The sequence below is a fragment of the Rhinopithecus roxellana genome, chromosome 13 (assembly GCF_007565055.1).
Source record: "Rhinopithecus roxellana isolate Shanxi Qingling chromosome 13, ASM756505v1, whole genome shotgun sequence".
NCBI lineage: Eukaryota > Metazoa > Chordata > Mammalia > Primates > Cercopithecidae > Rhinopithecus > Rhinopithecus roxellana.
In genome coordinates, this window is record NC_044561.1 from 34,129,372 (window position 1) to 34,273,550 (window position 144,179).

Genomic DNA, 144,179 nt, shown 5'->3' on the forward strand with positions numbered 1-144,179 from the left:
TAAAACACACTAAAGAGCTTAGCTTATGTTTATTTTGCGGGTGATGTTTCCTCCCACTCTCTTATGCCCTCGCAGCAGTGCATTTATAGGAAATAATTCCCGGAAGAGAACTGACTAAATTAAGTACATGTGTATTTGAATTTTCGTACATGTAAACACATTGTTTCCCTTAAGAGTTCATTTGGTTTTGAGTTTGGTTGGTTTGATACATGAAAAGTGATGTCTCACTGTCAATTTGATTTCTATATTTATATTTATTTGTTTTGTATGAAGTATCTATTAATATCCTTCCTCAGTTACCTCTTGGTTGTTTTTCCTATTGATTTTTTTACGCTCAGTATAATAATGAGATTAGGACTTTGCACCTTTGCATTGCAAATGTTTTTGCCAGTTAAATGTTTGCCAACTGGAAGTTTTAATTCTTATTTGGTCAAGTGGGTCAATATTTTACAGTTTCTGAGTTTTTTATAATGCTTAGACAAGGCTTCCCTATTCCACAAATATTTGAATGTTATCCTCTTATTCTTTAATCTAACATTTTCATAGTTCTATCTTAAATATGTAATTCATATAGAACTGATTTTGATGTAAAAAGATAAGGCTCCAGGCCGGGCGCGGTGGCTCAAGTCTGTAATCCCAGCACTTTGGGAGGCCGAGACGGGCGGATCACAAGGTCAGAAGATCGAGACCATCCTGGCTAACATGGTGAAACCCCGTCTCTACTAAAAACCATACAAAAAATTAGCCGGGCGTGGTGGCGGGCGCCTGTAGTCCCAGCTACTCAGGAGGCTGAGGCAGGAGAATGGCGTAAACCCGGGAGGCGGAGCTTGCAGTGAGCTGGGATCCGGTCACTGCACTCCAGCCTGGGCGACAGAGCGAGACTCCGTCTCAAAAAAAAAAAAAAAAAGATAAGGCTCCACAGATGACTATTCGTGGTCTCAACACTTTTCACTGAGTAACTCATCATTTCCCCTACTACTTTATATTGATACTTCTTTAAGCTATAAATTAAATTGCTGTACACACTCATGTCTACTTTTGGGTTGCCTTTTCTCTTTCATTGAGCCTTTCTATTCCAATGTTAATCTAAACTGTTTTAATTATGGTGATATTATATGTAATATCCCATTCATTATTCCCATTCATTACTCTTGTTTTAAATAGATAAGCTTACATATTTATTTTCCACATAAACTTTAGAATCAGATTGGTTTGAAAAAAATCATGTTATTTTTTAAATTGAGATCAATTTTATTTCTAAATGTATAGAATAATTTGGGGAATCTTGTCTTTATGCCACTAAAATTTCTTAGTGAAAAAAAGTATCTCTTTACTTATTCACATCTTTGTTTTTTTCTTCATGCACTGACATTGAGAACTTTCTAACTGATTTTTGTTTGCAGGAAAGAAAACTATTCGTTTTCTAAACAAGAGCTTCATAGTTGATTAACTTTGATTTTCCATGTATACACATATTTCATTTGCTAATGACAATTTAGCTTTCATTTTTTATAAAGCTTTTTCTTTCTCTTGTTTAATTGCATAGGTCAGTAACTCCAAAACATTGTCAAAATCATAACGACAGTGTGCACTGTTTGTTTTTTTTTCTGAAATTTACAGCAAAAAATAATAAACATTTTATCAGCTTTCAGCAGAGATGCCATACACTTTCTGTACTTCCCAATCCTGAGTTTTCGTCGCTGTCACTCTTTGTCCAATACCTTCAATTCTGAAAATTCCTTCCCTTTGTTTAAAGATAAAAAACAAAGTTGTTCATCCATTGCTTAGAAAGGAAAAATTATAGTGGAGGGCAGGGCTAAAAAGGAGCAGGTTGAACTCCATAGCAATCGTCAAAGCAAGGGGTTAGAAAAAGTTTCTTGGTCCTCTAGTCACTCTTTAGAAGGAAGAACCCGAGCTTGGGGAGGAGTCGGGGCCACCCCCGCCCCCTGCCCGGAGTCGTTGCCACCCGCGGAGATGAAATGTGAGCCTGGGTGGCCAAGGACGCCGGAGTGGCCGCCTTCCCCGTGCCTGAGCGCAGTGGGGCGAGACAAAGAGACCTGGGCCCCCAGCGCAGCCCGTCTCGGGCCACGCGCGTCCCAGCTCCGCGGAGTCCCGCACTCGCTGGCCCGGGACGCGCCCGGCCCGGGCTCCCTTGGCAGGCTGCCTCGGCAATGGTGGGGTCTCCGCTCCACCCGGCTCTCAGGAGCGCTGCTCTCTCCATCTGATCGTCCTCCATCCTACCCATTCCCTCCAGTTCCGGGCTCTCCCTTCGCTCCAAGCCTCTCTCTGGCGCGCAACCTCAGGCCACCGGCTTGGATGGACGCTCCGAGGCTGCCCGTGCGTCCAGGGGTCTTGCTTCCGAAGTTGGTCCTGCTCTTTGTCTACGCAGGTCAGTGACAGAGTGCGGCGGAGAGGGTCAGAGGCTCGGGGCCGGGCTTGGGTCACGGTCCGGGCCAACTTGGGTTGAGCTGGACGGACCGGGACCTTTGCAGAAGGACCTTTGCAGACGCCTCTGCCTTTTCTGCCAGGCGACGGCAGAAACCCGCGCGCTTCCACCCTCACGCGGTTTTGTTTTGTTCCTTTTACTTTTTGTATTTCTTTTCTTTCCCTTTCCACCTTGGAAATAGCAGTCTCGTGTTTAGGCGATTTGACTCTGGATAGAGTAAACTACATCCAAATAAACTTATCTGGATAAGAGTAGGCAGTGGACTCTCCATCTTCTGCTTTCTGAATAATCCTGGTTTTCCCTCTTACGAATAAAAAAAACTTAGAGCTTTGTTTTTGTTCTTTGGGAGATTTACAAGTGCGTTAGACTGAGCTATAGGATTGAAGTCAAACACAGGTTTTTGAGAAGCTTGAATTCACCCAGGGTCTAATCTGTGTTAGTTGATTTGGATAAACACTTGTTTATAAGAGAAGGACATCTCATTTCCCTTCTAATTATTTGCAGTAAGAACTGCTAATAATTAATGAAGCAAAGTGGGTTTTCTTGTTTTGTGATTAATATGGAGCCCCAAATGGCCTTTCATTGGTTATTCAGGTATAGTGTCTTACACATGTGGTCTTTGCATTAGTTCATACTCACAAAGCAATGCAAGCTAAAAGCAAATTTCTTGGTACAATGTTTTTGTGTCTCTAACGTCCTGTGACAAAAATCGCAGGCTCATCCATGAGCCTCCAATACTAAATGTATACACAGCACTGAAATTTACCTTAATACTCACAAATATATTGCAAATGAAATGATTTTCTTCAACGTTGGACCTGAGCATTAAAAGAATTGAATTTCTCATTCAACCTTGCTAGAGAAGAGTCACTATAACTTCTGTAGACATTTTCAGTCTGTTTATTGAAATGCAAATTAGTGGCTGTCTAGGAGTTACCCTTTTAAAGATGTTTTATGGCAGGAAAAACACTGACTTCCTAATATGGAAATTCATAAAAGTAGGATAAGTTCTTCCTATTAAATGAAGAGAATTTACATTTAATCTGTCTACAACATTTATTTCTTTTATTAAACTTATGTAAGGTTTTCAGAATTTGAGGGATTAACAGAGTCAATTACATTAATACTCGTTTTCTATTGAAAAAATCTCTTTATTAGTTCTTTTGAAGCAATTATGCTTTTCACCGCCTCTGCTCGACAGTGTTTAATATTTTCACTCACACTTACTCAACCACTCCTTTGAACCACAATTTTGTTTGTTAGTTTGTTTATTATATTCCTTCTGGTAAACTGAAAGCTTCTGCTTTACACATCTGCCCCCTCCTCCTATTTCCCCAGTGCAGATGCCCAGCTCCTCAGGGCTCAGGAAATCAGTGAAGCTGGCCAGCAACAAGGGTGGTTAGTTTAGAAAGTTATCAGTCCATTCATTTCTCTTCTTTGGAATCCCTTTCTTGTAAGCTACAAAGTAGTTGTAAGCCAGTGCTAAGTTGATTTATTATCTTTGCTAAGAAGTGTTTAGCTAATAACCTCTTTGGTGTCAATTTCTGGACTTCTTATTTAGAGGCCTTTTTATGCTTTTCATATTCATTCAACTATTACTTACTGAGTGAGATATGTTGAGCCGTAAGAGGTCATGTTCTTATCAGTCTTCTCTGGGAAATATGGTATGATCATAAATTACTTTAAGGTATAAAAGGTTGTGTCATAGGAGAGGTAAAATCATGTGCTATAGATGTTCAAAGAAGAAACCTTATTGCTGGCTTAAAAGAGTAAGCTTCATGAGGACAATGTCTATTTTGTTCAGCAAAAAGATCAATCAATATTTGCTCAGGAAAACTGAATTGAGGAAGACTTGAAGGAACTAGACCTTTGAAAAATGGAGACGCCCTGAACCAAACGAGATGGAGTCAGGTATAGCAGGATATCGTGTGATCAAAGGCAAAAATCAAGATCTGTACATACAACAAAGGATATTTCAGTTTGGTTGCAACCAAGAGGTATGGCTGGAAGTAAGGGCAGAGGTTAGATGCTGGAACACCACAGAAATCAAAAGAGTTCATACTATTAAATGAATTGCCATTGCCAGCTTTATGGGACAAAAATCTATGTAGATGCACTGCTCATAATCTAAATTATTTTCCCCAAAGCAAATGCATTAGATTCACATTTTATTTGGCTAAACAAATAAGAACAAGGTTTCTATACCTGAAGCATCATGTTGTACTATAAAGTTACTTTTGGAAGGAGACCCAGTGAAGTGTCGATATTATTGTCTGCCTCCCACTGCAGGCTACAAAGACAGGATTTGGTCAAGGTTTTACCTTCCGGGCCTCAGCCAGTAACTTCTGTCCCCTCCCTTTCCTTCCTCTCTTATCTTAGCTCTAGTTTGCAAGGGCCATTTCTAAGCAAGCGCTTCAAGCCAGATACTGCCTTTCCTGTTCTGCACTTTCCTTAAGGTGGGAGGCAGGGTGAGTTGGGAGGCAGGGGTGAGTTGGGGAACCTTCTTCCAGACCACACCTTTCAGCAAAAAGTCATTGAAGAACATTTAAATTGGCTGATTTTCAGGGATACTAACTTGGACATTAGACGTAATATTATTTATTTTCTGAAGACAAATTGGAATGGTCTGTTCTTTCTCCGGTGAGAAAAAGCTCCTGTATGGCGCCAACACTGATCTTTGCCAAACTATTCTCAAATATCCCAGAGAAAGCAACTAACATAAAAAAGGCTTTGAGGTGTGGTTGAAATGTCATTTTGGAGAGGTTGTGATTGTAAATGTATTTGCCATTCTGTTAAATCTCCCCTTTTGGGTAGTTTAATTCTGGGAAGTAGACAGGAGCACTGGAAAATGCCATAAAAACAATGACCAATGTGTAACATGATCCAGATGTTTGCTCAGGTATAATCCAGCTGCTTGGCTACAAGATTTTGGGCTTGGTTTCCTGTAACGTTGGCTCAAAATATTTTGATAACACCATGTCTTTATAAGAGTAGTCACCGGAATACAATGGTAGCAATTGAATCTTTGATATTGATGGAGAGTTTAATAAGATGTCACTGTCCTGGACACGGTTCAAAAGGCACCCATGAAGTTACTTACACATTGGTTGTCCTACTCTGACAGAATAGTGGGGACATTAGCTCTTTCACAATCAGAGTGGCTTTTATTTATTTATTTTTTAAATAATCTCAACGTCTTTAATTTTAGACTCAGGGAGTACATGTGCAGATTTGTTACATGAGTACATTTTGTGATGCTGAGGTTTGAGGTACAATTGATCCTGTCACCCAGGTATTGAATATAGCACCCAATAGTTGTTTTTCAACCCCTCCCCACTCCCTTTACTTCCCGTTCTAGAAGTCCCCGGTATCTATTGTTGCTATCTTTATGTCCGTGAGTACCCAGGGTTCAGCTCTCACTTGTAAGTGAGAACATGCGGTATTTGGTTTTCTGTTCCTGAATTAATTTGCATAGGATGATGGCCTCTAGCTTCATCCATGTTGCTGCAAAGGACATGATTTTATTCTTTTTTTTTTTTTCTGGCTGCATAGTATTCCATGGTGTATATGTACCACATTTTCTTTACTGAGTCCATTATTAATGAACACTTAGGATGAATGAGTGTCCTCACTATTTCAAATAGTGCTGTGATGAATGTACAAATGCATTTGTCTTTTTGATAGAATGATTTATTTCCCTTTGGATACATACCCCAGCAATGAGATTACTGAGTCAAATGGTAGTTTTGATTTAAGTTCTTTGAGGAATCTCCAAACTGCTTTTCATAGTGGTTGAACTAATTAACATTTCCAGTAACAGTGTATAAGTGTTCCCTTTTCTCCACGGGCTCACCAGCATCTGTTGTTTTTTTGACTTTTCAATACTAGCCCTCTATTTTGATTTGCATTTCTCTGATGATTGGTGACTTGTTGAACATTTTTTTGTTGTGTTTGTTGGCTACTTGTATGTCTTCTTTTGAGAAGTGTCTGGTTCATGTCCTTTGCCCATTTTTTAATGGGATTATTTAGTTTTTGCTTGTTCAATTATTTAAGTTCCTTATAGATTCTGGATATTAGGCTTTTGTCAGATGCATAGCTTACACATATTTTCTCCCATTCTGTAGATTGTCTGTTTACTCTGTTGATAGTTTATTTTGCTGTGCAGAAGTTCTTTAGTTTAATTAAATCCCGCTTGTCAATTGCTTTTGTTGCAATTGCTATTGAGGACTTAGTTATAAATTCCTTCCCAAGGCTGATGTCAGGAATGGTGTTTCCTAGCTTTTCTTCTAGGAGTCTTATAGTTTGAGGTCTTTCATTTAAATCTTTCATCAATTTTCAGTTAATTTTTGTATGTCGTAAAAGATAGGGGTCCATTTTCATTCTTCTGTGTATGGCTAACTGGTTATCCAGCACCATTTATTGAATAGGGAGTTCTTTCCCCATTGCTTATTTTTGCTGACTTTGTCAAAGATCAGATGGCTGTAGGTGCACATTGAATGGCTTTTAAGAACATGAAGCAAAACATCCTCACTAAGCCCTTCAGATAACTGACCAGTAATAAATTAAACAGCACTAAAAATGAGAGCTATGGAAATTCACCTAGAAAACTGTAAAATAAATAGCCTTTAAAAGTGTATTGTACTCTGCAAAAAGCATTTATTGTCAATATATTGGCTTCTCCCTTGTATCTAAATCATTAGATCGTGTTTCTGTTTTCAAATTTTAGAAGTGGACTTAAGTACTTACTGAATCTCACAAAGGTAATTATTTTTCGTTTTCATTCCTTCTTATCACAATCCAGAGGTAAGCCTCTAGGGTCATGTTTGACTACCTATAATGTAAAAATAAAACTGAGGGGAAGGAAACATGATTTTTTCCATTTGTTGCACAAAAGCCATGCATAATTGTTAATGGTGACTGAACTTTGCTACCTTCTAATCACATCTCTTTGTAAAGTATCATCTTAGCAGGGAAGTGATTTAAAAGCAACGTAAAATTTCCTTTGTGGATAAATCGATTACATGGACATGTAGACATAAATATAATATTTTGTACTTTTAATGTTATGGCTTTGATAGGGAAGCAAAGTTTTATATAATTTATATGATAATTAATATTACCTTCAGGAATTGAGTTGGAAATGGATTATTTTGTGACTCTTAAATGTGCAACCTAAATTATCAGACTGTACTTAATGCTTTCCTAATCATGTATCTGAAACTTATATATCCATCATAACTTACATGACTACCTCGGTGACAACCTTAGCTTGTTAAACATAAATCATTTAGGTGGAATAAAGAATACTTAAAAGCTAGAGTAATTTTTATCCAACATTTTTAGTATAATTTTTCTTGCTGCAAAATATATGCAAAAAAATAGTAATTTCTGATCCTTTATTCAGAAAATAACTTTTCCCCCTTCACATAGTACTGTTTTATATCTTACTGATTCCTCAATCTGGTATTAAACTCTTAATTGTTTACAAAATATTGTCTATGGAGATTTCTTCCTATAACCAATCATCTTTTAATCCAAATGAATTTACAGGATGCAGACTCATTGTGTTACCACATGTATGCAAACTGTAATTATACAGGTAAAAAATGGCACAAAAAGGAAAGCATACAATGCAGGTTCATGGAAAATATACATCATTTTGAAATTATTCCTTTTTGGTGTTATTCATACCACTAAACTTTCTACTGATTGAGTTCAGTTGAGAATACAAGAACCTAAAGTTAGAAGATTTTTTTTTTTGCGGGGGGTGGGCAGAGCTTCACTGTGTCACCCAGGCTGGAGTGCAGTGGCATGATCTCGGCTCATTGCAACCTCCATTTCCTAGGTTCAAGCAATTCTCCTGACTCCACCTCCTGAGTAGCTGGGATTACAGGTGTGTACCACTACACCCAGCTACTTTTTGTATTTTTAGTAGACACTGGATTTTATCATGTTGGCCAGGCTGGTCTCGAACTCCTGACCTTAAGTGATCCACCCGCCTCAGCCTCCCAAAGTGCTAGGATTACACGCATAAGCCATTTTGCCTGGCCAAGAAGTCTTCATCATTTAAAATTTATTATAAAAACTCTATGGACAAATCCAATGACTGAGTAGTTTAATTGTTCTTTTGTTCCTTCCTTCATTATCTCATTCAACTAACCCTGACTAGCAATTATGGTGCTTGGTGTAGAAGATTCAAGAATTGTCTTTGTCTTTACAGCTTAGAGTCTAATGGGGAAGGAAGGCTAATTTAGATCCTTACAAATGTTTTTGAATTCTGAGGATGAAAAGAAGATTTAAAACCACTAAAGAGTGGTCATTGGCTGATTAAGATGTAAAATAGCATAATTTTTCCTGAAACTGTGATTTTACAACTATAACTGCTCACAAATGGTTTTTGTTTTGTAGATGACTGCCTTGCTCAGTGTGGCAAAGATTGCAAATCTTACTGCTGTGATGGAACCACGCCCTACTGTTGCTCCTACTACGCTTATATTGGGAATATCCTCTCGTGAGTATTAGTCAAATTTGGCAATACTGATGCTCTTCCTCTTGTCCAGTTGTCCAGTTATGTCTTTTAAAAGTACTAAGTGATAGTTGTGGGCAAGAGATTTCAAGACTGGTTATTGACCTGAAATCTTTACTGGAGATATTAACACATCACTATATAATGGACTATGTTGTTTGACAAAATACGCAAAATAATATACAAAATAAATTGCCTTCACTATAAAGGAACTAAAAGGAGTTATTCTTTTATTGTTTTACTTTGTGTACTATAATAATGTTTTACATAGGCATCATTTTATTGATAATTTTGTAACATCATCAGTGATATGGTTTTGTCTATTCTGTGCAAGTTAAAATTTGTTATTTAATTATAGCCAGTTTATTTTGTCATCATGTATGAATTTAATATATCCAGTAGATGTCAGGAAAAAGAGAGGTTATGAATAAAAAACAGTTGAGACATGAAATGTCAGTTCTCACGTAATACATATACAGCAACTTCAGGAAACAGATTTAGAGCCTAGGACAAGCAAGCTAGGCATGGGTAATGCAAAGTGATAAACAACAAGGCACATAAACACAAATGAAATATACACATGTAGATTCTGTGAAGCATTTCCTTATAACAAATTAGAAATTTATTTTAGAGCTGCTTCTGGACAAAGGGAAATACAGAATCCGGACCTGCCTCCAGGGCTGTATGGCAGGAAAAGTCTGCACTTGTCAGTTCCTCAAGAGAGGAACCCACAACTGAGAAATAAAAGGTTGAGAATTAGGAACATAAGAATTTCTTGAGTCAAAATCCCCATGGCTTTCAGTTAGCAGGAGTGGTTGTGCCTCTGTCTTCTGTTCTTGTTTTTCAAGTCAGGACCATGATGATTTGGGAAATGTTCTGTTTAACTTACGCCCTACAAAAGGCTCAAGTGGAAACGGGAAACATTAGGCGCTAAGTCATATGTGCCCGGCTATTTTAGGGACGTGTCTATTGAGACGGCTTATTACACATCCTCCATTTCCCGAGAATAGAAAACCTGGCACCACATAAACTTTCTAGAATCAGTGTTGAGGCTGCTATTAGAGATCATGACTCTGAGAATACAAAAAAAAAAAAAAAATCATATTTCGGGATACTCTTGAACACTATAATAAATGTGAAAGAAATGTCAAGCTATAATAAAAAACCATGTGTGGAATTTAAGCCTTCTTTGAAATGCAAATAAGCTCCAAATAAAATGTTTGAATTTTTCTTCATGGGTGGTTTGGTAGAAAAGAGATTAAGCCCACTTTTTACATTAGAAAACTGTCAGGATGATTTTTTACAGTAACTTATCAGCTCAAATATAAATATATAATGATGTTCACGGTGGTATATTACTTCACAGTATTTAAAGTAACTTAAAATACATTATTAATACATTTAATTTTTTTTTTCTCAAACGTTCTCCACATGCCAGATGCTGCTGTCCCAGGTAGAGGTGTGAGTATAGATTTGGAAAATGTGAAGTCAAAGTGATTCTGTGATTCTTTGGTCATCTGGCTCCTGGCCTATTTCTTGATTCACTAACTATTCATGGAGTGTGTTATGCACTCTTTCTCATTCCATAGCTACCTCCACCCAGGTAAATACATATAACTCGTAACTACTTATGAATCAGAATATTTTTAAATATTTGAATGTATAGACGTACTTCATATGATTTACATTTGCAATGAAGTTCACATTTTTATGGTACACATTCTAAATCTTTAATTTCGCCGCTGGTTACAGTGAAGAATTAGTTGAGTTGATACATGTATCTAGGTTATTAGGACCAGGTACTTGTTATGTTTGGGGGGGGAAAATCATGTTTTAGAAGGGAAAATAAACACAGATGGCATTATATTTCAGGCAGTTATAACTGAACTTTCTGTTCAAAATAGAAACCAGTGAGTAAATATCATGGGAAACAATTCTTAGCAAAAAGAAAGGTGGCAGTGGTGGGGGGAGACTTTAAAGCACTTTCCTACTTGATAAAAGAGAATACATTTTCAGGATTTCCAGTTATTGTTTAACATTTGAAAAGAGTTCTTAACTCCACCCAAAGTGCTTTTTTTTTTTTTTTTTTTTTTTTAAATTGGTGGTTGGGGATGCAGGAGGTAGGAAAAAAATTAATTCCAAGAATGCTTACAAGGGTTCCTTCATACACTTGTCAAATATTTCTGTTTTGAAATTCACAAATGATGTTTCCTCTTTTTCAAGCATCCAGGCACATTCTTAGTGAAATCATTTTAATAGTCATAACAGAAAGCTAAACCCCTCATGGTTATTAGAAAAGTAATAAGGAAGAAAGCAGTAGCACAATGAAATGTTAGGTAACTTAAATGAAGATTTTTATAATTTGGTTTATATTTTTGTTTGTTTTGAAAATAAAAATGTTTGCTCAACTTAAAATGAGCTAAAAAGACAGCAAAATATAATGTGGGCATTTTAGAGTGTTTGTAAATTGGTTGGGTTAGGGCCACTTGACTGTCCTTGCTGAGGTCTTCCCCTAGTCACCCACTGAAATAATCAATGTTGCTTTTCAGCCCTTAATTCTGCTAACTTCAATTGCCCTTGCTCTTTTGCAAACTAACCATTAAGATTTGTTTATAAAACAGTCACAGGAGCTAATTTAGTTGAAAAGTCTTATTTTACTCAATTTGCTCTCCTTTTTATTTTATTTATTTATTTGAGACAGAGTCTCATTCTGTTGCCCAGACTGGAGTGCTGTGGCACAATCTCAGCTCACTGCAGACTCTGCCTCCTGAGTTCAAGCAATTCTCATGTCTCAACCTCCTAAGTAGCTGGGATTACAGGCAGGAGCCACCACACCTGGCTACTTTTTGTATTTACCATGTTGTCCAGGCTGGTGTTGGACTCCTGGCCTCAAGAGATCTGCCCAACTCGGCTTCCCAAAGTGCTGACAGGCAAGAGCCACTGTGCCCCGCCCTCTCTTTTTTTTTTTTTTTTTTTTTTTTTTTAAGATTCTTTCTCTTCTAAATGAGAGTTAATTTTGGCAGATAAATTCAGGTGCCCTTTTTCTTTCTTATTTCTGTTAGGAATTTTACAATTTACTTCTGTCTTATAAAAAACTTTAAAAATTGAACTTAAAAGATAGCCTATCTACTTCTGGTCATTACAGTCACAGATAATGACTTCAGTGTAGGAGAATCCGTATTATTCAGAATTTAAGAATAATTTTTACAGCATTCAGCATGTTTAGTTGAATCGATTATTTATAAATGCACACTGAGTGCCTGTTACCATGGCAGTGCTGGCCTAGGTCCTGGGATCCAAAATTGAAAAAATGATGGACTCTGACTTCCAAGACCTCAAAATCTGATAAGAAAAGAGAGCATAGACAAATAACTCTAATTCAAAGAGCTAGTCTATGAAGTATTATTGGAGGACTGGAAAGCTAAGTGTGTGTGTGTGTGTGTGTGTGTGTGTGTGTGTGTGTGTGTCTGTGTTTAGGAGGAGATGTTTAGGGAACACATCATCAACATGGAATCTGATTAGAGTTTTGAAGGAAAAGTAGATATTTACATAAATAGTGAAGAAAGGGACATGCCTTTTGGACAGATTCTTGCATACAAAGTCAAAGATACAAGAAAGGAAATGATCCAGTTGAGAAAGTCCCTATTGTTCAGTGTGGTTAGAGGGGAAAGGGTAAACCTTGAATATAATGCAGGAATAACTAGGTCAGGCAAAAGATCCTTTAATAAAGTGCTTTTATTGGTCATGCCTAGCAAAACTAAAACGAAATAATTTAGTTCTTTTCTGGAAATCAGGTATCTGGTTTTATATAGAACAGACACGTTCTTAGACGTCATTAAGACAATAGACAAAGATGAGAAGGCTCCAAATGAAGCTTCTTTTTATTTATTCCATACATGAAATATTTGGAATGCACACTTTGAGATGTTACACTATTTGAAACCATTTATGACAAACTATGTGACCTTATAATTATTTCTCCATTTAAGAGATTTTTGACCATGAGGGCAACTACCTGAAGAGAGAAGTGTCGGAATATTTAAAAATGAGAATTGGGCCAATTTGAGAAATAAACAATTTCCCACCAGACTGATTCTCAAACATTTCATTCAGCAACTCTGCTTCATGGAAGATAGATATTCTGTGACGAATATGGAAAAGGATGTTTAACTTTTTGCTGCTAATGAAATTTAATTGCCATTCCCCCGAAAGTAGATCCAGCGTAAAAATGTGGTTTATAGAGTCCTCTTTAGAGTTGGTAGAATTCAAGGGAATAGAGGGTGTAATTGAGTGGCTAATTACTGTTATCCAGTGGAACAAGATAAACACAGAACTGAAGTAAAGTTGAGGAAAATGAAGGTATTCTGTGTTGTAAGAGAATAATTGTACAATAGCGAATATGAACAAAATATTGACTAGTTTGGACACAGTGAGCTAGATGACAATATATCGCATTTAATTTCCTAACTCAAAAATAGATTTTGCTTTTCCACTGTAAAATACTGATCCGTCTGTGGATTCTTCAGAGCCCATCTGGCCAACATAAAATCCCCACAGGAAAAAAAAAAAAAAAAAAAACAAGAGGGAGAACTAATAATGGAGATCCTAGTGAGATTACATTTCTTTTCTTCTCAATGAAATGTGAAAGATGTATTACCCGCAGTTTGGCAAAGACAGCTAATAAATATCACAACTGTGATTTGAGAGCCATGCTATGCATGAAAGCAAAACTGAGTTAAAAGATAAAGGTTTCATATTTTCAAATGGCATTTGAGGTCCTATGATCATTAAGTATCTTAGTGTTCTGGAATAAACAGGCAAGGCTATTCAAACACTGACAAACGTAATGCATTTAAAAAGGCCTTTGGCATTGGTTAAAAAAAAATCATTTAAATTAATTAAGTTAAAATAATCTTAGTAACTAGATATGAAAAGACCTCTAGAAAGTACATACTGAACAAATCAAAGTTTGTGGGAGTCTTATTTTTGTTTTAATAATGACACAAAGATAAGTAACTAATATGATGTTAAAATAAACGTGAACTTGATTTAGAATGTAGCAACAACTTATGTTTGCTGTAAGAAGGAAGTCAATGATATTCAAATGTATATTTGCATTCTATGAGTTATTGTATTAAAAGAAAATATACATATGTAGATAACTAAAACTTCTCTCAGTCCAATTTCTATGCTGTTATTATTGTCTTTGTAAATTAAGCCTAATTGTCAGAAACAGAATTCGTTTTGAGGAAGGAAAAATAAAGTTTCTAGAACATGTTTTCCACAATTTATCTTACAGCTATGTACAGTTTTTCGTGATCTACATCAGGTGCTGGAGCATATAGCCATGAATCAAATATGAGGTTCCTGCCCTTGAGTTGCTTAGAAGCTACTGAGAAGCATAGACACATCAGCAGATGAACTTGCTGCGGGAAGCACAAAATGCAATGGGATCAGAGACAAGGAGCTTTGATTCCAACTTTAGAGTGCTGGAAAGGTCTCTTAAAGAAGAGTAATTCTAAGATCAGTTTTAAAAGGAAAAGCAATTAAAATCCTCACTCAGAGTTAAAACGCTTAGCAAGCTAGGGATATAGAAGAAAAATGTTTAACCTAGTAAATATGTATTTTAAAAACCACCACCCTATCTCAGGCACCATAACCAATGGTATGTTGTTTTAACTCTTCCCTTTAAAGGCAAAAATATGACAAACTAGTGCCTTCTACCACTTCTAGTCAGCATTGTACTGGAAGCCCTGGCCAGTGCAATCAGCAAGACACATTTTTAAAAAGGTAATAAAAATTGGAAAGGAAGAAAGTAAGTTGCTCTCATTTACAAATGAGATGATTGTCAGTATTCCTCAGACTATAAAACATGGAATTCATCAAAATTGCAGGATATAAGATCAGTCTACAAAAGTGGTTTATTCCTAGATACCATCAACAATCAATAAGAACATGTAATAGATATGTACATAAATAAATCTAAAATACAATATTTAAAACAATAATATATCCAGTAAGAAATCCAGTAATAATATATGCATTTAGTGAGTATTATAACCATGCAAAAATTACAAGGGATAAAGAGAGATCTAATGAAATTAAGAGACATACCAAATTGTGGATGCAAGTATTGTAATGTCAGTATTTGAATATGGCAGTTCTTCCTGAACTATCTGTAAATTCAGTGCAATTCCAACCAAAATCCACAAGAACATTTTTTGTTGAATTTGAAAGAATGAGCCTAAAATTTATGTGGGACAGTAAAGGTCGTGGAGAGAGAAGAGAGTTATGAAAAAGAACAAGGTCAGAAAATATGCCTTACAGACATCAAGATTTATTATAAAGTTATGAAAAACAAATTGTTTGATATTGGTTCACAGATAAATCAAAAGAATGTGGAGCTTAGAAACTGACTGATGTGTATATGGAAACTTTATAGATAACAGAAATGACATTACAAACTAGTGGAGGTGGATAGATTATGTAACAAATGTTGCTAAAACAACTAGCTATCCATATGCATAAACATTAAATAAGATCAATTCATCACTCCACAATCAAAAATCCACTCTTATCAGACTAAATACATAAAAACAAAAAGCAAACAATTACTTTTTTTTAATAGGAGAATGGCATTTGTGGTATCAGGATAGAAAAGATGTCTAAAATAAAAGATTAAAAAACACAAAAGAAAAGATCACTAAAAAACACTGAACTGTACACTTTAAAATGGTGAGTTTTATGGGACGTGAATTATATCTTGATTTTTAAAATTTTTAATACAGAGAGCAACAGAATTCCTAGATAAAAATGTAAGGCAAACCCTCACTTGGAGAAGATGTTTGCAATTCGTATGATTCACAAAAGGTTAGTATCCAGAATACCTCAATAAGATAACAGGCAACGTGTGTGTGCACAAAAAAAGTCATAGAGCAGAAAACTGGATGGTCCAGAAACAAGTGAAAGATACTCCACCTGGCTAACTAAAGCAGGAAAAACCAACTTAAGACATTGAAATACCATTTCACACTCATCAGGCTCGCCATACTCCATAAGTCTGATAGTGCCAAGCAATGCTGGCAAAGATAAAAGGGCTCTCACGTTGTTGATGGGAGAACATGAACTGTTCCATGTAGAGAGCAATCAGACCCCATGTAGTAAAGCTGAAGATAGACATACTTCAGGATTTAGCAGTAACACCTCCTCAAGATATATTCCCTAGGAAATTTCCAAATCTGCACAAGGAGACATTATTTATACTGTTGGTTGATGTATTATTTAAAAAATAACAGAACATTAGAAGCAACCCGCACCTGCATCAGAAGACAGTAGATAGAGTATATTCGTGCAAACGATACAGCAATTAAAATAACTCAATTCATATTAACATACTATTAGAGTAAATCTCAAAATTAATAATGCTATGTGAAGTGCTAACTGAAGCACAACGTGTGCAACATGATGTTATTTGCATAAAGTTAAACACATAAAATCATTCTGTGTATTATTTATGAAAACAAGCACACGTCGTGAATGTGTAAATGTGTGAGGGAGAGAAGAGTACCCATGAATTTCCCCAGGACTGAGAAGTTTCCAGGGATTCAAGACTTTCAGTACAGCAATCTGGATGGTCTGTGGCAAACTGAGACACACTGGTCACCCTAGGGAGGAGGGTTGGGAAGTGGCCTTCAACTCTGATATCATTGCTTAATCATGGTGGAGTGCATCTGCAAGCACAGCTACACAGGAGGCTGAGGTGGGAGGATTGCCTGAGCCCAGGAATTTGAGACCAGCCTGGACAACATAGCAAGACCCTGTCCCTAAAAACTGTTTAAAATTAAATATCTCAAGAAAGTATAATTACTAACATGGGTAGTGGCATATGGGTGTTTTATATTATCTATGATTCTTATATGTTTGAAAATTCTTTTTTTTTTTTTTTTTTGAGACGGAGTCTCGCGCTGTCACCCGGGCTGGAATGCAGTGGCAAGATCTCAGCTCACTGCAAGCTCCGCCTCCCGGGTTTACACCATTCTCCTGCCTCAGCCTCCCGAGTAGCTGGGACTACAGGTGCCCGCCACCTCGCCCGGCTAGTTTTTTGTATTTTTTTAGTAGAGACGGGGTTTCACCGTGTTAGCCAGGATGGTCTCGATCTCCTGACCCCGTGATCCGCCCGTCTGGGCCTCCCAAAGTGCTGGGATTACAGGCTTGAGCCTCTGCGCTCGGCCCTGAAAATTCTTATAATTAAAAAAAGATAATGTAAAAGTTTGATCATAGTTGTAATGGAGTCGCCCAGACACCTTTTTAACATGCCGATTCGGATTTGGTAGGTCTGGATGCGGCCTGAAATTCTGCACTTGTAACCAACTCCCAGGCATTACTGCCACTACCTATCTTCCCAGTACACCTGGAAAGCAAAGGTTGGTGCTATTTGACAGTGTTTTGTGCTACGGGATAAAAGGACAGAAGAGATTAGGACTTGACGACTGATGGGATGTGAGCATAAGGATTGGGGCTAAATGAGAGGAACATGTCTGAATTAATTCTGAAGTTTCTGCTTTGGATAAGAGACTGGATGGTGTGCTGGGAACTGATGGGGAATATTCAGGAAGATTCAGAAAGGGGAATGAATTCTGCTTTTAGTACATTAAACAAGGAAAAGCCTACAGGGTATGAACCAAACTCAGTGAGCTTCAGATGGTGGAATGTTCCATTCTGAAGCTCAGTGGAGAGCATGAAGCATCACATATAGGTCTGGGAGTAAAAAGCCTGGAGATACTGGGGTTGAAAGGTGTGTGGGAATGAATGAGATATTCTGAAGAGAGGTATAAGAAATAGAACAGCAAGCCAACAACGGCGCCTCAGGGAAATTCGGGAACACTGAGATTTCTCCCCTCTTTACATTCGGATGCTATTTTAGCCCCTTTTTACCTCTGTCAAAACTGACCTGTCCTTCCCTAATCAACCTGAATACACTCCTTGTGGTGGTGGGAACAATGAATGCCTTTATTTTCTTCTATTTGCTTGTTATGTTTTATGTTATATAAAATGTAGGATTTGTGATATTTCAGTTCATTCTGAATTGAATGTTACCATAACAAAGTGGTCTATGTGAGCATCCATTTTTATTGACTTGGATTGTGTCCAAATCAGATTACCTCCTATCTGTTCATATAATCTAGGTTTAGGAGCTGCCTTAATTAGACAGAAATCACAGTTGGATATTATAAAAGAAAGTGTGTTTGGTGGCAGCAGGAATTGTTGGAAGAAAGAGAGCTACCATTTATTTAATGCGCTGTCACCGATGCTTAAAACATATAAGTTAATTAACCTTCAGAATAGTCCCCGTGACCTACGTATTATTCCTGTCTGTTCAGATGAGGAGGATGAGGCTCAGAGTAAAGTCATTTCATATAGCTGCTGTGTAAAGGGCTGGCATTTAAAATGAGACATACTTGGCCTGTTTCTGCTACTCCTCACTGGTTCCTGAAGATCTGAAGAAGGTTTCAAGATGCAATGAGTGAAAATGATTCATTGCTATCCTTATGAAGACCTAAACACTATATTTTGGAGGGAACCTTTTCTTACCCACTATATCTGGATTTGAGTCCCTGTTGTACGCTGCTGTAGCATTATCCCTTCTCTATTTGATATGGTTTGGATTTGGTCAAATTGTAATCCCCAATGTTGTAGGAGGGGCCTGGTGGGAGGTGAATGGATCATAGGCGTGGATTTCTCCCTTGCTGTTCTTGTGGCAGTGAGTGAGTCCTCACAGGATCTGGTTGTTTAAAAGTGTGTAGCCCTTCCGCCTTCACTCCTGCTCCAGCCATGTGAGGATGTGCCTGATTCCCCTTCACCTTCTGCCATGATTGAAAGTTTTCTAAGGTCTCCCCAGTCATGCTACCTGTACAGCCTGTGGAACCGTGAGTCAATTAAGCCTCTTTTCTTTATAAATTACCCAGTCTCAGGTATTTCTTCCTAGCAGTGTGAAGACAGACTAACACACTCTCCTGTTACTATTTATCAGTTTATTTATGTTCCTTAATTATCTGTCTGCCCTTCCACACCCCAGACCTAAGAGGACAAGAAGCCAGTTTGCCAACTCACTATCGAAGCCACAGGGCCTAATAGATAGAAGGATCCAGAATAGATTATTTAAACACAGATCAATTCTTCATTTAAACATGAAAAACCTGACATTTCGTGGGTTCTAAATTAATATGCATCATCTGGAAAAATATTTGCTTAGCAAAATCAAACCATCATTTGAATGTGTTATTGGTTTCAAAGAATATCTTTTCATGGAATACAGATTAGGTGTCATTACAGAGTAAAAGGAATAATAGAATCAATTGTCACTTTCTAATCACACTGTTTATGATAAATTATAATCAGATGATGGAGACTAGAACTGAAAAGCCAATTTGATTATAATAATTTAACCTCCTGTCATGTTTCTAGGTTGAATGTGCTCTATCAATTAAGTAATATGATCTGCCAGCCTATGACTATTAAGACAACAGGCTCCTGTGCAACTCACCTTCATAATTTTTGGCGATAAAATGTTTTATTGATAAAATTGAGGAGGGAAGAACTACATACACCCAGTGATTTTTACTCCATTATATTGGAAGAATTCTGATGGGCACCTGCAACCCAGAACACAATGTCTCCCAGCTGTCTCCTCACTGCAAAATGTTAGGATGTACCACCCATAACTAATGAAAATTTCAGAGGGTGATGATAACTTTATAAAATGTAATAGGATTCCATCTGAAAGTGCTGTGGGTGAAAGCCTCAGCTATTTAGCCAGTAGTAACTCTGTGACTGAGAAACAAAGAGAATTTTTAATTTCAATATTCATGGTTACAGAAAGGAGAGGAAGAAAAAGACCCTACAGGTAATAAAAAAATTTTTATGCCTTTGCACAAATCTGACAAAAATAGAGAAAAACATGACAAATTACTTTAAACATATTTCCTTATAAATTCGCACTGTCAGAAACATAAGCAAAACTATATCTCTCTATGCTGCATTTTGCAAAAAATAAGAGCTACCTGTGGTTGCAAATAGCCAACTCTACTGTGTGGATACAACTTTTTTTTTTAACAAACATCAGGCATAATGTAGGATCAGCCTCTGAAGTATTACACATAGAAATATATTAGAATTTAAGTTTATCAAATAAATGCTGAAAACTCTACTTTGAGGTTGCAGTCTCAAGTAATATTCATCCTTACATTAAGTAAATAGACCCTCGTGGCCTTTGCCAAGTAGAATTAAACAGGAAACAATGCTTTGTAATTCTATTCTTGAGTAACAGTAGTTTTAGTGATAGGGAGTTGTAGGAGAAAGACCACAAATGTTTGGATTCAGAAAAATCGGGCTTGGGTTCCTGATGCTGTCTGAACTTAGATCTCCTAATATCACCAAGCTTCAGTTTGTTCCTGTGTAAAGAGGGAATAGTAACTTGCCCCTCTGACATATATATTTATACAAAGAAGCACTTAGAAGGGCTTTACAAATTTTGCCTGTCATTAATGAAAACACTGGGCTTTGAAAACATCTAGGTTTTAAGCCGGCATGGAAAATGCATGCCTGTCATCCCAGCTACTTGGAGGGTTGAGGTGGGAAGATTGTTTGAGTCCAGGAGTCTGAGTCCAGTTTGAGCAACACAGTGATCAAAAAGAATCATAATAATTTTAAAAATAAAATAAATAAAACGTGTTGGGGAGAAAAATGGCTTCTGCAAGGTCATTTGGAAAGTCTGTGACTGAGCTGCAGAGTGTCACTTCTGGTGACAGGCTCTCTCTCTGGCTCTCTGGACTTCATCAACAGGAGAGTACCACCTGCCTCTCCCCAGGAGAGCACTCTCGGCCTTGAGTGAAATAAATGGCGCCCTTAATCAAATGTGATTGGAGTCTGATAACTGCAAAGGCAGCTAATTAAGTACGGTGTCCTGCTGCCCAGTGGTTGCTAAAGGCATAATACTGCCTGAACAGTACCTTAGATACATGTACATTAGATACACAAGTCTACCATGTTACCCTAGGCTGGCTTGTGAATTAGAGTGAGAAACCCACTCAGAAACTAGGTAATCAAATCTGAATAAAAATATATAAACCCGACTTATAGAAAAAAATACATACATAATATCAAAAGTCAGTGGGTAATGATTTGCTTTAAAAAAATGATTCATTAAAGAATTCCATTGGCTCATCTCCATTGATATGTCAATAATTAATGCACACAATGGTGTTCTAACTGCCGGCTCTTTTGGCAGAGTGATCATAGTGCTGTATAGATTGAGTGTTCTTTGTATGTAACAGTTGAGAATTTCCCTGATTAAGCTCTTTTAAAAATTGTGTTAATCAGCAGTTCTCTCCATTTAAGCCAAGGCTTATAAGACTTAAAAGAACAAAAATCGCAACAAGTTGCCTCCGATGATACTGTGCACAGACTACATTTGGAACAATCTCCAGATTGAATGTATTTTCAGTGGAAGCAAATACATGCCAGGTGCCTTGCCAAATAAAAGGTCATTGATCATCATGAGGATCAGCTGAGGTCTATCAATTCTAAGATGAGTTTCTTTTTATTCAGCCTGTTGGGTTTACACCGCCAGCTTAATATACATGTTATATATTTTGTTTAGTGTTTGTGGTAAAATAGCTTTTGTCTCATTATATTTAGTTGAGAGAGTTGGTTCCAGTTCTGAGTAAAATGAAGAAAACAAGCTCCACGTTCTGCCTCCCACTGAGCTCACCTGTGGAGCGTGGACAGAATGCAGGTGGATTGGGGAACCACACCAAAATTTGAAATACTGCCCAACTAGCCATAAGTTTTCCAGTTGTTTCCCTCTGTTACCCAACTCTGGACTAAACACAGACCGAAACATAGAAGTAGGCTTCAGGACATGGACAAAGAGAGCTGCAGGAGAAGCCCTCTAGTTCTGTCTAAGTAAGCAAGCATAATGTGGACAGCGTATATAGCATCTGTGCCATCAGAATCCCAGAAGAAAGGAGAAAAAGTGTGGAGCTAAAAAATCCCAAGTTTGGTGAAAGAAATAAATTACAGATCTAAGAAGCTGAGGAAATTCCAAATTGGATAAACCCAATTAAATTCACACCCAGATACATCATAATCAAATTGGTTAAAAGCTAAAGAAAAAAAAAATTGGAAGCAGCCAGAGAAAAACAATACATTACCTATAGGGGAGCTGTGATTTGAATGACTTCATTTTCTCATCAGAAACCTCAGAGGCAAGGAAAGTGGCATATTTTTTAAGTGCCAAAAGAATAGAATTGTCAACCTCTATATCCAGTAAAAAATATTATCCAAGAATAGAGAGAAAATAAAGATGTTCTTAAATTAAGAAAACTTAAGAAAATATTAATCCAGCAGACCTGATGTAAAAGTACTTCAGAAGGAAAGCAAATGATGCCGGAGAAAACTTGGAATATCATAAAGGAAAAAGAAGAGTAACAAATCAAAGTCCTGCCTAACTAGCAGTACTAGTTGGTAATTATGGTAGGCTGTTTTTCTCCTCTTGAGTTTGTTAAAATGCAATCGACTATTTAATGCGAAAACATATGATATGTATGATAGCACATTCAATGGTTTAGAGGTAATAATTAACATGACTAGCATAGGAGGGGGAATGTTAATGGATCAATAAGATGATAAGGTTTCTATATTCCAACAAAAGTGATATAAAATTGATTCTAGGTGATGGTGAAGAGTTAAGTATATATCCTGTAATCCCTAGAGCACCCACTAAAAAGAATGATGAAAAACTACAGAGTAATATAGTCAAAATCATAGTAGATAAATTAAAATGGATACTAATAAATTATCTTATAACTGAAAAGAAGGCAGAAAAGGGGAGTCAAAAGAATGAAAAACAGAGGGAACAAACAGAAAGCAAATCATAAAATGATATACCTAAATTCAAACATATCAATAGTTACATTAATGGTCTAAACATACCAGTAAAAACAGCAAATGGATTTTGTTTTGAACTTACTCAAATACGTCATTCATTTCAATTCTACTGAAATAGGTAAGTTAAGTAAAAGGATGGAAAAAGATATACCATGAAAATATTAACCAAAAGAAAGCTGGAGTGGCTGACAAAGTACAGTTATACCTTGCAGACATTGTAGGTTCCATTCTGGACCACCAAAATAAGGCACATATGGCAACAAAGTGAATGTTTTGGTTTCTTGGTACATACAAAAGTTGTTTATACTGTAGTCTATTAAGGGCACGGTAGCATTACACCCAAAAAACAATGTACATACCTTAATTTTAAAATAGCTTGTTGCCAAAACTTGCTAAAAATCATCTGAGCCTTCAGCAAGTTGTTGTCATTTTTTGCTGGAAGAGGGTCTTGCTTTGATGCTGGTGGCTGCTGAATGATGAAGGTGGTGGCTGCTGAAAATTGGGGTGGCTGTGGAAGTTTTTAAAAATAAGACAGGTCGGGCGCGGTGGCTCACGCCTTTAATCCCAGCACTTTGGGAGACCGAGACGGGTGGATCACGAGGTCAGCAGATGGAGACCATCCTGGCTAACACGGTGAAATCCCGTCTCTACTAAAAATACAAAAAATTAGCTGGGCGTGGTGAGGGCGCCTGTACTCCCAGCTACTTGGGAGGCTGAGGCAGGAGAATGGCGGGAACCCGGGAGGCGGAGCTTGCAGTGAGCCGAGATGGCGCCACCGCACTCCAGCCTGCACTCCAGCCTGGGCGGCAGAGAGAGACTCGGCCTCAAAAAACAGCAACAAAAAAAGACAACAATGAAGTCTGCTACATCAGTTGACTCCTCCTTTCATGAAAGATTTCTCCACAGCGTGCAAAGCTCTTTGGTAGTATTTGACCCACCGTAGAACTTCTTTCAAAATTGGAGTCAATCCTTCTAAACCCTACTGCTGCTTTATCAACTAAGTTTACGTAATATTCTAAATCCTTTGCTGTCATTTCCACAGTGTTCACAGCGTTTTCACCAGGAGTAGATTCCATCTCCCAAAACCACTTTTTTGCTAATCCATATGAATGAATGAACTGATCTGTTCAAGTTTTGTCATGAGACTGAAGCAATTCATTCACATCTTCAGGCTCCCACTTTTAATTCTAGTTCCCTTGATGTTATCACTATACCTGCAGTTACTTCCTCTACCAAAGTCTTGAACCCATCAAAGTCATCCATGAGGGCTGGAATAAATTTCTTTCAAACTTCTATTAATGTTGATCATTTAACCTCCTCCCGTGAATCACAAATGTTCTTAGTGACATCTAGAATGGCGAATCTTGTCTAGGTTTTCGATTTACTTTGCCCAGGTCCATCACAGGAATAACTATGTGTGGCAGCTATAGCCTTACAAAATTTATTTCTTAAATAATAAGACGCGAAAGTCAAAATTACTCTGTGATCCTTGGAGTACAGAATGGGTGTTGTGTTAGCAGGCATGAACACACCGTTAATCTCCTTGAACATCTCCATCAGAGCTCTTGGGTGACCAGGTCCATTGTCAAAGAGCAGTAATATTTTGAAAAGTATCTTTTTTCCTGAGCATTAGTTCTCAGTAGTAGGCTTCAAATATTCAGTAAATGATATTGTAAACAGACATGCTGCCATATGGGCTTTGTTGGGCATAGGCAGAGTAGATTTAGCACAGTTCCTAAGGATTCTTAAGTTTTCAGAATGTTCAGTAAGCACTGGCTTCAACTTCAAGTCAGCAGCTGCATTAGTCTCTGACAAGAGAGTCACCCTGTCCTTTGAAGCTTTGAAGCCAGACATTGACTTTTCTCTGTAGCTATGAAAGTCCTGGATGGTGTCTTCTTCCAACAGAACTCTGTTTCATCCACACTGAAAATATGTTGTTTAATGTAGCCACCATTATCAATGACCTGAGTTACATCTTACAGAAAACTTGCCACAGCTTCTACATCAACATTTGCTGCTTTGCATTGTATGTTTATTTGTGGAGATAGCTTCTTTCCTTAAATCTCATGAACCAACTCTTCTAGCATTTAACTTTCCTTCTGCAGTTTCCTTACCTCTCTCAGCCTTCACAAACGAAGAGAGTTAAAGCCTTGCTCTGGATTAGGCTTTGACTTAAGGGCATGTTGTGGCTGGTTTGATCTTCTATCCAGATCACTTTTGCTTTCTTATCACTCGTGTGTTCACTGGAGCAGCACTTTTAATTTCCTTCAAGAACTTTCCCTTTGCTTGCACAACTTGGCTCCCTGGTGCAGGAGTCAGCTTTTGGCCTGTCTCAGCTTTCAACTTGCCTTCCTCACTAAGCTTAATCATTTCTAGCTTTTGATTTAAAGTGAGAAACATTTTACACTTCCTTTCATTTTAACACTTAGAGGCCATTGTAGGGTTATTAATTGGCCTAATTTCAATATTTTTGTGTTTCAGGGAAGAGGGAGGCCTGAGGGGAGAGAGAAAGTTTGGGAACAGCTGGTCAGTGGAGCAGTCAGAACACACACAACATTTATCAATTAAGTTCACCATCTACACAGGTGCAGTTTGTCGTGTCTGAAAATAATTACAAGAGTAGTATCATCAGAGATCACTGATCACAATCACCATCACAGTTATAATGAAAAAGACATAGTGAAAAAGAGATATAATGAAAAACTTTGAAATATTGTGAAAATTACCAAAATGTGAAACCGAAACACAAAGTGAGCATATGCTGTTGGAAAAATTGTGCCAATAGACTTGCTCAATGAAGAGTTGCCACAGATCTTCAATTTATAAATAACATAATATATGTGAGACTCAATAAAGAAAATACAGTAAAATGAGATATGCCTGTAGTTTCTTGAAACTCACCTGACAAGGGAAAATGAACTTTCTGTTTATATTGACTTATATAGAGGGTAAAATGAAGTTATTTGCATTTTTTTCTTATTCTTTTTAAATTTTATTTATGAGGCATGTCAGTGGATTACAAATAATACCATGGAAGCTTAGATTTACTTTACTGTAATTCCAAATCATTTAGAAGCTTGACAGTCCCTGGCATTTCGTACATGTATAAACACCTCAATTCGGATTTGAGATCTTTGAGGATCTGGCCCACACTCTACAGTTTTCTATAGTGCATCAGATACCCGTTGCAGCCTCGGTAGAAATATTCATTTAACACACAGCTTACAGAATATGCCCCGTAGGTGACATGACATGAAAACAAAGACACAGAAATAGAAAATTAAGAATGTTGATCATTAAATTTTGTGATGAAAATGACTAAAATAATTCATTTTAAATTAGGGTTATTAAGAGAAATGTCCAGTCCGATGAGGTGTGGGAAAGCATTTGGGAAGGGAAAAGAATGTAATATTAAAATGAACACTCTTTAATCACTGACAGGCTTCCCAACCATATTCATACATTTTAAAAAATTCATTAAACTCTTTGGAAGAATGATCCTGGCTCTTTCCTTCTAGTCTAAATATTTATGAGAAGGGAGTGCTCACATAGAACTACAGAACTCCAAAATTTATTGTTTTCTGGGTACAGGAAGAAAGTAGTACATGAGAGAGAAGAGCTTATCCTGGAATGATTTATCCTAAGCCAGTAAAACCTGCTCTATTTTTCAGATTATGCCTGTAGGAAGACTAACCCTTATGTGTTTCAATTAGTCAATGGTCTGATTTAAAGATCTGTAAAACTTGTAGTTTCTTTTTTTTTTTTCTCCTTTACTGCATCATTTGTTTCAAACAACACTTTTAAGCCTATATATGCACACAAGGAACAAAACATATTTATCATGTGTATTCCTGTCTTAAATCACATTCAAGCTTTAAATGCCTTGCAGTTATAAACACTATACCTTAATTATGTCTATTCAGTGAAAAGTAGAGATTTCACAGAATTTAAATTAGTTTAAATTAGAGATTCTCAAACTTTAGTATGCACTAAAATCACCTCGGAGTGCTTTCTAAAAATAACACTTCCCCAGAATCTAATCTAGAAATTCAGATCCACTGGGTAGAAAATTAGGGTAGAAAATCTATATTATTATTAATTATCCTTCACTAGGAGATTCTGTAACAAATGGCCCTAGACCACACTGGTCTAAATAGCCCATACCAGCTGGGCTCGGTGGCACATGCCTGTAATCCAAGCACTTTGGGATGCTGAGATGGGAGGATAGCTAGAGGCTAAAAGTTTTTAAGACCAACCTGGACAACATAGCAAGACTTCATCTCTATGAAAAATGAGAAAATTAGCCAGATGTGATGACACACGCCTGTAATCTCAGCTACCCAGGAGGCTGAGACAGGAGAATTGCTTGAGCCCAGGAGTTCGAGGCTGTAATGAGCCATGTTCATGCCACTGCACTGCATCCTGGGCACAGAACACAACCCTGTCTCTTAAAAATAATAATCATTAGACGAATAAGTAAATCTTACCAAAAAACATTTCGTTGTCTACTCCTATTATCCTATGTAATTATCAATTAAGGGATTTAATCAAACCATCATTTCATAAACTGTAACTTCTTCACACTTATATGGAACTACATAAAGGGTTATTTTAAATTACCATGGTAAATATATTCAGAAGTATTACAAATAAAATGCTGTAAAATTCATTTTCGTTTGATCAAAGTGATTGAATAGCTAACAGAGACCCATGGGTTCTCGGTAAGACCCCAAACAAATTTACAAAGCTTTGCCTCTGCCAAAAATAAGTAATAAAATAACGTAATGGAATAGATGTAAAATAGTGATAACAGTAGAATCTGTCCATGGGTTGCTACAAGGTTTAAATGAATTAATACTTATGAACCACTTAGAACATCAGCTGGTACTCAGTAATGTGTAGCTGTCTTCTACTCTTCTCTAATGTATGCTTCCATTACTCGTACATGATGGGTAAACCAGGGAATGGTATTAGTATAACAGGGAAGTTGTATTGGTTGAAAAATGAGTTTTCCTTGGCAATGGGAGCCAAAAAAAAAAAAAAAGAAATAGAATTACAACTTTCAGCAGGAAGGGACAAAACCCTTAACCTGAATGCTGCTCTAGGTGCCAAGGAAAAGCTTTTCCTTTGCCCTCTGAAGGTTCATTGAAAATCATCTGACAAAAGTCACGTTAATAGGTGGCATACAAAATTATTAATGCGAATGGAAGAGAATCATAGGGTGATTGCCCCACCACACATTGGAGTACGAATGACTATATACCCTTATTTTCAGGGGAAAGGGAGATGGGGAAGTGTGGATGATCTTAGGGGGATAGTAAATGGGTTTTAGGCAAATTAAATGGGCTTGAAGAACATACAATGGCCTGGGACAAAGTTTCTTGGGCCCACAAAACAGACAGTGGTTTGTGACAAAAGTCTGTCCAGGTGTGTTGACCGACTTCAGTTAATGAAAAATCAGGGAGGGGATCATAGGTAATTGTTCTTTTTTTTTTTCTTTGGCGAGTCTGGACTTTAGCCGGATGAGGAACTTCAGGTAGCAACTTCATCCTGTGCTTGGAGAGAGACAGGGGATTGAGAGACAGGAGTGGGAAGAAGGTCAGAGTGACCTTGAGGCTCCTTCAGTTGAGTATGTCAAAACACCATATTTTAGGCGATCTGTTTCTGAGCCTGAACATTGCATAACCTGGACTCCTCTGTGCTTGATTTTAAGAAAAATAAAAATGAGTCTTTGCACCCTGGCTCCCTAACCAGAAAAATGCACCTTCAGCCTTGCTCAGCTCTTGACTCCTGGCAAGTTGCACTTCCTCCTGTGCTCAGGAACCACTTCCGCCTTCATTGTCTAGATGCTGGGAAGCTGGCATTTCCACTGGGTTGTTTTTGTGCCTTTTAAATGTCAATGAACTTCCTCCCTGAGCTGGGCAAGTTATTTCCTGACGTATCCACTATTGTTGCTGTAGGGCTGTAAGCAGAGTAGAATCTATTGCGATGTTAATAAAGCTTTCTCTCTTGGGTTCCTGTCTTGCATGGGCTTCTTCCTTACACCTAAGACAGTGCATTCCTGTGGTCATGCATTTTGCAGCAGTTGCAAAAGTAAGATATTTAAATTATCTCTTTCAAGACTATGATCTCTTTCTACTTCAGTTTCCTCTCCCTAGAGGCTTTAAAATGACTTCACCATTTGGGGGTTCCATTTGGGGGAAGTAGAATTGTGAGTAAATTTAGCCTGCGTTTAGTACATAGGTCATAATCACTTCCATGTATACTAAAATTATTGCCAGACATTCCAATATAGGAATAGCTCCCAAGCAGTGATCAACAGCCCACTGCACCAACTCATTCAGTATTCTGATGCCTAGGGGCAAAGCAAGGTCAGATGCCAATATGAATGTGTGATCAAAGTGACTCCTATGACTAAGCAAAATGGAAGTGATTAGGTGGTGATGAAGAAACAAAGTTTCAAAATAGGAGTCAGAAGAGAATCTGTGGCACAATTCTTCCAAATACAATATTACTACTTGTATTTGAAAGAAATCTAATAGAAGTTTTCTCAAATTTGCTAACAATTCTAAATATTTACACATTACCACTCACATGCTGGGAGGCTAAAAGAATTTTTTAAACCAAGAATAACCAAAAGCCAACTACAGTCCATCATGTTAGAGGAAATGCTGTGTTATCTTTCTCTTCTCTGTTTGGAAAAAGATAGCACAAAGTTGTAGTCCTATGAAAAGGAGCTCAAAAAATAAAGTTATTTTATTCTTCATTTATTTTGCTTCAGAAATCACTGGTATTCAACCTGGACAGCCAGGTCCATGTCTTACTGAAGAAAACACCCTATTTAAGTGCTGATTTAAATTAGTTTAAATTATCTGTTTAATCTCTCAATTATTGAGAAGTGGGTAATGTAAACTATCTTATTTAATTAAGAATAAGCATCTTATTAACCGGAAGGTAGAAACCATTACACAGTGCAACTGTAAGCCTGTGCTATCACTCATTAACCTTGCCACCTTGGAATTAAACTTTCAGGTTGCTTATTATTATCTTTCTATGAGAAAAGAAGACGAAGAAGCCTGAAGGATGGGGTGACGGGGATGCGGCTTCCCACTGGATAGTCAGGGATGAACACAGAAGAGGCCCTGAGGAGGTGACATCTGAGTAGAAAACAGAACAAAATGACTAAGTCAGCCACATGAATATTTAGAACAATTCCATTCTACCAAGTGGGAGGCAAATCCAGAGACTCTAAACAGGCCATGATAAATGAGAAAATTGAACCTTAAAAATAAAATAGTTCAAATTAACACAAATATTTTGCATTTGTAATAAAATACATTATATAATTTTAATTAAAAATTAATATGTTTGTCAAATTAGGAATTAAAAAGGGACTGGTATATCTAGTAGAGAAATTTTGTCATTTAATGTGTTCTGAAACATTTAACCTACTCTGAAATGATTTGGGTATTCAGGCAAATTATCCTTTACATGTCATTTTATACTCAAATAATAATTTAAATTTATCTTATTCTTTTTTGTTTTTGTTTTTGTTGAGATAGGGTCTCACTCTGTTGCCCAGGCTGGAGGGCAGTGGTGTCATCACAGTTTTTTTGCCCAGGCTGGTCTGGAATTCCCAGTCTCCACCTCAGCCTCCCAAAGTGCTGGGATTACAGGCATGAGCCACCGCTCTTGGCCTTTCATATTATTTAAATATTTAAACCCATATATTCAAAATTCAAAAATGTTATTTTTACTTACAAGATTATCCTTTAGACTTTATTTAAATAATGTTTAATAATTGTAATACAATTGTCTTCCCTCTGACATTATCATTAATCAATGTCTCTTCAGTGTCACCAGGATGCATCAGTATATACCCTTCAGAAGTATCATTAGAGATGGAGCCTGACGGTAGAGTTTATGAAATTTAGTTCTGTAAGCCAAAAGAGATTTATAAACATGGCATTCTTATAGTAGACATTTAGCTAATAAATCCTAAATAAGTTTTGATTTATAAATCCTTTTATTGCCCTTGGGATTCAGGTGACTGATTTATGAGTCAGTATGCTAAAATCTATAATTTGATCAGGCATAAATCTTATTCTACAGTTTCTGTTTTAACATATGATTCATAAATCCTGGTCAGTGTCTGTGTTTGGTTTTCTAAGTGCTCTGCATTTAACAGCAAGTCTCGTGAGTTCAGATTTTAGGATTTTGACGACTGAAAGTGATTATTCATACAGAATTCAAGAAATAAAAACAGCAGCTGAACAGTTTTCCTGTATTCTGGTGGGTGGATTAGTAGAAGTGAGCTTTAAATTCATTAACGATCTCAAAATGTTTTAGGCTTAAGAACGGTAAAATATCACAATTAAAATTCTTCTTGACTCTATCTGTCAGTTAGAAATGGTATGTTAGTGACAACAAGTTGTCTTCTAATATCCGATCTCCCTTATCTAATATTGATATAAATGTAATAGAGCACAGTGGCTTTCCAGGGTAAGCACTACAATGCCAGCCCTCCTTGCAGCTATGTGTGACCATTTATTTTATTTTACTTATTTATTATTATTATTTTTTTTTTTTGAGACGGAGTCTCACTCTGTAGCCCAGGTTGGAGCGCAGTGCCGCGATTTCGGATCACTGCAAACTCCGCCTCCTGGGTTCAAGCGATTCTCCTGCCTCAGCCTCCTGAGTAGCTGGGATTACAGGCGTCCGCGACCACGCCCCCCTAATTTTTGTATTTTTCAGTAGAGAAGGCGTTTTACCTTGGTCGGGCTGGGCTCAAACTCCGGACCTCAGGTGATCCACCCGCCTCGGCCTCCCAAAATGCTGGCGTTATAGGCATGAGCCACCACGCCCAGCTATATGTGACGAGTTAGCTAACTTCAGCCAATGGTGTGTGAGCAGAGATGATCATGTGCAGCTTCAGTACATGTTTTGGCTGGGGTGCCAAAGTAGCACAGGTCCCAGTGCAGAAGGAAAGGAGCACAGGCCCCTGACATGTGGGTGCCATCCTTTGAGCCCTGCTGCATTTAAACCTGGACAGATAGATGAAGGAAAAAAACAAGCTGTAATTTTTTTTGGAAAAAGATTATTTTACTGTATCTTTCTACATTGAATTGAATACCATAATTTTTTAAAATTTTATTTTTATTTTAAGTTCTGGAGTACATGTGCAGGTTTGTTACGTAGGTAAACATGTGCCATGGTGGTTTGCTGCACCTGTCAACTCATCACTTAGGTATTAAGCCCAGCATGCATTAGCTATTTTTCCTACTGCTCTTCCTCCCCACAACCCCCTACAACAGGCTCCAGTGTGTGCTGTTCCCCTCCCTGTGTCCCTGTGTTCTCGTTGTTCAGCTCCCACTTATAAGTGAGAACATGCAGTGTTTGGTTTTCTGTTCCTGTGTTAGTTTGCTGAGGAATTTTTAAAAACTTTAACTTGAATCTTTTTATAGCAGACAAACGTTCTTTAGCTTTTCAAAAAATTGTATTGAATATATCATTTTTTAGGCATTGTGCTAAACATTGTAAAAATAAAGGTAAATGAGATTCAGTCCTTGCCTTTGCTAAATGTATTCCTAAATAGTAATTTGTTTCTTAACACCCTAATACATGGAATTGTTGTTAATTTTGTTTTCTAGTTGTTTGTTGCTATAGAGTATGACAGCACAATTGGTGTTAGTGTATTGATTGTATATATAACAACATTGCTAAATTCACTTTGTACTTCTAGTAATTATTTTATACATTGATTAGGATTTTCTATGTAAAAAAAACTTATCTGCAAATAGAGTTTTACTTCTTTCTGATCTGTATGCCTGTTAATTCTTTTTTGTTTTTACTTTATTTCCCTGGAAATATTTAATAGAAGTTGTTGGAGTAGATATCTTTGTCTTGTTCTGGAACATAGGAAAAAAAACAATTAAACATGACAATAATTGTAATGTTTTTCATTGATTCTTTTTATCAGATTGAGGAAATTTCCTTCTGTTCCTGATTCGCTGAGAGTTCTGTAATGAATGGAGGTTGAATTTCATCGAACACTTTTGGCATCTATTGAAATGATCGCATGTTTAGTTCTCTTGTAAGGTGAAATATATTCATAAATATTCAAAATTTAAACCATACTTGCATTCCTGGGAAAATATGTCTCTCTCTCTCTATCACACACACACACAGTCTCTCTCTCTCTCTCTCTCTCTCTCTCTCTCTCTCTCTCTCTCTCTCTCTCTCTCTCTCTCTTTCTCCCCCTGTTCCCCCCACCCCCACCCCCGGGCCCCCACCTTCTGATACTGCTTATGTTGCATGGTATGGTATAATAGTATATCTTCCTGGTTCTTAAGGGAGCCTCTGTATTCAGAGGGCATCTACTTGAATGTTTGTATTCAAAGTACCTTTCATGTAGACAACAAATAGTTCAGCTTTTTAAGCAATTCTGACAATCTCTGCCTTTTAAAATCCTTCATCTCCTACTGATGTGGTGGGATTTAGTCTTTTGGTTTACTGTTATCTTTTTTTTGGCCCACTTACTTTGTGTTTCCTTCATGCTCCTCTCCTGCTACTCTTGAGTTAATTGAAATTGCTTTTAGAATTCCATTTTAATTTCTCTTGGATTGTTAGCTTACCTCTTTGTTTTGTTATTTCAGTGGTGCTCTAAAGATTGCAATATGCACCCTTAATCGCAATTATTTTCTTATCAATTATTTCTATTGAAAGTTAAGCACCCCTTCTCATAAAATGTAATAACTTTGCAATCCTATAGGTCTTTTGCCTCCTGTAATTTATTCTGTATTTTCATATTCATTACATAAGATGCTATGCATACTATTATTTTTATTTTAAACAATCATAAGTATTTGAAGGAAATAAAATCCGGATTTTTGTCTGATCTCATTTCCCTTTTGCTTGAAGAACTTCTGTTAGCTTTCGTTGTAGTGCAAGTCTACTTGAGAAGAGTTACCACTGTTTATGTTCATCTGAAATGCCTTTATGTCATCTTTATTTCTGAAAGCTATTTTTGCTTCACATAGCATTTTAGGTTCCAGTGTATTGCTTTCACTTGGCACTTTTAAAGATTTCATTACACTGTATTCCGGCCTCATTGTTTCTGCTGAGATGTCAGTGGTGATTTGTATTTTTGTTCTTATATATGTAATCTGTCTTTATTCTCTGGATGCTTTCAAGATTCTCTTTATTCTCTTTTGTTTTTATCAATTGAATTGTGATATTTTCAAGGTGTCTTTTCTCTATTTATACTACACAGGATATGTGAGGTTTTTGAGTCTGTAAAATGGGGGACAATTTTATACATTCTTTCTTCAGATGTTGGGTTTTACCTATTCCTGCCTCTTATCTCCTTCTAAAACTCCACAAAATTAGATTTTGATACAGTTCCACAATCACTGAGATTCTAATTTTTTAAATTTTTTTCTCTCTGCTTTCTAGATTGTATAGTTTTGATTGAGATATCTTCACGTCACTGACTCTTCTTTCATCCCTAACATCTTGTTAAGCCCATACAATTAATTTTCTTTTGTTTCAGATATTTTATTCCTCATTTCTAGAATTTCCATTTGGTTCTTTTTTAAAGTTGCAATCTCTCTGCTGAGATTTTCTGTATATTCATTCATCACAAACATATTTTACCTTACACCCTTGAGCATAGTTATAGTAGCTATGTTAAAATCCTTGCCAGCCAATGGTTCATTTCAGGATCAGTTTATTTAATTGCCTTTCCTCTCGACTATGTATGGAATAATTTGGAATTATACCCTGGACATTTTTTTAAAAGAATACACTGTAGAGACTGGATTCTGTTATTTCTCTGAATGTTGATTTTTATTTGTCTGTTTTATTTGTAGTTAATTTAGAAGAACTCATATCCATTTTTTGTCACTCCTGCAGTGGGTAACTTCTAAAATCTTTGTTCAGTTCTTTTTAGCTTTAGATGGGCTGCTGGGAGTATGCCCCATGCATGCCTAGTGTAGAGGTCATCCTAAGATTTTCCGCAGAGTTTATATGCAAAATTTGATGCTCCACCCTGTATAGTTTCTCCTTTGCATGATTTCCCCTCTCACTTTTCGTCTGTTTTCGTAGTTCTAAACTCTGTCCTCTGGTTTTTAAAAGCAGTACTCTGCAAGGGTTTCTGTTCAGGATTTAGCTAACTAGCTCATTCTGATTGGGGCATGCCGTTAGCCAAAAAGCCTTATCGATGGAACACTTACTCAGTTCCATTTCCTTCTTCCCAGTTTTGATTCACTTCCAGTTTATGGTGGCTTTGCGTTTCTCTCCAGTGATTTCAGGGAGTTTTTATACTTTAAGAGTTTGCAGTTGTGATCTGTGGTAGGGTTATACCAATAAGAGCTATTCCACTTCTACCATTCTACCAAAAAAAAAAAAAAACTACATACTTCCTTTTGAGGAACTCACAGTCTAATGTCTTAAACAAAAATGCTAAAAGCATCTAGAGAGAGTCTGAGAAAAGTTCTTTTAAGAACTGGTTTCCTTAAAACACAAAAAAAGATGGCTTCCTTAACATGACATTGCACATCAACCTTGTTTCTCCTCTTACTTTTATATTAAATCAGAGAAAAGGAGATATGCTGTTATGAGAGGGAAAAAGATGTAAACTCAAACATGTTAAAATGCTACTTATGAATGCATCAAAGCTTCTGGTTAAATAACATAGGTTGAATGCAAATGTCTATCTGTACGTCCTCCTGAGTCTTCACAAAGCAATGACAGTAAAGGAACTTAGCGGGAAAAAAAAAAAAACACCTCAAAAAGAAGATACCAGACAAAAGAAGCAACATTTTGAAATCTGGGATATAGTTTAACCACTGGGAGCTGTTTTAGACTAGAGAACATAGAGATCTAAGTATGTTGAGGCAGAATGTCAAAAAGCTAATCATTTCAACACAAAGCTACAGAAATCCTCAGGGATTGGAGACAACTGCTGCTTTAAAGGCAGGTGTGCAAAAATGGGAATGAAAACTGGAGTATGGATTAAATATCTTTAAAATAGGAGTTAGACTTCTCATATTCTCTCTCCAACCCTGATACATCAAGAGAAAACCTAGGGTCTATTTTTGGAGAGGTTTTATCGGACAGTCTTTGAATTTGGAAGACAGCAAATAAATACATTTGAGGTTGGAGTGTCAGTTACTGTGTTGAAATCAGAGGGATTATGGGAAAATCTTCCCACTGAAGAGAGATTTGTCCCCTGCTTGGCTTGTGAAAGGCTCACAGCCACACTTACATACTTACGGTTGGAGATGGGTGAACTATTTTCTAGAAAAATCCATTCACCCAGAAGTAAAGACCAACAGCAGAAATTTTTAACCAGCGGGTCTGTGAACTTGAACGAGAACAATAGTTCATTTTTATTTTAAACTAACCTCTGAAAGTTAGCATTTCTGTCATCTTTGAATATAGGTAACAAACCATCGTAGTATAATCAGTACCTGTGACTTTGTGACCAATAAAAATCGCAATTATTTTCTTATCACATTATTCGGCCTATACCTCCAAATTGCATTTTCACTCATCATTATTTCAAAATTACAGTAGTTATTAGATACAACTCTAAAGTTTATTAGATGGTGCATTCATAAAAAGCACATATTACTATATCACAAATTTATTGGTTTAATGGTTTGATAACCAGATTGTGATATAATTGGTTTCATGCATAAGACATAATTCTAAAACAGGATCCTAGACTTCACCAGGCTGCCATGACACCAAAAAGTTTAAGAACTTCTCAACTAGAGACACATGTATTTGGATATTTCCCCAATTAAAAATATAATATCACAGTAGCAAACCTACAGTGAGATTCACAAATTAATAACCCACAGTCATGCTTCCAAATGGGGTTTTTCTGAGTCTCACTTTTAAATATATATGACAGCCAAAGAAGACCTGATATTTGATGAAAGCCTCTGTTGTGGAAGATAGAGACAGAGCAAAACAAAATAGAATCAAATAAAGAAAAAAGAGTGGTAAAAACAAAGAGGTAGAGAAATAAGCACATGAAAGAAGCACCATCATTAATGTATTGAGAGAAATAAAAGACTATATAGCCTTCATAAAACAAGACCAGTCCACTACATACAGAAGACCAAAGGATAAGGAGCTCTTGGAAATTAAATTAAGATAGATTCAATTAAAAATTCAACAGATAATTAGAAAATAATATTAAGGACCCTTTCCCCTTTTCTTTCTTCCAGAAAGTAAATGAAAAACTCAAAGATTGGAAATGGAATTTTATCCACTATACCAACTCTTAGTAAATACCTTCCTATTTCCACTTCTGCAAACTATGACTCCACTACAGTGTCACCACCCACACACATTCACCTGTGCAGTGACAAGTTGTTGGAATTAAGAGGTTAGAAACAAGTTGGTTGCGGTCAGAGCTCCAGTAATGTGCTCTTGCCATAGACTGCGATACCTGATGAAGATTCATTTCTGTGGTGATCACTACTCTTGCTCACTGTCTTAGTCCATCCAGGCTGCTATAATAAAACAACATAGACTGATTGCTTATAAATAATAGAAATGTCCTTCTTGCAGTTCCCTAAGCTGAGAAGTCCAAGACCAAGGCATGGGCAGATTTGCTATCTTGGGAGATTCCTTTTTCTTAAAGATGGTGGCTTCTCCTCACATGGCGGAAGAGGGATAAGGCAGTTTGTTGAGGCCTATTTTATAAGGGTGCTAATCCCATTCTAATCATCTCCCAACAGACCCCACCTCCTGATGCCATCAAATGGGTGATTAGGGGTCAACATATGAATTTTAGGGGGACCCAAATATTCAGACTATAGCACTCACCAATTATTTCTAGCCTTCTACTTACAGCCTGATGTTAGGCTTGCTCCACCCTGCTGTAGTTGGAGGTTAAGCATTGCTTTTGACTTGCTTTGGCCAGTGATAGGTGCAACACTTCTAGAGAGAAGTTCTCAGAGCTGGTTAATTATTTACCCTGTAACAGTAAAGCCTCTGCCAGCCAGAATCACTGAGTACCAATAAAGAATGAAAGCTGCCTTTCTGCCTAGCCAAAGTGAGCATAAAACTTGAGCAATAGATAAACCTTGACTGGCCCAAGCACTGAGAGCTTGCGATTGTTAGTATTGCAATAAAAGCAGAATCTCTACCATCTACCTCCCTCCATCTGCCCTTTATGTGTTCTAAGTTATGAGTTATGAAGCAACAGAGGATTGTTAACACGAAAGAACAGGAAGGGTAAAGCAAACACGGATCCCTTAATGTCTGAGTTTTCACCTTATGCATGAGTTCATTGGAGTACAGTGGTTTAAGTCAAATCCATACCTGATTTCAGCACCACACAGTCTCTGAGTCCCTGCATATGCCATGCTTTCTATCTAAACCCTTTCCTATACCTACTCCTATGCTCCTCGGTTAATTAACCTAGGCTTATCAATCACAACTCTCCTCTAACATCATAACCTAGGAAAACTCTGAACCCACACACCAGGTAAGATTCCCTACCTTATGCCCCTGCACTTAATGCTTTTCCATCACAAAACATACCAGTATTTACAATTGCACATTCTTGGCCCTTTTATATGACTGGAATTTCCATGAGTGCAGGTTCTCTGTCTGGGCCTGGCACACAGTAGGTGCTCAGTAGATGTTTATTGAATCAATGAACAAGCAAATTTAGCCTCCAGAAAGCTGAGAATAAGTCTAAAGAGTATAGAAATTGATGTCGCTTGCTGGTGGAGAGTGCAGAAGATCAAGGAACAGATGAAAACAGACCCAGTTAAAGGACTGTGATGCAGTGGTGCTCGGGTAACATCAAGAGGCATAGATATTTCCAATCCGGTGTCTCAGGGCTCCTAGTGTTATAAAAATAGTGAATAAAAATCAAAGGGAAAAAGTTATCATTTTCTTTCCACCGAAGTATTGAATTTTAAAAGCAAACCTCCAGGCCCTTTATAATCACATTAGAATGACTCTTGTTATGCTTTCCTGAAATGAAAACCTCTGAAGAACAGAGGAAATGCTGTTTAAAATGTACTCAGGTGAGTTTCTTAGACCTTCCAAAAAAATGTCTTCAGTTCCTGCCTTACCTGATTTTGAAATGTTATAATTTGACATCACCTCCTTTTGATACACCATTTCTTAAATCACACAGACTATAAACATACCCACTTATAAAAAGCATAATAAAGTATCTCATGGAAAAGCAGGGCTTAATGCCTGTGTAGCTTTCAACAGTAAGTTATGTCTACCCTCTTGATATGGTTTTGCTCTGTGTCCTCACCCAAATATCATGTCAAATTGTAATCTTCATGTGTCAGGGAAGGGGCCTGGTGGGAGATGATTGAATTATGGGGGTGGATGTTGCCCTTGCTGTTCTCATGATAGAGTTCTCATGAGATCTGGTTGTTTTGAAAGTGTGTAGCAACTCCCCTATCGCTCTCTCTCTCCTGCCACCATGTGAAGACATGCTTGCTTCACCTTCAGCTTTCACCATGGTTGTAAGCTTCTCGAGGCCTCCCAGCCATGCTTCTTGTACAGCCTGCAGAATTGTAAGTCTATCAAACTTCGTTTCTTTATAAACTACCCAGTTGTTCTGTATGTCAATGTGAAAACAGACTAATACACCTTTCTCATGCTTCTCTGGCAACTTAGAGCTTAAGTGGCAAAGGAAGCATACAAACTCACTGAGTTTCACTGCATAAGTAAGTTACAAACACCTTCCCATGGAGGTGGCTCAGAATTCACTCCACTCTTGAGCCTGATAGAAAAACTGGAGTAGATCTTAGAGGATGGAGATCTGAGAGTGGCCACTGACTCACTGTGGCCGCACAGGTACGGAAAAGAGCTCTCAGAATGCAGAGATTGCGTAGTAAAACAAGTAAAATTGGAGACAGCCCCTAGTTTTTAAAGGGTGCTGTAATAACATCTGGTTTAGAATTTATTGACTTAACCCCATAGTTATTAGGCTGGGTATTAATAAAAGTATCACAAGCCTTCCTTGCTCCATTCAAATAAATAGAAGGAGCAAAACTTTATTAGTACTGCTCTTTATAACAGGAAAATTATTCTGAGCTGAGCCTCTTCCATTCCTCCTTTTATAACTTTCCTTCTCCTCCTTTTTGCCCACATTCAACAATGAGTCCTATTAAAGTGGCCTACTCTTTTATCCAGTGGAGACACTTCCTTTGTGCCAGGTTGTCTCTGTACCACCCTGCTTTAGCAGTTGTATCAAGAGATAAATTTCCTCTTATTTAATTTTTTAAAATAATTTCAACTTTCATTTTAGATTCAAGGGGTACATACGCAGGTTTGTTACATGGGTATATTGTATGATGCTGAGGTTTGGGATACAATTGATCCCACCGCCTGGGTAGTGAGCATAGTACCTAATAGTTAGTTTTTCAACATTTGCTCCCTTCCCCCAATCACCCCCACAGTAGTCCCCAGTGTATATTCTTGCCAGAGAGATGAATTTCCAATGACCTGTGGGAAATAAAAATGAATGAATAAATTAAGTAAATAAATAAATAAATAATGAAATAACAATTCCAGGTAGAATACATTTCTATCATAGGTATTCTGTAAAATGGGAATAGTTATATTTACTTTGCAAATTCAAGGAGTAAAATTAGTTACATAAGATCGTGCATGCAACTGTTACAGTACCTGTCTATATCTGTCAATCCCAGCAGGAAGCAAATAACCTACTCAGATCGGAAACTGAAGAGAGTTTAACAAATGCATCTTTTATAACAGTGCAGGCAGGATTAAGGAAATCAAGAAAATATGGTGCAATATTCCGAGTTATTAACAACAGAGATCCTTTGCCATTTCTAAGCCTGAAAGGGAGGGAACAGTTACTAAAATCCAGAGATAGTAGATTTATGAAAAGGATGTCCATGAGAGTCATGGCCGTCTATAGTGCAAGGTGTTTAAGTGGCAACGATACTGATAGGGAGCCAAAGGATCAAAGGTTTTATTCTCCCTTTCCTCTCAATCTCCAGTCTCCTGCACCAGGCTTTCACTGGGCAAATCCAAACAGAAGACAAAGGAGAAGTTTGTCTCTTGGTGATGTAATCACCATGCATCAGCCTCCCTGATGACTGAGCAAGATGGAGCAAGGTAGAGAGTGGATCAGGAGGGGCAAGAAGAAAAGATTCAGCACATTAACACGTAATAGAGATGCAATAGAGAGGCCACTGCCTCTGAAGCTGAGTCTGGAGAAGTTGAGAAAGCAATAACTCATTCATTAACTCACTCATTTAACAGTGATCCTTTATTAAGCCCTTATTAGGCAAATAAATTGCTAGTTTCTGAAGATACAACAAAATAAGACATCATTTCCGTCCTCAAAGTGTTGTAATTGAGAAACTAGACAGGTAAACAAACAAATGCGAATATATCATAGCATTATTAGTGAAATATTGACAAATTTTTTTGCGAGGCCATTATGAGATTCTGGTTGACAAATTGCTTAAACTGATTTGAATTAAGTGCTAACATAGTACCAGAAATAATGGTGAGTGGCATGCTATGTATGCTTGGTACTCTGTTTCTGTGGTGCAGTTAAAGTTGAATACTGAATTTTATGTCATTTGAATCAATCTTAGGTACACCTGTGTCCTCAATTCTTAACAATAGCTTCTAGATCTGCCATGAAAGAATAAGTGACTTTGGTGGGTTTTATGTAAATTCGTGTTTGCTAACATTCACGTTTATAATCCTTTCACTCTCAGGACAAACATCAAGCATTATAGCGCATAAAATACATACATCAAGCACATAAAACACATACACACACACATCAACAACAGCAGCAATAACAACAGCAATAGCAACAACCTAATTGTGATGGTTATTTTTATGTGTCAACTTGACTGGGCTAAGGGATACCCACATAGCTGGTAAACATTTCTGGGTGTGACTGTGAGGGTGTTTCTGAAAGAGATTAGCATTTGAATTTGTAGACTGGGTAAAGAAGATCACCCTCACCAATGTCAGTGGGCATCATCCAATCAATTGACAGCACAACTAGAACAAAAAGGCAGAGGAAGGATGAATTTGCTCTATCTGAGCTGGGACATTCATTTTCTTCTGCCCTTGGACTTCAGTGTTCTTTTTTCTCAGATCTTTGAGCTCCAGAACTTATACCAGCAGACCCCTGGTTCTCAGGCCTTCAGACTTAGACTGTATTAAGTCACCAGCTTTCCTGGTTCTGCAGATTGCAAATGACATATTGTAAGTTCCCATAATTATCAGTCCTCATAATTCCATAAGCCAATTCCTGTAACCATAAATATATATAAATATTTATAAGTATTTATACATATACTATGAATACATATGAATATAGTATATGTATAAATTAGTAAACAGTAAAAATATTTACTATAGTAAATAGTAAATAATAAATATTTACTGCAATAAATATTTCTTATAGTAAATAAATATATTTACCATTAAGGGAATTGGCTCATGAGGTTATGGGTTGAGTATCCCTTATCCAAAATGTGTGGGATCAGAAGTATTTCGGATTTCAGAATTTTTTGGATTTTGGAATATTTGCATATACATAATAAGATACCTTGGGTATAGAAACCAAGTCTAAATGCAAAATTTGTTTATGTTTTATACATACCTTATAAACATAGCATAAAGATAATTTTATATGATATTTTAAAATAAATTTTTGCATGAAACAAAGTTTGTGTACATTGAACCATCAGAAAGCAAAGGTGTCACTATCTTAGCCACCCATATGGACAATCTGTGGTTGTTTGGCATCACCATCATTCCTGACTCTGAATGTATATGCCACCAATAAACAAGCATTTTCTTATACTTATTCGTACATAAATACTTAGTCGAAAATATGGAAAATCATTAGTACAGTGAAAAATTAACATGTTCAGAGTAGCTAAGCAGCACAGTAACAGAATACCTGTATCAGCTGTTAAACAACAGCAGAAACAAACAATGGCAGGCTTTCAATTTCCACCTACTATGCTACGTTTTAATTAAAAGGTTTCTATACATTGTATTTTATTTTTTTAGGTGAGAATAAATATCAGAAGCAGTTGAGGGACCAGGAAATGGGTCCTCTAGGGATAAGAGCATTCTGCTGGATAGCTTTTTAAAATGTTTCCTCCAAGTCATCTGCCTTTTTAACAATAGCTTTTGTCTTGGAAGCCTCTCATTGATTTTATAAACTGATGTGATTTCCTGTCCTGTTACAAATGCATGCTTCTTTAGTCCTTCAATAAGCCCATCACACATTTTCACCATGTTATCTATAGGCACTTTTTCTTCACTGTTTACATCATCTTCATTGTTACTATTTTCATGATTACCTTGATTCAGAACCATTTCAGCTATTTCATCATCAGTGAACGAACTAGAGCCTCATTATTGATATTAAAAATATCTTCGATATTCACCTCTTCCAGCTTACTAATGAACTCTGAAGATATATCTTTTGTATATGTAAGGAAATCAGACATTCTTTTTTTCTCACTTTACACAATCCTTCAAATTACAGAATCCTTCAAAGTCACCACCCTGTTCATCATCATCACTGAACTTAGTTGCAGGCCAGAGGTTGTGTCAGGCATGCGCAACTGTGTCTTTAGTCACTATGTTTCAAGCATTGGCAACAGTATGTATGGCATTCTTCATGCTAAACTTTTTTCAAACTCTAAAGGTTTGAAAACTTTCCACATTCACACTGCTGTTCACTGCTGGCTGGCATGCTGTTCAAGAAAGTGTTTTTATATTTACTCTTTATTGATCTAAGGATACCCTGGTCACATGACTGAGTTAATAAAGTCATTGTAATAGCCCATTCTCACACCGCTATAAAGAACTACCTGAGACTGGGTAATTTATGAAGAAAAGAGGTTTCATTGACTCAGGAGTTCCACAGGTTGTACAGGAAGCACAGCTGGGGAGACCTCAGGAAACTTACAATCATGGTGGAAGGCGAAGGAGAAGCACGCATGACTTCACATGCTGAAGCAGGAGACAGAAAGTGAAGGGAAAAATGCTGTACACTTTTAAACAACCAGATCTTGTGAGAACTCTATCATGATAACAGCAAGGAGGAAGTCCAGTGACTCAATCCCCTCCCACCAGACTCCTCCTTCAACATGTGGGGATATAGTTTGACATGAGATTTGGGGAGGGACACAGAGCCAAACCCTATCAGTCATATTTAGGGGAAAGTAGATGACATAGATATTATTTTTACGGGAATTTCAGCTGCAGGATGAACAGAATGGTTGTCAAGGAATAACACAATCTTGCAGTAGTTATCCAATCCAGTTTCCCTGTGGTGAGCATGAGCCACTGATACAAAATGTTTGTGAAACCAATCAGAAGATATGTCCCTGGTGATCCATGTGTTTTTATTAGCATAATAATGGACTGGTTAAAAAAATTACTCCTTGAAAACAAGGAGGATGCAAGCTTTTGCCTGTTATAGCAAGTTTACAGTTATGCATGCTTGCTGCATTAGCACATCTCAGCACAGTTATTCTCTCTTTGGCATCCTTAATTCCTGTAGGAGCAGTCTGATTGACTGTAGTCAGTGTCTTTCTGGAACACTAACACTAAAACAGTGATGTTGCATCATCATTATAGACTTCTCCTAGTGTCAGATTTTTATCAGTGATGACCTTGGCAAACTTGTCAATGAAATTCTCTGATAGACTGGATAAAGAAAACGTGGCACATATACACCATGGAATACTATGTGGCCATAAAAAAGGATGAGTTCATGTCCTTTGCAGGGACATGGATGAAGCTGGAAACAATCATTCTCAGCAAACTAACATAAGAACAGAAAACCAAACACTGCATGTTCTCACTCATAAGTGGGAATTGAACAATGAGAACACTTGGGCACAGGGAGGGGAACAGGGAGGGAACACACCAGGGCCTGTTGGGGGTTGGGGACTAGGGGAGGGATAGCATTAGGAGAAATACTTAATGTAGATGACAGGTTGATGGGTGCAGCAAACCACCATGGCATGTGTATACGTATGTAACAAACCTGCACATTCTGCACATGTATCCCAGAACTTAAAGTATAAAAAAAATATATATTTAAATTTTAAAATGCTCAATAAACTCACATTTTAAGGCTAAATTTAAAACAAAATCCTAACAATTAAAAGAAAAACTGTAACTGGAGGCAACATTTGCAGAAAATGCTACAGACGAAAATGATTTTTATAGTTATTTATATTATACTCACAACATTCTCTTTAAGTTTAGGATTGCTTCAAAATTAAAAAGTATATATTTATGAATAAAAATAATTTTATTATGGGCAAAACAATAATTCAGGCTGCTGGAGCAGATTGAATTCTCTAAGTAGTTTCTCAACTCTGTTAGCTTTGAGAACATACAAATACAAGCAAAATTGGCTGATAAAACTAAGCTTCACAGTAATATTCCAAATCATATAGCTTAGGTTTGCCCTAGTCTCTGATAGAAGAATGGTTTATTTATTTACTGTAGTTGTAGAGTTGCTTACCAACACTTACGTATGTCAACACATGTCAGTATTTCTGTTGATATATGTTTTAACACATTTCCTCATTGTCACTAGAAAAGATGGGATGGGTAGCCATAACATAAAGTTTTCAAGAAAGGAGGTTTTGAAGATAAACTATTCAACGTTTCCAAAGGTCTAAGGGCTAACTCTCTAACCTCTCTGAATACACAGCTCTGCCCCTCAATCATTCCAGCAAACAGCTAAGTGCTTAATAAGACAATCCAATAGCACTGAACCACAGTGACCTGTGTCAAAAATAGCACTATGTACAGCTGATAATTTTTAATTAAATGAAACAGAGACTGATGATATCATTCTTGGCTGTTGCAAACCACGCTCCCCTATGTTTTCAGGATCTGCATTTATATGCACTATGCTACTGGTTTGGCTAGCCTTCAAATCTGCAAGAGGCACCTATTACCAAACCATGCTACTGAGTGCTGCTGGATCCAGCAAAACCACACTTTGTACAGATTTAATCCATTTTAGGCAAAGCTAAGAGCTATCATTTGTAGCTGAAATTTATATAAAATTGTGGTTACCTGTTTTCTTCATGAATTACTTTACAAATACGTTGTATAGCATTTGCTGAATGAGTGAGTGCTTCCGATATATATTAATATGTGACTCTGTTTATAAAAGGTAATTTATAGCCAGTTTATCAGAAATGCAATTATTTCATAAAACTCTGTACATCATTCTAAAAAAGATACAAAAGAAACACATGTAAGATTATCTAATGTGATAAACATAGAATGGACTTTGAGCTAGACATGCTTCTCTTCAAATTGCCACCTCTAAATGCCACTTACTGAGTGAACTTAGGCAAGTTACTAACCTCCCCTGACCCTCACTTTCATTATATGTTAGGAAACAGTGATAATACACATCCACTGGATGGTTGTCACTAATAAGTACTATATATAAAGTATCAGTGTAAGTGCCATAACAAGGAAGAACTGAATAATTTATTTTATTCTCACCTGGGGCCCTTTGTTTGCTTCTAATAATGGACTGTGTTTGCATGAAACATACTAAATCCACACAATTTTGTAGTGTTCTCCACCTGTTCCAGAGAAATCTTTGTTGAAAAGGCTTATAAGAGCTTTATTTGAATGTTCCTCCATCTCTCACATGTTTTCTTCTCTGATGGTCACATATAATCAGTAACTCAGCGCCTGTAACAGTAGGTCAAATTGATTTCTGATCAAGAAGTTGCTCCTCTTTAAATATATAAATAATGGTATCATCCAATAGATTGAACTGAGTCTTAGACTTTCCTTTTCCCTCATTTTAAGTGCTTACAAAGTTGCTGTGTTAGTCCATTCTTTCATTTCTGTAAAGACTTGAGGCAGGATAATTTACGAAGGAAAGGAATTTATTTTGGCTCATGGTTCTACAGGCCGTACAGGAAGCATAGCACTGGCATCTGGTTCCAGCGAGGCCCTCAGGAAGCTTCCACTCATGGCAAAAGGCAAATGAGGAGCAGGCACATCACATGGTGAGAGAAGGGGCAAAAGAGAGAGAACAGGTGGAAGTTGAACAATGAGAACACATGGGCACAGGGAGGGGAACAGGGAGGGAACACACCAGGGCCTGTTGGGACGTTGGGGGATAGGGGAGGGATAGCATTAGGAGAAATACCTAATGTAGGTGACAGGTTGATGGGTGCAGCAAACCACCATGGCACGTGTATACGTATGTAACAAACCTCCCACTTACGAGTGAGAACATTAAAGCCAGTCTCCTTTAAACAACCAGCTCTCGCTTGAACTACCAGAGCAAGAACTCCCTCCTTAGCATGAGAATGGCACCAAGCCATTCCTGAGGGACCTGCTCCGTGATCCAAACACCTCTCACTAGGTCCACCTCCAACACTGGGGATGACATTTCAACATGAGATTTGGAGGGGACACATATCCCAATCATATCGGTTGCATTAACAAATTTCTGGAAAATAGTATTCAATAGGAATTTCTAAAAGAAATCAAAGCTTTAAAATGTAAACCATTTGAACTAAAAGAAGATATTCAGCTATTAACAAAAATGATGTTATTTTGGGAATACAATGAATATTTTTATTTCTCTTCTGTCAAAATCGTTTTTCTGTAGTGATGTTTGCTTCTTTTTGATTGACTGTGGACCAAGATTTCTACCAGGATGTCTCTGGATTTTTATTCATTTTAAGTGTTGCTGAATTTTTTCCTTTACCCTTTCTTTATAGAATTTCTATAGTTCATTTTTGAAATTTCTATATGACACTTTTATGAAACAGTTCATTCCTTTGTCTTTTTAAAAAAGGTAATGATGCTTTAGCCTTCATTATCTCTGACTTTGCAGAATATTATATTTCTAGAAAATCAACAGGTGCACACACCTTCAGATCACTGGACTATTATTTGAACAAAATATTCTCCCTGGACCTATAAAAGATTCTGATACCTCAAACCTGAATTTAGCTTTGAATTTGGCAGCAGTACCCTTTATACAATAGCAGTGTTCTGGAGGAGCTGAGCTTTCTTTATATATGATTCATCTGGCCATATTCGGGCAAAATAAAAGAAATGTAGAAAAGTAGCAATGAAATGGAGTATATTCATGCCAACATAAGCCATTTCTACTTTATGATGAAAACATATCTATTCAATAATAATTGTCCACATAATGAAAGATTTCTACATTCAGGAAAAATGTAAAAAGCTGCCTATTCTGCATTTTTTTTGGTTTGTTTTCTAACTTTTGAGGTTTGTACAGTATTCACTAAGTAAAATTAAAAGTGATTTGACTTTATTTGGTTATGTAAGTTGGGTTATATTTTACATAATTAAAATATATCAATTTTACACAACTTCATGCCTTTAAAAAAGAGGCCATGATACTTGAGAAATTATGCCTGGTTAATTCCAAATTCCAAACCCTAGTTTATTGATGAGACTACTTATTTTGGTAATGCTTTGGTCTGGGAAGAAAGCAAGGGGGAAACTGGCAATGTTTCTGGCTTTTGCTGTAGCTCTAATTTGTTCCAAATGTCCAAATGCCTTTATATGTGTTTCTCGTGCAGAACAGAGTTACGTGGGATAGCCCAGCATCCCCTCACTTCTGATCACTCATGTTGTGAACACACTTGCATATTGGGAAGAAAAAAAGGTCCAGAGCCTTTTCACCTTTGGGGTCAACTCTATTTTCAAATTCATTATAAGTGCTTAAAATAGCTTTTGCCTGCTCTGAGTTCCGTGTTGAGAATTAATAAGACCGCAGTGTTTGGAGGACACATCCTGTACTCCTAAGTGGGGTTCTTGAATTTTTTTTTTTTTTTTTTTTTTTTTTTTTTTGAGATGGAGTCTTGCTCTGTCGCCCAGGCTGGAGTGCAGTGGCGCGATCTCAGCTCACTGCAAGCTCCTCCTCCCGGGCCCACGCCATTCTCCTGCCTCAGCCTCCAGAGTAGCTGGGACCACAGGCGCCTGCCACCGCGCCCGGCTAATTTTTTGTATTTTTAGTAGAGACGGGGTTTCACCGTATTAGCCAGGATGGTCTCGATCTCCTGACGTTGTGATCCGCCCGCCTCAGCCTCCCAAAGTGCTGGGATTACAGGCGTGAGCCACCACGCCCGGCTGGGTTCTTGAATTTCTAAATGCTTTCACCTTCCTTATTTCCTTTGACACCTGAAACCCTGAAGTAACAGCAGAAATTATTGTACAACTTTAAAGATTAAAAAAAGCTTTTCACCAAAAGTTAAAGAGGTAAAGAGGCTTACACAGCATTCACAAAGTCACTTAGCTAATACCTGGTTGACCTGAGATTGGAACTTGGATTTTCTGAATATTACAGCAGGATAGCAAGGTGGAAGACAGATGTGTTCCTGGAATCCTTATTCGGCATAAGAATTCATTCATTATTTCGTTTGAAACAGTTAATTATTTTAAATACTTTTGAAATTATCATATTTATAAAATAATTCAAATGGTTGTCATAATCTTAACATGGAAATAGCTTCTGCTTTACAAGTAAGAGGTTTAAAATAGAACTTTTGTAAAACGGTTTTTTTTAAGCTTTTTTCTTTTTTCTTTTTCTTTTCTTTTCTTTTTCTTTTCTTTTTTTTTTTCTTTTTGAGACAGAGTCTCGCTCTGTCGCCCAGGCTGGAGTGCAGTGGCGCCATCTCAGCTCACTGCAAGCTCTGCCTCCCGGGTTCAAGGATTCTCCCGCCTCAGCCTCCCAGGTAGCTGGGATTATAGGCGCCTGCTGCCACTCCCAGGTAATTTTTTTATTTTTAGTAGAGATGGGGTTTCACCATGTTGGCCATGCTGGTTTCAAATTCCTGACCTCAGGTGATCCCCCGATCTCGGCTTCCCAGAGTTCTGGGATTATAGGCGTGAGCCACCATGCCCAGCCTTTTTGAAGTTCAGGGGTACATGTTTAGGTTGGTTACACAAATAAACTTGTGTCATGGGGCTTTGTTGTACAGGTTATTTCCTCATCCATGTATGAAGCCTAGTACCCATTAGTTATTTTTCCTTATCTCTCCCTCATCACCCCCTCCACCCTCCAAAAGGCCCCAGTGTCCATTATTCCTGTCTTTGTGTTCCATGTGCTCTCATCATTTAGCTTCCATTTGTAAGTGAAAACATGCAGTATTTGGATTATTGTTCCTTGCTAGTTTGCTAATGATAATGGCCTCTGGCTCAATCCATGTCAGTAAATTAGGAGCCGCCTGTAGCTAACTTTGAGCAAGCTAAAAACAAACAAACAAAAACCCAATAATTCTTTATTCAATGGGAACCATTCACAAAGCACAGTAAAATGATTCATATGTAAGCAATTATTATAGGGATTCGGGGGGTCAGATAACTCAGCATACCTTTATTTAATAAGTGGATCCTTTCAGAAAACAGATAAACTTCCATTTAACATCGTGCTATAAATTTACTTATTAAATATCCTGTACACACATAAGAATAACATCTTTTTAGTTATGAAGTTACAGGGATCAAAAATAAGATAAATATCTCCATGGACCAAAAATAGGACTAGAAATCTAAAGGTGTTAGTGCTGAAGCCTCTGGAGAAGGAAGACAGCAGGGGCAGCAGGAACTCAATTCCAAAGTCCTGAGCTCAAGATGGGGGATCCTCATAGTTAGAGGCTGGAACCAGGCTCACTGCTTGGACCTTTGAGCTATTATGGGGCTGAGGTCAGCTCACCCATGTATTCGAGAGGATGAAATGACTGCAATAAAATAATACAATGGAGTCATTGAAAATTAATTCAAAACAATATTCTTAACATTCTTAAAGACATAAAGGAAGAAACTCTGAACAAATTTGAAAGAGCAATGAAGAAGAATAGGCAGAAATGAAAAAAAGTGTAGGATAAAAGGAAGAGAAGAAAGAGGAGGAGGAAAAAGAATTAGAAATACTAAAAGTAAAAAAAAAAAAAATGTGGCACTGAAATTTTTTTAATTGCATAGAATTAGATCTGTAGAGAGACATAATGAATTGGAAGATGAGGATTTCACGTAGGGCGTCAGAAAGGGGATGACGGACGCAGTGTTCCATGACTCCCATTCCAGTAATCAATTTATTGCCTCTTAGCTCCAGATTCACCCTTCAATACATGCTCTGTGAGAACAGATGGATTCCTTTCAGCATTTCTCTTATAAAGTGAGCATGACATTGACATTTCTCAGTCAAGGGCACTGGAAATAAGGCTGTAGAGGGGAATATTACAAACATCATCTTTACTTGTAGTCATTTATTTTCTTAAAAAACAAAATATGTGGAGCAAAGTGACAAAATGCTCATGGCAGTTTATTCTTGATAATGGGTACATGTTTGTTTGCTAAGTGATCTTTTTTGTTTACACAAAAATGTTAAAATAACAAAAATTTTTTAAAAAATCAATTAGAGAGAGAAGGGCAGGGCATTACTGAGTTGTTGGCTTCCAGGTTGATGACCAAGCATGTTCAGCTTCCAGGCATCTGAATCCAACAAAACTGCCTAAAGCAAGGCAAAGCCTTTATTTCTCTACCACAAGGTAATTTGTTTCTAAATGTCTTGTACAGTTTGTTGCTGAGGAAAGAAAATTAAGATTTCAGACGTACAGGCCAAATATATTTTCCTGCTTTCCACAACATCAACTTTGATTGGAGTGGCCAAAACATTCAATGTAAGCAATTTAATCCAACAATGTTTGAAATTGTTGGATTAAATTCAAGAGTAGCAAATTTGGATAGCCTAGTGGATTTAAGATGAGAGTAAGCACTTTTTAATGATATGGAATGCACTTAACGCCACAGCAAACATACATTTTGAGAAATAAAATAGTTGAAGAATAAGAAATATAAATATCTAAATACATATACATACATGATTCGAGCTCTAATACCAAAATGCAAAACAACCCCCAGCATATGAAATGTTTAAGCGCAGCAAGTATAGGCTACCCCTAACCTACAAATGAAATACAGACACATATGCATATATTTGTCTTAATGATAAACCTAGATTTTAGAACATATTTTTCTGATGGAAATTATGTAATCTCTGGTGGCCAGGATGCTAACTGTCTCACAAAAGCTTGTTCATTGAGCCACAAATTTATCAAAACTGAAGTTTTACTTTGTTCTTATGGGGAAATAGTCCCAGTTCCAGTTGGTGGAATTGGGCCAAATGCTCATCTACTCTAATCTTCCCTACTTTTGATCATTACTCCAGAAGGGAGTTTGTGGCTCAGAAAATGTACTGAAGGCAAGATGGTGTGATGAGTTTGAGTTTGGGCAGTCTACATTAGGTTGAGTGGTCATGAAGGCTTCTCTGACAAGGTAACATTTGATCTAGAGCCTGAAAAGGTCCCAGAAATGAAGGAGAAGAGCATTTCAGGCCAGAAATTTAGGACAGGAAATAATTTGAGGTGGTCCAATAACAGGAAGAACACTGGTGTGGCTAGAGCATCATAACTGAGTGAATGAGTGGTAGAAAATGAGATAGTAGGCAGAAAGAAGTTGACACAGGTCAGATGACACAGAGTCTGGCAGACCACAATGCAGAGGTTGGATGTGACTCCTAAGCATAGCAAAAAGCCATGGGAGTTTTAAATAAGGGAGTGGAATGATCTGATCTGTATTTTATTTTAAAAGGTCACTTGCTGCCATGTGGTGAACAGATTGTGAGGGGTAAGAAAAGAAGCAGAGACACAACTTTGGAATTATCTCAGGGGAGCAAGAGAAAGAGAAAGGGGGCTTTTCCTCAGATAATAGCACAGGCATAAAGACAAATGAGTAGATTCAGAATATGTTTTAGAGGTAGCATCAATAATAATTGCTGATAGATTAGAAGGACAAAGTTAGACAAAGAAAAGCAGGATAACTTCTAGAAAAGAGGCCAGAACTATATCGTGTTATTAATTCAACAAATTTCCTTTTCTGGCAGCTTCCTATTATATTTTCAATCTGTCCTCATCTCGTTCACCACAGTTAAACTTCTAACATAATTCAGATTATATCTTTCCTCTACCTTACCATTTTCAATATTTCCTTGTCACCTAACATGCACAACATCCTTTGCCTCCTGACCAAGTTTCGGCTTCCCTTCAGCCAAGCCTTCCTCAAAGCCTGTGCTCCCACCAAGCTGACCATTCACACTTTCATGCCTATTGTTTGTTGTGCTCAGAACACTCTTGATTTCTTCCTGTGTCTGGAAAAACTTATTCACCTTTCCAGTCTTAATAACCTCTGGCAGAATTTAATTATCCTGAGAACAAAACTGCCCTTGAATTAATTTCCCTCATTGGGTTTTTTCACTGTGTATGATCATTAGCTGTGTCTCCATCTCTCCTGATAGACTATAGATTTTCAAGGGCAGGAACCTGGTGTTTTATCTTTGTGGCATCATCATATCCTCCAGTGCAGAGTGAGTGCTCATAAATGTGGTGGAAATAAATTAAGGTTTATCCTGCTATGGAACATTATAACTGGTAAAATGAAGTATTTTCTCTGGAAATTTAAGATGTGAAAGCAAAAAGTCCATTTTAATCAAAACAGAACTAAATTTTGCAAGCAATCAAACTGTCTGTAAGTTGGGAGAGCATTCTCCCTAAACATAAATAACCCTTGAAAATACCATCTTTGCATATTTCTGTGCCAGTATTTTTTTTTAATTTTAATAAAAATTTTGAGAGAAGTGCCATCACAGATGCCTTTGAAGTTCTGATAAAAGCTACTGGATCATTTAACAGATTCACAACTTTGCAAATAATTTTAGGGACTTTCAAGTCCACTTAAACCCATTTATGGAGTAGATCCAGACTAGGTCAAGGTATCTTCTGTAAGGTTCTAAAAAATATATGGTAAATCTTCTCTATGGTGGGAATATTGTCCGTATCGCCAATTTTCATTAACCTCCTAGTGGAAGTGTCTGATACTGTGGTTGGTTGAAATGTGCTTAAAAATAAAAGTGAAATCTTTGTTCAAGAAGGCACAGAGTTTTGACAGAATACCACATGGAACAATACAACATCAATGTAAAACTGTCGGTGACTTTTCACTTCAGATAGAATTCATTTGTAAGGCAGTGACAGAGTCAACTTTTCAATCCATACCACCACAGGTCCTTTCTTGAAGGACAAAACAGCGAACAAGGAGACAGTACAGCTCCAAACCAAAGGAAAAAAACATGGAAAATACTACCTTTGACTGCTAAAGAAGTGGACTGGATTTTCTTTATAAAACATCAGCAAATATTTTATCTGTCTTTTCACATTTTCTTCTTTGATATCTAATTGTCCTGCCTCTATCTAGAGGCCCTGTCATGAGTAACCTGTGGGTGGGTGGACTGGAATGTACAGTATGTACGCATGTCCCAAATGAAACAATATTTTGCTGACCATTCTCTTTGGAATGAGATATACTCAAGAGTTCAATAGAGGTAGCAGTGCATCATGAATTCTTTAAAAGAAAGACATGGAAATATCATTCCTTAGTCAAGATCAGTACAAGATAAAGTAGGTCATTATTTGCTACTACTGATTGATGTTAATTTGAATGTTCCTTTTGGGTAAATTAGTTCTGATGTTTCTTATTGGAATTTGTTATTGAATTTGATGTTCATTCAGTGTACCACCTGTTTACAAAATGTAAGAACTAAGAAAATACCTGAGCATATCTCTAGGTGAAAACTGATTGGCAGTGCTACTTAATTTAACCAGATGTCTTTAGTATACATATAGAGCAATATCAGTCTGGGCTAGTTAACATGATAGGTTAATTGATGGGGAAACCAAGGTTGCTGGTTTAATCTCTTAAAACTGTTTCACCTGGATTACTGCAATTGCCTCTTAATTCATCTTCCTACTTTATTCTCTTTTAAAATTTTAAAATTTTGTTTTATTTTAAGTTCCAAGATACACATGCAGGATGTGCAGGTTTGTACATGGGTAAACAGGTAAACGTGTGCCATGGTGGTTTGCTGAACCTATCAATCCATTACCTAGCTAGTGAGCCCTGCATGCATTAGCTATTTATCCTGATGCTCTCCCTCCCTCCGCACCCCCTGACAGGCCCCAGTGTGTGTTGTTCCCCTCCTTTTGTTCATTTGTTCTCATTGTTCAGTTCCCACTTACAAGCGAGAAAACACAGTGTTTGGCTTTCTGTTCCTGCATCAGTTTGCTGAGAATAATGGCTTCCAGCTCCATGCATGTCCCTGCAAAAGACATGATCTCATATGTTTGTTGACTGCATAAAGCTCAACATCACTGGTCATCAGAGAAATACAAATCAAAAACACAAGGAGATATCATCTCATGCCAGTCAGAGTGGCAATTATTAAAAAATCAGGAAACAATAAATACTGGCGAGGCTGTGGAGAAATAGGAATGCTTTTACACTGTTGGTGGGAATGTAAATTAGTTCAAACATTGTGGAAGATAGTTTGGTGATTCCTCAAGGATCTAGAACCAGAAATACCATTTCACTCAGCAGTCCTATTACTGGGTATATACTCAAAGGAACATGAATCATTCTACTATAAAGACACATGCACACATATGTTTATTGCAGCACTATTTACAATAGCAAAGACATGGAACCAACCCAAATGCCCATCAATGATAGGCTGGATAAAGAAAATGTGGTCCATATACACCATGGAATACTATGCAGCCATAAAAAGGAATGAGATCATGTCCTTTGCAGGGACATGGATGAAGCTGGAAACCATCATCATCAGCAAACTAACACAGGAACAGAAAACTAAACAACACATGTTCTCATTTAGAAGTGGGAGCTGAACATTAAAAACTCATGGACACAGAGAGGGGAACAGCACATACCAGGACCTGTTGGGGGGTGGGAGTTGAGGGGAGGGAACTTAGAGGATAGGTCAATAGGTGCGGTAAACCACCATGGCACACGGATATCCATGTAACAAACCTATGCTTTCTGCATATGTATATATATACACACACATCCTGGGTTTTTTTATAAGAAGAAATAAAGGAAAAAAATACATAATTTCATTCCTTTTTATGGCTTCATAGTATTCCATGGTGTATATGTACTGCATTTTCTTTTTCCATTCCCTCACTGATGGACATTTGGGTTGATTCCATGTCTTTGCTATTATGAATAGTGCTGCAATGAACATACACGGGCATGTATCTTTATAACAGAATGATTTACATTACTTTGGGTATATACCTAGTAATGGGATTGCTGGGTGAAACGATCCTTCATTTTAGATCCTTGAGGAATCACCATACTATTTTCCAAAATGGTAGAACTAATTTACATCCCCACCAACAGTGTAAAAGCATTCTTATTTCTCCACAGCCTCACCAGCATCTGTTGCTTCTTTTTAACATCCCTACTTTATTCTCAATTTAGATAGTCTGTTTTCAGCCCAGCAACCAGGGTTATTTCTTTCAAAAACCTGAGGTAGGATTATGTCACTGCTCTGCTCAAAACTTTTCAGTATTTTCCCTTTTTCACACAGAGTAAGAGCCAAAGTCTTAAATGGCCTACAAGTTACTCCATGACCTGGCCCCTTAACCTCTGACCTCATGTCCTGCCATTTTTCCCATATGCACTTTCCTTCAGCCACATTGACTTCACTGCTTGAGTATGTCAGATTCCCTTCAGATCCCTATCCTAGCTGTGCCATCTGTCTGGAATGCTGTTACCCAGATGTCTCCTTGGCCAACTCCTTCACCACTTTCAAGTCTTTGTTTCCCAGTTCTTCTACATCCCTTCCCCTGATCCTGACTGGCTCATTCTTTTATACCTTGTACAATTTTGTAGCTTCTGACAATATTTATACTTATTTATTATGTGCATTGCCTGTTCCCCTGCCCCTCCAGGATGTAATCTCTTCAAGGACAGTTATCTTACTTAATGATATATTCCAAACATCTAAAATAGTATTTGGCACATAGTAAGCTCTCAATAAATATTTGTTGAATCAAATGAATGAATGGATTGGCTATACAGCCTAAGATTTTCTTATTAATTCATTCTAGGGATACAAAAATGTATAAGACTTGGAACTATCTTCCAAAAAACCACCTCTAACCTTAGGAACTATATTAAATTGTTTGCAATGGATCACTAACAGTCCTGAGAGAAGGAGCAAGGATGGTTTTCCCAAAGCTATTCTACTTCAGGAAAAAAGTTGTAAGGATTCCAGTGATACTCCAAAAATGTAAATTACTGCCTAATTTCAGAAGTCAGAGTGATACCCTGATCCTGAGCCCCATCCCTTTCTTAAGGTAGTCAATTGTTAAAGAAATGGGATCAAAATTAATTGAAGCATTTGTTAAGTGTCAGCAGGCTGAGCTTTAGGATGATATTGGTCAGGCAGCATCATAAATGATGGAGCTACCATCAATAAAAGTAGCATAATTTCTGCATTTCACAAATGAGGAGATTAAAGCAGCAGTGTATTAGTCTGTCTGTTGCAGCTATAACAATACCACAGACTGAGTAATTTATAAAGAAAAGAGGTTCATTTGGCTCATGATTCTGGAAGCTGGGATGTCCAAGAGCATGATGCCAACATCTGGCAAGGGTCATCCCATGGCAGAAGGCAGGAGGCAGAAGTGAGCACAAGAGACAGAGAGAGAAATCAGGTCAAACTCATCCTTTTATCAAGAGCTAATCCACACCTGGGATAATAGCTTTAATTCATTCATCAGGGCAAGACCTTCATGACCTCCTCATCTCTTACAGCTCCAACCTCCCAATATCATCACATTGCCAACTAAATTTCAACATGAGTTGTGGAACAGACGTTCAAACTGGAACACATAGGGCAAAGATGTTAGTGTCTTAGACAACCACGTCAGTGGTCTAAGTTTGGAAATTCAGGTGGTCACATACACATAGCTGCTGAATTCTACTTTCATAACCAAGACACTGTCTCTGCATTGCCTTCCCAAATCCTCAGGGAGTGATAGTAGCCAAGTTTGAAATCAGTCCTTTCTTAACAACCCAACCTCTTCAACATGCCTGTGTTCAGTAAATCCGTGTGAGTGCTGAGACACAAAGGTTCGTTGATCTTGTGGGTGAAGACCTCAGGGTCAGGTGAGAGGAACACTGATAAGCCTTCAAGTCACAGACAAGCACTGAGGTCCCCCAAGAAATACCTGTATGTTCTTGTGTGGAAATCTTCTGGCATCTCTTATAGGTTTAATAAAGAATTGTCTGGGGCTGGGTGCAGTCTCACGCCTGTAATCCTAGCACTTTGGGAAGCAGAGGTGGGAGGATAGCCTGAACTCAGGACTTCGAGACCAGCCTGGGCAACATGGTGAAACTCTGTCTCTACTAAAAATACAAAAATTAGCCAGGCATGGTGGTGTGTGCCTGTAATCCCAGCTACTCAGGAGGCTGAGGCAGGAAAATCGCTTGAATCCAGGAGATAGAGGTTGCAGTGAGCTGAGACCGTGCCACTGCACTACAGCCTGGGCAACAAAGCAAGACTCTGTCTCCAAAAAAGAATCGTCTAGGCTCTCTTGAATTTTGGAATTCTCCTCCCCATTCCAGGAAGTTTTAATGTACCCCATTCCCCATCTGAGTCCTCTTTTCGACAGAAGAAAAAGGAGGAATTTTTTCTTTTTTTTCAAACTAAATATAGCTAGATAGATAAATAAGTTTTCTGCTACATTTTTCTTTCAGTTGCAAGCCACTTCTCGGAAATAATTAGATTTATCTGACAAGATACTTGAAAGATTAGAAGTAATGCCACATTAAAACTGTCTAATAATATGAAGTAAACAATGGATTATAGAAGGATGGGCTTGACTAATCCTACTATAGAGCTGCTCTATTTCTTTCACAGTAACTCACTTTATTGATAGGTACATTATTTTTAACCTTGATTATAGTCAAAATTTTAACTGGATAGATTATCCCATGGATTCTTAAATCCTGGCTAAACATTGCTTTTATTATTCCCTAGAATCCTTTCATTACTTGCTAGCTTATAGTTGAATTTTAATATTCAGTTAAGCAAAGGATTTTGAAGCAAATCAATTATCACACATTCCTTAAAATATATCAAACATTCTAGAGGCCAATATAAGTGAATCTGAGTTTGACCATTATCATACATAATATGTGCAGATACTATTGCCTATTTAAACAGACAATTAAAAATTGATTATATTTTGGGAGATCTCTGTAAACTTATCAAAACTGGAGAACTTGTCATGTAACAGAATCGTTCAGCTTGATATTCTGCAATCAATATTTTTAAAGTGCAACTTTCAGAAGAATGTATTTCAGATTTTTAACTTTAATAGCAGTGAATTTGCTTGTAGTCACTGAAATCTCAAACTTTTTTCACAATTTAGCAGCCATTGGTCATCTATTAATAAATGCATTAATATTTATCAAATGACAAGTCTTTTTTTAATGTGCTTTTAAAATGTGCTAAATACATTTTGCCCTACAGTTCAAGTTGGCTTTCAAAGGGCCCTTATAAACTATCAAAGTGTCACAATGCAAATTACATAGTAAAAGAAATTATACAGTGATTTAAATAGAACTTCTTGGAAGGATGCATGGTCCTAGGATGCAATCAGTATTTTTCATTAAATACTGGCAATCAGATTATACAGCAAAAAGCCTACTCTGTACATATGATTGGCAGTGAAAAGTATTTTTAGACTCGGGTACTCACATTGGCTTTGCAAGTGGTATAAAGCAAAGAGCCATAGTCTACCTTAAATATGCCAGCTTCTTACATTTCATACAACTGCTTCATTCTGTAGAATTTCAGGGACCAGAAAGAATTGCATTAACTGGAAAGAACCAAGTCAAAAAAGGTGGGGAGGGCTAGTGTGGAAACAAACTTCTGAGGGAAAAATTGACCATATGAAGGAGCCTAAGAAAGTGAAATTTCACTTAGGCCTTTTTTTAGTACTTAAAACATATTTTAAGCATGTCTTTTGTGTGAATGACACTATAAGTATTGTGGGAGAAAAAGGATAAGTGCAAACTCTTTTGGACATTTATAGTAGAGCTATTGGAGTTTTTAGTATTACTTCAGAGCAAGCATAGAATCATATAAATGCTCCATGGGTTGGGGAGAAAGAGATCAGTTCTGAATAAAGAGATCAGGGAGACCGACACGGGTGGATCACTTGAACTCAGGAGTTCAGGACCAGCCTGGGCATCATGACGAAATTCCATGTCTACAAAAAAATACAAAAAATTAGCGGGGCATGATGGTGTGTTCCTATAGTTTCCAGCTACCTGGGGAGCTGAGGCAGGAGGATCACTTGAACGCCAGTGGTTGAGGCTGCAGTGAGCCAAGATTGTGCAACTGCACTCCAGCCTGGGTGACAAAGTGAGACCCTCTCAAAAAAACCAAACCAAACCAAACCAAACCAAAACAAAGCAAAACAAGAAAAAAAAAAAAAAAAAAAAAAAAAAAAAAAAAAAAAAGAAGAAAGAAAGAAAGAAAAGGAAAGGAAAGGAACAGAAAAGGAGATCAGGGTGGATTTTACTGAAGGAGTAGCATTTAATACGGAGGAGACAAGGTGAACAAGAGTTGATTGGAAAACAGTAAGTGACCTAAGAGGGCTAAACAAAATAAAATAAGCCTGGAAAGGAAGTTTGGACTAGTGTGTGGAAGGCATTGAAGGCCAGAGATCCAAAGCAATTCCCTAGGGCAACCGGTATGTTCTTAGATTACTTAACGTGCCTGTTGGCACATAGGACACAGAGTATGCATGAGTTATTAGTTCACTGAACCAGTGATAAGAGAGACAAAAGCTCTTTAATTTACAAGGAAAAACTAGAGAAAACATGGGGAAAAAAGATTAGTACTATCATGCATACCACATTGAGTTGTGAAAAACATGTCCAGTTATAATTTTTCTATCTTCATTATTCATTTAATAAATATTTATTGAAGAATTGTGATATAGTGGTGGGGAACATGTGGAGGAATTGGTTTGGGTTCACTTAGGCCTGTCTTCAGATCTCATGTCCATCAACTGTTTAGTCTAAGCCTCAATTTTCTCATCTGTTAAATGGGCATAATGCTGCTTCCTTGCAGAGTTACTGTGCACATTAAGTGAGATACTGTGAGTAAAAGCCTTATTACATGACCTGACATGTGGTTAGTGCTCAAAGTAAGTTAGTTCCCTCTCACTCTGGCCCTTTTTTATACACTCTGTCCCTTCCTCCAGTCTATTGTCTCCCTACACTAGGAAACTAGGGCCACTTTTGTGTTGCTCTAAAGGAATAGCTGAGGCTGAGTAATTTATAAAGAAAACAGGTTTATTCGCCTCACGGTTCTGCAGGCGATAAAAGAAGCATGACACCAGCATGTGTTTCTGATGAGGGCCTCTGGCTGCCTCCATTTACAGTGGAAGGCAGAAAGGAGCTGGTATGTGCAGAGATCACATGGTGATAGAGGAAGCAAGAGCAGGGAAGGTGCAAGGCTCTTTTTGACAACCATGTCTTGGGAGAACTAACAGAGTAAAAACTAATTACTGTGAGTACCAAAGCATTCATGAACCATCTTCCCCCACAACCAAAACACCTCCCATTAGGCTCCACCTCCGACACTGGGGATCAAATTTCAACATGAGATTTGGAGGGGGGGTCAAACAAACCAAATTAGAGCAATAATTTTCTCTATTCTGCAGACCCTAGGATTACATCTAAACGTAAGCAAGAGTAATTTCTGGAGCCCCCACCCAACGTCTGGGACTCAACTCAGGTCATCCTCTCTATAGTAGTTTCTCTCTTACTTTGGGCATGGTGTTTTTCCTCTTTAGACTTTTGCCCAGTCACCCTTTTAGAGCCTTGGTCTTTCTAAGACCAAACCTCTGTCCTCTCCTTGCTAAACTCCACAACTCCCACTTTATCCCCTTTTCTTACTGGCTGTGCTGCCCTGGAACTTGGTCTGGTCAACAGGTTTTTGTTACTAATGAACTTCACTGATATTTAGGGTCTGACTAGTCTCCACAGTATTGCCTACTTCTGAATTGGGTCCTGGGCTTGTGTCTTTCAAAACCCTTGCTTTTTATGGAACTAAGCCACCTCTCCCCACAGTAGCTTTCTGGGAGTGCTAACTTGGATCTTTTGCCACACCACTGGAATTTCCCCTGGACCCTGCAACTAAGGAAGTGACTGTGTGTGTATTGAGGGTTGGCATGGGTCCTGGTCCTAGTCTCAGCCTCCAGGGATCTGAGCCAGGCCTGCCCACATCTGCAGCATTCTTAAAGGTACAAAGATGACCAAGCCCAGTTCTTAGACTTAAGGATCATATAATATAGTAGGCAATATGAAATGAGTGCAAGACTAAGGACTGTGCAAGGCAGAATACGGTAGGTGTGTCAGGGAAGTACAAAGCACCCTGTGAATTCACAGAAGCAAGATTTCAATCACATTGTTGAACTGCCATGGTGAAAGCAACATTGGAGCTAGGCTTTCAATGATAGATATCAACGGACAGATAAACGTTGGTGGCTAGGACATGGCTAGGACAGGGAAGCAATATGAACAAAGACACAGCGGTAGCTAAATGATACCAAGGGAAGAATAAGTAGTAGGTGGGGGAGCTGGAGAGAATCTGGTCTGCATCCAGATTGTGAAAAATGTTAAATGCCTGGCTAGGAGAAAAGCACTTACTATGATGACTATTCCAGACCAGGGCTATAGTATACAGCCACACAGGCTATGCATGGCCAACTCCAGGGGTCCCATTCATATGCCTTAGGGGTTGGCAAACGTTTTCTGTTTTATCTAGCCTGATAGTAAATATTTTAGGCTTTGCAGGCCACGTGGTCTATGTTGCAACTACTCAACTCTGCCTTTGGAGCTCAAAAACAGTTATAGACAATGCGTAAACACATGAATTTGGATATGTCCCAATAAAATTTTATTTATAGACACTGAAATTGGAATTTCACAAAATGTTACTCTTTTCAGTTTTTAAGTCACTTAAGAATGTAAAAACAGAATGTTCTTAGCTAACAGGTCATACAGAAACAGGCGGCAGACCAGACCTGGCCCCCAGGATGTAGTGTGCTGACACCTGATAAAGACTCAGTGTGGGCTGGGCACGGTGGCTCACGCCTGTAATCCCAGCACTTTGAGAGGCCAAGGCAGGTGGATCACTTGAGATCAGGAGTTCAAGATCAGCCAGGCCAACACAGTGAAACCCCATTTCTATTAAAAGTACCAAAAAATTAGCCAGGCATGGTGGCATGCACCTGTAATCCCAGCTACTTGGGAGGCTGAGGCAGGAGAATCACCTGGACCCTGGAGATGGAGGTTGCAGTGAGCCAAGATCGCACCATTGTACTCCAGCCTGAGTGACAGAGTGAGACTCTGTCTCAAAAAGAAAAAAGAAAAAGAAAAAAAAAAGACTCAATGTGAATGATACTAAGTTGTGAGACACATTGATGATGTTTATTAAAGACCAGCATGATGCAGTTTTGTCTGTATAAGAAATAGACAAGAGGGAAAAGAGATGTAAAAAGGGAATCCCATTCTGATGGTACTGCCGTAGTTCAAGTAGAGAGAGAGAGAGAGAGAGAGAGAGAGAGAGAGAGAGAGAGAGAGAGAGAGAGAGAGAGAGAGAGAGATTGTTGATGTATTTCTGAACTGCCATGTAGAAAGTGACATTTGAGCTAGGCTTTCTATTTGAATACAGCTATTTTTCTATACTTTTCCCTCCAAATTGTCTAAACAATGTACCATCAACTTGGCACCGTGACCCGCTCGCAGGATGTCTTTTATGAAAGTGAATGGCAGACGTGTCTTAAAAGAATAAAAGGAGGAAAGCAATCATTCTCAAGGTTATAATCTTTGGGGGGGAAAAGGGGAAGAAACTCAAACCCTTGAGTGGAGGCAGTAGTATAAATTGTCAGCAAAATAAAACAAAGAAGCCTTCACTTTGCAATAACTTGCTCCTCTTTTTATCACAAGATCATATGAAACATCTTAGAAAATTCATTGTGCTTTCTGTTACCCTCCATTTTAAAAGCCAGCAACTTGGGAATGTTTCAGAATATTGATTCAGTGAACTTCTGTTGTACAAAGCTTTATCTCATTGTTGATATGCTGCCTGCATTCCAGCATGTGACTATGGGTATCTATTTGCGTCTGGCCTTATTGGATCCATCTTCTTTTGTTCATCACAGTACAGCTATGTGGGCCAATGACTAGGCAGGAAAATTCCATGACAAGATTCAATTAGGAAATTATCATCTGGATTTTTATGTGTTTGCTACCACAGTACTAACTGGTTTATCTTTAATACTTTAGTCTTTGAATGTTTTATTTTTCAACGACTGTAAAGATGTTACTAATATTTAGTATGTGTGTACAATACAGACACCAGCAGCAAGAAACATCTTCCAATCTAAAATAATGGGTGAAGTTTCTACGGAGGCAAATATCTGCTTACTACATGACATACTTATCTATCACAAATGGATACACACAAAGGGTAAACTTTCTCACAGATAATAAATGGCATGCTACAATAACGTCAGTTAGCAAGAAATTCCCCAGACGGATAATGTGTTCATTTGGCAGGGAATTGAAACAGATAATTTGGATTCCTTCTACCCTAATGTTGTAAAAGTCTGCTGAGGAATTCTAGAAGACCCAAATCACTAGTAAAATAATAGAGAAATCCACATATTTGAGTATTTTGTATTAAATGTATTTAAAAGATTAGATTTGTTATTTATGATACTTCTTTGAATAGATAACACTGACAAATAGGATATCATTATTAACGTTAATATTTTACCATCCTTAACAAACTTGAAGTGACTAACAAAATTATTATATATAAATTCAGTATCTTTTTGAAGTCTGACAACAAATGTACTCAGTACTCAAATCTATAAAATCTAATGTTATCAAAAGATTTTAATATATCCTTAAATACATTCTAATGAGATTTTTCAAATAGCTGATATTTTGTCAGTATCATACCTTGTGCTAAGTACACATGAATCCTTGGAACAATAGACGATGTTGCACAATAGCCAATGTCCTCCAGCAACAGAACAGAAGATACCACACAAGCTACCAGTATTGGATTCATTCACTGTTGAATGAATTTTGCTTTCACTAATCTTAAGTGTTTGTTATATATCTGAATTTCCTTGGCATTTTCTTCATGCTCCATACATAGAAAATAAACCAATGCTGATACATAAACAGCTCCCTACTTCACTGGCTAAGTATCACAGCTGTTAAGCCAGCAGGTCTGGAAATGATACCTTTCTCTATGGCTCTGACAATGAGATAACTTTATAAATATTGATGTAAAATAGGAATGTAATTCATTTTATCTTATCTGGGCAGGTTTTCTATGCTCCGTACTGCATTATTCATATACTGGCATTTGAACGGTTGCCTACATTTGGAAATTCTGTTTACAAACTTTTATATTTGGGACTTACAAACCTTTCTGATATAAGCAGGATAAGTATTTTCCCCCATTTCGTGAGTTTGAAAATAGAGTTCCAGAGCGGATACCTAAATTGAAGCCATGTGAATAGTGACTGGTTCAATGAGCTCTTACATCCAGCCCTGCTGAATCCTATTCTGTGCTCCCTACAGTGCATCACACTGCATCTTAAGAAGATCATTCCAGAGTTGGTTGCTGTGTCAACCTGAGGAGTGCTCACCAATAGCCAGGTCTCCTCTCCTTTCAGAGCACTTAGAAGACCATACTTCCCAGTCAGCCCTAAACCCTAGTTGGGTGGCATCATGGTACTAGCTCTGACCAGAAGGCTATGAGCAGGAATGAGGTGTGTCACTTCTGGAAGGAGTTGGATAAAAGCCTTCATGAGATCCTCGGTAGCAAACATGGAAGCCATAAGATTGAGATGGTGGAGCTATAGGATGCAAAATCCTGGATCACTGAGTCACTGCATAGAGGAGAGCTACCCTGGAGAGTCATCTGACTTAAGCAGGCTTTGATTGAGGAAGAAATAAACTTTTTCAGTAAAGCCACTGAGATCTGAGGGTCAGTTGTCACTGCAGCATAAGCTCAGCTTATTCTAATAAAACTCATCCACATCCTTTCTACAGCTACTATCAGCATTATACCATTATTATCTCCTAATATATCATCTCCAGTTAAGATGTTAAAGGAAATGCAAAAACTGATCTTTGGTGCTGTGGAGAAAATAAGATAGTAAAAAGGGATAGGAAGTTATTAAAGTTTAGGTGCCACAATTGTAAATCAGTGGTCAAGAAAGAACTCACATAAAATGTAACATTTGACCAATGACTTAACACCATATGGACATCTGCAAGAAATACATTCTAGGAAAAAGGGAATTGTCAAGCATTTGATGTTTTAGGAGCAGCCAAGAGGTCAGTATAGCTGAATACAGTGACTGAGAGGAAGGAGTGTAAAGAGCAATAAGGTTAGAGAGACAAGGAGAACAAGGCCTATCATGGAGGTTATTGTAAGGACTTTGCCTTTTACTCTGAGTGAAATCAGAAGCCTTTGAGTGTGGTGCAGTGTAGCAATATGGCTTGATTTCTATTTTTAGAGGACCGTTTTCTAAAAGCAGATTTATGGCATTGAACAGTTATTTACAATGGAGGATGTTGCAATATAATGTGGATTTGATCATGTGTTATTTTGATACATGGGCTAATCCTCAGTAAACCAATGCTGGTGGTCTTAGTTCACAGTGCACATTATGTTGATGATAATCAGGCTTCTATCTAAGTTTCTTAATACCTTAAGCTGCAATCCTCTGATTTGAAACACTCACCATAAAGTTATCAAATGGATCCTTGCAAGGATCTTTATTCTCCAGAATCTCCATAGTAAATCATCAAAAATAGTTGGATGTAATTTCATAGCATATGAAACCATCACTTGGAGTGTCCTAAGTGATGATAGAATGAATGTGTTGATCTTACAAACTATTTACTTTGTCATTTCCACTTCAGTACCCAAAAGACAGCTTTCACTCAGCATCTCCAAAAAGTAAAATCATTCTTCATCCCTATCTACCTATTCCAGAAGTTGTGCCTATTGTATTCCTTTACTCCATTCAGAAAGCTCCCATTACCACAATAGCTTAAGTCAGAAACCCCAGAGATTGGTAACCATTTCTAAAAGTTTTTTTCTTTTACATGCCCCCTCAAATTCAGCTTTCCCACAATCCAATCCAACCTCAAATCTAGTCCTTATTCCCTTTCATGTGAATTGCCAGAACAAACCTCATGGGTCTCTCTGGCCTTCTGGTTGTGTCACTCCTCTTTCCGCAAGAATGTGCTAAACTCTGTGGGCTTAAAGACCCCTCATAATCAAGTTCCTGCCTGCATTTTTAGCAACAACTCTTGCCACTTACGTATTACAACATTTGCTGCAGCCACACAAAGCTGCTTGTTGTTTTCCAAGCATCCTAAGCTGTTTCACACACCTGTGACTTTGCAAATGCCATGCCCTCTCATGGGATATTTTCTTGCCTTGTCTAACTGGCAACTTTCTCTTGCTTTCAGCCTCTGTTTATACATTGTGTCATTTATAGTCTTCCTTGACCTCACCTTCAAGATCCCTCATAGGTAACTTTATTTCAATGGTGACTTTGAGCTTACATCTGTCATCTCCACAAGACAACTCTCTGTATGTCACACCCCCAAAACAAAGGCACATACATAATAGGTGTTCATATGTGTTGAATGAATTAATAACTCTAAATACCATTCTGGCTCCAATGCCTGGTATTACCATAATTGGGAGGATGTCATGTCTTTATCTCAACACCCATCCTGTGATGCCCAGTGGGTAGAAAATGGCATTTATTATCATTTCTTTCATGAGGGAAAACGTAATTTCTTTCAGCAGTTCGTTGGGTAACTTGAAAATAAAACAGTATTTTAATATTAGCTTGTTTTTACTTGAAGTGGCTGCCTCTTTTTTGGCATTTTATCACCCCAGATTGATTTATCTTTGTAATTCTTCTTTGGCTCACAGCTATTGCTATTAAATAATTGCCTTTCTTCTTAATGTTGACCTCATCAGATGCTATGAGTATAAGAGAAACCCATTGAGAAAAATCAGCCCCTGATTTCTTGGTTCATCTGGAAATCTGAATTTTAACATTTGTGTAAAGATAGATTGCATTAAACAGAGCATATTTTAAAATTAATAATAGAATAATGAGAAATGTAAAGACATCTAATGTTTTAAAGGGATTACATTTCAGCAATGCAACATTGTTTAGTATTTATATTTGGCTCTTTTTTCCTTACTATAGTATAGCATATGTTCTGAGATGGGACATTGCTGTTTTTGCCTCATCAACTTGAAACCTCTCTGTAGTCAGCATAAGGCATGTTTTGTTGAATACTGCAATAATATGCTGTTGTAACTGGTGGCTGAGTCATCTGTTTTTACAGGATTGGTACTGTAAGGAGCTGAGACATATGTCTCATGTGTCAAAATTGAGTGTGAATTTTAAAGTCAAAAATAAAATGAACCCTTGAACATACTCAAGTGAAAATCACAGCAACCTGTGGGCTGAGGGCTTTCGTAGCTACTGTTTGATTTTTTCGAAGTTGCATTATTACACTGTTGGTATTGTCATGCAGTGTGGGAAAATACAAGCTCAAAGCTTATAAGTACTGCTATGAAAAGGATGATATTATGGATTTTTCTACTTTCTCTGTGATCAGCTTTTTAAACCAGGGATCCTGTGTTTCTGGTCACTAAGGGCTTCATTTGCTTTTAGAGTTACCAGTGGTCAAGTGGCCAAATGAGGGGTCAGGGTGATTTTAGCAAGTGGGCACCCACCTTGATTGACCAGGGACCTTAGCCATGAGAGGTCTGTGCATCTTTTGTACCTGTTTCTCTTTCCTACAGTGAAAGAATTCACAGCATGGGCACCCGGGTCAGGTATCCAGGGTAAGATTAACAGCACAGAAAATGCTGATGATGGTAACACATGGAGATCTTCTTCATACCGAAAACACTGAGTTCACTCTGCTGTTGCATCATGATTTGACACTGAGACTAGAACCAGAAAACCTTCTTCAGGGAAGTAGGTTTTGAGAGTGTAGCTGCCCCTAGAGTTCACCTTCAGGTCTCCTTAAAGCTCCTGTGTCTCCTTACTTAGCCTTGGCCCAGGATGCTTTAGAAAACACAATACAATGACAGTCAAAAATAATAGTATTTATGGGATTCATGAATCCAAAAGTGCAACGAAACCTTATTAACATAGTAGTGAAGAGAAAACCCCCTAAATGTCAGAAGAACGTCACAGTGCAGATAAATTAAGCAGGGGCATTTCAATGAGAGCATGACTGTAGGCTACAGGCATGATGACCTAGAATTAAAGTAAAATTAATGGGTGAGAATTAAAGTCTAGCTAGGGAAAAGAAAGAGGACATCAAATTTCTCAAGGGCCCCTTTTCTAGATTAAGAGGGAAATTCAGACCTTCCTATCATCAACAGAAGAGTGATTACCTTTGGGAAATGGGTGGTCGATTGACTGCAATGGGCACCAGGGGCCTATTGAGATGCTGGATGCATGCTATATGTTGGCGTGGTCATGGTTCCATGGGCATATACATAAAATCATAAAATTCATCATGCAGCATATTTAATATGTATATATTGTACTGCTGTGAATTATATCTCAATAAAGGATTAACAAAGCAGAAAAAGGGTAAAAGTGGGGCAATACCTTGATTTTATGTATCTCCCAAGACTAAATAGTTCCTTAATGCCACGTTATCTCAATTCCTTCTCTCGCACTTATGAAAAGCATTAAAAACCTTTTTTGTTTTTTTATATTAACCTAGTTTCTCCAAAATGTCCTCTTTGTCTGGTGTTATGTAAACAGTAACTTCCTTTCATTTTGTTAAACAGCAGCTCATGATTAGCTATGTGGCTCTGCCACTGCCCTCGTAAACTCAGTCTCCAACTTTATGATTATATTGGCTTAATTTTACTTGATAATAATGATAAGGTTAATAGCTAATGCGCATTAAGCATTTAATGTTCCAGGCACTCTGGTTATATACACACCCTCATTTAATTCTCTTAACAACCTTTAGGTACAATAAATACATATATTTTTCTTACACAAAAATATTGAAGCTTAGCAAGGTTGAGCAGCCAATGCACAGCCACATTGTGAAATGTGGCAGAAATTTAGGTCTGTCTGTTATCAGAGCTCAATCTTAAGCTCTCTGGAATGCACCACCTTCCAGCAGCCTCCAAATTCTCTTATAGAAGCACATCTTTCTTTGCAACTTGGGCTTTTATTGCTTTTTACTTTTTACATGCTTGGGGATAGCAAGTTTTGGAGGGAATGTTACTTTACTTTGGTGACCATGAGGCATCAAGTGTGATTAACAGCATCAAAACTATAAAATTTAGCAAAGAGGGGCCTTGTTTTCTTTCAGATTTCATCTCTGAGTTATGTTTAAATTCATATAAATTTTCTAGTTCACAGAACTTTCTCCTTTCAGCATAAACATTTTAAAAATATTTTAACCATCTTTCAAAAATGCAAAATATAGCCTGAATATGTTCCTAACTTCTTCAACAGAACACAGCTTCTACCATGTATTAATTTGTATTCAGGGACGTGAATGGAACTGGAGATCATTATGTTCAGTGAAATAAGCCAGGCACAGAAAGACAAACTTTGCATATTCTCACTTTTTGTGGGATCTAAAATCAAATCAATTGAACTCTGGACATAGAAAGTAGAATGGTGGTTACCAGAGGCTGGGAAGAGTAGTCGGGGAATCGGATGAAGGTGAGAATGGTTAATGGGTACAAAACAATAGAAAGAATGAATAAGACCTACTATTTGATAGCACAATATGGTGACTATAGTCAATAATAAGTTAATCATACATTTAAAAATAACTTAAAGAATGTACTTGCACTATTTGTAACTGAAAGGATAAATGCTTGAGGGGATGGCTACTTCATTCTTCATGATGTACTTATTTCACATTGCATGCCTATATCAAAACACCTCATGTACTCCATGAATATATACAGCTACTATGTACCCACAAAAAAGCTTTAACTAAATTTTTTAAATAATAATAATTTCAGCCTGGCCAGTATGGTGAAACCCCATCTCTACTAAAGATACAAAAAATTAGCCAGGCATGGTGGCACGTGCCTGTAATCCCAGCTACTCAGGAGGCTGAGGCAGGAGAATCTCTTGAACCCGGGAGACAGAGGATGCAGTGAGACGAGATTGCACCACTGCACTCCAGCCTGGGTGACAGGGTGAGATTCTGTCTCAAAAATAAATAAATAAATAAATGTGATAGGGCAACACTCTGTCTCAAAAATAAATAAATAAATAAATAAATAAATAAATAAATAACAGAGTAAAATAAAATAATAATCATTTGTACTTGGTGTCTGCTACTGGTGACAAATTCTGCCATCATACTGTGAGATACTTGGACCTTGTTAAGATATGCTGGATTCTTGAACCCTCTCCAGAATGCTTCAAGTTGATATGGAATTCTTTTGGCTGCATCATGTCTCCTTTCATCCACTTTTCCAGTATCCTTATGCCATTCGTTGAATTTCTGCTTCAAAATTCCTTTGGGCTACAGAGAACCATAATATACAATAGAGTTCAAAATATAAGTAAAGCCTTTTTGAATAGTTTTTAAAATCAGAATAAATAATTAATAGGAGGACCTGACAGCATCTTCCATGAAGAAAATGCGGATTTTATTTTTTGTCCCATCTCTCGTTTGTATGGATTTGTACAATTCAAATTTTTCAAAGGTATTTTTCCCCTTTGCATCCTATACTTGAGCTATTATGATTATCTGAATACATAATATCCAGGTAAGTGTTTTATTGTGACTTAAAAATATTACTTGCTGAGGAGCAAATTGATGATTTCTGTCAGCTCTTCATTAGATGTCTTAAATCTTTAAGAGACCACAGCAGTGGATGTTCTTCAAAAGTGGTCTCCAGGCAACAGGGTTTCCAGGCAGATACTCTGTGGACACAAAAGTGAACAGAAATGAGATGGTAAATTTAGAATAGGGAAGAATTTCACATACATACAAATATTATAGTGCCTTGAAGAGAGGATTCCAAAGGAAAATTTTCACCCTACAAGTAATTTATTAAATATGGGATTTGTAGTTATTTATTCAAGATTTGTTTCATAATACTTTAATTTTTACCAAGAAAATACAATACTCAGTATTATCCTCTTTAAATGGAATTTTTATTTAACTTTGATCATATACCTCAAATTACTATTTTCTTTTTTTTTCAGCAAGTCTTCATTTTTATTACTCAAAAAAGTTTCATTTTTTTATTTAGCTTTCTGACTCTGTGCTTGTGCCTTCAACACTTTCACAACGATTTTCTGCTCCTCGATAAGGAAAGCACGCTTGATCCTGTCACGAACACATTTAGCACACATGGAACCACCATAGGCCCTGCTGACATGTTTGTTTTGGACAATCTCATAAGAACTTTAGGTCTTACAGCACGAACCCCTTGATGTCTGCCTGGGCACACACCACATGCAGATTTTGGTGCTTTCCCAACCTTCTTGGTATAAAGGTAAACAATTCTATTACCAGGGGTTCGGGACAGCCTAGTTTTGTTAGAGGCTGTATTGTAGGAAAGCCTACGTCGGTATGTCAAACGCTGGACCATTCTGAGTGCCTGCAGACAACGTCCCCAGAAGAGCACTATTTTCTTTTTTTAAAGAATGAAACAAGTGACTAAAGAAGGCAGGATTTAAATATTTGCAAGTACGTCCCCCACTCAGGAACAGGTTCCAAATCATCTCACTAATGTCCTCCATAAATGAAGTCTCTCCAAGTTCTTTTAGTGGTGTTAAAATTATTCTACCAAAATTAGAATTATTGTCATAGAGACTGATTGTTTTGTGGACTACAGAACTGCTCTAAAATTGAGCCTCTTGTAAAAAAGAAATGATAAGATTAAGGTTCCACCTACTTGCATGAGTTCCATCTACTTGCATTTTCCTTGTCCCACCTAGCTCCAAAATCAAGTATAAAACAGAGACTTTTGACTACAGCAAATACACTCAGACCACATCTGTAGGGCAGAATGTAAACACTTTGGCAAAAATAAATTAGCTCATGTGAATAAGAAATAAAAAGAAAAAAATTCATCACAGAAATACTCATCTATGAGAGCAGACTACCACCTGTTTCACATATGGTATGAAAGATAAGAGATCTTTTAAAAAATCTCTTCTCCAACATTAGCTCACTGGCATATTACAACATAGAGACAAACAACAGAAAACAGAAAATATACGTGGAGCTAAACATATTATATAATGAGACTTATGGACACCTGCTTATATATAAAGAATCGGAGTCCTCTGGAAGAAACAGACACGGTCATATCTTGCCCTTGTGTGCATCAAGACTTAGATAAATTATAAAAGCCAAAATAATTTATTATTTACTTGCTGGAGAGTTCGCAGCCTGAAAGAATTTGTGTACAGGAAGGAAACAATTACCTTAATTTTCTTTAAATTTATTTAACTTCGTAAGTGACTTATTCTTCTCTTATTGCTTTGTAAATGTAACTAACCAAAGTAATTATTAGTTACTTTTTGTGTCAAATTTGCTATACATTTTTGCCCACTCCCTGACTGTCCTCCTAAGCAAGCAACATAAATATATCCATTTCATCTCCTTTGCAAGATCAAGAAAAAAAGAGCAGTTCTCAATTCTATACATAGCAAATAATTCTGCCCATGCTGCCTTTTGCACTGGGGAGCAGAATATCTTTGGTCTGTTTGGCTTCATTCAATTTCTGAACATCTTTGTCTTTAGTCCTTTGCCTTCCTATATAGACTCTTCTAAATTTCCAAGACATATTGCTTTATTTCATGAGATTTGAGGTGCATAAATCAGTGCTTTATTTTTAAAATTGAGGATGAAATATTTTAGGATGTAAAAATGATTTCAGTACTAATGTTCTGGACAGTTTTTTTTGGTTTTTTTTTTTCACTGCTTTTATTTTTCTACTCAGATATCATACATATTTCTTTCTACCCTAAGTCATTGAGGCACTAGGGCAAGCAAGCCAAGATCCTTTGGTGTATGTTTTTGTCCACTTTCATTAAGATAACTTATCCTTTGACACTTTTAATAATACTCATCACCTCCGTTTCTCTCATGGTGTGCTCTTCATCGTCAGTACACTTTGCAGGCTGTCTTTAATTCTTACGATGTTTCAGAGAGGTAGATAAGTGGGTATCACTGGTCAGGTTTTCATTCAGTCTAACTGTGGGAGTCCTTCCATCAAGATAACATAAAATGAAATTGGGTCCCATTATCTCCACTGTACAGATGACAAAAATGAGACCAAAAGATTAAGTGGCAAACCAAGGGGGAAAAGAAAGTCCTTGTGAACACAGTAGAAAAGTCTTTTCAATTCCAAGTTTCAATTCTGAGTCTTTTGTGTTTACCATGTTACAGACCTCTCTTGGCTAGGGAAAACAAATGGAATGTGAATGCGATGCTTTAGAAGTTTCTGTATACAACCTTCTGTAAGAATTAGAAGTGATAACATTAACCAAATACACTGCACAATATGATTTGTCTGTCTTAAGTTTAGCACTAGAGAACTAGGGAAGCATCTATTCAGAACAGGCCTTTGCCATCTTACTGATTTTATTTTATTTATTTATTTATTTATTTATTTATTTATTTATTTAGATGAAGTCTTGCTCTGTCACCAGGCTGGAGTGCCGTGGCGTGATCTCGGCTCACTGCAACCTCCAAATCCCTGGTTCAAGCGATTTTCCTGCTTCAGCTTCCCAAGTAGCTACGATTACAGGCATGTGCCACCATGCCCAGATAATTTTTGTATTTTTAGCAGAGATGGGGTCTCACCATGTTGGCCAAGATGGTCTCGATCTCCTGACTTCATGATCTGCCCACCTTGGCCTCCCAAAGTGCTGGGATTACAGACGTAAGCCACTGCGCCCGCCCTTACTGATTTTATTCTAAGGAAATATGTCACTCAGTATGATTTCTTAGATGAAATGTCCATCCTTTTCTTTGAAAATCTAAATGGTACATAGTACAACTATGATGCGTAATAGATAAGCGAAACACAACTCTGTCCCACTACTGTTTTACAGGAAACTTTCTACTCTGCTGGCTGAAAGTTTGGCACATCTATGACTTTCCTGCTTACTCTTAGTCCTCAAGTCTTCTATGTCTCAAAACACTCGAATTCAGAAATTTTAAATGTGTAATCGAAGATGTCAGTAAACATCTTAGACTTCATGCAAGGCTTATCCCCATCTTCCAGCTGAGGCCAGCAGTCACTGGGTCAGCTGCCCTTGGGGAGAGGGGTGTGGCCAATTGCTGTCTCTTCCCACTCATTTCCCACCCAGAAGTCCTCCCACCCCCAGTGCAGGCCCACCAGTGTGGGAGCTGTGGTTGGGGAGAGAGAAAAAGAGAAAAGAGGGAAGTTCTTGTTCAGCTCCTGATAAGTACTGTCCTATGTCACTGGGCCTCTCTAATAGCAGCCCCCAGTACTTAGACACAGCTTCTCCCCTGCTGGCCTGGAAGCCTTGCTGGCATCTGCTACAAGTGTCTGCTTTCCCTTTCTCCTTGCACCACTTCCTGGCCTTCCATCATCCGCTCCACAAAGATTCAGACTCTCCTGTTGTAGCCCATTACCCTTCCGGGGGTAGTTTCAGGACCTAGAAGAGCTCCAAGCTGATCCTCTATCCTATGTGGCTCACATCTGATGCATGGATAGTTTAATTTCTTGCCTGTTACGGACTCAATGTTTATGCCACCGTAAAATTCATATATTGCAGCCCTAATTCCCAAAATGATGGCATTAGGATGGTGGGGCCTTTAACAGAGAATAAGGTTCAGATGAGGCTAGGAGGGTGGATCCCCTACCATGAAGGGATTAGGATCCTTATTAAAAGAGAAGAACCACCAAAGCTTCTTCTCTGCCATGTGAAGACACGGCAAGATGGTGGCCAGAAAGTAGGTCCTCACCAAGAACCAAATTTGCCAACACCTTGGTCTTGGACTTCCCAGCCTCCAGAACTATGAGAAACAAATTTCTATTGTTTGAATCACCTAGCCTGTGGTATCTGTCATAGCAGCCCAAGGTAACTAAGACATTGCCCTATTTTGGGTGGGGTATAAATTTCCCCACACAAGCCCTTTCCAGTTCTCTCCCTGCACTACCATAGATCCCTCCTCTGAAAAAAAAAAAAAAAAAAAAAAGTGTTCTGTTCATTGCTTCTCCCTTTCCCTTCCCAGTTTTCCTTTCCACTGCTCAAAAATGTAATCCTCCTCCAGCTAGTCTGATCCACTCACTGATCTTCTGGCATTCCATGTGCATTCAGACCCAGCAGTCTTTCACAAACATAACCTTCTGCTTCACTGTCCAACCTCATTTCTAGCTTCTCACTCACAAATATTGTTAGGTCCTGCACTACTGGACTTGTGCAGTGACCCAAATGCACCAGGTTTTCTTCTTTCCTTCTGCCTGTGTTTTGCTTTTGCCTTGCTGTATTAGTTACCTGTGGCTGCCATAACAAATTACCAAAAAATTTTAACTTAAAACAACAGAAATTTGTTCTCTTGACATTATGGGAACCAGAAGTCTGAAAATAATGTGTCAGCAGAGTCATACTCCCTCTGGAATCACTAGAGGAAAAACCTTCCTTACCTCTCCCAGTTTCTGGTGCTGTCAACATTCCTCAGCTCATGCTGAAATCTCTGCCTTTACAGTCACATGGCCTTCTCTTTTTCTGTCTGTCACATCTCCCCTGTGTGTCTCTTATAAAAATACTTATCATTGTATTTAGTGCCGACCCAGGTAATCCAGTATGAACCGTACACCTCAAGATTCTCAATGTAATTACACCTGCAAAGACCCTTTCCAAATATGGTTAACATTTACAGGTTCTGGGAATTAGGACATGGACATATCTTTTTAGGGACCATTCCTTTCCTCACATCAGTTACCATAGCAGCCTCCCAATTGGTGTCCCTGTCTCCATTCTTGACTTTCATTATCTAGTTTTCATTCTACGAATATAATTTTGAAACACACCTGATATAGTTTCACTGTGTCCCCACCCAAATCTCATCTTGAATTGTAGTTCCCATAACCCCATGTGTTGTGGGTGGGACCCAGTGGGAGGTGATTAAATTTGGGGCAGCAGTTACTCCCATGCTGTTCTCGTGATACTGAGTGACTTGTCATAAGATCTGAGGGTTTTATAAGGGGATTTTCCCTCTTTGCTCAGCACTTCTGTCTCCTGCCGCCACGTGAAGAAGGACGTGTTTGCTGCCCCTTCCCCATGATTGTAAATTTCCTGAGGCCTCCCCAGTCATGCGGAAGTGTGAGTCAATTAAACCTTTTTGCTTTATAAATTACCCAGTCTTGGGTATGTTGGTATAGCAGCATGAGAATAGACTAATACAACAGCTCTACTCTTGCCACTGTTATTCTTATGTTCCAGTTTTCATGTTAGCATGGCTCATAAGACCCTTCATAAGCTAGACTTAATTCTCCAAGCACATTCACACATTCTCCAAGCACATTAGTCAAACACCCTCCAAAGCTGAATACAGAACTTGCTGTCTTCAACTTTTCTCTCTTAAAACAGGCCTGTGCTATTTTGCCTTCCTACTAGTTGTTTCCTCTCCTTGAATACTCTTTCCGTTCTTCCTTGACTAACTGATCTTTCAAATATCATTTTAATTACTTCTTCCTTAACATCTTTACAACTTGGATTTGATTCTACAAGAAAGACAAGGTCATTTTTAAAAAGCAAATCTGCTAGCAAGAATGCTATGAGAAGCATGCCAACAAAGAAAAATGGCTATAGAGCCTTCAAATAGGATGTCATTTTTGTCATCTGTCTTTCTTCCTGGGAGAGGCCAAATATGACACTTTCTAGATCACTGTTGAATCCACAGCTCCTAGAAAAATACTGACTAGGTACTTCATCTGTAGTAACTGAATATATGAAGAGATGTGTTCCTTACTCTTTTTCAAGAACTTAGCAAATGTAAAAGATAGAAATCTTGGAAAGCTGACACCAAATTTAGCTTCTTGAAATTTCAAACCACATAAAAACATATGACACAAATGAAATATGTCATCTGAATAAGACACATAGTTCAAACTTTAATTCAATAGAGGGCATAAGATCAATATTTATACATATTGATCTTACAAGTCTGCTGAAGGGAAATGGTCACTTGTCTTTCAGTGTAGAAAAGAATGTGCATTCTGTAAGCATTTTGCAACATAATAGAGGGGCTTTGATTCTAAATTGATTAGTCTCCCCAAAATTGTTAGTTTTACATTATTAGGATATCATTGTACGAGGCAGTGTGTATGACTCCTTCTAAGGTGGGTCATATGGATATGAGTCATACTTCACTGAGTTCATGGTACTTTAATAACTTGAATTTCAAATAGTAAAAGAGTAAATTATATTTCTTAGCCCCATGTGGTACTGGAACTTCCCTTAGGGAACAATATAAGAAGCAAACTATCTCCTAGACGCAGAAGGGAAAAATAAAAGTCAAGATTTATGGAATAGGGCTGAAGGCTCTATAGCCATTTTTCTTTGTAGGCATTCTTCTCATAGCACTCTTGCTAGCTGGTTTGCTTTTTAAAAACGACCTTGTCTTTCTTGTAGAATCAAATCCAAATTCTTGTTAAAAGGCTTATTTTATGTTCTATGACATGAATGATACAAGATTGATGAAACAATCTTTGAAATCATGGACTGGTGAATTGATTGGCATAATCCAAAACTGTTTCTATAAAACAAGTTATTGATGTTGTTCCCTGGAATTTTTATGATCTGGACTTCCTGCTGAGGGTACGTTAGTAGGAAAGGGTCCCTTTTCGAATTAAGTCTGACCAAATATGAGGATGTTTTAAGGAACAAAGTTACTAGAAGGTTGACTTTGATTCCCAGTAAAGAAAATTTTAAAACTTTGGCACAAGTGCAACTTAGTGTAGCAAAGTTGTGTGTTGTTTGGTAACCTTTTTAAATTGTTAAAACTAAATAATAAGTTACTGTTCAACAAATATCTTTCATTACCAGCAGATATTTTCAAGTTTGTCATCCTACTAGATGTTAATGTTCCAAAAACAAGAAAAATTTTTGAGTAAAAGTTATAAATGACTGAATGAAATTAATGTATATCTTTCCATTAAGATTCACCCACATCTGGTGGGAAACTGATCTTCCTTGCTGAATGTGGGTTAGATCAGCAATAGGATATTGCATAAATATTCTATAAATATTGGATAAATATCAATAAATATTCTATTTATCTGGGTCTACACAAATTTGGAAATTTCTAGCTTGCTAGACTATTCTCCCCATTGGGGATGCACTGTCCTGTCTATTTTCATATAATCAAACATATCTTTCAATGGCTATACATAAACAGAAAAGATTGTTCAGCATCTTATTTCTATAACATTTTGTTAATATTTACTAGTTTTGTATATTTACCAGAAAAAAATGAATCTATGTTAAATATTCATTTTGTACATCCATGATTTCTTCCCATATTTTAAATGCATTTAGTAGACTGAGAAGAAAATAATAGTAATATTCATTAACAGTATTTCTTTCATATAATCTCTGTTGATGGAAATACTTCAACTTAAGTCACTATCTCTTTTGTTCTTGAGAGATTGATGCTAAAATATTCTTCTTTTCCAGTTCCACACATCTGAATCTACCTGATATTTCTTTCCCTTGGGCTCTGTCCTAGGCTTCCTAAACAAATTTCTATTGAGACAAAGCTCTTAAGCAGCATCAGACTCCTTGGTGAAAATATTTGCCTCTAGTTACATCAACTCAGAGATTCCCAATCTAGCTATGTATTAGCACTACTAGGGTAACTTTAAAAATATAACAGTATCTTGAGCTCATCTCCAGAGATTCTGATTTAATTGATTTGGCTTAAGGCCCAGACATCAGCATTTTTTTGATTTAACTGAAACCTAACTTGAAGCCAGAGTTGAGGATCACAGCCTTCACTCCAAGACAAAATGGGTTTGGCCCTCAAATTCTTTACCAAATCCGGTGCCCTGCCCTGCCCATTCAGCTAAATAACTGGGGAAGTCTTAACAGCCATACCCAAGTCCTTGGAAGTTTCATCTGCCTTCTAATGTGGTATTTCCAGGGATTCACCACAGTAGTGCTTCCATTTTGTTTCCTGAATTTAAACCCCTTTGAGATCCCATTTTGATAACAAGATTCTGGAATCCACATCCTCTTCTTTTAATCGTGAAGTAGATTATGCTGCTGAAACAAACTCTGAAATCTCCGTGGCTTAGCCCAATACGCTTCATTTCTTGATCACGTCAACAGTTCTCCCTCAAGTTAAGACTGTGTGACTCCGCCTCCTTCCATATTGTGGGTTGGCCTTCCCAGAATCCTTTGCTCCCAGTCACGCAGACCCGCTCCGGGAGCACAAGGGTGGAAGTGGAAACAGGTCTTTGTGCAGTTGGAGTCTAACTGGATCACACAATGCCCAGTTAGACAATGCTCCAACGCAGTTGGAGGTGACAGGAAGTAAACGTGACTTTACTGAAGTGACAGGAAGTAAACATCACTTCCTTTAAATCTGTCGGGAAAAGTTAGTTACCTGGCCCTTCTGAGATGCATAGGAAGCTGGGAAATGTAGCCTCGCGCAGATAACTGGCAAGTCTTAACTGATGCAAGCTTGCTGCTAGCACTCATTTGATTTAGATGGATCTGTGGACCCAAAGATTATTACCCCTTTAATTCCTGTCGCTGTTAGATCTACCTCTCTCTGCCCAATCTGCATCAATGTGATCAGAAGAATCTCTATCTGAAGTGATAGCCCAGACTGTAATTCTCCTTATTCTGCCTGTCAACATAGGCAATATAAGTTATGTGAATAACTGCAGGTTGCCTAGTTCTCCAAATCTACACAGCTTATATTGACTAACTTTCTGCTTCTCTGGTAGAAAAACATTCATTTCTCAGGCTGTTCCTCATTCCTTTTGCCTGTCCTGGTACATGAAACAAAATTAAGTTTGTCTGACTTCTGGAACACAGAAACAAAGTTGTGGGGTAAGAACCATCACTCCCATGGCTCAACCCTGGCGTAAATCTCCTCTCTCGTAAGTTCCCTGTAACACATTACTCTCACAAGAGTAAGTAGCACCCTGGCCTATGGGAATTTCAAAGAATACAGTGAAACATTCAAACACATTATAAGAACTGCCTCTAAAAATACATCTGATTTTAAAATCTTTTTTGTTCTCCTTTTAAAATTGACAAATAGTAATTACATATATTTATGGGGCACAATGTGGAGTCCCAGTTCATGTATACATGCATAACATATTCTGAAACTGTTACCCTTTTAAGGGAAAAAAAAAAATCACATAAGATATCTTCCATACCAACTACAGTGTCCCAGTGTAGCCCTCTTTTGCCAAGGTTTTTGAGACAAAGGTATATCTTTCCAAATTAGAAATAAGTAATTAAAATTTAGCTAGATAATATGAATGAGTACATGCAGTTATAATTACTTATATTATTTAATATTACCTTGATGATTATTACATCTCCACAGACTTGAGATTGTTGCTTATCTTGGCAATACATAAGAATTCTTGAAAGAAGATACTCTGTTTCTCCCCCCTCAGAATTGGAGGTGATGTTGGGGGAGATAATTCTGTGAATAAATATGGGTTAATTACAGCTAGTCAATATTCATAGAATTTTGTTCTTGTTGGACTGTAATTAATTATCACACCAAAATTTAACTCACTTCTAATCTTTTTTCAATGTTCTCTAAGCTGAGATTTCCATTTCTGCTTTGCTTTTCTTTCTTGACCTGAAGCAACTGTATTATTAAAGTAGAATTTCTGCTAATTAGCTGTGGTACTAGGGAGCTGGAGGGAACCTTGGGCATTGTCTGATCCAATTAGATTCCAACTGCACAAAGACCTGGATGGAAAGATCAGACTGCAGGAAGCAATCTAAGAATAACTCAAAGACTATTATTTTTAATTTATGTTTAACAGAAGTTTAAGAACATTAGTTTCAGAGAAGGACAATTAAGAGTCCATTGATAGTACAAGTAAAGCAAACTTCCTATCTGTGCATGCTCATTATGCTAAAAGTTTGTGTAATGCAGTATGAAAGAGTAGATATGCCTTTTACAAACATGTTCATCTTTGGAAAACAAAGGTGGTTAAAGTCAGACCAGTAAGCAACAACAGTTAGCAAAGTTTATCTCCTGCACTCCTTGTGATACCTTTCCAGGCCTGATCCATCCCTTCTTTCCTACAAGGTGTCAGAACCTTCCCTCTCCAGAGGTCACTCCTTTGGGAGCAGTAAGAGATCTAGTAGACCAAATTTACCTTAAAATGTCACACACATTCAGGGTATTATTCCACAATGGAATAAACTTCCTCCAGACTTAGTGACTTTTAAATACTAGGAGTGTCCAATAGCTTTGGGTGACTTGGGATAGGATAGAGTTATAATAGTCCTTTAAGAGTTTGTACTTGATAACTTTAAGACACAACTAACTTTACCTTCAATGGTTTTTCCTGAATTCTTTTCTCCCCACCTTCTTTCCTGTTCAACTGCCATTGCCAAGTTAAGTCTTTTACCATCTTTTGTCCAGATATTTAAAACAGTGTTTTAATTAGAATGCCTGGATATAGTCTGGTACCCATCAAATCCACTCTCCATGTTACCCTTAAACTCATCCATGTTTAGACCATTTCACTTGTTTTCCCATGAACTCCAATAAAAAGTTCAAGTTCTTTACAGTATCATTAAAGACATTCCTTATCTAGAAGACCCCACCCAAACCTTTGCTTATTCTCCAGCCTTACCTCTCTTTTTTATTCCAGCAACTGTCAACTTTTCATGGTCCCTTAAGCACATCATGATATATTACATTCCTATGGCATTTCTGTGTTCTTTTGATCTGCATTGTGCTTCTGCTCTAATTTCATCAACCCTTTAGGATTCAGAAAGGGTTAACTGTCTCAGTTAACTCCCAATCACACGCATATACACACAACCTCTCTCTCACACAACCAATCTCTACTCACACACACTCTCACACATGCTAACACATTTGATAGATGCTGTACTGTCTGCTGTCATAGAACCTAGTTTGCACTTTCCCATTTGCATTTAATCCTATGCATTGTAATTACATGCATATGCATGTGTCTTTCCCAGTCTTTGTCTTCCTTAAATTTCCAGCTAGAGATTTTTAAAATTGTTTCATGATGCATAATTTATTATTCTCTTTGACCTTGAGATTGATTTTTTTTTTTTGAAATATGATCTGCCAGAACAGATGGCCACTAGAACTCTTCATAGCCTCACTCCTGCAAACTTGCCCAGGACTTTGTGGTACCACTTACATGTTTAGATGAAAGATAAATGGAACTGAGATTTGGGGGCATTTGTCTCTGTCATTCATTCTTTATAATTCTAGCTCACATCTGTAGACTCAAACTTGAACCTAGAATTCTAATAATGCCAACCATACAAAGTTGCAGTGTGTATGAATGTCTGTGTCATTGTTTGCCAATTCCCCTGCCTCTGCTACTAAATTGAGCACCTCTATTTCCTTCATGTCTTTCTCAGTGGTTACAAATGACAGGTCTAGGGACCGGTATCTAATTAAAGCTAGGCCAATTACAGTATCTCTGGCCTTGGCCACGTGAATTGATATAAAGGCAGGTCCCCAATTCTAGCTAGGCCAATCATGCTCCTTCTCTGGGATTGTATCTACTGGAATAAGATGAGATTGAGATCTAATGGATAAACATAAAACTCAGAAACTATTTGGAGCTGTGTATTAGCAGCATCTATAGTGAAAGAGAATGATATTGATGCTGTGATGAAAATAAGTTGCTTGTGAATTTTAATGAGCATGAAGCGAGACCCTAAGAGGAAGCCAAAGTATGACAGCATCAATCAATCACATCAGGCTGATAAAGGTGAGGTTGTGAGCAAGACATTTGAGGAGGTGTGACTTGGCAGGAACTGTTGGGTCTGGGCAGCCTCAGGCTTGTGAGAGTTGTGTGCAGATAATAAATGTCAGAACCAGGCAAATCACTGATAGCCCCAGAACAGGAGATCTCCCTAGCAGACAGCGATCAATCACAGGCTTGTCTCAGCAGAGAATGGGAACTTGTGAGGACCCAGGCAAAGGATCACAGTGGCCTGGGTGGGCAGGCCAGCTTGTAGTGTGTAGAGAAAAGCAATCAGTAGAGCCACAGGAGAAGACACTGGGTTAGGCACGTGGACTCATTGTCCTGGGTCTACTATGCCATCACAGTTTGTTACCTTCTTCAGCAGTTACTTTGGAAAGGTTTACAATCTCCACTATCAACCCGAGTTTTATTAGAACCTTACTAAATCTTTAAATATCCAACTGCCCCCAAAAAGTAGATGCTGTTCTGCCAGGTCATTGACTGTGTGAGCCTCCATATTTATTTGAAACTCTCCATCTTTGAATCAATGGAAATGAAAGAGTATTAGCTCTGAATTTTCATAATCGCATTCAATCTTTTAAGTCTTATATGCTCTCAGGACTTAAATTTCAACAAACGGACTTTCAACAGAAATCCTTGTAGTCACTATTAAAAAACTAGTTTGTAACTTTTTTTTTCCACTCAAAGCATGACAAAAAGGTAAAGAAAGAAAAAGAAGAAAGTCCTGTCTAAAGTAATCACCATAAGCAAGTTAAGGTAATTAGCTTAGTGGGAAGTTTTGGCAAAGGTTACTTCAAAAGGGTGAACCATGCCAATGCACTATAAATGAGAGTATTGTATCTAGAAGTAATTGAGGATTTTTCAGGTTTGGAATGAGAAAGGCAGGAAAGCCTGTGTGCAGTGGTTGTATCTATTTGACTCTAGTTTGTAATTGCAGGTTTCATATTTTTCTTTTCAACACATTTTGATAGACTGTATTGTGTGGCAGAATGCAATCACCCATAGGGAAGGCATTCTTACACTCTTGCCTTTCACTCACTGCCCCGTTGGATCAGTCATCAGGTCTTAGAGCTTAAATTTCACAGACATTCCAGAAATTATTTTCTCCTCTCTTTCTCTACTTCCCAAGTAGAATTTTTTCATCTTTACATGCCTAGTGCTTAGTAGAGTGTCTGGCACTCCATAGCATTTGTTGGGTGGATAAGGAAATGAGAGCAAGGCAGGCCATTGCAGTCTACTCAGCTCTGTGGTGGAAATTAGGACTGCCAAGCTCCAGTTTTAACTCTAGTACAAAACTAGCTGGAAGAACTTTGGCAACTATTTTATTTTAGCTCCTCACATATTTGGTTTTCTTACCATCAAAACATGTGAGTTGCATTCAGTGTCCCAAAACTACTCTCTGGTTCAAAAACCTGTTACATGTAACCAAGAAAAAGCATTAAGAAAGTATTACTATTCTCTTTAGTGTATTATATTTATACTTTAAAAAGAAAACCAGTTCTCTTTTGCTGAGTATGATCAAATAATTTCATTTTTGTCTTGTCATAGTCTTCTATGCCCGGAGATAGTTGACCTTCAAAATCTCTTTGTTTACTATCTAGTGCATGGCTCTAAAATCCTTAAAGTCAAGTATTATGTATCATTCAACTTTGTACCGTAGTATGCAGAATACTGCCAGCACATACTGATGCTCAATATATATTGCATTTTTTCCTTTTTATTTTTTTGAGACAGAGTCTCATTCTGTCACCCAGGTTGGAGTGCAGTGAGGCGATCTTGGCTCACTGCAACCTCTGCCTCCCGGGTTCAAGCGATTCTCGTGCTCATCCTATCAAGTAGATGAGACTACAGGTGTGTGTCACACACTGGCTGATTTTTGTATTTTTTGTGGAGGCAGGGTTTCACCATGTTGGCCAGGCTTGTGTTGAACTCCTGGCTCAAGGGATCAGCGCTCGTCTGCCTCCCAAAGTGCTGGGATTACAGGTGTGAGCTACTGCCCCCAGCCGCTCAAAATATATATAATGAGTGAAGTCGTGAATGTTGCTATCCAGTGGTAGTCATTTAGAATTGTAGACAAAATGATTGAGGGATAAATCAAACATATAAGGTGTTTTGTTTTTCAAAAACGAGTTTGTTTCTCCCTCATGCAAAGGAAATCGGAGTTGGTATAGCATCTCCATGTTGTTATCAGAGATAGAATTATACCTGTTTCAGTACTACTGAGTCAGTACTGCTTTTCCAAATATTGCTGTTAAATAAACAGTTAAATGAATCACTTTCATGTACATATCATTAAAATGTTCTAGCAACTTCTGTAACTATGATTTACTGCATTTAGATTTTGACATGTGGTATGCTGTGTGTGCAGTCTCAAAGCTGTACTGACAACTAACCAAATAACGACATTTGGTATCCACAGAGTTAAACATATATCTTATATATATCATATATATTATATGTATACAAATAATACGTGTATGCATGTGTATCAAACCTTATAGAAAACTGAAAAATCGTGTTTGATTTTTTAATATGACCATTTTTGAATCATATGTATTTGACTCTCATTAAATCTATATTGGCACAAAATCAGGTAGGAATTGGGCACTTGTTCAGAAAACTCGGTCAGTGCAAATAAGTGCAAACCAGGCAGTTCTTAAAGGGTACTTGTTGTTCATCAATCAGAGCATTTACCATTGAACTCTAGGGATAAAGTGTTATTCTGTAGGCCGTGCTACAATCTACAACATATTCAGGACCACTTTTTAGTCTCATTTTGTATACTACTTTGACATCAAAGTAATGTATAGATTTCTTGACGATCTCTCACTGAGCCATAAAATTTAATTCTACGTAAGATATGAAGAACAATCCCAATTAATGAAATTGAATGCAGTCTCTTTCTCTCTGGTTCTGATATGCATTTTTAGAACTTTTCTACAGGATCCCAGTGTACCTGTATGTTCCTTAAAACTGCCATTTCCACATTAAATATTTGTTTTCGTTTAAACTGTATAGTAATTTTGGCAAAGGAGTTGTATTAGGTAAGATTCAGTTGGGTAGCATATCACACAGACACATGTTCTCACTCAAACTAGAATAACAGAGACTTTAATAACTTTTTTAAACTAGTTTGTTTCTCACGCAAAGGAAATGGGAGTTGATATAGCATCTCCCTGTTGTTATCAGAGATACAAACTCCATCAAACTCATACCTCTTCCATCCCTAGGATATGGCTCTTGTCTTCATGGTCTACCTTGGAGACTAGAGCTCAGCCATTACACTCCTATTTCAGAAAGCTGAAAGGAAGGTAAGATAGAACATGGGAGAAAAATCCCATTCCAGCCATCTTTTAAGGAGATTTCCTGAGAATTGACACAAAATATTTTATTACAACATATTTTCCAAAACTTATCATGTAAAAAAAAAAAACAAAAACACTAGCTTTAAGGCCACCTGGAAGATGTAGTATTGGCCAGGCATGGTGGCTATGTCTGTAATCCCAGCACTTTGGGAGGCTGAGGCAGGCAGATTGCTTTACCTCAGGAGTTGGAGACCAGCTGGCAACATGGCGACATCCTGTCTCTACACAAATTACAAAATTAGCTGGCCATGGTGATGTGTACCCATAGTGCCAGCTACTGGGGAGGCTGAGGTGGGAGAATCACTTGAGCCCAGAGGTTGAGACTTCAGTGAGCCACCGCACTTCAGCCTGGGTGACGCGGTTAGACCTTGTCTGAAAGAAAGGAAGGGAGGCAGGCAGGAAGGGAGGGAGGAAGGGAAGGAGGGAGGGAGGGAAAGATGTAGTCTTTATTTTAGTCAACCCTCAGACTTCTTGTATCAAGGAAAATGTAGAAAATGAATATTGGAGTACACAATTGTCTCTGTCATGGTGCTTGAGTCAATAAATCATGTAAATTTATTCATTCAAAGAGATATAATTTCTCGTTTTATTATCAAGAAGCTAACAGAAAGAAGTTATCTCTGAAGCCCCAAGAAAGAGGATATGTTGAGTGAAGTTATTAAGAATTTTACAGAATTTTTTTTTTTTGCAAGTAATGTAGACTTACTGGAACAATTACATGGATTGGTGATCCTACTCTCCTAAGCATTTTACACATGCAGTAGTAACAATATGTAATAACAATTTAACTATTCAAAATTATAGTCTTCTTATTTGATACACATATACATAGATGTACATGTAACCAGATTCATAGAGATAAAAAAGGAAATAGAGATAGTTCTGAGATCTTATGATTAATATAAGTACTGTTAATACTGAAAATTATACTCCATTGAGTTTGTTTTTCTATTATTTTCTGTAATTATTTAAGCAACAGAGAAGAAAATGCATTATTTTTAAGTTAAGCAAGTCAAAGTGTTACTAAAATTGCCAATGATTTTATAATAGAATATTGTATTCAAGGGTATTATAATATTTTAACGAATTGGCCAAAAGAATGAATTATTGAGGAAATAGAATCGTCTGATATGCAATTTTGTCAAGATTTATTCTCAGCTGGGCTCGGTGGCTCAAGCCTGTAATCCCAGCACTTTGGGAGGCCGAGACAGGCGGATCACGAGGTCAGGAGATCGAGACCATCCTGGCTAACACGGTGAAACCCCGTCTCTACTAAAAAATACAAAAAATTAGCCGGGCGAGGTGGTGGGCGCCTGTAGTCCCAGCTACTCGGGAGGCTGAGGCGGGAGAATGGCGTAAACCCGGGAGGCGGAGCTTGCAGTGAGCTGAGATCTGGCCGCTGCACTCCAGCCCTGGCGACAGAGCAAGACTCCGGCTCAAAAAAAAAAAAAAAAAAAAAAGATTTATTCTCATGTATGTAGTCGACTTTCAGCCCTATAGTTGGAATAGGATTTTTATCATTGCTTTAATTCATCTCATGTGTATCATCACAAATAAATAAGTCTACTACATATTCCCTTCTTATAACAAAAGATAAAAATGCTTTAGCTTCACTTAAAATTTATTTTTTTATTTTAATAAGAAATAAACCCATTTTAAGTTTATTCTTTTGAAGTTATGGTTACTTTTTCCAGAAAACTCTCTCTTCTGATACATTTACCTTTGACTTATTTCAAAGTTAAAGGTATTTTATTTCAAACTCTTATTTCCCTATGGAAGTTTCTGCTAACAAAAATATTCTAGAATTTTCCCCACTTTTTACATAGGTATCAAATATCTGTTTGGTATCAAATATAGATGTCAAATATCTGCATGGCCTTTTTAATTTTTCTATTTTATTGGGACTGCTGTTACTAAATTATTACATAGAATATTCATAAGCCCTTTGATTTACAGTTTTATAAAATGCATTTGTAAATTGGGTCATATTCAAGAAGAAGAGAAATATTACACTGGTGTACTTTTCATATCTGCTATTTTCCTTAAACAATATTTAATATTAATAGCAAAACCACATCAAGATAACTAGTAAGCTGCTGTATAGCAGTGCTAAGCCTAAAAGTGTTACTGTAACATGGCAACATTATCAGAATCTTGCTTTACTCATGAAAAACTATTTATGGAATAAAATATATTATCTCTGAGCTTTGTTATAAAAGACAGTTTCATATGATTATTTCAGCCACCACAGATACGTTTAATATCTTGATTATAAAATCTCATTTTGCAAAAAAAGAAAAAACATTAGCTAAATTAGAACCTAGAAACAGTCCCGCACAGGCCAACTGATTTTTGACAATGGTACAAAAGCAATGCAATGAGGGAATGAGGACTGCTTTTAACAAATGGTACTGAAGTAGTTGGCTATCCACAGGCCAAATAATCTATTAATAATGAACCTCAACCTAAATCTAGTACCTCATACAGAAATTAAACAAAAATAGATCATAGGTTTAAATATCAAATGTAAATCCATCAGTCTTTTAGAAAGAAACATAGGAGAAAGTCTTCAGGACCTAGGGCTTAGTGAAAAGTTCCTACATAAAAGAAAAAAATGGGAAAAGAAAAAAATCATTTAAAAACTTTCGCTCTGTGAACGACACTGTTGAGAGGATGAAAAGATGTGCTCCAGACCAGTAAAAATATTTGCAAACTACGTTTTTTATAAAGGACTCAAATAATTCTCAAAAACTCAACAGTAAAATAACCAAGCCATCCAATTAGAATATGGGTAAAAGACTTGGGTAGACATTTCACTGAAGAAGATGAATGGCAAATAAGCTTTCGAAAAGATGTTCAACCTTGCTAGCCATTACAGGAATGCAAATTAAGACCATGATGAACTACCACTACACGTAATGTTTTATCTATTAAAACAGCTAAAAAAAAAAAAAATGTACAAAACTACATACTGGCAAGGATGCAGAGAGGATCTCTCATACCTTGCTGGTAGGAATGTAAAATAGTACACTCACTGTGGAAAATAACTTGGCAGTTTCTTTACAACTCAAACATACATTTATCGTACATCCCAGTAATTGCACTTCTGGGCATTTATTGCAGAGAAATGAATACTTATGTCCACACAAAAATCCATACATGATTGTTTATAACAACTTTATTTGTCAAACCAAAATGTCCTACAATAAATAATGGTTAAACAAACTGTGTTATAGCCATATCATGGACTACTACTCATCTAGGAATGAACTACTGATACATGCAGAAACTGGAATGGATTCCAAAGGCATTATGCTGAGGGAAAAAAGACTATCTCCAAAACTCACATGCTGTATGATTCCATTTGTATAATCTTCTTGAAATGACTAAATTACAGAAATGGAGAACAGATTAGTGATGCCTGGGGTTATTGATGGCAGAGAGAAGGCATGTTGGATATGACCGTAAAGCAAAGTAACAGCAAAAGGGAAATATTTTGTGATGATGGAATAGTTTTGTACCTTGCTTGCTGTAGTGGTTATATGACTCTGTGCATGTGTTAAAATGACATAGAACTATACATACACTTTACAGTAATGTCAATTTCCTGCTTTTCATGTTGTGCCATTGTTACTTAAGATGTAACCATTTGGGGAAACTGGGTGAAGGGTACATGAGCTCTCTCTGTACTCTTTTTACACTTCCTGTGAAATTATAATTATTTTAAAATAAAAGTTTAAAAGGAGAGGAAAATGTGCAAACCTTGCAAAGTGTTGCTTTAAAAGAAATACATTCTCTGGAATTTTTTCAAGGTGTTAATGATGCCAGATTTTTCAAATTAATAGCTTCTCACTTTCCAACAGTTGACTGAGCCAATTATTTATATGCAGAAAGGTTACTATTTGTTTATTGTTTCTTTTTATTAATTACAAAGTAAATATTGCTGTAAATTTTATACTTGCCATGTCTTAAATAACTAATTTATGATTGCTAATGGGTATCAAAGGATCAAGGGCACCAACATCATGATTTAATCAAAAAAACTAATTTAATACATTAGTTGCAACCTCATTACTGACCTCAAGAGCAGGCACTTTTGCAGGAGTTGCCAACAAGGAAACAAAATGTGACTAATTTTCTGCTTTCCTCTATTTAAGAAAAGAATTAATGAATATAAATATGTCCCAATTTGATATCTTAACAGCTTCCATAACGCATAGTTTGGAAACTCTGTGCCTGAATAACTGGGCCATTGATTATTTCTGAAACATAAATTAAGTCCTCTAGTTTAATCTTATTTGGACCTGAAACTTACAATAAAGGAAGTTTCCAGATTACTTTTAGTTTTCTTACTTCAAATTATCTCCTTTCATAGATCTTTTTTCTTGAAAAGACTTATTTATTAAACTACCAGACTCTGCTATTATTTAATTACTAATAGCAACACATCCAAATATGTCTCACATTCTGCCATCTTAATAACAAAGTAAAAATTTCTATAGAAGTATTTTAAAGAAGTTTATTGATATTCCTAATGGCATTGAATTTTTGTATGTGAGTAGAGAAAAGTGTTAGAGAGAAAAATATCCTCTGGAAAGTATAAATACAGCTTCACAATCCCTTATGTGCACTTTCACTTTTCAGAGTTTTCTGAGGATTTCAGAATTGCAGACGAAGGTCATTTGGTGGCCAGACTTGACCTGAACAAACCTGGGGCTTTTGTCTAGTCCCCATATAATCTAACAGCGTTAATATTCCCACCTTCACTGTAGGAATGTAAATGTTCTCAAGATGCTGTCCTAGATGCCCCTGGGTATATTTTACGATGTGTAGTGTACGTATTTTCTTTACAAAATCTGAACATTTCTGACTATGAGACAGATCTGGCCCCAATGGTTTGGGGTAAGAAATTATGGCCAGTCCCAGAAAAGTATAGGATCGATGTTCAGGTACCACTGAGAATAAGGACCTATTTATCCAACAGATAAGTCCAGGAGCACAAGACTCATGACAAGAAATTTGGGAGGAGATTCAAATGAGCACCAAACTGATGTTCACTTTATAAACCAGGAAACTGAGGCGCAGAAAGGTTGAGCAACATGCCCAAGGTTCCCCAGCTATAGTTGGTACCTAGGTGATCTTCCTTTAGAGATCATGCTTTTACACCACAAAGAATGGTTTGTGAAGACTTAAACCTGTAAGCCTCCACAGTGCAACCCAAAAGACAGCAGTCAAAGCAGGAGCCAGAGACTGGGTCTCCGAGATGAAAGCATAAGGATTTCATGAAAGTTCGTATCCTTACAAGTAAAACTCCAAGCTCCGGGATACTGGCAGTGGGGCTGATGCTCCCCAAGTATGAAATTGGAGAATCCTTTCATGGAGAAAAATGAATAGCCCCAAGGAAAAGATCTATGGGGACTGATCTCAGTTTGTCCTGTTCCTTGGAGTTCACCTGTCAAATTCTGGCTTGCACACTAAACTTCTAAGTAGCTACTTCAAGCATTTTTTTTTTAATAGGAGAGAATTCAAGGATCACCAGACATTTGAAGAAAACATCAAACATGAATGAGATCAAATGAACAATCAATAAAAAAGAACCTAGACAGGACGAGGAAATACAAACAGTGGAGAAAGTATCAAAGAACATATCATTGGTGCTTTCAAAGATTAAGAGACTGCATCAATGGAAGAAACACAGGCAATGAAAACAGGGAGGGGAGTGCAATAGAGGATGAGATAAAGCACCCGAAAATTAAAAATAAGATAACTGTAATTTAAAGCTTAGTAGAACTTTGGAAGATAAAGTCAATGAAATTCTCCAGAAAGTAGTTTTTTAAAAAGGATTTTAAAAAACAGTTAGAGAATCAATCCAGAAAGTTCAGAAGCTTATTTCAGAATGGGTTTCCAGAAAGAAGAACACAGAATATAGTGAAGAAAAAATTAACATTGTATGGAAGAGTTTCAACAAGTGAAGGACATGAGCCTCTGAACATAAAGAATCAAAAGGACCTGGCAAAATATATATATTTTAAATCCAGGCACATTATGAAATTTTAGAATGCCAAGAGTAAAAAGAAAATGCTAAGAACTTCCAGAAAGACAGAAAAGGAAAAAACAGTATCACACAAAGAAAAGTAATGATAATGCCATGGGACTTCTTTACAGCCGCTCCAAATTCTAGAAGACAATGAGCAATGCCCTCATATTTCTAAGAAGTAATGTCTTTCAGTTTAGAATTTCATATATAGATAAATTATCAGTCACGTGAGAGTGAAGCATTGAGTCATTTTCAGGCATTCGAAGACTTGAAAAATCTACTTTCCTTTGAGTCCATTTTTAAGAAGCCATTCAGGAATGTGCTTCAACAAACAATGCAGTTCACCAAGAATTAGCAAGAATTGGGTCCAGAAACTAAATGTGAGGACCACCAAACAGGGATCAAGGGGAACAGTTCCAGGTTCAGAACAACCAGTCAGTAGTCTTAGTTGCTGTAAGAAGGAAATCATCATGGGAACAGAACAGAACTGATAAGCTATTTTACTGTGTTTGAGTAAGAAAAAGCTACTGATAATGTGGGAAAGATTTCTAGGAATTTTTGCAAGGAGTGGATATCAATATGTATATGGAAAAATTAAAATTCATGGAAATTGTTTAAAAATTATAAGTTGTAAAAGAAATGCAATAATAATTTGTAAAAGGTAACCAGGATTCATTGCTTGGCTCAGCAGATAGCAAAGTTATGGTAATGTAAATACTGAAGACTGATTTAACCAGTGATAAAGCTTGTCTGAGAGATCTACATTCCCAAATACTGTTAGAGGTAAAAACAAAAAAAATTAAAGAATGTAATAATAATATTGAGAAATAGGAGAAAGGGCATTAGAAAAAATAACTGAAAGGGTTGAAGTGGTTGCTTTTGGTGAATATGCAAATGAGAAAGTGAATATTTTTATTTTTCCATATTTACAAGATGATCAAGTTTTTTATTATCTATAAAAAACTTGATACATAGAAATACAGTTTTACCTCATGGCAATTATTCCGTTATTACTGGTAGCATCCTGTTAATACTTGCTTTTCCATTCAATACTAATTACTAGCATTCAATACTAGTAAGTATTGAAAATACTAATTAATTGAATTAGTATTCAATTAATACTAATTAATTGAATTAGTATTCAATTAATACTAATTCATTCCCAGAGGAAAATAAAGCATTCTACCATAAAGATACATGCATGTGAATGTTCATTGCAGCACTGTTCACAATAGCAAAGACGTGGAATCAACCTAAATGCCCATCAGCAACAGACTGGAAAAAGAAAATGTAGTACATATGCACCATGGAGTATTAGGCAGCCATAAAAAAGAATAAGATCATGTCTTTCGCAGGCACATGGATGAAGCTGGAAGCTAACACTAATTAATTGAATGAATATGAATTACTAGCAATAGTAATAGCATTACTATTAAGTTAACCATGTATCAGAAACATTTCACTTCAATCCATGTGGATCTCTTGACCTTTTAAATCAATATGTAAGATTCATTTTCTGATTTTTTTTTTCTGTCAGTCCTCTTTTTACGGACATTAGGATGTTTCTCCTATTTTGCTATTAGCCACAACACTATGATGAACATCCTTGTTATAATATTTATGCTCATATGCTACATTTCCTTAGGGAGCATTGCTAAAAATGATGCTTCTTGGTCAAAATTTATATTTTGATAAAGATTTCCCCATTGCTTTTCAAAGTAACAGAAAAATGTAGATACCTACAAATTATATTCCCCACAAACAATCATAATGTTGACTCTTTTATGCTGTTCGGCTTTTTTTCTATTTATGGTTTTGTTGCATGAGCTAAAACTTTCTGGGGGAAAGAAACCATTAACATTAGTAGAAATCGAAGTTTTATTTACATTCTTCCTGAATTTAATGGGATACTTGTTTGTCATAATGTTCTCTGGATAGTTTAAAAATATGAAGTTTGGTTTGGTTTTCTTTTATTAAGAAACAAATATTCTTGTTCTATGAAGAGTGTTAATCAGGAATGAGTGTTAAATTTCCCTTAATATTCTGACATCTACCAAGTTGTTTTCATTAAACACATGCATGCTATGCCCAATAGATAAATTATTTACTGTTTAGATACACAGCAGAATGGTTTTTAAAATTGTTACTTTGGAGAGCATATCTAAAGAATTGTGCTTTGTATCAAACCATGAATTTTAAGAACCAGAATCTGAATGGTGAATTGGTCAACTGTGCTAGAAGAGGATTTTTATAACTTTTTCATATCTATTGAAATACAGACTATTTGCTTTACCAATTCAGGAATTCAGGGAACTTCTGGGTTAAAAAAAAAAATTATCCTTAAGAACATTTGTAAGGAAACACTTGTTCTATAATCATGGAGCGGTACTAGAAAGTCCAAAGAATGCTTACAAGCCTTTTGAGTAAATGTACTTGTTTTTCTTTTTAGGGGCACTGCAATTGCGGGCATTGTTTTTGGAATAGTATTTATCATGGGGGTCATTGCTGGGATTGCCATATGCATCTGCATGTGCATGAAGAACCACAGGGCGACCCGCGTGGGCATCCTCAGGACAACTCACATCAACACCGTCTCTTCCTATCCTGGTGAGCTAAACTGTTGACTCTTGAAGGCTCAGATTTGTTAGTTATCCTCTGCTCCTCAGAGAGAAGGAAACATTCTAGATGGTCACTAAAACCACCTCCAATTTCATAGAGTATTTCTAGGTACATATAGATTGAAGTTCTAGCTGAATCAAGATTATTTAGATCCAAGTGATACAATCCATTTCTTTTTTGAAGATATTCATATTTTCAATGTTTGTTTCATTGACTACAATTGCCAGTCAGCCAGAATTAAGATAAATAGGCAATTCACACCCACTGTGTCTACCTGCCAGTGAGTACTGACAAGTAATTATAAAGTATAATGTATGTCTCAATAAACTGGCATCTGATCCAATAGATATATATGTCTTGAGAAAAAGTATTGAAGAAAATTTTCATATATCTTCATTACATCAAGAGAACAACTTTAAACATGATATTGAAATTCTCAACAGGCCAGGCACAGTGGCTCACGCCCGTAATCCCAGCACTTTGGTAGGCCAAGGTGGCTGGATCACTTCAGGGCAAGGGTTCATGACTAGCCTGGCCAACTTGGAGAAACTCAGTCTCTACTAAAACTACAAAAGGAAAAAAAAAGTTCAACAAAGAGCACGGGTAATATATTAATAATTTGACAAATATTTACTGAGAATATGCTAGAAGTTCCATATATAAAAATATATTGAGTACTTCTGACTTCATAAACAAAATATTGCATTTTGCATTAAAGGATTTCAGTAATGCTTTCTACGTCAATCTGTGCATGTACAATTTGACGTATAAAAGGCACGCAAGTTCTAAATTTAACACACCCTGAGGAAGTTAATTTCCTATCCACACTCATGTCTTTTCTTTCTTTGTCTCTACAGGAAAAGAACAGAGTACCTTCTACATGTAACTGTGCTTTGTATTTGTATCAATTTCCTGTACTGTCCTTCCTCTGTCAACTTTTTTTTCCTATATCATCTTCAACTTGAGGGAGCAAATTTCAGATCAATATGAGTATGATAATTCCTCTTGTTCTTCTTTTGTCAGTTCTTGTTCTATAATATTTTCATACTGGAGTACCTGATGGCTCAGTCTTGTCTTTTCTTCCATACTGTATCGACACTTACCTCTTTGCTTGGATTGAGTATTACAACCTCAGGGTAGTAAGTGCCATTTATATGCTAATACCTCCCAAAGTTATGTATCTCCAGTCCAAACCAAGTCATTTTATCCCAGTGCCTATCGAACATCTCCATTTGAGTGTCTCATAAATATCCCAAATTTGACATGTCTAAACTTGGATTTCTGATCCAAGTTTTGGATTTCTCCCCAAATCCCTCTCCACTCACAGCCTTTACCATTTCACTTGATGGTATCTATATCATTCTAGTTGCTCAGACCAGAAACCATGCACTCTACCAGGAAAACTTCTTGGCTCTACCTTCAAAATACAGTATTTTGACTACTTCTCACAGTGAGAAGTAGATGTTGTTCTACCCCCAGTTGGAGAACTTCCTCAGCTCTCACTTCCTTTACTCTAATAACACTCTGGCTGCTCTCCCAGCATCCACCCCTTGCCCCCTGGGGTCTATTGTCAACCCAGTAGCCAGAGTGAACCTTTTAAAGTAGATGTCAGATCGTATTACTCCTGTGCTCAAAATCTTCCAGTGGTTCCCCATTTCCCGCAGAGGAGGCACTAAAGCATGTGGTTCTTCATTTTATCCAATGTAAAAGGCAGATTCTTTACTGAGGCCTTCAAGGTACTGCATGAATTGACTGCTCTTTTTATTTCCCAGGCCTCCTTTTTTTCTACTGTTTCCCTGGCTACTTTGCCTCCAGTCACATTTTTTCCCTTGCTGTTCCATGAACTCACAAGGCCACACTCCCACCATAGGGCTTTGCCTAGAATACTGATTCCATCACTTCTTTGAAGTCTTTAATCAAAGGTCACCTCCTGAATGAAGTCTGCCCTGATCACCTTATTTAGGATTGTAATGCGTCCCTCCTGACAGCATCCCAATTCTCTTTGTGCTGCTCTGCTTTTTATCCAGAGTGCTTTTAATCTTCTAAGATATTGTATAGTTTAGCTAATCATTATGTTGACTGTTTATCGTTCATCTCCTCTTCCTAGAATATGAACTCCGTGAGGCAGAGATCTTGGTCTATTTTGTTCAACACTCTATTCCAAGCATGTAAGACCAGGCCTGGCACATAATGGGCACTCAGCTGAATGAATGATGAACACAACTCATGAAAAGACCTGATTTAATCATATATCAGTATCCTAGGGAATTGACTTTAAGTTTCACCCTGGGATGTACTCACTACAAAAGCAACGTGCAATTTCAAGTATTCCCAACTTGCAAGAATATTGATAGGGTTACTGTAAAGATGTTTGAATATAAGGGAAAACATAGATGGAATTATTTTTATTATTATTTATACCTGTCAGTTTTTCCCTTGGTCTACCCATTACTCAAGAGAAAAACAAAAGAAAGTCAAGACATCAATTGTAGAGAAGGTATAAAGAATTGCTTTGCCGATAACGTTCTAGATACTCATTAGCTTGATCAAAAAAGTTTAATTGAAAGTAATGTTTAAATATTTGTATAAAATGTTTAATATTTTATTTTACCTTTCTGTAAGTCCAAATTTTGAATAAAGTTAGAAGATACTAAATGTCACTATAGTAATGTAAGGTCACATGTTTTCTTGGGTTTGAAATTTCACTTAGCAGATGGAAACATGTTTTTTAAACTTTATAGTAGCATCATTTATACTTTCAGATCACAGGAATATGTTGTATTTTTATTAAATGCATTCTTCTCAGAACTGAATAATGGAAGAAACATAATGAACCTCATGCTGAAAACATTTTTACGGCCAAAAAAACTAGGTCTTCAAAACATAATGTGCATGATTACATCTCATTTCCTTCTCAAAGTCGCTAATTAAGCTTTTGCTTAAAGGTTTAGGAAGCAACATATAATAGTATTGAATATTTTTCAAATCTTTTATCTGTGGAAACACAAAATGCTTTTACCCACACTAATTAATTAACCCTACGATAATTGAGATAACAACCCAACTTATTGTATAGTCCTACAGCCCACAGGTCAGATAAATGCAGAGAGCGTAATTTAGCAAAGGTGAAAGTGTACAGTGGGGAGCCATAAAGTGAACATTATTACTCTACACGAGGTGAAAGCAGTGTCATTCAGCTGTCATCCCTGACCCTATGTTGGACAGTGACCTTCCAAAAGTTTTTCATTCTTGCTATATTGGGTAGAATGAACAGATGTCTTCTTTAATCGCAATTATTTTTTAAATTGTCCACATGAAGATAAGAATTTTCAAGTTTTCCATTTCAACTACTTTTCAGAACTTCAGTGTAAACAAAGGAAAGTGATCATAGTAACCCTTGTCTTATAGCAGGTTTGGGATCTACACATCTGAAAGAAAATGATACAGTAAAACTGTAACAAAAGGCTTGGCAAAGATATAAAAGTCAAATGCTAACAAAAGGAAAGCAAGAGATTCAGTGCCATCAAGAAAATTGAGATTTGAGGTATATTACTGAGTCCTCTGAAGACGATAGATGATAGATAGATAGATATAGGTAGGCAGGTAGATGATAGATAGATAGATAGATAGATAGATAGATAGATAGATAGATAGACAGACAGACAGACAGGTGATAGATAGGATAGGCAAACAATTGGGCAGGGGAATGGGGCTCTCCCTAACAGAAGAATGTCAAAGAATAAATGTAGAAGGGAGTTATAGAATTGAAAAAATTATTTTAAAACCATCATAAAGAAAGAGTTAGTCAAAAATCATCAACAGATGCTAAATCTAGAGGAGAATGTGCTGAGAAGGATATTTGCAGGTCTTAAAGTGTCCACCAGATTTCTTGTCAGTTATCAGGTGAAAAATAGTAACTTTACAGTTACTAAAGGACAGATAAAGATCATGCACCTTTGAGTGTGTTACTCTGAGGACAACACAATTTCATGTATGTAGGTTCCACCTGGAAGATCACAGCCTAAATCTCAGCATGAGAAAATATCTGATAAACCCAAGTTGAGGAACATTCAATAAAACAACTGGCCTGTAGTCTTCCAAGTCTCTTGGAAATACTTCATTAAGAAATAAATACCCCATTTGCATCACTGATTTCACACATGACAGAAAGCTTATTAGTATGTGCAATGACATGAGAAGAATTTTGAGTACTCATCAAACCTTTTTAGAGATCACAAGTTTATGTTCATACTAAAGAAAACTTCTGTGTTTGTACTGAATATTAAAAACAAGCTTCATGTGATGTGTAACTTCTTTACACATCAAAAATGCATACTGGAAAAATTCTCTATAATAATATTGTGACTATGAAAATGGCTTCACCTTGAAGACACTGGAATGAAACAAAATGGATACATTAATGTGGTCAAGTCTTCGCCCAGGCAAACGTTTTTAGTACAAATCAGAGAATTCAAACATGAACTGAGAAAACCTTCTTTGATGTCATATTAACTATGGCTACAGAATTAATGCTGCAGACGAAATGTATGAGTATATTATATGATGAAGTAGAACTAGCAAGTACAAAATTTTGCTATAAAATGGGTAGAGAAGACTGAGATGGACATTAAGTCAAGAGGTTTTTTGTTTTGTTTTTTGTTTTGTTTTGTTTTTTGTTTGTTTGTTTGTTTCTTATTGAGAAAGCCAGATGGTAGTGACTTGTGTTTTGCAAGTACACGGATGGTAAAGATAAAGGAGGAAACTGATGAATACGGAAGATAGAAGAGATTGTTGAACATCAGCGTCCTTAAGTCTGAGGAAGAAAGGCATTCATTACACAAGTAGAGGGGCTAGCCTTTGATGGGATCAGAGACAATTCATTACGTACAGCGCGATCAGAGACACTTTATTACGTACAGCATATGTAAGGCAGTAAGTACATAAACACAGTTTCAATGAGTTGTAGATTTGGTGGTCAAAGGATGTTCTCTTTTGCTCGTGCCAATTTTCTCAGTGAAATAAGAAGCAAGTCTTCTGCTGAGAGTGAAGAAAACTGAGGGGGTATTTGAGGTTAAGAAGAAAACAAAAAAGCCTGCAACGGGAATCTCAGAAAATGAAGAGTATAAGATGCCCAAAGAAATGTATAGCTTCCAAGCAAGGGCAAAGGCCACAACACTTAAGAAAATGGTCATTTACTCAAAGTGAAATCATGCAGCATGATTGTGCATTTTTCTCTAGTCACATTAAGCTTCTAGCTCTTGATCCAGGATAACCAAAGTGTTGGGTTTAATAAGGGTTGGGGTTCTTCCAGGCAATGGAGAAAGAGATAAGAACATTGACAATAGGTGCAAAAGAGTAATTTTAGTGATGGCCCATAAATCAATGATGAATAACAAAGGACACCGTGACAGGAAAGAGGTGACATCAGTTTGAATTCCTTTAAAATTGCCATTAGTAAATTGGAAATGCAGGTGAAGTCCAAGACGCAGTGGAATGAGTATTCTAGAAAGATACTAAAGGGTGCTGGTCAGATTTATTAATTAACATTTACAAAATAGCACTGTTATTGCCAACAACAAGGGTGAAGAGATTTTAAAGGAAAAATAGTCAAGGGACTTGAGAGGCAGGGCTAGGTGGATGTTGAAATCACAAGAATGATAAGAGAAGTTGTGGAGGAAAGAGAGACCATGGGCCAGATGTTAAGTCTTCAGTGAATGAAGGTTTGGGGTAGGGCAGACCACAGATATTGATAACAAGAAGTAGTATAAGATTGCCCCAGCTACTACTGAGGCTAAGGCAGGAAGATCTCAAGTTTGATCCTGGCTTGGGCAAAATAGCAAGGCACCTACTCCATCCAAAAAAAAAAAAAAAAAAAAAAAAAGGCATGGTATATGCTTCTCTTTTCATGGCATATGTACTACAAAAAAGCACATGGCAGACTGGGCATGGTGGATCAGGCCCATAATCCCAGCACTTTGGGAGGCCGAGCTGGGTGGATCATGAGATCAGGAGTTCGAGACCAGCCTGACCAACATGGTGAAACCCCGTCTCTACTAAAAACACAAAAATTAGCCAGGCATGGTGGCAGGTGCCTGTAGTCCCAGCTACTCGGGAGGCTGAGGCAGGAAAATCACTTGAACCTGGGAGGCGGAGGTTGCAGTGAGCCAAGATCAGGCCATTGCACTCCAGCCTGGGCAACAGAGCAAGACTCCATCAAAAAAAAAAAAAAAAAAAAAAAAGGCTTATATGCTACAAAATGTTTTATTTTATTTATTTATTTATTTATTTGAGACGGAGTCTCGCTCTGTCGCCTGGGCTGGAGTGCAGTGGCGGGATCTCAGCTCACTGCAACCTCTGCCTCCCGGGTTTACGCCATTCTCCTGCCTCAGCCTCGGAGCAGCTGGGACTACAGGCGCCCGCCACCTCGCCCGGCTAGTTTTTTGTATTTTTTTAGTAGAGACGGGGTTTCACAGTGTTAGCCAGGATGGTCTGGATCTCCTGACCTCGTGATCCGCCCGTCTCGGCCTCCCAAAGTGCTGGGATTACAGGCTTGAGCCACCGCGCCTGGCCGTTACAAAATGTTTTAAAGAGTTAAGAATAAATAATAGTTTGAAAAGTGGCTATGAAGATTATGGACAGCCTGAGCACCTCCTGGCCCTATAGGTGGTAGGATGTGGGAGAAAAAGAATAGCTCTGCTTTGGTAGTGCTGCTGAGGAAGCCATCCTCTCCTGGAAAATCAGATTTTAATTAGAGTAAAAAGGTGATGTGAATGTTCCTTTCCACTTCCTGAGTTAACCGTCTCATGCCTCTTCTTTCATCTCAAAACTCAAAAATCCCCTCAGCTTCCTGACTCTCAGTAAATGATTTCTCAGCAGATCTAATTTCTCAAGAAAACAGACAGGGTCAGAAGAGAACTCTCATTCTGAAAGCCGGAGTTGCACAGTGGAGACAGCGAAAGAGGGTGAGGTGACAGATTGTGCTCCACTGAGCACAGTGAAGCGGGTGGGGAACGTCTGGAAAAGTAATAAATCAATGTGCAAAGCCTTCCAGAATTAAAGGTCTGCAATAAGGAAACCTGTCTTTCTCATGATGACAGAGGCATGTGAGGCTTGATGGAATTTATCTTGATGCTATCTGAGTGGAAGGGGAACAATAGGTTATACTATATATCTTTGCATATTAAGCCATTGTAGAGGATAAATGGGCAGTATTGAGTTTATGTGGCTGGGGATGGGGGTATCGGAGGTCTTGCCAGGAGCTGTGTGGGCCTTTATTTAAACCCTCTGTTCTGGGTGGGGTTAGGACAGTTTTGAGTAGTGGGCTTTGGGGGAGAGTAGATAAGAAGGTTTACAATAAGAAATTGTCTTTAAATATAAGGCATGAGATTCATCAGTTCTACCAGGTATTAAAACTATTTAAAATCAGTAGTAATTAAACTGAGGTGTGTCTGGTACAAAAAGATATACCTTGGTCATTGGAACAGAATAGGTAGTTTAGAATTATATATACTCTAAAGGAGACATAGCCAAAGGATGTAAAATGTGAGGATTATTTAATAAGCCACATTTAGATAATTTGGCTTAACCAAAATCGAAATCTTAGAAAACATAAACTTTGATGCAAAAATATGCCAAATAAAATAACAGATGTAGAGAAGCATTAAATATATAAATTTAAAGAGGTAAACTCAGAAACAGGACAGTTATGTATCAACTATCTGAAAAAGACTAACTTTTAAACTTGGAAACAACACAGAAGAGACGTTTTCAGTGAATAACCATGTGTTTTGTTATGCATAGGTTTAAACTTCAGAATGTCAGTAAGGTAAAAATTATATAATAAACCATTTTGACGAAGGGTTTTTATTAAAAGACATATAATTTTGTGTACTTTTTAATATTTTACTTATATCTTGATTGAAATTAAGATCATCATTTAGAAACTCACCAGTCCAGAACAACAGCACAAAATTCATTCAATATGAGTAAAACAGTGCCAGACCTAGCTATTAGCAAAGAAATTATCAAGTAAAATAAAGACCTAAATTTTTCACTTCATTTACTAAAATATTAAATGGTAATATACTTGTATACCCTTACAAGTTGAAACAATTCTTTTTGAAAGTAGTTTTATAATGTGTTCTAAGCAATAAAATGTATGTGTTATTTAAGCCAGCTAATTAATTTCTGGAATTTTATTCTTAAAAAAATCAAAATAATAAAAAAGTCTATGTGTAAGGAGATATTCATCACTACATTAATTATAATAAAAAATTAACCTCAAAATAGTGAATGGTGGATGGAATAACTTCTAAGGCAGCCATTAATAAAGCTTATGAAGAATATGCAGCAGAATGAAAAGACTTATGTTATAATACAAAGTATATATAATATATGATATATATTATATATAATATATAATAAAAAGTATAGACCATGCTCTGTGACTGCAAGGATGCAACTACACACAAATGACTAAGAGACAGTATACAAAGATATTATTTGTTAAATTGGGGTGACAAAATTATGGATGATTTTCTTCTGCTTCCAAATTTTCTGAAATAATCGTGAAGTGTTTGGGTAACACCATGCATCTTCCCACCACATTAGCTTTCGAAATATTGGACTGAGTGGATAGAAAACATTACATTTCTTCTCCGAATTTCATGGCATTGCTAAATGTTTTAAATACTGTAGACAGCTATATCAGACATTGAGGATAAATGGCCTATTTACCCTACTTAAATAGGAGATTAGAATATTGGTTATGAAAAGATTTCAAAAGCACCATATCTCCAGCTGCATCCATATAACTTGTAAGTATGATTTGAGCTGTAAAAAAAGAACAAAACCTCTTAGGATTAATCAGGAATTCTAAAATTGATACTTTGAAAAGTTTACTTCCAGTAAAACTTTATTATGTGCAAGAAAGAATGATAATACAGCCAACAGTTATACAAATATTATTTCAAACATCTTCCAGTGGCTATTAGAAAAGATATGCCATGTTTATTTCTTGGTGGGTAGTCCTCAAAATACCACTTTTTAATATTACATCAGAACTTTATCGAAGTTCAAAGATTATATGAATGAAAGACCACTGTCATATCTTAGATTTTCATGTTCAACATGCAGCTGCATAAACCATAGGGATTCTTGCTGAAATGTCCTCCAGCAGTTTTTATGCAGATGGCAGAATATAAACGCTTTGTTAGAGATGCATAAACACATGCCATGGCTTCATGACAGAGAATGATGTAGAGTCAATCTGCAGAATCAGTTGGTGTGTGCTCCTCAAGTGGAAGGCAGGGAAAAGCTTTGGCAGAAAAGCAGCATAGAACCACATGCTTATATGAAACGGTGCAAAGGGTTTCCTGCTGCAACTTCCTATTTTCCATGGAGGCTGCAGTGTTTCATTCTTGGCTTGGATGAAGTTTATTATAAATCTCTTTGTCTCAGTGCTCCTAGATGTAATGAAGTTGAGGAGTGGGTATAATGCAGAGGGAATGTGTATTTAGACTCCACAGGACTTACTCCATTTTGTTGCAGGAAACAGAGCTTGGAGTAGCCCAGCCTCCAAGGGTCTGAGGGAGCATTGGGGAAACTGTATGTATGCATCCTTGCTGATTTATTTACAGAGCTATGTTCTTGGCTGAACACCCTCAGCCTGCCCAGCCCACTAGAGACTTGCAAGACTTTTGCTCCATAAAGGAGTGCTCAGGGGACATCCCACTCAGTTCTATGGTTCCATCTTCCTCTTCTCTTCAGTGGCTCAATTCTGCTTCCTCACATCCTCCAAGTACAGGGCAATCAGTAAGTGATTCAAATCATCAAGCTCTTGGCAAAGATAGGCAAACTAAAAAGATCCAGAAGAAAATTGTATTAATCCATTCTCACACTGCTATAAAGACATACCTGAGTCTGGGTAATTTATGGAGAAAAGAGGTTTAACTGACTCACAGTACCACTGACTGTACAGGAAGCATGGCTGGCGAGTCCTCAGGAAATTTGCAATCATGGCGGAAGGTGAAGGGGAAGCAAGCATATCTTCACGTGGCCAGGAGAAGAGAGAAAGAAGGGGGAAGTGCTACACACTTTGAAACAACCAGATCTTGTAAAAACTCACTATCCTGAGAACAGCAAGGGGGAAATCCACCCCCATGATCCAATCACCTCCCACCAAGTCCTTCCCCCAACACTGGGAATTACAATTTGACATGACATTTGGGTGGGGACACAGAGCCAAACCATATCAAAAACATAGCTTTTGTCAGCATATCGGTGGAAGCGCTATGTATGTCTATGTCTGTTTATCAGAACACTGTCAAATTCTTATTGCAAAGAGTACAAATTAAGGTTCATGCAAAAGCAATCGCAGTTTTTGCAATTACTTTGACGGCAAAAACTGCAATTACTTTTGCATCAACCTAATAGAAGACATTTAGAAAAGTTTGTTGAAATGTTGTCTGTTCTTTTCTGCCACTCTAGTATTAAAAGCTTGCCCACTTATTTGCATTATTATGACACTGGTCTTTGATTTGGGTTACATTTGCAGTAGACAATTAAGGCATGTCCGTTTCCAAGCAGAATCAGGATCCTGAGGATGATTCAACTACTGGCAATTCATCAGATTAGTTGCTGAGGGAGTTGCTCAGATGTTGCAAAATGATTCAGTTCTTGGAAGCACAGATAAATTTCAGCTCAAGGAGTACTTCTCTTTCAACACTAGAGAAAGGAACTGAGACCACTACAAAATAGACATTTATGCATAGTCATAAAGTGTATTAAAAGGTAGAACAGAGGATACTAGAGGCTGAGAACGGTAGGAAAAAGGGATGGATAGGGAGAAATTTGTTAAGGGATATAATATTACAGCTAGATAGGAAGAATAAGTTCCAGCGTTCTATACCACTGGATGACTATAGTCAATAATAATATAGTTTCAAATGGGTAGAAGGAAGATGCTAAATGTTCCCAGCAAAAAGAAATGATAACTGTTTGAGACGATGGGTATACCAGTTACCCTGATCTGATTATCATACACTATACATATCAAAACATCACTATTTACCCCATGAATATGTACAATTATTATGTGTCAATTCAAAAAATAAAATAATTTAAAATTTAAAAACTTTTTAAAAACACTGACATATGGTACAGTAAAAAGTTAATTTAAGAAAAATTTTCAAGTAAGATGCAGAAAATTAAATTATTCATCTTTATTTCCTAACCTATTTGTCCTCCTTTTTTGTCTTCTTCTTCATATTTCTGCAATAGTTCCACCCCCCTCCAATTATAGGAGTCCTGTACTGGGTACCCAATACCTCAATCCCTTCTTTCACTTTCTCCCCTTTCTCCACACACCCAGTCATCATCTAAAGACTTGGTTGCTCCAGGACTGTTAGGATGTTTTTCCCTTCACTGTCATGAGTCCCTTATCATTCCCTCACATATGCCATTACATTGTTGCAGCTTTGCTTTGATCTGCCTCTGCCTCTGTCAACTGCTGAGTGCTCTTCCCAAAGCATATTCACTACCATGATCAAAGAATCTCTGATAACTACATGTTATACATTCTACATTGCATTCAGAGCCCACCATGGTGATACAACTAGACTCCTCATTGTCTTTTCCCATTCTCCCTTTCATGCACGTTTTGCTTGAGCTGAAGGGCTCTCCCGCTTCAGTGCTTTTGATCAACCTGAATTGTCCCTCAGCTTCTCTTTCTGCCCCTTCAGCATCATATTTTCAAGAAACTTTCTCTAAACAACCAATTCTTAACACTTTGACCCATGATACCACATTTTAGAGCACTCACCCTTTCATACATATGTGGTCTTGACCTAATAAAACTAAGATTTTTGCAGCCACAATTTATGTCCCTTCCCAAAGTGTCTAGCCCAGTGGCTTCAACACAGTAGAAATGCAAATATTTGCTAACTCCCTGATGTTCTCTTCCCCTTCTTTTTCAGCAGCACCACCTCCCTACGGTTACGACCATGAGATGGAACACTGTGCAGACTTGCCTCCTCCATACTCCCCCACCCCACAGGGCTCAGCACAGCGTTCTCCACCCCCTCCTTATCCTGGAAACCCAAGGAAATAATCTATCTCCCAGAACAGAACATGTGCCAATGGGTGATCTTGCCTGGAATAAAATGCCTCTACTCAGAAACAGGCAGGAAAGAATTGCTCCAAGGAATACTTTTTGGGGTCAGATAATATGTCAGGTGGAGTATACCTGCTAGGAGATACAGGGTTTCTACCCTGCTCAAAGCTGACCCCATCTGGAGTATTAATGTTTGGTTCTATGGAACCACATCAAGAGATCCACTGATCCACCTAAGCACATTCAGAGAAGAGTAATGTAATTGACAAAATATCTGATAATCATGTTGTTTAAGGCCAAGGTGAAGGAAGTTTCAGTATTGATCCTGGAAAAAAGAAGATCTAAGTAGGATGGGAGAATGATTTGGCCTACACAAGGAAGCAACTTTATTCTACGTAGCTTTAAAAGTCAGAACTAGAATTGTTCATTCTTTCATTCATCAATAAATGTATTTTAAGTGCCTAAGAGCTTACTATGTGCCTAGCACTGCTTGAGGTCCTGGTGGAAGTTACAGGATGGGTGCTCTGGTTTTAGTACAAGAAAGAGTAATGACCAGATTGCTTTGTGAAGCTCTTGGTAGAGACATGCTCCAGAAGGGATAACAAAATCAAATAGTAGATGGGTCCATTGGGCCTCAACAGTTCTGCTCGTGTTTTAGGTGGGTGTGAAGTGAATTTCTATGTGTTCAATAGTGAATACAACAGAAAGAGTTGGATCTTATTTATTTAATTACGGAGTTAAAACAAGACCAAAAAGACTCAACAACCACTTGAAGCCAAGAACTCTTCAACGCCAGCTACTATCACCTAAACATCATCTGACTGTATAGTGGATCAGAATAAAGGTTATTCCAACTGTGGGGAGAAAACAAAATTGTATCAAGTTCCACAGGTAGCAGATACATCACTTCTGAGTAAAAGATGAGAAATCAAACATTCCCACAGGATTTCAGGTCAGGGAGCAAAAATCTCAGAACTTGACCATGAAGATACACAACAGGCTTGCAAAAAGAAGGAAGAATGGGAAATGAAGTTCAGATTCCCTTCTGTGGAAATCTTTGAAACTACTATTTTTTTCTTTTTGTAAAATTTTGATAATCTATTCTCTTAAAAAAGTTAGTAACAAAATTAAGATACTGACATCAAACTGTTGCCTTTTGCCAAAATGCAAATTTTATGAAGTGCCTACCTTTATATGTATAATAAATAATTCTAATGTGCTGTATTTTGCTGTGAGTGACCTTAACATTTTATATTTTTATATGAGTTGTTTCAGGTATTTATAAATATTGTATATTGAACATTGGAAATAGATGATTAGATTTTTGTGTCATTTTACAATTAAATCTAAAATGTTTAATCCAATATCATCATCAAAATTCAGTGAAATCGCAAAAAGTGCCAAGAATTTTGCTGAATTAAGGAATCAAATGAAGCATTTTAAGGTTTAAGTTATAGTACCTATACTTGCAGATAAGAAACTTACTACATCATTATAAGTAGTATATATGACTTTCAAATATCTATATTAGAAAGATATTGATCTGACTGAAATATAATCTACCTGCCAGTAAGGTCCAAAGGCTGAATTTGTTTTGAATGACTTCCTTGATTTTTAAGCACTGATTATTTTCTTATACATGAGGATGCGAAGCATTCCGGAGTTTCAGCCTGTTCTAGTGAGGGGCTCCCCGACTTACATAAAGTTTTCAGCACAATTTTAATAGTACCTATGCTTTAATTTATTTTTCTTCTGCATGTGGTCAGACCCAATTACACTGCAGCTATGACTCTCAAAGTGCCAGGGTCCCTGTGATGATTCTGAGAATGCTGAATACAAATATACCATATATTCTTCAAGAAAAATGGAAAGGAAAGACCAGCAGAAATAGAGTTTTATCATCTTCACCATCAATAACATTTATTGCATACCTCCTACGTTCTGCAAATTTTCCCCAAATAGAAGCCAGTTCAGTCCACACCATCTCTCTTCTTTGAGTTGTTTATGGCCTCCCATAAGGCATTTTACAAACCCATAAGCCTACAATAGATGAGTATTTTTACTATTTGTATTAAGTGTCATAATAGCATAAATGCGCACATTACAAGTATAGACTGTTGGAGTTCACTGGTTGTTTTCATAGATGATGATGCTTGGGGAAAAATAGTATAGGATGTGAAAGCTTTGAATTATGGTTATTTAAAAAACTAACATTTGCTGTGGCCAAAGTGTTTACAATAAGCAATAAAATGAAAGAACCTATTATAACGTAGATTATATTTTCATTGTCTTGTGTCCATTTTTTTAACCCTCTATTCCTGTTGACTTTGCCTCATTCTTCTGTAAAGGAAACACAGGGCTGGAGCCAGACAGACTTTATGTTGAATCCTGTCTCCTGCCTGAGTGATCTGAAGCAGGCTACTTCATCTCTGAGATTCAACTTTCTGCTCTGGAAAATGTAAATAATATTATCAATCTCATCGCATTCTGCAAAAACTGGATGAATATATACAAAATTCTAAGTATAGTGCCAGGCACATAGAAAGTGTCCAATAAATATCAGCCCAAAATAAATTAACAAAACAACAATACAATGAGAACAACCTCTAGAACTGTATTATCCAACACAACAGTCACCAGCTACATATGGTCATTTAAGTTTAAATTAATTGAAATGAAATTAAATGAAAAATTTACTTCATCTGTCTCACTAACCCCACTGCAAATGCTGCATAGCCTCATGTGGCTAGGGGCTACCTACATTATTGGGTAGTGCTGCTCTAGAGAAATCTATGCAAAAACACAGTGAAATAGCAGGAAGTCATTGAAAAAGAGACCACTCCAATCATCTCCTCCAGAAGAAACTATGGACTTTGTCAGCTAATTGTGATGTCTTTCACTTATGTGTGTGGAGAGTCCACTCCCATGGAAGCAAGGCCGTAACTTGTGTGGGAACCATGAGCAGCGAGAGGGTTATCTGGCCCTCTCCAGAGCCATGGGCAGGAAAGCTGTTGCAAGAGCTGAAGGGCTGATGATAGGAGAGAGACCTTAGACCTGATGTTAGAGCTGGTGAAACAGAGCCGCAGCCTGTTCTCAGAGTCTAATCAATTCTGCAGCTGCCTACCCAGCTTCAGAAGGCAAATTGCCACTACAGGATCATCTGGGGCTACCTACATCTTCCTAAGGTGTAGGCTACCCTTCTGTTTTTTCATCATCTTGTTCCCACAACCAAATGAAGGCAGCACTCATCATACATCCACTCTACTTGTCCTTGTTTAACCAAACTCATTTTGCCAATTTTTGGTTGTAGGTGAGGAAGGGACTGGGACACATAAGACTATATATGAAGCTCATCAAATAGTGGAGCTCTGGGTACTGTTGTTTTAATTTTTCACTTAATTAAAATGACCTAACATCAGCATGCCAAAGTCATATGGTCACCTTGTTAATCACCACAGAGGCATCTAAGGACTACTATGTTCTCAATCAAAACCTATCTGCAATGCATAGTTTTTATTCTCTGATTTGGGGCCCAAGCTGCATGGCATATGGCTGAACTTGTACAAGGGCAAAACTCTTCGGGTGCAACTGTACTGTGTAGTATGGTTAGTTTAAACAGTGTCAGGACCTCCAGAAAAGGAAAGTGACATGATTAACTATAAAACAAACCACAGGTGATTCTGATTTCCAGCCTAGTTAACCCCACTCAGGCTTCTAACACCCCTCTAATGCAGAGGACAGAACCAAGGCTTCAGAGTAAGGGAGACTTTGGTTCCTCTCTCATCTCTGTCATCTTCTAACTACATGTTCGGAGCCAAATAACATTTCCATAACCTCAGTTTCATCCAAACTATATAACTAACACCATCCTTGCCAGGTGGTTGCAATGATTATAAACAGTATATGAAGAACATCTGTCACAAAGATCACCTGGGTTGGTGACTCTGACAGATGCAACTGAATATACATATTCTCTTTCTTTTATGCCCCACTCCCAAGCCTTACCACTTCTATAAACAGGTGTGTTCATTATCCATTGCTGTGTGACAAATTAACTCAAAACTTAGTGTCTTGAAACATGTATTATCTCAGTTTCTATGGATCAGGAATCTGAGGGTGGCTTATCTGGGTCTTCTGACTCAGGGACTGTCACAGGCTGCCGTCATCTCAATGTACAACTAAGAAAGTATCTGCTTCCAAGCTCACTTCCATGCATGGTCATTGACAGGATTCAGTCCCTCCAAGGCTTTGAGCTAGGGATTTCATTTTCTCACTAGCTATTGGCCAGAAACCACCCTCAATTCCTTGGCATATGGGCCTCTCCATAGGACAACTTTAAATATGTCAACTTGCTCCCCTAGAGCAAGCAATCAAACAAGAACCATGGAGTGGAAGACAGTGCTAGAAAGACAGAAGCCACAGACTTTTGAAATCTAATATTGGAAGTGATATCCATCACTTTTGCCATAATCTGTTCTCTAGAACCAGGACACTAAGTTCATCTCACATAAAAGAGAAGGGAATTACACAAGGACATGGAAACCAAAAGGCAGAGAGCTTTGAGGGCCATCTTAGTAGTGGGTGTACCATAGCAAAGATATTTTATCTTATTCTCCTTAAATTGATTATTTAGAGTTTAGGCAACGTAGAAAATAATACCTTCGTTCTAACGAGAATGCACCAACTCAACAGCTGAAAGAATCCAAGGCCATGCTTAACTGTGATCAAATTGCTTTCATTTAACTGACGAGCAGAATGGAGCTGGCAACATTCAAGGGCCGCATTAACTAGATAAGTGCTACATTCCTAAGAAATATTGAAAAGATATACACAAGGCTTGTGTTTCTCATGAACTTCATTTATGAGCTAGACTAAGGCCCATCGTATTAGGCAGGGAGTGAAGTGCAGCACATACCACATACCTTTATGGACGAGTCTTAAAATAGTGCCAGTTCTAACCTTTGTTTCACCTCTGTTCCAAGATATTTAGTCTTCATCAAGAAAATAGTTCCAAGACAAGTTCCCAGATGAGTGTTCAGTGGATCAAGTTGCTACCTAACCTAATCCTGAATGCCTTCCCTAAAAATAACATCCAATCCAAGGAAATATTTGGAACTGTGGGAACATGTGTTAGGAATATTTGCCTTCTCTGGATGCATGAAGGAGAAATTGGTTTTTTAAAAATTTAGACTTTGATTTCTATTTCTGCTCTGCTCCCCTTTTACTTTTCTTTTTTTTTTTTTTAATGGAGTTTTGCTCTTGTTGGTCAGGCTGGAGTGCAATGCCATGATCTCAGCTCACTGCAACCTCCACCTCCCGGGTTCAAGCAATTCTCCTGCCCCAGACTCCCAAGTAGCTGAGATTACAGGCGCGAGCCACCACACCCAGCTAATTTTTGTATTTTTAGTAAAGCCAGCGTTTCACCATCTTGGCCAGACTAGTCTCAAACTCCTGACCCTCAGGTGATCCAACTGCCTCGGCCTCCCAAAGTGCTGGGATTACAGGCATGAGTCACCGTGCCCAGCCTCTGTTCTCCTTTTTTCTAACCCAGTCATGAATAGCTCTTGAGTGTGTATCACCTGTCATTTATTTTTTAATTGTTGTTTGTTTTTTCTTTAGAGACAGGGTTTCATTCTGTCGCCCAGGCTAGAGTGCAGAGGAATGACATTGGCTCACTGCAGCCTCAACTCCTGGGCTCAAATGATCCTCCCACCTCAGTCTCCCCAGTAGCTGGGAATACTGGTGCGCGCCATGAAACCTAGCAAATTTGTTTATTTTTTTGTAAAGACAGGGTCTTGCTATGTTGCTCAGACTGATCTCGAACTTCTGGCCTCAAGCAATCCTCCTGCCTTGGCCTCCCAAAGTGCTGAAATTACAGGTGTAAGCCACCACACCTGGTTCATACCTGCTATTTCTGAGCATGAGGAAGAAGCAAGGGAATCATTTTCTGAATCTCGTTTGGTCATGGCTGATAAATGAATAAGATACCTTGCATTGTTTCCATACCCTGCAAGATGAATAATTTTTTTCTGACTAAAATCTGAAGAGATCCAAGAGATGTGATTCCCCATTTTTGTACCTTATCAGTTAATGTCTTGATTACCACACATTTTGCATATCATCTTCCCTACTGACCTGAAAGGAACTTGAAAGCCATCCAAAGGGATAAAGCATTCAGACTTCAACTCCTGCTTTACCTGTGAAATGCATTTGGAGACCACCCTCTGTGTCCCTTGCCACCAGCTGAACGCACAGTGCTAATTCCCTTACCTCCTAGCCTGAGGATAGATAAACCCTCACTTATGCTGCGGAAACCCTCCTCATCTTTCCAGATCTAGGTAAAGAGCTGATATCTGGAGAAGAGGACCCTGGTAAATTTTCCAATCAGAATTAATCATTTCCCACCTCCAGCCATTTTGGTACCTAATCCAATACCTCTCTTGTAGCCTTGTAATAGATTTGTGTAAATGTCTGTCTCCTCCATTAGATTCTAAGCTCTTTGAGAGTCAAGACTGTCCCTTGGGTATTTGTAGTCCTCAGGGAGTACCTGCATGATATTTGGGACATGGTAAAAATGATTGAATATATTAAGTAAGCAACTAATATTTGACATGAAGGAATATTAAAATAACTTTAAGAATTAGAGGAAGTGAGTTTATAGAGAGTAACATATTCTAACTGTAGTCCATAATCTAAGGTATGAGTCAGACAACTGAACAAAGGCTGTAGTTTCATAATTTTTAATTGATGATACATGTCAGTACAGATAGAGTTAGATCATGCCTTTAAGTGCCGTATTAACACATGCCCCTTCATGAGAGGAATGCGCTCACCTTGAATGACTCACTTAGTGGGAACCGGACAACATGTCAGTTTGGGAGAGGCACTTTCATAATTCTCAAAATTAAGCTTCTCATTTTTACATAAAAAGAATACCAACCAAATATCAGAAAATAATTGCTTCATGAATTGTATTTCCATAGAATAGATTCTAATGCAATTTAGACTTCAGAAACAATGTGCAAAGGATACACTAAAGGTATTTTACTAAAATAAGATGCCATAGTTTTCACATTACCATTTCTCCAGGGTATGTTGAAAAACTACTGAATATTCTGAAAAGAAACAAAAACACTAAAATTGGCTGAAAATGGGTTATAAAATTGCATCCAGCTTTTGTGCTATTATTATTTAATATGTATGGAGAGAAATGGTGCATTTATCCACATTCTGAATAGTAGTAATACCACTGTAAAAACGTTGATTCTCAATGGAATAGTCCCTAGAAATGTGTTACCTTAAATAATAACAGTAAGTGTGTGTGCGTGTGTGTGTGTGTGTGCACCAAGCACTGTTCTAAGCAATTTACATTTAATTTACATTTAATCCTCTCAAACCCATGGCATAGGTATTCTTATTATCCCCATTTTGCAGCTTTGGATACTGTAAATATGTCAATTCATAATCTTTTTAGGCAAATTCTAGTGATAGGCATTGTGCTTTTATTATATTAAAACAATTCTGAAAAACAGGACATTTTTATGCGAACATAATTCTAACTCTTTCTTCCCCTAGGATGAACCTTGCCTAAGAGACTTCTTATTCTCTCATGCAAAGAAAATCTTGGCAGAACCGCTCCCTGTGCTCAGCCCCTCAAATACTGAGAGTGAGCAGTTAAGCTCAGCCTGGGCTCCTGCCTTCTGTGTTACATGCAGAATACAATGATTTCAATGACTAACCCTTTTCTCCTAGTACAGCATAAGCAGCCATAAAGTAGTACTTACCTGCAACTATTGATTTTGCCAAACTCAAATGAATTAATAGAATAATTCTATCAAACAATTTAGATGAACTCATTATTTAATTTTTATGTGAATTGACCATCATATTGGCACAAGTTCTTTACAATATGTCAGCAGAAATAAAAATGAGGACCACACGTCACTTCATTATATAATGATTTTTTGAGCAAATACCTGGCATGACATAAGATATCTGAAAGTGTTGGATGAACAAAATGTCGAACAGAAACAAAAGGTAAGAAGATCATTGACATTAAACCTTTTTTGTACTGTGTACATATCCCCTTTCCCTTTACAAATCCACTCTCCATACCCTCCCCTCTATTTCTGCCCAGGAGTCTACGCTGCTTGGACTACATCAAGGACTTCCCTTGACACTTGTGTTCCTGGTTGAATTTGGCCAATGGGGAGGCCATTCAGGAGAGCAGAAGGAAAAGGGAGAGTGAGGATGGAATACTTATTTGAAGTACTTATTTGGATGGTGCCTCTCAAACAAAACTCCAATTCCCATGGGATGCCTTCTCCAAACAGCTATATTTCTTAAGCTTCTCTTTGCCCTTTTAGACCCAGGGCTGCTTTCCCTATTGCTGCTAGTCATGGAGTACTGCACTACTGCTTATAGTTTCACTTCACTCTATCCACGTGAACTCTCTTCAAATTACTCAGTATGGGTGGCCATCTACTTCTTCCCAAGGCCCTGGTTGAGACACTTTCATTCTTTTAAAAATATGTGGATATTTAAAAATATCCAACCAGAAGCACAAGTGTCAAGGGAAGTCCTTGATGCAGTCCAAGCAGTGTAGACTCCTGGGCAGAAATAGAGGGGAGGGTGTGGAGAGTGGATCTGTAAAGGGAAAAGGGATGTGCACACAGTACAAAAAAGGTTTAATGTCAGTGGTCAACTTACCTTTTGTTTCTATTTGACATTTTGTTCATCCAACACTTTCAGATATCTTTTAAAAATATTTAAAAATATCTGATATTAAAATATCTTTTAATATCAACTAATATATTAAAATAGACCAGCATCTCTTCTCAACTGTTCTGTGTTTGCATTATGTGTTTATTTGAGAAAGCAAGCAGGAGACCTGGGTTCTAGTCTCAACTCTACCACTAACCAACTTTCAGATGATGAAGACTTCTGCAAGGCCACTGTCTTCTTAAGAACAAAATGGCTAGGTGCAGTAGCTCACACCTGTAATCCCAACGTTTTGGGAAGCTGAGCCAAGAGGGTTGCTTGAGGCCATGAGTTAAAGACTAGTCTGGGCAACATAGTGGGATGCCATCTCCACACACACACGAAGTTTGTAACTAGTCAGGTATGGTGGTGAGCAACTATAGCCCTAGCTACTCTGGAGATTGAGGCAGGAGGATTATTCAAGCTCAGGAGTTGGAGGTTGGCCGTGAGTTATGATTGCACCCAGACTCTGTCTTTAGAGAAAAAAAAAGACATTTATGCGGCCAACAAACATATGAAAAAAAGCTCGTTATCACTGGTCACTGGAGAAATGCAAATCAAAACCACAATGAGATAGCATCTTACATCAGTTAGAATGGCAATCATTAAAAGTCAGGAAACAGCAGATGCTCCTACTGTTGGTGGGAGTATAAATTAGTTCAACCATTGTGGAAGACAGTGTGGCAATTCCTTAAGGATCTACAACCAGAAATACCATTTGACCCAGCAAGCCCATTACTAGGTATATACCCAAAGGATTATAAATCATTCTACAACAAAGACACATGCACGCATATGTTTATTGCAGCACTATTCACAATAGCAAAGACTTGGAACCAACCCAAATGCCCATCAATGATAGACTGGATGGAAAAAATGTGGCACACCATGGAATACTATGCAGTCATAAAAAAATGATGAGTTCATGTCCTTTGCAGGGACATGGATGAAGCTGGAAACCATCATTCTCAGCAAATGAACACAGGAACAGAAAACCAAACACTGCATGTTCTCACTTATAGTGGGAGTTGCACAATGAGAACACATGGACATAGGGAGGGGAATATCACACACTGGGGCCTGTTGGGGGGTGGGGGGTTATGGGAGGGATAGCGTTAGGAGAAACACCTAATGTAGATGATGGGTTGATGGGTGCAGGAAACCACCATGGCACATGTATACCTATGTAATAAACCTGCATGTTCTGCACATGTATCCCAGAACTTAAAGTATAATAAAAAATTTAAAAAAGAATAAAATGTGCATGGCAGCAGTCAAGGATGAACAAACCAATAAAAAGGAATCATATAGACTCTTAGAGACACCATAGGATATTTTTGTGTAACACTTATTAAGTGAGAAAACACACACAGAAGAGATGAGAGACTTGTTCAAAGTTACTGCTGATGGGACAGCTTTTTGGTAGCAATCCTTGGATACAGACTCCAGTTGCTTGACACTTCTTTCCACTCTCCTACATATTATTTTTTTAATTTAACAAACACATAGCACTTAATGTGTATCAAACACTATTTTAAGCTCTTCACAAATGCTACCTCATACAATTATAATGTTATCTGCATTTAACAGGTGAAAAAACTGATTTTTAGAGAGGTTAAGTACCTTCTCCAAGGTCACACATCTAACCATGGCATGCAAAGTTGAGCAGGGAGACCACAGCATCCTTGCTGTTATCCACTGTGCTGTGCCACTTCTCTGCACAACTGTTGGTTCAGGTTATTGTTGACATGCTCTTTCTAAACTCAGTGCCTTTGCACATTCTGATTCCTATCTGGAACATAGCTGACTGTTTCTCATTCCTCAGGTCTTACTTTTTTTAATTTTTCTTTTTAGAGACACAGTCTCACTCTGTTGTCTAAGCTGGAAGGCAGTGATGCAATAATGACTTACTGCAGCTTCCAACTCTTCAGCTCAAGCAATCCTTTTGCATCAGCCTCTGGAGTAGCTAGGACAATAGGTGCTCAACACCATGGCTAACTAATTTTTTATTTATTTTTTGTAGAGATGGGATCTCACAATGTTTCCCAGGCTGGTCTCCAACTCCAGGCCCCAAGCGATGCCCCTGCCCAGGCCTTCCAAAGTGCTAGGATTACAGACAAGAGCCGCTATGTAGGCCAGATCACATGTTAAATACCAAACCATGAAATAAGCCTTCACTGACAACCTGATCTGAGCAGGTCTCCAACAACACCTTGTTCATTATTCTGCATCAACATTCCCTATACGCTGCCTTCATAGCACTTATCCCAAGATGTAGTTAAATAAATGTGTGTTTACTTCTTTCTGCTCTGTGCACTTCCTCCACTAGACTGTAAACTCCCTGAGAACAGGGGTAAGTCCGCTCAATGCACAACTCTATACCTAGCACCCATAGTAGGCACTGAATAAGAAGTATGTGTTGAATCAGTTATCAAATGTGTTTTATAGAGCTATAATCTACAGTGTAGAATGTAGTTGCACAAATACTCTAATAAGGGCAAAGTTGGATATAAGTCCAAAGTTCTCAAATTCGAAGTGATTATAAGAAGCAGCTCTCCTCCTCCCCTTCTACCCCTTTTCTATGCTGGCTTTTTAAATGGGTACGATTCATCATGAGTAATGGTACCATCGCTGTCACCCCAGGCCAAGGGGTTTTTGAAACAGTGCAGTAGGATCCCAGGTGATGCACCATCTAGGGAGATGCTACTGGTATTTAGTGTACCACAATAGACAATTGCATTAAAAAAGAATTGTCCTGCCCTAAATTTTTCTCAAGATTTCACTTCCTCAGTTACCTCACTATCAACCCCAAAGAAAAAAGAGCCTATAATTACAGAGGTATCATTACTTCTAAACTATTTTGGTTATTTAATGATGCTAACATGCCATTAGCAATGAATCGCTTATTTGACTGTGCTGATCTGAGGAGCAGGTGGGTTTAAGAAATGTTCTATTTCCCTTCTCTTCTTCAAACTTTATAGACTGGTGTTTCAATAGCAAGAATATCTCAAGTTGTACTTTGGCCTCTCTTGCCGCAGTTCTGTTTTGACAGTTCTGTTTCACCCAAGTAATGGCCTTGTGCCCATGCCTCCCAGGGATGGATGCAAATATCCATTGTTCAAGTCAAGATATATTTTTACCTGACAGCAACCTGCATTCTGTTCAAAGATGCATTTTATTGTTGGTAAAGAGGTTGAGCTGTAACTTGTGGATGCACAAGTTGTTGGAGTATGAATAATTGATACTAGACATAAGTCCTTCTTATGGCCTCCATTCGTTATGGGGAAAATCCAATCAGGCAGCACTGTTTTCATGTCACCGGTTTTGAAGCATGTCTTTGGAAATTAAAACATTGGCTTTTTACGTGTGCTGAGCATGGATTTAAGTGAGTTAGACCCTGTACCTGTAAGATAGCATTAACATTAAAATATTAAAGGCAAGATTTCTACTTAAGAAGAATGAAACAGAAAATTACTAAAATGGGTCCATTGATATCATGACATCTCAAAGCCCCAGTTTAAAAATAAAATAAGATTGGTAGGTTTCGTAGGAAGAAGATGATAACCTCTTCCCACAAGTTATCAAAAAGTAAGCTTGGTATGTTTGTGAACACCCTTTTTAGAATCGCTTTCATTCATTTATTTCATTCATGCCAGAATTTATTCAATCAACAGATTTTTATTGGGAACTTACTGTGTCAGACACTAAATGCTGGGGGTATAGCAATGAAGAAAATTGGCATGATCCTTTAACTCATAGAGAATACAGTAAATCTCGGCCGGGCGCGGTGGCTCAAGCCTGTAATCCCAGCACTTTGGGAGGCCGAGACGGGCGGATCATGAGGTCAGGAGATCGAGACCATCCTGGCTAACATGGTGAAACCCCTTCTCTACTAAAAATACAAAAAAAACTAGCCGGGCGACCTGGCGGGCGCCTGTAGTCCCAGCTACTCGGGAGGCTGAGGCAGGAGAATGGCGTGAACCCGGGAGGCGGAGCTTGCAGTGAGCTGAGATCCGGCCACCGCACTCCAGCCTGGGCGACAGAGCGAGACTCCGTCTCAAAAAAAAAAAAAAAAAAAGAGAATACAGTAAATCTCTATGTACGGTACATGAAAAAGGTCACTACAAAGTTAATTCATCAAATTCAATTGTAGGAAGTGCTGTGAAGACACATTAGTACAGGATGCAACCTTAGAGGTCATTAAGCGTGACCCTGTGATCTCAAACGTGAGAATACTGAAATTGTGGGAAGTGAAAAGTCTTAGCTGAATGTAGACAGAGAATACAGCAGACCCATTGGTCACACTAGTCAACATAGATGAAGTAGATGGAATCGTCTGTAGACATCAAGTTGACGAGACCATCAAAAGGCAAAATTCATTTGTACATTTGCTTTGGCTAAAGTCAGGCTCATAGATAATGTCATCTAAAGAGTTGTCCTTAAGAACATGTATCTTCAAAGTCTGACAATCTGAGAGGCTTTCATTTCCTGTTTTAATGTAACCAATAATGATTGTTTTCATTTCGTTTTGTTTATTAAACCTATTAGTTATACATCTATCCTTTACTCACTTGTCTATTGGTTAGTTGGTTGGATGTAGCAAGGCTCAACTATTTCACAGTGGTAAAAGTCCTTTATAAAGACACAGATCATCAATTCAGTAAACAAGGAGATGAGTTGTGCTATATAGGCCTAACTTTGTTAATATTCCTTCATTCATTCAACAAATACTGACTGAGCACGTCACTATGTGTCAGCCGTGATCCTAGAAGCTGGAGATTTTTCAGGGAACAAATAACTCCCTGGAGTTTCATTGTAATGGAGGAGAAGAAAACATAAACAAATAAATAGTGCATCGACTGTGAAAAAGCTCTGAGAGAAAAGAGCAAGGTCAAAGGAAAGAGAGTAACAGGATTGGGAAACCAAAAGCCTGGGTTTTTGATAGGATGATCAAGGAACTATTGATACAGTGCCATTTAAGCAGAGAACTTAAAGAAGCAAGGAAATGAGACTTGCCAGTATCTAGGACAAAGGTATACCTGGAAGAGGAAACAGCAAAAGCTAACCCTCTGAGGCAGGGTAACACTCAGCCCATTTGAGGAAGAGCAAGGAGGCCATTGTGGCTGAAGCATCGTGAGTGAAAGGAAGAGAAGATGAAGATAAGGTCACATAAGTGTCAGAACACAGGTCATGTAAAGCCTTGTAAGCCATGGTAAGGATTTTGGATTTTATTCTGAATGAATTGGGAAGTCAGTGGAAGATACTGAGGCAAAGAGTGATGTATACATATAGATATATAGTACATACTTATAGATGCTCATCAACTTCTAATACTAGCTACATCCAGATAAACCCACTGTAAGTTGAAAATATTGTTAAGTTGAAATGTAGGGCTTAAAAGCTAGATGACGGGTTGATGGGCGCAGAAGACCACCATGGCACACGTATACCTGTGTAACAAACCTGCACGTTCTGCACATGCATCCCAGAACTTAAAGCAAAATAAAAATTTTAAAAAAAGAAAATGCATTTAATACACCTAACCTACCAAACCTCATAGCTTAGCCTAGCCTACCTTAAACATATATATGTGTGTGTGTGTGTGTGTGTGTGTGTATATACAGAGAGTTACTATAATGTGTGTTTGTTTCAAATGACAAAATTGTGTAAGATATATCTCTTTGCTGCAATATATAATACTTGTATTAATATATTGCTCTTAAGATTCCAAAATGCTCTGATTTCTATAACTGCATTTTTATCCTCCTGTTACAGATGCTTGATGGTGGCACATGAGAGAGAGAGATGCAAAACGAAGATACAGGATTAAGGCACATTTGCAAATACACAGCCTGATACCATTTCAAATTTGGTCATGGTTATCTGTCACATCACAACATACATTAACGTCCCAGCAGAGTGCTTCTTCTAGCACATCTCTAGTAGGTATGTACACGTGATAAACAAAAAAGAAAATCTTGGAAATCAGGTCATTGCCATGGATCTTGAAGGAGTTGGAGGTGTAGCTGAGTTGTTGAGTAGCAGCTGGGGATGGCTGCTAGAGAGGTGGTACTGGAATAAAATTAGGAGTAATTCAAAGTAGAGTGTTATGGTTCCCTAGAGATATTTTGTTACTTCAAAATGTCTCCTTGTGCCTGGAGAATGCTGGCAAAACTCTAAGCAGCCCTTCTCAGCCTATCCACCAGAAGTACACCCAGAAATAAAACTTCCCAGCACAAGATTAGGTCTCGAAAATTTATTTTCATTTTTAAAAATCCTTGGGTCTTCCCTTTGGACTTTCTACTAGCCTGTTTGCCATTTCCTGGACTGGAGAATTGGGTTCTTTGTATGGTTCTGTCTATGCTTCTGGATGCTTATGACCCATATGATACTACACAAAGATTCACTGCTGATTTTATTCACTTTATGGAGAGTGGATAGGGACAAGAAGGGTTGTGTCACATAACATAAAAGCGAGGGCTGATAAGGCTGTGGTTTTTACAACTGTTCTTATAGAATATTATATTAGTTTTCTTCCAGAACTGAGATGTCCCATAGCACATGAGGCCTTCCACCTCCTAACGGGATTGCAATTTGTGGGATATTTAATATTTTTGGAAGTAGCGTTGAGCAAAGCTAAAGGAAAAATGGTAAATATTATTTTCCTGTGTGAAGTAGGCTTATTGTACACAGCTTACCATTTTCTCTGAGTCCAGTGAGACAGAACACACTCATACAGAACAATGAAGCAGATTTATTACTTACAGACAGGCAGCAAAGGAGAGCAAAAGCCTAGGATTCATTACAAACCAGTTCCCCAAGTCTCAGGAAAGCTGCTTGGGACAAATGGAATCTTGACCGTACCGTGTGACTCTCCATTTGCTCGGCAGCTGAGGGACCCTGAACAGCAGGCTGCCCTGAGTTTATACGCTAGGGTCAGGTGAATCACTGGGTTAAAGCTTTGGAAGACATGCTGCTTCTAGTGGAGGACTGGAATAGAACCAAGGCCATTTCAGCTGGTCCCTCCCTATCTCAGGATTTTATAGTCCCAGCACATTCTACAGTTACTATTAAGAATGACTTTAATGCAAGTCTGTTAGAGTGTCAAAAAAATTTTTTAATAGAAAAAAAGGAACTACCAGTGAGGAAGTGCGGAGAACTGGGTCAGTCCAAGGCCACTCGTACAACTGTCATGCATGTGGTTCTTCCCCTTTAAAATGAATTTAAGGAGTGTGCATGTTTCCAAAGTTGGAAATGTTTATTCTACCACCATGAATATTCAATTATCTCTACATTTCCCATGACCAGTAATTAGCTGTGTGTCTGATGCTTATTTAAGCATTCATAATAGGAGATGGATGTGGATATGGTATCAAAACATAGAGAATCCATTTTAAATTTATGAATGTAAAATCATTGCTCATTCCCAAATTAGTCAATTACAAGATTAAACTTACAAATCAATCAAATGTCCATGTCAGTTACTAGATTTTAATCTTATACTCATATAACAATCAATGAGAGCCTCAAATCTAAAAATAGGAAGATTTTCATTATAAGATTAGTGTTTTCCTTGAGTCAATAGTTCATGACATTTTTTAGCTTTCTCTAAAAGCTACTTCTGTAAGATGAGCCAAAGTAAAAGAAGATAAATGTGGACATTTTACAGAAAGCTGCTATCTTTATAATCAAGCTTCTTTTTCTGAAATAACAATGTTGCCTTCTAACTCTGAGCCAAAATAGAATGAATTAGGGGTTCAATGATTATATTCTAAGGACGTAATGCTATTTTGATCCTTCCTTAAAATTTCCTGTTTTATATTGCGGACTGACATAAAAAAATACACAAGATCTTCAATACATACAGAATGAAAATTAATTGAAACCAATGTTGAAATTACTAAACCATCCTATTTCCTAAGATATAGCCAATGAAAAACAAAATATTCTAATTTCCCTGAAAAAGGGCAAGGGAGGGAGAATGGAGCTTATAAAGCTCTAACATGCTTGAGAAGGAAGTGGACTACTGCTTCCAAATATATATTTGGAACAGCTAAACAAACTGACATGGTTAATAAGTTTTCTCTTAAGCTCTCTGCACGTGATTCAGTCTCAACTACTGATCCCTAAACAATTTTTATTTGTCTAAAAACGGTGGAAGTTTTTAAAAAAGATATAGTTCAAACAAAATTTTGAGGTTTTGGTTTATCTGTGACAGCTGCCTTTTTCCCCCAACCCTATGGTGCATAACCGCTTTCAATACCAATGATAATGAAAGATGGTCTTGATTATTTTCCCTCTTCCATGACATAAATTCTTCCAGGGATTGGTCTAGAAAGGATATGAGATGTTAGTGTGTGTGTGTGCGTGTGTGTGTGTGTGTGTGCACGCAGTGGCCACATGTGGACTTTGAAGTGAGTCAGAATTGGATTTGAATCTCAGCCCAACCACTTACAAGACCTTGTTGAAATTATATAATTTCTCTGAACCCTAATTTCCTCACTTGCAAACTGTAAGCCACTTAGTATGATCTGGTGCTTTGATTGTGCTTCCAAGAGCTATCTGTGATGGCTGACTCTACGTGTCAACTCGACAAGACTATGGTGCCCAGTTGTTTGGTCAAACACTAGCCTTGATGTGGCTGTGAAGGTATTTGTGGATGTGATTAACATTTACAATCAGTTGATTTTAAATAAAGATTATGCTCCATCGTGTTGGTGGGCCTCATCCAATCAGTTGAAGGTCTCAAGAAGAAAGACTGAAGATTCCTGAGGAAGAAGCAGTTCTGCCTTAAGACTCCAACATAGCAACTCTGCCTGAGTGTTCAGACTACTGGCCTGCCTTACAGAATAGGGACTTGCCAACCCCGAAGTTCACATAAGCTAATTCCTTAAAAATGAATCTCTCTCTACATGCACACACACACACACACACACACATATATATATACCCTATTGGATATATTTTCTGAAGAACTCTAATACACTCATACTGTTGCTATGATGATGAAAGGAAAAGTTCTGTGTGGTGCTAGATACTAAGTATGCAGTAAATGTTGATGTCTTACTGCTTTACCATCTCCCCCCAAAATCTTATAGGCAGTTGACTCATAAGGCTATCTCTAAAAGAAAATTGACCTTATTCTTTGATTTCAGGAGAGTCAGGGAAGGGAGTAGGAGAGAGAATCACAAGGGATAGATGCTCCCAAAGGAAACAGTTGATCTGTCTTTTGCTACAATTTACTCAGAAAAAGCTTCCTTGGACAGAAAAACATTAAAGTCTAGTGTGTCATTTCGCCTAGGCTGGATCTCAGTCCACCAGAGGAGAAGGCCAGATGCCGGCTGGAGTCACTATATTCTAAATGAAAGCTGTCAGCCTAGTTTTTGGACGCCATCTCACATCAAACTCAGGACCAAACTGTGCTTCACTTGGGCTCTGGCATCTAAAAAGTACGTGGAGAAAAAGGATTCAAAAATAACTCCATCAGGAGAAACATGGCAAAGCGAGGCTAAGGTTCTTCTTTGTTGCTGAATGTGATAAAAATAATGCAATACATTAAACACCATCCCCATTCTTTATTTAAATTTCTAAGGGAGAAACTTATACCAGTATGTCAGTTCAGTTACAGTGCTGATGCTGTTCTCATAAGACAAATTGATACCGTCTTACTTCTCAATAACTGGACAAATAATTCACTCTCTTATCTCTATCCCGACTCTCTGACAACTTTCTATAATGGGTTAAACCAATTTCTACTGGGAAAACATTTAATTTTATGATCATTGCTTCAGAAAACATAATCACAAACTTCTACGATCAAACTAAATCAATTCCAGACCTCAAAACTTTTGGCAGCCTTCTTAATATATTGAAAACTTATTTTAAAATATATGTGTCTAGTGAAGAAATGAGGATCAGGTGCACTCAGGCCATAGAAGAATGTAAATTGGACAGCTCTTCCTGGAGAGCAGCCTGGTAACATACACCGAATTGCAAGATGTGCATAATATTTTAACTCCATGCTTCCACTTAGAGGAAATTGTCTACAAGAAATAACGGTACAAATATGCAAAGATGTGTGCATTTGAACTGTACTGGCTATGTCAAATATGACACAAGACAAAAATCAACAAAATCATGCATCAATAAGGATCAACTCATAATGATCATGCATTCAGCAAAACATGATACAGCTGCCACCAGTGAATCACACAAAACTACTTTATGTCCACATTATATTAAGTAGAAAAAAAAGAGGATTTATAGTGTGTGCCCATTTTGCATTTAACAGCAATTCTGTCTGCATATAAAATCCAGAATACTTTTATCCCTGGGTTGTTGGATGAAAGTGTACTATTACGTCTGTTTTGAAATTTTTATTACTTTCTGAACAAACAGTGCATTAAATTTTATAACCAGAAATCAATAGTTATGTAAAATACATATCAATTTACTCTAGGTAAATTAATAAAAAATATTTATTTTCACATATTTTAAGGGGAAATTTTGATTGGGGGAGTTTCAGAAAATTGGTAATTCCTAATGAGAGTCATAAGCAGAGGAGGATTTTTTTCAGATTGAAACAAAACAGAATTCTGTGAAATCCAGGGAACCCACAAGAAAATATTTAAATACTCATAACCCCACAAATAAGGATTTAGGCTGAGATCTATGGTACTATGCAGTACATTCCTCAGTACCTCTAAATCGGTGGAGGAGCATGGGCAGCCTGCCAATGAACGACTGAAGTATCAGGAGGACCAGCTCCAAGCACTGTCCGTCTGTCATTGACTCTATTATGTGCAATTTGACAAAGGTTTTGTTATCATCTCCGCTGGAGCTATTTTTACACTGTAAGTTTGTGTACCAATTTCTCTCTGGGTATTTTTCCGTTGATTCTCACAACAAGCCCTTCTAAAAAGGAAACTCAAGCCAGATACGTTTCAACATGTGTTCAGTGGTAAGGAATGCTCAGTCATTTTAGAAGAGGGATGATGTGTGGAACAGGGAAACACCTCTCACTTGTCTACTAAGACAGCAAACTAAAAGGGAGTAATCTGACTTTCTGCTCAAGGACTCCACTGTGAATAGAGAAGCACAATAAATACAGCTTCTTCTAGCTTGTCTGAAAAGGTGACAGTACAATGAAATTAATATAAATAATAAAATTAATAGAGAATAAGATGATAAAGGGTAATAGAAAATTTAGCAGACCCTAGAGGCCCCTTGCCGCGTTAGTCCTCGAGGTTCTGTATAGTTGGGAGGTGGAAAATGGTCCCTGGGGAGGAGCCACGGTAGAGTGGGAGAAGAATCTGGAAGACTGAGTATAGCACCTAACTGGTAAATGGTATGAAATTATTTTCATATTTTAACAGTGGTACAGCCCCTCATTCCCAGGGTACATCATTGTTTTTTGCAGCTGATACTGAGACTAGAAGGCATGCCGTAAGTCAATGTTTCTCAATGCATATTCCTTTAAGCTAGTGATTCTAAAATGTGTGTGTTTTGCTTTCCAAAGGATGTTTGGCGATGTCCAGAGGGCATTTTCTTGGTTGTCTCAACTTGGGGAGAAAATATCAGCATCTAGCCGGTAGACAGGAGAATCCTGCTAAAGACACTACAGCTCCCACAATAAAAAATAATCTGGCCCAAAATGTCAATAGGGTCAACTTGAGAAACACTCCTTAAGCATTATATATAAAAGTCACAATAAATTCTTCTAATTATTTTTCTTGACAGAATTTATTGATATTTCAATGACCAGAATAAATATTCTAATCCAACAGGACACAACACAAAAATAACTTGGACACTGCTAATATCTATGCTTGTCATAATGTGAGCTGTATTTTTTTTTTTTTGCTCTTGATAAAACACAGGAAACCTCAGGCTAACATCCTCAGATTAGTTCAGACATGCCATTGGAGAATTATGTTCTATTTGCAAAGTCAAAAATGCCATGCACGGATTCTTTTAGAAAGCCTTCCTGTTCACAAAACATAGTACGTTATTTCCTGCAGAGATCTCAGAAGATTAGACTACTAACATGAACGTGTGAGATGAGTAAATTTTGTCACATGTGAAATTCCTGAGACAAGATGCTTAAAATTCCTGAGACAAGATGCTTTAGAAACCTTGACCTAAAGGCCATTGGTTCTTTGAATCCACTTCAGCGATCTGAATGTGTGTGTGTGTGTGTGTGTACCAACAATCACAGATGCGACATTGCTGAAACATGAGTTTGCAAATGTGCAGTGTGGCACCAATAGAGAGAAGCTTCCGTCTATACTAAAAAGAGGAAGGCTCAAATGCTTCTTGAGAGGAAATGTTTTACAGTCCTAGAATTTAGTATTCTAGCATTTAGTATTCATTAGAAATAGCTATTGGAAACTAGGTATTTTTTCAGGGTTTATTTTAAGTAATAGTGAATTTTAAAAAGAAAAACGGTGTCTGCCTGAGCAGACACCTGAGTAAAAGGTCCAAAGACATATTTTTTTCCTAAGGATTACGTCAAAAGAGCCATCCTATTTTTATTAATTGTCATTAATTTGTCAATGGTGCAATCTGAAGTTGGAGAGTACTTTGTAAAGAGCTTATCCAAGGCTAACTCTATTGTGGATCAATCCATTATTCTTTGTGCTTAAGAGAAAGACCTTTGCACAATTTGATTTTGTCCAAGTTATTCACAGAACCAACAACACATGTCCAGATACTTCAAAAACTGGCACTTCTCAAAATAATGAGTGAAAAAAAAAATGGCCATTTTAAATTATGTTTGCTCCTGGAATTTTTTAGCCATTTCCACAGTTGTAGAATTCCAGATGTAATACCTATCGTTAATTTTCATGACAAGGCATCAGCAGAAGGCAAGTTTACAAAAAGAAATCGAAGTCATACTTTTTTTATATATCAGGATCTAAGTAAAAAAATAAAGTATAAACCAGCAATTTTCGACATGACCAAAATTTGAAAATGTCTACCACACTTCTCTCCAATAAAAGCCCATTAATTTGCACAACAGTGTGAATGTATTTAATGCTACTGAATTCGTACACTGAAAAACGATTAAAATGGTACATTTTTTGTTATGCATATTTTGCCACAATAAAAAAAAAATCCTACTAGCAACTACTAAGAAAAGTCAGTCCATGGAGTAAAAATTTTCAAAATGAGTCTCTTTATAGAAACACAGAAATGTATTAAAATTTGAATCTGTGCTAGAATTTCAGCATCAGTAACAGTTTCCTACCCCCTCTTTAACGTTCATGGTGCTGTGCATACTTATACCAAAATGGTCCGTGTGTTGAATATCTCTTGTGCCTTTTCTCATGTTCTTTTGGCTAAAAGTTTTTTACTGTGACTGTCACTCAACAACAATCTCAGGTGTAGCCTCACAGCATCTTTCCTCAGATGCACCACTCAGCTGTCAATCCTGCTCTAGGGCCTCCCCACTGCTACTGCCTGGAAGACCTGTGGAAACTGCTCAGCCATTCTGATACGTGTGCAGCACTGGAGGCATGAGGAAGTTAACACCACATGGGAAAACAGGAAACTCTAAGACACATTCTACACAGCTTATCAGAGGGGCCCCTTCAGATCACACAAGGTTGAAATCAAGATGTTGACCATGCTTGATTCTTATTTGGAGGCTTTGAAGGAGAAGCCGTTTACTCCAGTGGTTGAAGGAATCCAGTTCTCTGGCAGCCACAGGGTGGAATTCTCATTTCCTTGCTGGCTGTCAGCCAGTGATCACTCTCAACAATTTGAGGTTGCTCTCTGGTCCCTGCATGTGGGCCCTTCCATCTTCAAAGACAGCACATTGAATCCTTCTTACACTTCACATCCCTCTTACATTTCCTTCTGCCACCAGCCAGAGTATATTTATCTATATAGATATGTAGATTTCTATATCTATATAGATACAGTTATATATCTATATAGATATACAGATATATATATACATAAGTAGCATAGACTAAGGCTGGAAGGATACCCAAGGAATAAGTGGCACTGTGCTTTCCAGAAAATGAGCCTCAGTGACTGGAAGATAAGGTTGAAGAGAGAATTTTCCATGAATACTCTTTTATGAGTTTTAAATTTTAAACTATGTGAATATATTGCCTATTTGGAAATTAAATAAAGTTAAAATTAAAAAGAAATGCAATTATCTGTCATTGATGTTATAACATCTTATTGATATGAGAAGAGCTAAATATTGAAGCTGATTCCAGTCATACAATTTGATTTTTAAAAGACAGATGTAGCAGGGTTGTCGTTTTGAGAAATTATCTAAGCAATTTAAGCTTGTCATAGATTATCTGCCCATAAAAGATGACTTTTATAGAGGAAATAGTATTTCAGAAAGCAATCATCATGTTATCTGGTTACATTTTAGACAGTCTATGTCAAAAATGTTGGAATACAAAACTGTTGGTTAGAAGTTATTTCTGGTGCCCTCAAATTGATTATAGCTCAAAAGTGGTGGAAAAGTGTGTGCCATACATCAGACTATGAAACTAACAGACAAAGGCATTTTGCTTTTCTGTGAAATGTTATACAGAAAGCTTGGTCTTGAAGAACATTCCAGGAAGATTTCTGTGGTTACTTCGGAGGAAGAATCCCTTGATTTTGGTAGGCCTCCTTTTAAAATAGCCCCGTGTGCTTCCACTGCCATATTGAATTTTGGCTACAAAACTCACAATTAGTCAGCTATTAGCAAGATTTGTATTGCCTGGAAGTATTTTTTATTTTGAGCTTCTCTCTTTTTCCCTTTTGTGGAATATCAGCAATTTACAGATAGGAAATTTATAAGAACAGTTGTTACAATCCCCTATAAGCAAAGAGATAGCTGAAGAGCATATGTCAGTCTCTAAGATGAACGAATAGGAAAATTTGAAGAACTGGGCCACTAAAACTTGCTAAATTTTTCATTCTTCCACATGTATATTCCATGAACAGTAATGAAAGTCAGTCCTGCTGAGCTGTTATTGAAGTAATGACACAAAACTTTCAGAAGAAGTCTCCATTCAGTCCAGACTGGAAATTCCAATAATTGATTTTTTTTTTTTTCTAGGAGACATAAAGCTGAAATATGATGACTTTCTAACATTTTCTTAAAGTCCTAGTTTTCTGTCAAGTCCTTTGTTCAACACGGTATTGCCTATTTAAAGAATGGATCTACCCCCATTGTATGAGTTTTTATGCTGTGTAACAAATGATCACAAATTGAACAGCTTAGCACTATAATCCACTTATTAGCTCACAGAACTATAGACAGGAAGCCCGGGGGGCTCAGTTAGGTTCTCTGCTTCAGATCTCACAAGGTTGAAATCAAGATGTTGACCATGCTTGACTCTTATTTGGAGGCTCTGAAGGAGAATCCACTTGTTCCTGTGGTTGAAGGAATCCAGTTCTATTGGCAGCCACAGGGTGGAGGTCTTATTTCCTTGCTGGCTGTCAGCCAGTGATGACACTCAGCTCTTAGAGGTTGCTCTCTGGTCCCTGCACATGGCCCCCTCCATCTTCAAAGACAATACGTTGAATCCCTCTTGCACTTCACATCCTTCTTACATTTCCTTTTGCAACTGGCCAGAGAAATCTCTAGTTTTCAATGACCCATGATTAGATTAGGCCTACCCTGATAATCTCCATTTTTCCACACAAAATACCACAATCATGGGAGTGATGCCAGCGGCAAAGGTCATCAGGACCATTTTAAATTCGGCCCACCACGCCTGCTAATGTCCTCTTCTGCATTCACCATAGAGTGAGCACACAAATTGTGATTTAAGCAAACATGGTCTTTAGGACTTCCCATTTATGTCTAATTACCAAATTCACAACAATAATTCTGCCTATCAACAGGTCTGAATCAAATCAACTCTTTGTAAGTTCTATGGGATACCAATGCCATATTCTGTTCATTCATAGGAGTTATAGTTTTAGGTACAACAGTCAATAGTAAACAAAGGTCGATTCCCGTTCCCCTCACCCACATATATATGCCCAGGAGTTATAGTTTTAGGTACAACAGTCAATGGTAAACAAGGGTCGATTCCCATTCCCCTCACCCACATAAATATGCCACATTGGGGGTTTTGTTTTGTTTTGTTTGGGGATTGCATGTTCATTTAATCACAGTCTAAAATTTTTCCTGAAAACATGATGATAAAAGTATACCAGGATTATGACTACAATATTCTAGAATTCCACAGGGCATAACATGATGTATTCTGGTAAGCTCTCTGTGAGTCAGGATAGTTGAGCTATCTGTGGTAAAAGACAAAACACACCTCTGCCAAGACTAGCTCAGCAATCAGAATGATTAACTCCGAGTGCAGAGCTTGGACTTGACTAAGAACTGGAAACTTACTAACTTAAGGGGCAAGTCTCCTCTCAATCTCCAGCCTCATGTTTAATTGGAGAACTGTGTTAATTCAAGATGCAGAACAACTTGAAGGGAAAAATGTGGAAACTGTATCCTCACATTAATTCTATTCTAAATACAATGGCTTCCTTTTTTGATGGTCTCTGCTATGTTTTAAGCAAGCATGAGATATGAAAGTCCGTTTTATAGGAAGATTAATCAATGAAATTTCAAGTAACCAGTTCACTTAGTGAATTTAATTTTTTACTCACATAATCTAGACTTACAATGAAAACTTTCAAGAATCTTTTTGTGCATAAAACATGGCTGTAATATTTTATATTACATTACAGAATTTTATTGCTTTTTCTGCAGCATCCTTCTAAAAGTAGTATTAACTACATTTTTTTCATTTTACACATGGAAAAACTGAGACTAGAAGGTGGATTTGATATGCCTGACTCACATGGTGTGACAGTACAAGAAAATATATAAAGATTTTCAACTTTCATTGTGACCACAAAAAGAAGGTGGTTTACTTGCACAAGACCAAACTACAGGATACGCTTTCTTTCTTTTTTCTTTTTTTTTTTTTTTTTACTTTCTATGTTTTACTGATCAGATAGGAATTTTTCATCTTGATAAAATTACAAAATCTAATATGAGTTGGATTAAACTGAAGAAACTGACAAAACTAGGTGTTTTTAAGCCTAACAGAAAAGCAAAGAACCACCACGCAATGCACCTACCCTAAAAATTGCACTGTTGGTTCCTCTCACAAGTGTTAGCCCACAATATTTCACAGGATATATCATCACATGCTAGAAGAAAGCATAATTAAGATTGCCTGCTGGCATTACCCTATGTTATATAATCAGTTTATTCAGAAGCCCCACTTTGTCTTCCGAAGGTTGATTCAGGAGCTTCTTAATCTGACAAGATATGTTTTATTATGTTTTCATTCATAATGAATATTGGAATAGTTAATGTAGGAGCTGATTCTTTATTGAAAACAATATATTATAGAGAGAAACTCTTACTCCATCTGAAAAAGCAATCTCCCAGTTCGCAATTTATTAACCATTGCCATTTAAGTTTTTCATGAAGCTAATTTTTAATTGTGTTCAACAAGTATGTGAAAGGTCTTTTATACCAGAAAAAAAAAATGGTGACTGTTTTAGGCTAAGCGCTTATTAAGTAGCAAAAGCATGAGCTTCACTTAGTTTGCATTTAATAAACCTTATATTTATTGAAGCTTGAAACCCTTGGTTATTACCACTTATATAACGTTGATTTGGTGCTTATATAAGAGCATGATCCAGGTGACATTATCCAAATTAAAAAAGAGAAAATTCCTCATAGGGATTATCTACTGCTCATAAAGGGACACTTTAGCACTACCTGAAGATCTGCCATACTAAAGTAAGCTTCAGGGGTGGTTAACAAAAATATTCCCTGGAACCCTAGAAATAAACCATTGAATTTTGAAACGTTAATTTACCTTCCTATGACTTGATTCTAGTAGGTGAGAATATACTTTTAGTCCCAGATATGTAGTTTCTGGGCCCTGGTAACAACTCTCACCCTTCTTCACCATTCCAAAAATCTATAGCTCTCCTGGGAACAACAGGAGTTTTTTCCAAAAAATAATCTTTATTCAATTCCAAAATCATCAAGGCCTTCTGTGGGGCAAAGAAATCAGTCCATTCACAAAATCATTGCTGATAACATTTAATTATGTAAGCTGCCATTTGGTAATTGTGTAAGTTCAAGAGCCAAAATATGAATTTATATTTTCAATTTGTAGTCCGGATCAAGATTATTCTCAAACCAATCTTGAAGGGGCCAGATGACATACCAAGGAGCTATTTCAGGGATGGTCTTCTAGCATTAGTTTGAAAGAGTGAAGAGTCTGGCTTTTTTTGTTTGTTTATTTTCTAATACTTTCCAGAAGCACCTTCAAAGCATGAATACATCTTATTCACGGACTTGTTCACAACACCTTTCTGCTATTTGTGACTCTCAGCGGCAGACAATCCCCAAGGAGCTACTCCGGGTATGCTAGACATCATGGACCTGACAATACACAGAATGAGAAATGACAAGCTAACCCTCCACTTGAAATTGATCTGTTCCTTTAAACTTTGAAGCTTAAAGACTTATTTGTCATTTTTACTCACTCTGTAGATATGGAATTCTCTTGCAACAGTTTTTGGGGTTGAAGTTTGGTCACTATGCAGTATTTTATTTCTTCTCCTACTTCAGGGATGCATGGTCTGAGTATGATTTATAGCCCAGCCAGTAACCAAAATGACAACATGTAGGAAAGAGTAAATTCACTGACTCCAGAGCTCAGCATCCATCTCAAAGATTTACAGTAGAAATGACGAAGAGATACCCAATAGCCAAGAAGTACTGCTAGACTCCTTGAATTCATGGTGTTCTTTATTTCAACCCATCTCAGAAATGGGGTTGAAACAAACATTTTCTGATATTCTCCTCACACTACAGTAACGGTGGTAATGGCAGTGATGCTGAGAGAGGAGAAAGGAAAAAAAAAAAAAAGATCAGGCAGGCAGTTAGGGTGGGTCCTTGGTTGAATTCTTTAAAACAAAATAACAGCCTTCAGGCACAGATAAGGGAACTTGCACAGGGGGCCTTGCCTAAGACATGCCCACAGCTGCACAGATAAGAAAAGCTACCCAGGTGACTTGCCCAGACATGCCCGCAATGGAAAATACTGTCTCTTGACACATGTGCAGTAAGGGAAACAAAGCAATATGGAGTAACCTAAGCTAAGGGTCCACATATGCACTAGGAGGATGGGGTGGAGCTACCAGAAATTTGCGCCTTATGCAAATAAGATGCTCAGCCCTCATTGGTTTCTTAATAAAAGCCTTTGTATTCAACTGTAAAAACAGCGACCCTCTTCCAGGTCCACTCTCCACAGCAGAGAGTTTTCTTTTACACTTATTAAACTTTTGGCCGGGCACAGTGGCTCATGCCTGGAATCCCAGCACTTTTGGAGGCCGAGGTGGGCAGATCACGAGGTCAGGAGATCAAGACCATCCTGGTTAACATGGGGAAATCCCGTCTCTACTAAAAATACAGAAAAAAAAAAAAAATTGCCCAGCATGGTGGCCTGCACCTGTAGTCCCAGATACTTGGAAGGCTGAGGCAGGAGAATTGCTTGAACCTGAGAGGCAGAGGTTGCAGTGAGCTGAGATCATACCACTGCACTCCAGCCTGGGTGACAGAGTGAGACTCTGTCTCAAAAAATAAAAATAAAAAACATTCACCTCAACCTCATCCTTTGTGTCCACGCTCCTTAATTCTCTTGGTTTTGAGCCAAAGAACTCCACGTGAGGCCTCACAATGAGAGACTGCTACATTGGCAACATTGTGACAATGTTATTAGTAGTAATAGTGACAATTGTTGTAGAAGCATTACAATTTGCTATCCTTACAGTTCTGTAGTAGATTTTACTATAACCTTTGAAGACTTATTGACTCTAACCAAGAAAATAACTAATAATATATAAATAGAAACACTTTTACACTGTTGGTGGGAGTGTAACTCCCACCAACTACTTCCACCATTGTGGAAGACACTGTGGCGATTTGTCAAGGATCTCGAACTAGAAATACCATTTGACCCAGCCATCCCATTACTGGGTATATTCCCAAAGGATTATAAATCATGCTACTATAAAGACACATCCACACGTATATTTATTGTGGCACTACTCACAACAGCAAAGACTTGGAACCAACCCAAATGTCCATCAGTGACAGACTGAATTAAGAAAATGTAGCACATATACACTACGGAATACTATGCAGCCATAAAAAAGGATGAGTTCATGTCCTTTGTAGGTACATGGATGAAGCCGGAAACCACCATTCTGAGCAAACTATCACAAGGTCAGAAAACCAAATACCACACGTTCTCACTCATAGGTGGGAATTGAACAATGAGAACGCTTGGACACAGGGCAGGGAATATCACATATCAGGGCCTGTTGTGGGGTGCGGGGAGTGGGGAGAGATAGCATTAAGAGAAATACCTAATGTAAATGACCAGTTAATGGGTGCAGCACATCAACATGGCACATGTATACATATGTAACAATCTGCACATTGTGCACATGTACCCTAGAACTTAAAGTATAATAATAAAAAAACAAAAACAAAAAAAAAAAAAAAACAAAAAACGAAGAAGAAGAAGAAGAACTAACCTAAGTGTGGTAAGAGGAATGAGGAAGAATCTTCAGGTGATACACAAAAAATTTCATGAGGGCAAGTAAAGAATTTGAAGCCAGAAAATGTATGCCCGTAATCAGCTAATCCAACTTGAGTATTTATTGAATCTCCCTGACTCTCAACCTTATCATTCACACAATGAGGGATTAAATAATATCCAACTTTCTTCTCAATTCAGAAATTTTAAGATTCTATAATTCAATATGTATCTGTCCAGTAGGAAGTGAATATTCATTTCCCACCAAGATTACTACCAACTCTGCATTTCACATTTTTACCAACATAAACAATATTTGTTTGTTTTTCTTATTTAACTTTAAGCAACACTTGCCCAGCCATTTGACCAAGACTATCAAATACCTTTCACCACAGGCTGACCATCATATAATGGTTTGCCCAGGACTGTCCCAGTTTTATAACTCTAAGTCTGTTGTCCCAGGAACCCCCTCAGTCCATTCAAACCAAGGCAGCTGGTCACGCTTTCCACCACAATATTATACCAGTCACTCCCTTCATATCTCCCTTCTCCTGCAGGTATCAGTTCCCTCAATGAAAAAATTCAGTTCCACCCAGTTACTGATTCAATTTCAACCAAGATAGACCTTCTATAAGGAACTGTAACAGCTGCCTTGTAATGGGCCTGGAGAGCCTTGGCCAGCTGCTTGCTCACTGAGAATTTATTCCTATACTGAGCCTGAAATCGTGCTATAACCCTGTGACCTCTTAACAATGGCCCTGACAACTTGGCAAACATTTCCCCTATTCTCAGATAGGGGTTGTAACCTGTGTTTGTATTCCTAGATGAGGGTCAAAATTCTCTTTGAACCAGTTAAACTTCCCACCTGATAGTGAGTTCTACTACTCTCTCAACTTCTATGAAACATCCCTCAGACTGGGCTCTCTCTCCCTGTTACAAACCCCCCACCCACTCCTGACGGGGAATCTAGACCAGCCTAGATCAAGCTGAGATGGCCATATACCTCCGAGCACCATAATTTGTGCTAACAGCCACCTTTGCCACCATCCCTGGTTCCTCTGAATCTTGGCTTCCCAATTCTCCCGCTAGCTTGTTATTGGAGGTTCCAGCATGAGGTATGAGGTTCCAGCCCAAACTATGGCCATGCTCACTAACACAGGATATTACCCTGTCATCCTAAACATGGCATTTCTCATCTTTGATTCCCTTAGCTTTGATTTATTGCTGAAACCTGTTGTGGAACAAGTGGTGCGAATGCAGTAGCTCGGTTTCTCTCCCCACATTGGTACCAGCTGTGCCACAGTGTGGCTAGAGAAAGGATTAAGTAAGAAAGAGAACGAGATTGCTAACACTTCTGACTCTCTTCGAATACTTAATGACCAAACTAGAAATTCATGCAACTTTTTAAACATACATGGATTATATAATTTTAGCACAAAAAAAGCATTCACAGAATAAACCAGGATCTTCAGCCTCACATGATGTCTTCAGAGGCGATGGGATAAGAATTGGATCTCCTGACAGCTGTCAGTCAATAGATAAACCAAGAATATTGTTTGAATTGAATTCACACTTTCTATTGGAGCTTTGCAATCCTTAGTGCCAAGCGCCGGGAATAATAAATACAAGACCTCTGAGGATCTAAGACCCTCCCTTCCTGGCAGAAGGTGAAAAGTAGCCATGCTGCGGCCTTTAGGAAAGTAAGATCCTCATTCTAAGCCAAGACATGGACCTCACAAAAGGCATAGTCAAATGTGGGGAGGAGAGGAAAAGTCCAATAGCAAGTATTGTCCAGGGACTGTTTCCCCAAGAGCAGTATCAGAGGATAGGATTCAAGTGTTTCAAAAATTGGGCAACTGTCAAATTAAAAAGAGAGTCAAGACCCGTGTTCACCACATGCTGGATAGGGAACGTCATGCAGGTTGGGAAGTTTGAAGTAGAACAGAGGACAGGAAGAGAGGCAAATTAAGTAGTGGCAACAAAGAGGAGAGCAGTCATGGGGCAAAAAGCCAAGAGCTGCTAGAGTTAGAAACTGCTGAAGAGGCAGGACTGGCACCTACTGTGGGACAGAACAGCAGAGCAGAAGGGAGAGACAAAGGGAACTATCTATGTCAGGGTGGCAGTCTGCTGAGTCAGGGCAAAAACTGAGCTCTCTCTGGACAAGACAAGGTTACACTGGGATCTAAAGAGATGTCATGAAGGTGATGGACCAGTGCTAAGGCAGGAAACCACGGAAAGAGGAACTAGTGGGTTTGCTTCTCCATTATGACCTCATTCTTAAAACTTCTGGCAACAGGCGCACATTGCTAAGTTCTTGTTCCACCATTTCACTGCCAAGTGCCAGAAAAATCAGGTATGTGAAATTACCCCAGAGACCAACCAGACATTTAAGTAGTAAACTCATACACGTCCAAGACTTGTCCAATAAGGAACAATGGAGGAACCTACTAAAAATTTCTGCAGGATCTGAGGGTTATGAAATTTGGCCAAACTCACTTTCAATAATAGTGCTCACTACTGCCATTAAATTCCAGATGTGTAAGATGGAGTACAGGAGAGGCAACTGGCCTAGGAAAGGACAGTGACAGTCTTTCTATAAATCCTCCAATGATCCCCACCACCTCACCCCCCCTGAAACACACACACACACACACACACACACACACACACACACACACACACATTGGAAGAAGATTGAACAAAGAGTTAAGAAAGCAAAAGTCAAGATCCAGATAAGCCACTCATAAATTATAAAATCTTAGACACTATGTAAATGTTCAGGCTTAATTTTTTTATCTGCAAAAATGAGGGTAATAATGTTGCCTTTCAGTCTTATCACAAATATAAAATAAAAAAGTAAAATGTGAGGAGTATAAAGTGCTAGAAATGTACACTACCATTATGGCTACATAAGGATAATAGGAGAAAGCTTTTTTATTTCATTTCATTTCTTCCTTTTCTACCTAAACTTACAGAAATATGTTACTTCCAGATTGAACATCTTTTCAATCCTAGTAAAATATGACAAAGTACAGAGAAGCCAAAAAAAATTTGGAACATCAAGCTCATCAGAAATGCTGCTTATTGGCTGGGTGCGGTGGCTCATGCCTGTAATCCCAGCATATGTGAGGCCAAGGTGAGTGGATCACTAGGTCAGGAGTTCGAGACCAGCCTGGCCAACATGGTGAAACCCCATCTCTACTAAAAACACAAAAATTAGCCAGGCGTGGTTGAGCATGCCTGTTATCCCAGCTACTTAGGAGGCTGGGGCAGGAAAATTGCTTGAACTCAGGAGGAGGAGGTTGCAGTGAGCCGAGATCATCCATAGCACTCCAACCTGGGCAGCAGAACGAGACTCCATCTCACATTAAATAAATAAATAATAAAAATTTAAAAAGAAAGAAAGAAATGCTGCTTATTAACAACAACTGTTGGATACTGTCTGCATACTAATAATTAGCAGAAGATTAGCATAACTGCACTAAGACATTACAACAGCCTTTTCCCTTTGTTTCTCTTTGTATCCCTCTCACATTGTACATTTTACTTTGTGCTTCCTCCAAAATTATGATATTTACCTGATTTTCCACTGGTAAGTCTACTTGTCCTTGTGTATAGAATTTAAACTCACTTGATTCTACATTGAAACATTATAAATATACCTTATTTTAAAGGTCTGCATAATACAGTTATAGTATCTATTATTTGTGGAATCTCCTTCTAATGGAGACAAATCCTGAAGTCACTGTTCTGGCATTATGGCTTTCTTTACACTTAAGAAAAGGAAAGGGGACAGAGGAAAGTGAGATGGAGAAGAACTGGGAATTCTAGCAAGATTATAATTTGAAATTCTAAATTGTCTTGGAATCCTCTCTCCCCCATCCCCTACTTCCAACTGCTCACTAAACTTATCTTTAGATATATTTTCATTCTGGTCTCTCTCTCTTTTTTATTCTCAATTTCCTTTTCTAAATAAAACTACTCAAAACTCTTACAATACTATTTTAACTGGTTCTTTCTTTCGGTCCTTCATTCATCCAGTCCAGCTTCCAGCTCCAATCAGCTGTCTCTGTTTAAAGCCCTCTAATTGTTCTCTGTTGTTTACAGACTGACACCGCATCTCCAGGCACTGACCCTCGATCACACATCCAGGAGACAGGTGACAACATCTTAGCACTTTTCACCATGCATCCTCCTCTTGAATCAGAGTGGACTATTAGTAACTTTCGCTAGGTGAGATTTTCTTAAATGGAAGCCCATTAAAAAAAACATTGGCCGGATGCGGTGGCTCATGCCTGTAATCCCAGCACTTTGGGAGGCCGAGGCAGGCAGATCACTTGAGGTCAGGATTTCGAGACCAGCCTGGCCAACATGGCGGAACTCTGTCTCTACTAAAAATACAAAAACTAGCTGGGCGTGGTGGCGCGTGCCTGTGATCCCAGCTACTCGTGAGGCTGAGGCAGAAGAACCGCTTGAACCTGGGAGGCAGAGGTGAGCCAAGATTGCGCCACTACACTTCAGCTTGGGTGACAGAGCAAGGCTCCATGTCAAAAAAAAAAAGTTAGAATGATCCTATCTTTTGCATCCTAAAGATTAGCTTTCCATGTAAAAGGTCTTTCTGCTCTAGATAATAAAACCATTGGTCTTGCAGAACTTAGAGTTGGGGAAAAAATTATCAAATCTAAATTATAGCACACTGCTATGGTTGCTGATTTCCTTTACTCTTTCAGCAAATATTTCAGTGATCCCACGATGTGTTCTTACAGTGCTTGGTGCACTAGACTAAGTGAATAGTCACTGTCAACTGGGACTGTTACGAATTCTTTATGGAAGAATCGTAAATCCCTGTAAGGCCCTCTAGACAACAGGGCAAAGAACACCCCAAATGATTTGAAAGAGCACAGAAGAAATCACAAGTATATATATATATATATATATATATACACATATACACATATATATACATATATATATGTGTATATGTGTATATATATATATATGGGGGATAAGTTTTAGAATTACATAATTATAATGAGCATAGTATGTTAGAGAACATAAAATTAATGATTTCATTAATGTCAAGGTCTGGTGCCACCTGTTAAAAAAAATTATAGCAACTTTTGGGTATAAGAGTCATTATCTGCACGGAAGTGGGAGGAAAGCTAAGGATGAACTCCACATTGTATAATAAATATCTCATGCGTCACTTTCTGCACCTAGGCATGAGGGGTTTTGGTAAAGCACAGAATGAGAGAAGACAAAACAAAAGGAAGGAGCTTCCCAGAACTGGAGCATATGTCAACATTTTCAAATATTTAGATCTCATCAAATAGGCAAAATGATACCTTCAAAAGGCCTCTTTGATGTGTTGACATTAATTTGTTGTGATTTACTGACTTGCTGGGTCAAACCATTTCTTTTAGGATTGGAGTTCAGTTTCAGGTATAATTTATTTCGATAGCATACTAATTATTTATTCTGTTAGTTTTAGAATAACCGAATAAAATAGTGTTTCAAAATAGTTGGGGAACATCATAGACAATCCGGAAATAGACCCACCCACTTAGGATCAATTGAGCTGCAACAACTTGGGGAAAGTAGAGAATGCTATTTTGACAGTAAAAATGAATGAACTATCGACACACTCAACAACATGGATAAATTTCAAAAACTAGTATGCTGAATGAAGGAAACCAGACACAAAAGAGAACACACTGCAAGATCCTATCCATAAAAAATTTTACAACAGTCAGAACTAGTCTATAGTGATAGAAATCAGATCAGTAACTACCTGGAGTAGCGGGTGGAGATTGGCTTTCTGGGTGATGGAAATATTTTATATCTTATTTACAGAGTGGTGGTTACATGGTATGTCCATTTCCTAGTGCTGCCATAGCAAAGTACCATAAACCGAGTGACTTAAACAGCAGGAATGTATTGTGTCGTAGTTCTGGAGGCCAAAAGCCTGAGACTGAGGTGTTGGCAGAGCCATGCTCCCTCTGACGGTACTAAAGAAGAATGTGATCCAGGCCTTTCTGCTAGCTTCCAGCAGTTGCTTGGCTTATGGAAGCATAACTCCAGTCTCCACATGGTGTTCTCCCTGAGTGCAAGTCTCCACCTCCAAATTTCCCCTGTTTAGAAAGACGTCAGCCATATGGGATCAGGGCCCACCCTAATGGCCTCATTTTAACTTGATTATCTCTGTAAAGACCCTATCTCCAAGTAAGGTTACATTCTGAGGTACTGGGGGCTAGGAATTCAATACATCATTTTTTTGGAGGGGACACAATTCAATGCATAACATATGGTTACACATTTGTCACAACTCAGAACTGTACACTTAAAATCTGTGCATTATAGTTTGTGTAAATTATACTTCAATAAAGTTGATTTCAAAGAAGTTGAATACTTACAACAATTTTATCATGTAAATATATATTATTATCAAATAGAACTTAAAATGCGCTCTCTCTACAATAGCATGCTATAAGAATAAAACCTGTTTTGTCCTACAGTCTTCTTAACTATATTAAGTCCAGCATATTAAATTCAGCCAAAAGACATCATTTCTTCCATTCATTTTCATTTATGAAATTAACCAACTCTTGTTGAATGCTACTTATATCTTACATAAATTGAGTGATTTCCTGATAAGAACTGACTTT

General features: G+C 37.7%; 1 protein-coding gene and 1 pseudogene across 4 annotated transcripts; one reads left to right on the forward strand and one right to left on the reverse strand.

Annotated features, from left to right (window-relative positions):
• The first annotated feature begins 1,840 nt into the window (after nucleotides 1-1,840).
• CYYR1 (cysteine and tyrosine rich 1) lies at nucleotides 1,841-110,427 on the forward strand. Of its 3 annotated transcripts, none has more exons than XM_010383442.2 (4): nucleotides 1,841-2,389; nucleotides 8,855-8,957; nucleotides 95,867-96,024; nucleotides 108,012-110,427. In XM_010383442.2, the coding sequence occupies exons 1-4, from the start codon at nucleotides 1,975-1,977 to the stop codon at nucleotides 108,143-108,145; spliced, it is 810 nt and encodes a 269-aa protein (XP_010381744.1). In that variant the 5' UTR covers nucleotides 1,841-1,974; the 3' UTR covers nucleotides 108,146-110,427. The 3 variants fall into 3 exon arrangements, with proteins under 3 accessions (XP_010381744.1, XP_010381745.1, XP_010381746.1); XM_010383443.2 differs by having other exon boundaries at nucleotides 108,015-110,427; XM_010383444.2 differs by lacking the exon at nucleotides 108,012-110,427 and adding an exon at nucleotides 98,144-98,696.
• LOC104678205 lies at nucleotides 72,263-72,682 on the reverse strand (annotated as a pseudogene). The gene has a single exon (XR_750139.2). The product of XR_750139.2 is annotated as a 60S ribosomal protein L34 pseudogene (transcript).
• Nucleotides 110,428-144,179: the final 33,752 nt, after the last annotated feature.

Coding starts and splice junctions, on each gene's coding strand:
- CYYR1 (XM_010383442.2), top strand. CDS start 1,975: ATGAAATGTGAGCCTGGGTGGCCAAGGACGCCGGAGTGGCCGCCTTCC. Junction 8,958..95,866: donor TATATTGGGAATATCCTCTC/GTGAGTATTAGT, acceptor TTTTCTTTTTAG/GGGCACTGCAATTGCGGGCA. Junction 96,025..108,011: donor CACCGTCTCTTCCTATCCTG/GTGAGCTAAACT, acceptor CTTCTTTTTCAG/CAGCACCACCTCCCTACGGT.